This window comes from Schistocerca gregaria, chromosome X (genome assembly GCF_023897955.1).
Source record: "Schistocerca gregaria isolate iqSchGreg1 chromosome X, iqSchGreg1.2, whole genome shotgun sequence".
Lineage (NCBI taxonomy): Eukaryota > Metazoa > Arthropoda > Insecta > Orthoptera > Acrididae > Schistocerca > Schistocerca gregaria.
The window spans coordinates 489572696-489716874 of NC_064931.1; the positions used below are offsets into that span (position 1 = coordinate 489572696).

A 144179-nucleotide genomic window follows, 5' to 3' on the forward strand; every position below is an offset into this window, starting at 1 on the left:
GTGTTTTTTCAATCAAGATCGCTTCTCACACAGTTCTAGAAACTGTCGTTGTTAATTACCACTTTCTATGCTTGGTACTGCGAAAGACACAGGAAAAAATAATAAACACAAAATCCAAAATATAGCAATGGTGCTTTGAAATTCAGTCAAGAAGTGGCAGGCGCATGGCGCTATTCATTGGTGGGGTAAGGGAAGAGGCATCACAGACAAAATACAACCAAGATGCTGTTGGCGCCACATGGTGTCCAAGGGAAGGGAATAGCTGAGTAATCCTCAGTCAGGTCTTGAACGGCGGCTGGTAAACAGCTCATTGCCAGTGTATTCATTGTTTTCCAGTAAATAGATTTTTCGTTACAGTCTGTCAGACCGTGTTCCGAAAATGGGCATTCTCTTCTCGGTCCGACAGACTTGGTGTTCCTAAAAGTGTCAAGTGTTTGCCAGTCTCTCCAACCGTGTGTTCCCAAAAGTGTCACATATTTTTCAGTCTGTGTGACTGGTGTTCCACTATTCCAACACTTTTGTTTTCTTTCTCGGAACATTTCATTAATTTGACTAGAAGTTTTGCTTCTACACTACAGTTAATATTTTTGTATTCATAACAGAACCAAAAATTGTAACAACTCCCATTTTAAGTTTTAATTTTAATTATTTTATTATTCACACATAATCCAATTTACTATGCAAATTCGTTACAGCAATAGAAATATCTCCATCAAAATTCGTTATAATACATGTTTCCTATTTTCCTTACAGTTTTACAATAGACAGTCCGAAATACTTTTCAAATCAGTAGGAAAAAATTGTAGCCCTGGCAGTCTCTCAAGATTACTTTGAGGAATCCGACTTGGAAGTGGATTCAGATGAGTCATACACTCCAAATGAGGACCTAGCTATCCTAGAACCTCATAATGAAACAGATAATGACAAAGACTCTCCCAATGATGATGATCATGGTGATGAAACTATTCGAGAAATATTTGAAGTAGAAAATACCTCATTCCATGAAGAAATTGGAGAACAATGACAGCCTGACACAACTTCTAGAGGAATAAGACTTATCACTCCACAGCTGCCTATTGATGTTTCTAGCCCCTCTGTGCGTTCAGACCATGAAAATCAAGATGAGAGTTGTCTTCCAGTTTTTTACTACAGAAGAAATGAATGTTTCACATGGTCATCAGTTACTGTACCTTCTAGGATTAGAACAGCACCGTCCAACATCATAAAAGTATGGCTATCCAAGATACAAGGTACTGCCCTCACTGAAAGGAAAAAAAGAGTGTCAGGAGAAGTTAAGCGCCTTTTCTTTACCGTTGATATGATTGAGACGATTGTAATTAACATCAATGAAAAGTTGGCGAAAATGCGTTCTGCTATTGAACTAAAGGAAAATATAGCATACAAAGACACTAATGTGCATGAAGTGAAAGCTGTGATTGGACTCACAGTTCTTTGCAGCACATTCAGATCTGGGAGGGAGCCTATGACCTTGGTGTTTCCCACATCTGTCTTGGGGAGGCCAATTTTTCGATTAATTATAACAGCGATTAGAGTATTGCTTAGAGCATTTCCTTTCAATGAATTGGACATGAGGAAACAGAGAGAGAAAAATGCTCCAGCTGCTGCTATGAAGGACACATTTAACAAATTTATTTGAAACAGTCAGTAAATTTATAGCCCTGGTGAGCATTTGACAGTTGATGAAACTTTGGTGAGCTTAAGAGGATGGGCTAAAATAATCATATATATGCCCAAAAAACCAGCAAAATATGGCATCCAAGTCAAGGACCTGGCAGATGCACATAATACGTATAATCGTCTTGGGGTTCAAACTCTTTTTTCCGTATTTGCTTTAACAATACGTATGTTTTTGGATAGGGTCCGCTGTTAGCACAACACAATTTTGTTTTTTAGCCCAAACATGTTTCACTACAGTTGCAGCATCTTCAGTTGGCTTTTATTTATCGTCTGTCAAAGATAAAGAATGTTCTTTATTGTTTGTATACTTGTAAATACGATTTAAAAACTAATAGTTAACATGTGTTTCTTTATTGTTTGTATACATGTAAATATGATTTAAAAACTAATAGTTACATGTGCACAAACAATAAAGAAAATTCTTTATCTTTAACAGAAGAGAAATACAAGCCCACTGAAGATGCTGCAACTGCAGTGAAACATGTTTGGGTTAAAAAAATTATATTTTGCTAAAGGCGGATCCTATCCAAAAACATACATAATGCATATAGTTACATGATGGACCCACACTTTCAGTTGTAGAAGAAATATTTAGCAGTCCCACTCACTCTGTAATCCGTCTATCTAAAGGGCTGTACGTCACAAATACCAGTTGCGACAACTGGTTTTGTTCTTTAGAACTTGCTTACGAGTTACTAGATCACAATTTGACGATGGTTGGGTCAGTAAAACGGAACGAACCGCAGATACCAGTCGAATTTCAAGCAACACGCGCTAGTGAAATAGGATCTAGCACTTATGACATTACAAAAGACATGACCCTGCTTTGTTATGTCCACAAAAAAATAAGGAAGTCCTACTTCTGTCAACAACGGTCATTCCAGTTACACTGACCTTGCAAATGGTAAACTTGAAAACCTATTTTTGTAACACCACAAAAAGTGGAGTAAAAGCACTAGATATGAAGTGCAGTATTTATTCTGCTTATCGTAAAACAAGAACGTGGCTGTTGGCAATTTTTTTTACCATGGCTGGATCACTTTCAAGTATTCTTTATGGTCTTTTCGAAGAAACAAGAACCATATCACTTTTGGATTTCCTTAAAAAGTTCTGTATTTGGGTCTACTATTTCGTGAAATCCCGACTGACAACCTCCAACCTGCCTCAAGAGTTAGGAAATATTATTTCATCTGTAGAAGAAGAGGCAGCAAAATAAATACTAATCGTTAGCCAACGTAATACATTTTTATTTCGAGTTGATGACACCCCATGTACAACGGACAATCTTGAAAACAGAAAACCTTGTCAATTTTGTCCATATCAAAAAAAGAGGAAAACTGCATACAACTGTATTTGTTGCTAAGAGCCAACGCGCTTGGAGTGTTCAAAACTTCTGTCATGAAAAATAAACCTTAAATTTTGTTGTTGCATTACTTGTCGGTATTCAGTTTCTTTAAATGTAATTGGCATAATGTAAAAACAAAAAAAATGTGTGAACGAGTAAAATGTAAACAAACAAATACTGCAGATTTAAGTTCTTCCTAATAATAATTTTGTATTTGTTAGTATTACGTTTATATGTACCTTAAAGACTGATAAAAACGAACTGGAGTAGCGGAAAAGAAAAAAAATGGGCAGAAAAATTTAGTTTATAAGTCCTAGCGGTCTAGGAGACCGATATTCCGTCTAACTGCCGAATAACAGATGTTCCGGTTAGAGAGTTAACTGAATGTGTGATTGTACCTTAAGTTAAAATGCTTTTTATATTTTAATGGGATTGTATAAAGTAACCTCACCGGTAATTCAGTTTTATCATTTGCAACTTCGGTGGTCTATCGATTGCAAGTTACAATCTGGGTAATTTCTATTTACCTTGGGTAATATTGTGTACAAACTTACTGTACATCTTCAATTTCTTTGTCATAGTTATACAGTGATTGAGTGATTTGTTTGTTGTGTTTGACGTTAGTGGTAATTCACAAGTTACGTGTACCCGAAAGATTTTTAGTTCAAGATGAGTGCCATTGCGAATATTGCTATTCAGAGTACAGCAGGTGCTGTTCCTGTGAGAAATGAAAAAGGTAATTTTATTCTGCTTACTCCCTGACCTTTTTGCACACTATCATAGCACCTATTAAGTACATTATTGTAAGGGAGGATTATTTGTTGGGATTGGGCTGCAAATTGGTTATGACTATTTGGATGGAGCTATTCTGGCGTTCCTCTTAAACGATGTAGAGAAATCTCGGATGTGCCAAATCTGGATCCTCTTGTTTAATAGCGAATTTGTTCGAGTAATATTAGTAAAGTTTTGAATTAGTCATTTCTAACACTTTGCTGTTGCGATTTTTACCAAATGGCAAAATTGCTATTTGTCTCATGTTAGCTGTAAGAGATATGTTTTATTGCAACTTATTTCGACGACGATGATTCATGTAACTAATATCAAACATTACTGACCGTACAGTTTGTTATACCGTAGTTGAATTTGTGCCAACAGTATGAATCGGGTATTTGGTTACGTGTAAAATCATCGTCATGTATCAGTTAGTTGCAGATACGAGTGAACATACTGAAATTTAAGAAACCTTAAGTATTGTAATTTATATATTCGTACATCTTACTAAAACAATCCTGTGACTAGCACTAATTGTTATGTTATGTACGTATGTTTTTTGCGGTTAAGAAATACTAGTCCTAGTTGTTAAAGAATTACAGATGCTGTGAGCAATAGCAGTGACACTTGTGAACTATGTTTTGTTGGTGTAAGTCTTGAATTACTTCAGGCTCATTCAGAACATTGTAAGTGAGACGTTGGTTGGAATATAGCATTATTCACATTGCCTGCCACCCATTTGTATGTTAGAATTATGTAAACATTCGAACTTCTGCTGTGATAAATCAACATTGATCATTTTAAGTTTGATTTAGTCTCATTTTGCTTGTCATGTCATGGAATGCACCACATATACAGAAGTCGATAAAGGGGAGGAGCTCAAAAATATGATAATGCAGAAGTACGAACTGCTGGGAAATAATGACTGTAACCATAACAATAATAAGTACACACACAGCGTGAGAATGTACTACAGTTGACGCCGTTCTACAATAGGCAAATACTGAGTATAGTGTTGGCCATAGAAGTCATTGTGGCATTCACCAGGAATGATTTGGGAATACTCAAATCTGGGTGTTTGGTCCAGTTGAACAAACCTGAACAGATACGTAAACTTTTTCTTCTAATTTTTGCCTCAGTTCAGTAAAGAAACAATCAAACTGGCCCTAAGTATACTGGCAAGTAATAAGAAAATAGTTCGCGAAGAGCAGAAACTTCAAGTTCGGTTTGAAAACTTGGTGTGTGCTACTAACAACACTTGTGGGAACTCATTGAAACTATCTTGCAGTATGCTCTCTATATTTCTGAACAGTGTCTGTGGATATCCTCATGATGTAGTGATCATTTCTCTGTGCTTTGAGTGTATGCTGCTGCTCCTTTCGAACAAGCCATATTACAATCTCTGATTTCATGAAGGACGTTTGACTTGCAGTTTGGGAAATATAACTTAAATTTCCATATGGAAATTCCTTAAATTCAGAAAGGCAATTACTGGGATGGTTTCTTAGAAAAATAGCTGACCATTTTCTTGCCCCATCTTAGCCTTTTGTTATGTCTCTAATTATTGTCGTTGATGGAGTGTTAATGTATAGTCTCTCTTCCTCTTCTCTTCATAAATGTAGCATTCTCTGCATCATGAATCATCCCATCATTATCAGTGAGTTGAAAGTTAATTTAAATGGGTGGAAAATTGAATGTGCTGTTTTATGCATTTAAGAGTGGAACTATAGAACCAAGAGTTGTTACTCTCCAAACATGATTTACTTTATTATTTAGGTCCTGGCTTGAGTTAGTAAAAGTATGTTTTTATACTCCAAGAGCTGAGATGATGAGAATGACACTTTCTAAATAATGTAGTATTTCAATATCACCACCCGGGTGGAAATTCAAGAATTTTTCACGTGCAATATATGCTGGGAAAGTCTACATTCACACAGCTTCAGAGTTATCTCATGCAATTAAATGCAACATATTAATGTGTAACTGTTAAGCAGTGGCCCTAATATGGATGCCTGTAGATTACCCCATGTTACAGTACCATAGGCTGGTGCTACCTCATTTTGTGTTATGTGATAATCTGATTGCCTTGTGCTTACTGCTGTTCAGGTAAGACTGATACCTGTTTAATGCTTCCTCTATATTTCCATAATTTAGCAATGTGCTATACTCTAAGCAATCAAATACCTTGTTTGACTCCATACGAGATACTGAATAACCACATTTTTAAAATCAGTATCTTGCACTATCCTTTGGATCAAAAAATATATTGTGTGATCAGCAGTTAATCCATTTGTAAAGCTGAACTACAAATCTGTCTATAAGTTGTGCTAAGAGATATTGTTCATTGTCTTTTCTAAAACTTTTGAAAATTCATGAAATGATATAGTCCTGTCATTATCATTATTTTTATCCCCTTTCTTGTACAGAGGGCACACTGCTGAATATCTGTTTGGTAAAACATGTAGCTACAAATTTATGTTAAACAAATAACTAAGTGCAGTGCCAATGTAGGGGCTACAAATCATAATTCTTAGAGTCAATATCTGATCATAACAATATGAATCCATGGGATGTAGAGGAATGTTGAGTACAAGTCATCAGCTTTGACCAGTGACATAGGAAACATGCTGCAAATTCCACAAACAATGTGGTGAATGTTACCTGAAGTTATTGGTGATTTTATTCAAATGTGCTAAGCTACAGATCAGTCTTCTCACCACAACCAGGTCTTTTAGTATCACTTCCATTGGCTTCATGAACTCACATACTAACTTGTCACCTTCCAAACTAACCTAGGCCTCAGGTAAAGCTACAGATCAGTGTGTCACCACAACCGTTTTCTGCATGTCACAGACTTAATTATTGGCCCAATTTGCTTTACAGTACTTTTCAGTAACCCATGTCCTATTGTTTTTATGAATATGTGTTCTATAAGAAATCTTACGCTATTTTTGATGTGCCAAAAGTTTTGATTAATTTACCAAGAAATTATCATTGAAGCTGTTGCAAACCTCAATGGTGTCAGTAACTTCTTTAGCTTCCCATTTCACTGAAGTGATGACTAAAACTTCATTTGCTTCCTCAACACTTTCCTCATTATATATTTCTTTGATTATATCTGAATAAATTGCTTATGTGCTACCACTTCCCTCATGGAATGAACTATCAGTATTGAAATCCTCACAGATTACTAAAGCAGTATTTTTTCTTGTTCATGGGAATTAACATAGGTTCAGGTTTACACAGAAATATGCTCAAGTATCATTTGCATTCATATGTAATATTTCAAATGCAAATACACTTCTCAGGTTCGCCAATGGATCATGTTGTGCAAATCCCACGATATTTCATTGATACAACTGTCTGACATCTTCAGGTACTGGTAGTTGCTGTAGTCACTGCTGCAACATGCAGCTGATGATAGTTGTGTGTTAAAGTGAAAATTTATCACGCCAGGAGGCACGTGTGTACGGGAAGGCACTCACAGTTGGATGAAAGTGGCGCTCATAGGGCTCCCTACCATGAACTGAAGAGGTCATCCGTATGTGCAGTGGGCAGTTACTATACTGCTGTACGCTCCTGTGGTTAACTGCTAAATTAAGTCTCTGCGTTGTGCTGTGTCAGGTCATGAATTGGAATATCGTGTATCGCCTGTTTTAATTTAATGGCAGTTATTGTTGGATTCCAGATGGCACATTACTGAAAACCTGTGTCCCTGTTTATAAGATTGTTCACTGTATGGATATGTATGGCTTCCTTAAAGCAAAAGTCCCAGAATGATGATAGTTGTGTGGTAGTGGCAAAATTTATCAGCCCAGGAGGCACATGTGAATGAGAAGGCACTCACAGTCGTTCATGAAATGCAATGCCCAGTGTTCAGCCTATGTTTCACTACTGATGATTTATCAGTTTGGCCCAGGTGTATATGACAGTGGTATTCAGTACAACATTTGTGTACATCTGAACATGTCTGCCCAGTATAAGATTTTCCACTTTGGCATGATCATCTTTGACCGAATGCGACAAATTCCTCAGTTTTGCTGATGGGCGAAAAACATCCTTGGTGTTGTGTCTTCGGAGGATTCTTTTTGTTGCTGAAAACATTCCACCAGGATACAGCAAGAACACCATTGCACTGGATGCCTCCCCATTGTCATTCACATCCCTGCATTGAACTTGCTTAGAACAGAATGCATTGCATACCCGTTTATCGGAATAGCCATTCAGTTGGAACACTTTTGTTAGGTGTTGCAGCTCACCAGACAACTGTTGGTATCTTGAGACCATATATGCTCTGTGTGCCAGAGAGTGTAAGACACTATCGTATTGTGCAGGGTAATGAAAGCTTGTGGCCTGCAAATGTAACTGTGTGTCAGTTGGTTTGCAATAGATACTGTGTAGTGTTGACTTTTCTTCTAACCATAACATCCAGGAATGGTAAGGTACCCCGCTTTTCCACATCCATAGTGAACTGAATATCTGGATGGAGTGAGTTCAAATGCTGGAGGATCATGGGTGATGCCTCTATTCTGTGGGGCTATACCACAAATGTATCATCTACATGCTGCTAGAAGCAGGCAATTTGAAGACTTGCTGACTGCAGTGCTTTTTCCTCAGAGTTGTTGTGGTCTTCAGTCCTGAGACTGGTTTGATGCAGCTCTCCATGCTACTCTATCCTGTGCAAGCTTCTTCGTCTACCAGTATCTACTGCAGCCTACATCCTTCTGAATTTGCTTAGTGTATTAATATCTTGGTCTCCCTCTACGATTTTTACCCTCCATGCTGCCCTCCAATACTAAATTGGTGATCCCTCGATGTCTCAGAACATGTTCTACCAACCGATCCCTTCTTCTAGTCAAGTTGTGCCACAAAATCCTCTTTTCCTCAATTCTATTCAATACCTCCTCATTAGTTATGTGATCTACCCATCTAATCTTCAGCATTCTTCTGTAGCACCACATTTCGAAAGCTTCTATTCTCTTCTTGTCTAAACTATTTATCGTCCACGTTTCACTCCCATACGTGGCTACAGTCCATACAAATACTTTCACAAATGACTTCCTGACATTTAAATGTACACTCGATGTTAACAAATTTTTCTTCTTCAGAAATGCTTTCCTTGTCATTGCTTGTCTACATTTTATATCCTCTCTACTTCGACCATCATCAGTTGTTTTGCTCCCCAAATAGCAAAACTCCTTTACTACTTTAAGTGTCTCATTTCCTAATCTAATTCCCTCAGCATCACTCGACTTAGTTCGGCTACATTCCATTATCCTCGTTTTGCTTTTATTGATGTTCATCTTATACCCCCCTTTCAAGACACTGTTAATTCCATTCAAATGCTCTTCCAAGTCCTTTGTGGTACCACCCATCAGCTTTGACCTGTGATGCCATCAAGATGGGGGACACCACTAATTTGAGTTTATACATTATGATGACCATGACGTCATCCATTACACATGCAAAATAATATGGAAACTACCGTGAAACATTAATTCATTAATGGAGGACATCATTAGGATGTAAGAAAACACTTAATGATGTAATGACGATTTTGAGTTTATGTAGGCAAAGTTCTAGATCCTTCTGAAATTGAAAGAAGACATTGGAGATATTTTTGCCACCAGTACAAGCCATGTTTCTAAGATATGTATCTCAATGTTTTTGACCTTGCATGCTGCTCTTCATTTGAAGACATTATTATGACCTCTTTATTTATTATAAACTAATGTTCATGAAGGTTTGGACCCTTGCATTATTTGACAAAATCATTCATTTATTATTTATTGTACGATGTTTTCTTAAAGAACTAAATAACACACTGTGTCCTTGTATCTTAGTTTTCTTTGCTTTTGTAATTTTCAGGAATAAGACAATATAGTGTCTGCTTTAAAATGAATCTATAATTTCTATTACAAAGGACATTCTGAGAGTAAATATGTCTTTTTTTCACTTGGAAACTTTACTGCTGAAAACAGATACAGTATGACATCATTAACTATATACCTAGTGCTAATTTATGACATAGTCACCAACAACATGAGACATTTGTCTAGAATGGAATCAGTTTCCAGAAACCACTCAGATAAAACTTGTCGCACAGACTACAACACCTCAGCATTTGTTTGGAAGTTACATCCTGAGAGTACGGCGTTCACAGCAGAGAGTAGGTGAAAGTCTTATGGGGCAAGATCAGCACTGCAGGGGGCCTGAGCACAGCCAGTACACAGTGTGGTTGCCACATCTGACACCATTATGCAGCTCTCTGCTAACACTGTGTCTCATACTCTAGCAATGTTGTTTTCGTGCATGGATGTGGAAGGATGCCCACTTCATCCTCTATCCTCCACACGCTACCTTGCTTCTCTGAACATGCAACACCAGCAGTCAACCATTTGACAAGACACGGCCTCTTCACCATATGCACTTTTCCATCATTGAACCAGCAATAGGTGTGGATTCATATATCATTTGTTTGTGTCATGTATGTACCATCTTCTCTTTAAAAAAATGACAAAACTTACTTTCAGAATGTCCCTCATGTATTGTGAATAATATTTTGTGTGTTAATGGCAATGGAAACCTTCTTACAGGTGAGGTGTCGATGCAAAAGGTGAAAGTTCACCGTTATGTATCTGGGAAACGGCCAGATTATGCACCTATGTCAAGCAGTGAAGAGGAATCAGATGATGATGATTTTATTGAACAAAAAAGGCGACAGCCTTTCCGTACATATCCAAATGCCGAAGCAGTGGAGAGTGATGTTCCAGAAGAAGCAGAAGCAGAAATTGATGACCCAAGACTTCGAAGACTTCAGACTATTATGGCTGAGGAGGAAGCATCCAATGAAGAAGGAAGACTTGAAAGACACAGGTAATCATCATTTTTTCTAAATTTGATGTGCAAATAGACAACAGAATGCATTATATAGTAAAAAAGTTCCACTCACCTGTGCATATTATTGGTGAACATGAGGTCCCAAGCCCTTCCAGTATTGCTTGCCTTTCTGGGTTGCAAGTCTAACATCTTATTGTTGTATTTTTCCCCTTAGGGATCCAGTCATTAGTTACTGGTTACAGGCCAGGCAGTCTTGGTGTTCCTGAGCTGCAAGTTTGTCAGTGCTGTCTGGCCTTCTATTACTGAAAACACGTGGCATGCTTCAACAACCACTGTGGGGTTTCAACAGTGGAATTTTGTGTATTTCAGTGTTGGGGGATTTTTGGCTGTACTCTCTGGATCACAAGGATCATAAAAACCTCTGTTAAATATAAAAAGAAGCTAACAACATCAAGGTGTGCTACATGCTAGTCGGGTGGATGACTGTTACTCTGGGAGGAGGAGGGGACAGACACTAGTGGATAATCTCTGGGGTACCAACTTCTCACACCCCAGTTGCATAAGGCTTACCCAAGCAAGGAGTCTGCATGGGTGGATGCAACCAACCCCCCCCCCCCCACCCTCCCTCCCCTCCAGCACCCCATGAGGGGAACAAAATGATTCTTATTGCTCTAACTCAAACTCGTGATGAAAAGAGTGAACTGTTAGGGAGTACCAACACTCAGCTAAAAAAGAGCACTTGGGTAAACAGTCATCTTGAGAAAACATGCCGTAATAATTGTAATAAAGAAAGTAATAAGGCACAAGTTTTTCAACATTCATATTTAGTACTTAAGAGAGGATCCTTTGAAAAGATCTCCCACTTTTACATTCACAAAGGTATTTAAACAGATTCAAATTACTGCAAAACAACACTCTGCTGGTTGGAACATCTAGATCACAAGTGTCTAAGCTTTCAGAGTCCAAAAATTTAAAATGTCACTGTATAGTGACTGAAATGTATAATAGCCTTAATTTCACTGAGGTAATAGTGACATGGCCCAATATAATGGGAATAATCCCCAAACAATTAGAGGAAGAATGGGCAAATGTTGGCATCTCAGAGGTTAACAGCATTATGGGGGGAAAAAAAATTAATAGGTCACTACAAAGAAATTCGGCATGCATTTTAACACTTAACTTCCCACTACTGCCAAATCATATCACTGCTCATTTCACCTGCCTCAAAGTTAGCCCTACATACCAAAGTGTACGAGATGTTTTAAATACCAGAAGTTTAGACACACAATTATTGGATGTAATGTTAAAGCTATGTGTGGTAGGTATGGATCAAAGGCACATGGAGCAAATGAATCATGTGCATCTCCACCAAGATGTATAACTTGTTTGGGGATCATCCCATGTGGAGCAGGGATTGTCGTATGTATGCCAAGGAAAGAAAAATTGAAAACTGCAGCTAACAAGGAGAATTCCTTTTGGTAAGGCTAAAAAAGCATTCAAGGTCATGCAACCTTCGTCAGCGTGTACTTGCAGCTGCATCTGCAAAGGAACTATTTCCTCTGAATGTTCAAATGCTATGATACCTGTGAGTACTGTAAACAAAAATATTCATCACCAAAAATCTAAAAAGTGAGCTTTCTAGCCCATACAAACATGCCCACCTCCAAATAAAGTATAAAGTTAAAACAAGAACTGACCAAAGCCAAAGAAAATAGGATTAAAACCATTGGTTCACTAAGCTCTGTCAACAGTGATGACATGTGCAATGCTCCCCCCAATGGAGGTATATAACAGCTGGACTTCCCTTACATCTCCTGCATCTCACCACAGCAGAGAAAGGGGTAAAAGGAAAGGCTTACTGAAAGATGTCGGCCCTTAATTTAATCAAACATGAATGGATTCGAAAAACCTATGGAAGAGCTCAATCATGTAGTACAGAAAATCCACTAGGCCTGTGTCTATAGCAGATTCCTACCTCATGATAAAGAGGCTCCTTGTAGATCTAATAAGACAACTTCCCAAGTCTTTCTCTCTTGTTGGTTCCTCTCCTCACCCCTTGGCACAAACACAGGACTAGACTGTTGGGCTGACTGAAGCTAGAGTGCCTTTTGTTACTGTGGTATTTGGAGGAGGTGGGTGATTGGCCCATCGCCTCAACCACTTTTTACCCCCAAGAAAGAACTTGAGTCGCGGTACTAATTTGATAGCAGGTTGAGTGGAACTAGGGCCATCCTGAAGGGACTGGAGTGAAGAAAACTCCCTGCTCCTACCTGCTATCATATCCGAGACCCCATAGGCTGGCATTTAGTGCTGTACCCACTAGACCACAACATACACTTTAAGTTCCAACTAGAGCAATACAACTGGATGGTGAAGTCACGTGTGCAACACTTATACCTTACTTTCAGCTCAGCCCATCTTCGGGTGACCAACAGTACCCTCACTTGCATTCTTACAGTTGAGCGATTGCCTAGTGCATGGAAACAGATGTGGGCCCCTGCCCTGTGGCTAAAGAAATATAATGGCTAGCTTCATCACAATTCTACCTTGTGGATTGTATCTGGCATGCAGTGGAACACATCTTGAATTTGAATTCCTTTTTAGGCATGGTATTTTCAGTATATCCTGCATCCCTGAGAATCACTTAGTATTATTACAGCAACTGAATGTGATTGTGTGTGACCAATACTAAAGTTGTTATTGAATGGAGAATGTTATTGAAGGCCACTAATTGAGCTTTGCAACTGTACAATTTACATAAATAATTAGTGTTCCGGCATATCGACACATGCTGGCACGAAGATGAAGAACACAAAGCAGAGAAAGCTGTGAGGCGACGTCAGCCTATAGCCCGCTGATTAGGACCGCACCACAACAGGAGCGGCCTCTACAAGAAGAGAATATAAGTGCCGCTCCTGCCAGCCTCAGCCACACAGTACTAAACCGGCACTAGGAGAGCACTAAAATAGCAATTATTAGTAATCCACATCCATTGTTTCTATGGACATAGTATCTACAGAAAGACACTGTGACTCTTGCGACATGATCTTGTAATAAAAAGTTAAGTATTGTCTATCTTCTTTATTGTGGTAAAAGCTATAAATGTGATTTGCTTGGGTTGTTGTATAGCATTCCGAGAACGCAGCATCCTTTAGGCACCCTATATGAGACAAGTGGGCAGGATCCCACAATTAGTTAATGAAAAATGCTCACCGTCAATCTACATTTAAAATAACCCTGCAGTGAAAAATATTTTGGGCACAGTAAATGGAGGATGTGGAAAAATGTGACAACTTATTATAATTATCAACTGTAACCAAATAATTATGTTTGTTGTTGATGTAGTCTTCAGTCCAAAGACTCATTTTAGGCTGTTCTCCATGGTACTCTATGCTGTGCAAGCCTCTTCATCTTTGAATATCTGCTGCAATACACATCCCTCTGAATTTGTTTACTTATTCATCTCCTGGTCTCCCTCTATTATGGTTTTACCCTCCCCACACACACACACACACACTCTTTCCTGCAATACTAAATTGGTGATCCCTTGATGCCTCAGAATGAATCTAATGAACCAATCTTTTCTTTTAGTCGAAGTTATGCCACAAATTTCTTTTCTCTCAAATTCTACTCAGTACCTCATAATTCGTTTCATGATCTATCCATCTAGTTCTCAGCGTTCTTCTGCAGCACCACATTTTGAAAGTTTCTTCCCATACATGGTTACACTCCAAACAAGTACCTTCAGAAAAGACTTCCTGAAACTTAAATCTGTATTCAGTGTTAACAAATTCCTCTTCTTCAGAAACAATTTTCTTGCTATCGCCATTCTACATTTTTTTGTCCCCTCTACTTCAGCCATGATTAGTTATTTTGCTGCCCAAATACCAAAACTCGTCTGCTTTCCCTTAGCATCACGTGATTTAATTCAGCTAACTTCCATTATCCTTGTTTTGCTGCTGTTGAATTTGATCTTATATCCTCCTCTCAAGCTGCTTTTCCTTTCCCTACAACTGCTAAGTCCTTTGCTGTCTCTGAGAGAATTACAGTGTCATCGGCAAACCTCAAAGTTTTTATTTCGTCTCCCTGAACTTTAAATCCTTCCGCCAAATTTTTCTTTGGTTTCCTTTTCTGCATGTTCAATATACAGATAGAAAAACTTTGGGACAGGCTACAATCTTTTCTCACTCCCTTCTCAACCACTGCTTCTCTTTTCTTGCCCCCGACTACCGCCAGGTTTCTGAACAAGTTGAAAATAGTGTTTCACTCCCTGTGTTTTTACCAGTACTACCTTTGGAATTTCAAAGAGAACATTCCAGTCAACATCGTCAAAAGCTTTCTCTGTGTCTACAAATTCTATAAACATAGGTTTGCCTTTTCTTAACGTATATTCTGGGTGAAGTCATAGGGTCTTCGTACAATTTGCACAGAATCCAAACTGATCTTCCTAAAGTTTGGCTTCTATCAGTTTTTCCATTCTTCTTCTGTAAAGAACTCATATTAGTAGATAACAGTAGTGTAGTCAAATTACATGGTAAAGCTGCAGTCGTAAACACTAAAATCAACATTGCACATGTCAAGTGAAAGAGTATAGCTATAATGTTAAATATTACAATTAACATTGTCCATATCAGAGATTTAGTTTATATTGTAATGTTGGTTTTTTATTAGCCAGAAATATAATTTTATTTTGAAGTGTTTTGAACTGCTAGGATCAAGCAGTGAGGGGAAACTCGGTAAAAATTTTGAGGCATTCACAATATCAGAGGTTGCTGTTGTTGCTAGCCTGTGCCTTGGAATGTCAAAGTTTGCCTTATTTTTATGTCATGTTTGTAAATTGTCTCAATGATAACACATTCTTCAATATTGTTCCTGAAAAAGATTGCAGACACACAGATTCACAATTGTTACTATTCTAAGCTTGGTAAAAAGAGAGGGTGACAGCTCATCATAGGACCAGCCTAGCATGTTAAATGGACATTTTGAATATGTTACTGATATGAGGAGACTGCCCATGCCATATCAGATATGTGACTGAAAGAGACCAAAATTTCATACAGAAATAATTATTACTGAATGTATCTCTCAGTTTCCACCTTAGGTAGGACACTTGTGAAATCTTTTTACAGGCTTGTTTGATATTCTCTTCCCAATTGAGTTTGGCATCAATATGTATTCGTAAGAGTTTGACACATTACTCTTTTACATTCTTAGACAATACTAACGTATGCTTTTGGCTTTTGTGTGGATTACAAACAAGTTTATTGACTGCAAACCGATTTAATGCAGAGTCAAGAGTTTCTTGCATAATCTTATCAAAAGTTGGGATACTGTGACAAACAGTGAATAAAGTTGTGTCATGACCATAGCAGATTAGATTATGATGCACAATGAGGCAGATCATTGATAACCACAGTGAAAAAGAAGTGGGCAAGGACAGAGTCATGTGAACACCTGTACAAATTTTTACTGAGTGAGAATGTCTATGTCTAATTGGGACAAAGTGTCTTCTTCTTTTTTTTTTTTCTTTTTAATGTCCATCCTTTGGACTGGAGGTCCTGAAGACCACAGCCGTGCACTACTGTAAGAAAATGAAATATCTACAGCCGTCCTTATAATCTTATTTACTGTGTAGCTACCAGCTTCAGCACTTCAGCGTGCCATCGTCAAGCCTTAGTTGATGCAGTGTATGTATGGATTGTGATAAGGCCTGAAGATGGTACATTAAAATGCCAGAACTTGTAGCTACACAATAAATAAGATCATAAGGGCAGCTGTAGGCATTTCGTTTTCTTACAAAACCGTCTTGTGTTGTCGAGGTAGGAAGAAATTACTGCTAAAGTAGATTTGTGTATGTCATAAAACTCCAATTTTGTTAGTAAAATGTTAAAATGAATGCTGTCAAATGTTTTACTTAGATCACATAATACAAGTGACACCATCATCTTGCTTTCAAAAGCTGTTAAAAGCCTGATCAACAACTTCCAGAACAGTTGCAGTGGCATTTTTACCTGGCTATACTGATTGTTACAAAGGAAGTCATGTTATTCAAAATAATTGTTTAATTCAAGTTATTCAAATATTTTTGAGTGTGTTGGCACGACAGAAAATTGGTTGGTAGTTCTGTGAGGGTTGTTCATCACGATTTTTGAATATGAGGAAAGCTTCTGAAATTTTGAGTGAATCCAGTAAAACTCCACAATCTAAATCTTTATTAAAATAGGACTTACTGACTTATTTATCAAGTGAGCTGTTCAATTAGCGCTGAAGATTGGACACTTAGAAGAATATTTTGCCTAGGAAACTGGCCATTTATGCCATATTTAAAGTGCTACAGGCATGTATGTAATGGATGTATCTTCAGTTCTTTGATAGATTACAAATTTTAAAATAATCACAAGATGAAAAATGATCCCTCGAGAGAGAAAGAGAGGTGCAAGGAGAGTTATTGAGCAATTTGTTCCTTGCATATTTGTTGCAGAAAATTACAGTGACCTGCGAAACCTAATGAGTAAATGCACACATTTATTCTTTCTTTTGAAATAATTCTAAAAATTGATAACAGAAACCAGCACCCATAATGTCTGATGGCAACAAAGATCCAACATTGCTACATTGGAAAGAAGCTGTAGAGAGGGTATTGTATTTTAGTTTATACAAATGAGAAAAATATAACTTTCCCTTCTCTATATGGGATATGGAAAATGCCTTTTCTGCTGGTAAAGATACAGCCCCAGGACCAGGGGTTGCCATGTGTAACTTGTTGTGTCAACTGTATGAAACAATTCTTTCTGATCATTTCAACAGCATATGGTCACAGCAACTGTAGCCAGGTTAATGGAGACCATTTCTGATGATATCCCTCATAAAACCAAGGAAATCTAATATGTATGTAAGCATTTACCACAGTGTTGCTCTCACAAACTGTTACTGCCTATTGTGGTGCTTAGACAGAGGAAAAAACTTGTTAATTGCATAAAATGTGGTTTCAGGGAGTGTTGATCTACCCAAGATAACCTGACTACTGTAGGCAGCTCTACAGCAACCTTTTCTTTGTAGACAGAACCTTTTAGGCTTATTCTTTGATACTGAAAGAGCAAGCTATGCCATGTGAAGGTAGAACATACTGTGGCTTCTGTGGAAGGTCGCCAACATTGTGGAAGTATCTCTTTGCAGAGCAGCCATTTCATTGCCGAATAGGAAGCACAATGTCAAGCAATTTTATACAACAGGAAGGTGCTCTTAAGAGAGGAAGTTTCATGCTCCTCCTAATTTGTCAACAGATAAACCTGTGTGTATTCATTTTAATCATAATTGTCACATTTTTAACAAACAAGAACCACATTTTAAATGGCACCATTCTCGATTTTAATCAATCTGTTACATTTCTTGGTTTCATACTTTGTCAAAGGCTCACATGGGTATGACACCAAAGGAGGCCACAAAGTAATAGCAATTAAAACTGTTAAAAATTTAATGTGTCTTATTAAAAACATCTGGGGTGCAGACAGATCTTGTGTACAACAGTTTTATGAAGCATTCATTCAGTCGCATCTAGTCTATGAGTGTACCACTCTTGGTGCAGCCTGAATTTTATATGTGTAGTGGCAACAGAGATCTCACATTCCTGCATTGGAAAAAGGCTGCTGTAGACCATATGGCCATCAGACTGGCAGCAGGAGCTCTCAGAACAAGCCCTATCGGTAACCCTTATGTTGAAGCTAATGAGTCAGCAATTTCTGCAAAACAGCAGCATGCCTTTAAATCAAAGTCAGCAGAAAAGGCTTCAGCACCCATCATCATTGCTTATCTCCAGCAAAGGGACTATTCATGAACCTCACATTAGCCACAAAAACATTACGGATTGGCGCAAAACATTTTTTAATGCAGAACAGTGTAGCAGATATCTGGGGTCTCCTGCACTATTGGAGCAAGCAGTCACATTACCTGATAAAGGAACACAACAAATTGAATAAGGGAAATTTTATCTGTTGGCTTACTTTCCGTATTCTTTTTTTAAATTCAAGCACTGTAATGATTCAGTGGTTTATACAGATGGTTCTAAGTAGCTGTTCTATTGTTTTCTCAGACATCCAGCCAAATTCATCATCTTCAGTGACGAGTTGTATGGAATCCTGATGGCTTTCAGATGGTGTGTGGTTGTATGAAAACATCCCTCATCTTGTCTGACTCAGTGTGAATGTACCCAGAAGAGAATCTTCTCCAGAACATCTAGGATACTCTGTGTTCCCAATAGAACCAGATAAGTAGTGTCATCGTGTTGGATATCAGGGCACATCAAAATTTGTGATAACGAGATTATAGACACAATAGCCAGACAAGCTTGTGAAAAAAAATCTATCAAATTATGAACATTGTCCCAATGTGTGGGATCTCTCTGAGGTGGTGTTTCTTCTCTCTCTCTCTCTCTCTCTCTCTCTCTCTCTCTCTCTCTCTCTCTCTCTCTCGCAATATGAGTGTTATCTCCATTGTCATACAGTATGGCAAGTATAATAAGCTAAGAGCACATTTGAAAGAGAAAGTCCATATGAAAATAAAACAACAAAATTCATGAACACTTGATGAACTCCTTAGAAATAATGGAGTTCGTGTGGGATTGCTTGAGTGGTACAATAAAATAATCTGCAATATAGTGAATCCATTTTAATGATGTTCTGTCAATTTCTAATGCTTTTCAGCCTCTCTCGCCCAGATTGTTCATTGTAGAGCTTCCTGGTCTGCTTTATTACCTGATAAATGAAGGGTGTCCCACTTTCTGTGAAACCTGCGCAAACTGTTTTGATATGCAAACCTCCATTTTCCGCCTGTATACTATGTTGATAATCTGGTCTTCCTATTTGAGGAAGGGTTTGTAAAAATAATTTAAGCTCTAGACAGTGTGATACATGCTGCATACACCAACTGGAAAGAGTGAGAGAGTATAATTTTTTTAATGAATGATAGTGTTTTTGTGTCTTTCTTTCTTGAGCAAACATTATCATCAGTCATCAGAAAGAATTTTCACTCTTCAAAGGAGTGTGTGCTGATTGGAAACTCTGTACCAGACTGGAGCTTGAACCTGAGACCTTTGTCTTTCGCAAGCAAGTGCTCTACTGACTGAACCATCCAAGCATCACTTATGCTCCACTTCCACAGCTTTACTTCTGGCAGTCCCCCATCTCCTGCCTTCCAAAGTTAAGGCAAAAGTCCCAGGTTTGAATTATGATCTGACACACGGTTTTGATCTGCCAGAAGTTTTATCATCAGTTATGTTGGGTTGGGAACATTGAGACTGGTTCCTGGGACAATGGAAATATGTTGCAACATCAAATAGTCACAGTGTGTTAGTGGTTGTCAAAATATGCTGTCCGTTTGGAGAATCCATGCTAGACACCTGCTTGACATGATGTACACAGACCAGTGATGTCAGCTTTATACTGCGATTGACATTAAATTTGGTTTCTCTGGGAGTTTTAATTGGTACAGAAGACTTTAGTGAAACTGTATCCTTTCATGGCTGATGTCACCCACTTCTTACATGGCAGTTTCTAATAAAACATTTGATTTGGCCACGAGGTCTGATAGTGTTATACTAGTTTGAGGAGCATGCCAAAGAATGGCAGCTGATGTCTTGTGACAATTTACAGTGCATTAGGATGTTAGAAACATCTGGGACTACATTTTGTGCCATCTTACATGTTATAAATCACCCCTTTTCCTCCTAATCTAAAGGTATTTTATAAGTTGTGGAGGGAAATCTTTTGCCATCCACCTGCTATCACATATCAAGGACTTGTAGAATCCACGACACAAAATCTTGCACTTTGTCTCTACCTTGCCACTTGAAGTGGATTAACACAATGTCAGTTAAGCTGTTGTAATTATTTGCCTATGTTTCTACTCTTTAAATGATTGTAAAGTGTATAGTGAAGACTACTTCATACTAATAGTTTCCACTACTAGTCTTAATCCATTTGCATATGGTTCAAAGGGAAAATATTCCTCTTAATCTCTCTTATCTAATTATATGCTCTCCAAGGGAGGTATAAAATGGAGGGAGCAGAACTGTTGCACATTCACACACCAGTTCTCTAAATTTACCCAAGAGGGTTTTGTGAGAACAAATCATCCTTCTTCCAAATACCTCATTTACGTTCTACTGAGTGTGGGGTTACAGTTTTTTTTGTTTCTTTTTTTCAGACCTATAGCCTACTGATCTTTTTACAGTAGTTTTGGTGTCGGCTGAATAAGCACTCCACACAGTGGAGAAGTACTCAGTAGATCACACTGGTGTTGTGTGTACTGTTTCCTTGAGACATGTAACATACGTTCCCAGAATTCCACAAAAAATACTGTAGTGATGATACATTACTGTTGACAATACCACCATCAGTGAACAATTAGTGTGTGCTGTTGATCCCATGTGATAACACATTGATGTATATTGAGAAGCAGTCCTATTATGCTTCCTGAGATAGTTTTGATGAACATATTAGAAGTAGGAACTTGCAACACTGATGCATATTTATATGTCACATATGGTTTTGTTGAGGCGTAGTTGTCGTCATAGTGGAAGCACTTTGAGGGTGAAACCTTTGAGCGTTTGAGCTTGATTTTGTTCTCCCTGGGGTACACACATAGTGCTACTAATGCCTCGTGTAATTTTCCGTGTGCTGTCTCAGAGCACTTCTTCCCGGTGGTGATTCTTGTATTTTTCCACAGAGGGGACATTACGTGGTGGTGATTCCTTGTATTTTTCCACAGAGGGGACATTCTTTACCACTTGACAATGGTCAGATCACTTTGCATATTCACTTTTGTAGAGTCCAAAACAACTGTAGAGTAGAACAAATTTATGTTTCTCCAATCTATTTTTCAGAAGTACGATTTAATATGAAATATTTTTGCGAAGCTGATTGTCCAAGTAAAATCAAAATTGGTAGTCAACTTTTGCAGGCTCTGCTAGGCACTTAAACTCCTTTAATTAGTTTCATACATTCTTGCCTTTAAAATTCCTGTTTGTATTCTACCGTAACTTGTGCAATGTACAGCATTCTTTTAGTATGAGAAGTCTTTTAAATGTGTAAAGTAAAAATGTAAATAAATGTTCAGTTGTATATTGCTATTTGTATGTGGTTTCTGGAATTTCACTCAAGGTATAAGTCATATTTCCAACCTAAAGTTTTCTGTCCGTGGGACACTCAGTGAAAATATGTGGAGTCAAACTCCACTCTCTAATGAGCCACCCCACAGTTTCTGTGCTTGAACTAATAATAAACCTACCCAGTTTCTGTTTGCACGATAGACTGGCCACACTCCTACAATTGTTTACGGGAAAAACTTGCACATATACTTATTGAAACATACTAAACTTCCAAATTATATCTTAAAGGCATGATATTCAAATATTATAATGTTATTTTATTCACCGTGGTTGTGGTGAATGAGATGACATCACTGCAAGAAGATATCTTCACAAAGAACTTTGCTAGTCCTTTCGTGAATTGCCACATGTCAACTTACTTTGCAGTGGGCCAATAAGTTCTACAAATTAACTGATCAGTGTAGCTATGGGGCACATCCTCAGTGGAATTGTAGCAAATTTTTGTGTATAAAACCTAAGTGAAATTAGCCTTGAGGTGAACAAACTCACTTGTTTTTGATCCATTGATTTCATCATTGTTATGTGGTCTCATTGAGAAAAGGAACACTCTACATGTTCTGAATGGTACTGATCTGAACATATGGTTCACAATGGAAGAGTGTCCAATTTAATGTTTTGAAGAGTCCATGCCCAGTAGAAATGTCTGAACATTAGAGCTCAAAAGCCACTCGCACAGATACCTGATAAACAGTTCAGATCATCATCTAAAGCAGTAAAGATGAATATATAGTTCAATGGTGGAAGCCTTTATTTTGAGGGATGATCGAATCATTTAAATTTACATTAAGCTCGCGCTATTCTTCCACGAGACTCAGAGGGCCATAAACACGGGTTCCCAGGTAGGTGTCATGTTTCTTGACTTACGCAAGGCATTTGATGCAGTTCCCCACAGTCATTTGATGAAAAAAGTAAGAGCATATGGACTATGAGACCAATTGTGTGATTGGATTGAAGAGTTCCTAGATAATCTTTAATGATTTTGTGAACTAGATTTAAACCTTAACTTTCTTCCTTCCATCTCTGAAACTTTATTTGTAATGTTTTCCACCTGTGCTTACTATATTGTGTGAAATATTTCAGACATATTCATGCCCCTGAAGTACTTCAGGGTGGTGAATCAGATGAAGACGATGGAAAACCACATCGAGATGAAGGGAGTGAAGAAGAGGAGGAGGAAGAACTTAGTGATTCAGAGATAGAAAAAAGACGACAACAGCTTCGAGAAAAATTATTGAGCCGCAAAGAAGAAGTTGTAAGTTTTAATTCATGATCATACTTTTGGATATCCTACAAAGATTCTTGATGAAATTCAGTAGAATCTATTTAGCAACATTAAATCTGCATTACACTTTTTGAAGTGTGATCAGTTTACATGAATATTGTAATGTCTGAAGCTTACGGTCATCACTATTTATGTCATTGTTACAGTATACCATTTACAATTTCGTCAGTGTTCTAGTTTTCTGGTAGGAAGGTAGAAGTAGTATAAAGTGGAATGTTTGTAAAAAAAAATTTAAAAATTCAACATATGTTTTTATTCTGGTATGTCTCCCAGTTTGGTAGCCTTTTTCTTCAGCAAAATGGCACTGGTTTTACATTTGTATCTTATATTTTTATAAAGATAGGTTGTTTGAGACAGTTAGGTGCACACTCTTCACCTTTGTCATTGATAAATAAATATCTGAACTGTGTTTTCTTCTTGGATAATGTTGCAAGTTTGCTTCTTCAACAACACACATTTTATTGAACACTAATTAAATACAAATAAAGCACAGAATACAATACATCCTGACTCTTCTTGAACTAATCAGCAACAAAGACTTCTATAGGTGGATACCTCCTGGTCATTAAAGTACTCTGGAGAGTTATTCACTAACTCGAAAGTTAGTGCTGGGAACACTGTAAGTTCAGCAAACTGAGAGACACTTTAATATATACCACTCTCTCAGTGCACATACACACATTGTCAGGTCACTCACAGAAGGCACAACATGCAGTTGAATAGAGAACAGAGGCAGTGCCACATTAGGGAAATTGACATAAATCTGTGCAAGCCAAAGATTGGCCACAGGAAATAATGAAGTCCAAAACAGTGTCCAGAAAATAGTCAAGTATCTCAAGGTCATCATAAATAAATCCATCAGAGAGCATGTATCGTAAAACCCCTTTTTAATGAATCTCCTTAAACACAACATAAACTTTTTGCAGAACACATTCCTTATTTTTTTAAAAATTAAACAGGAAGAGTTGTTTGTTTTGTCCTTCCTGTGTAGTGTAGTGACTGAAGCTGTTGCTCCAGTTGGTTGATATTTGTTAGAATTGACTCATTTACATTAAAAGAGGAATAGTAGTTCCTAGTGGTATCGGTTCCTTGCATAGCAGCTGGAAACTTCATCCAAAGGCCGCTGCCTTTTTTTTTCATCATTGTCGCAATCACCTTCTACCTCACAGTGTTCCTTCACTAGAATTACACACATCTCACATTCATCTTGGATGTGGGAGTCAAAATGTCATCATCACAAGAAACAAAGTCCTGGAATGTTACATTTTCAGGAACGTTTGTGACTCTACTGTAGTCTTCTTCCGGAACAGTGTCGTCTTCAGCAGAAATTGATGTACCACAACCAGCCTTTGCAAAACAGTTCAACACAATATGTTGTGTTGCACAACTGTATACAGCAACAAACATATGCATAGCCTGTAGAATGATGAGTCTCATCACTTACTTCCTCTCAAGGAATGCAATTGACTTCTGGACAACTGTTACTCTGTATTTGCCATTAATAGTTATTGTGCCCAGGTCCAGAGGCCACTGCTGGTGTGCAGTTCGATGGAAGGAATGCAACATTTAAACATTTACATTTCTCAGAAATGGTGTTTTCGTATGATGTATAAGGCTTCGGTCAATTATTACCATTATCTTGCCACCTACTGCACTCATCTTGGCATCCAAATGCCTGAGAAAGCTTGTAAACATTTCCATTGCATTCAGGTGTTGCTGTTGTAGTCATAAGAACAAGCTAGTTTTTTTAGTTTTGCAAACACCTGAGAGATTTAAATATCCCTATTATCAGTGGTGGCAAATTCTCACTTCCATCACTATTTACACAAAATAGGACATCCATTCTTTCTTTACTTTTCTTAACTCCCTGGCATTTTTCTCCTTTAACAGAATATGCCTTCACAGGAGGTAAATTGCAAAATATGCCACTTCCATCTGCATTAAAAATGTCTCTGGTCTTTTAATTCTGTATTAATTTTTTGATTTATACTTTCTACTACCACAACCTCACTGTCTCCACTTGCACTTTGAAATGAAAGCATTATGATGTTTTTTTATTATTTTTATTTTTTAAATGATGTAACTAGCCATTCAATGCACTGAAATTTTGAGCATCAATCTTCAGACAAACGGTGTTGCCAAGTACAAGGATAAAAATGAGAGCAGTCCAAAATCGGTAGGAATTATGTCAAGATTTTTTTTTTATCTGCATTGTAAATTTTCTGTCATGTGATTAGATGCAAGATGAAAAAGGAAGTATGGTATCGTGCTTAATTCCATTCTGGGTGCAAAGCTGCCCAAAAACCTGCAGAGTTGAACTTCAGACTGTTATCTGTAACAAGAGTTATTGGGGCTCGTCCAATAGGAAAAAATAGTTGTGAGGACTTTGGTGGTATCCTCATGCACCTGATCTCCCATAGACCATGTCTGAAAGGTTTTAGGCAGTGCTAGTTGCTGCAACTGAAAAAGCTGACATTAGGAGCCACTTGCACAACATCTTCATCTACACATTGCTAATACACATACTGTGGAGTAAGATTCTTCATTCTGGAAATGTCACTGTAGGGCTGATGTAAGAGTTGCAATGTACAACAGCACAGAAGCCCTAGAATGACTGCTCGACACTGGTGGCTATTGTTATTCAACAGTAGGACACCTTTGCAAAGGTGGAGGGCATAGCATCGCGCAGGAGGGAGGGGGGAGGGGGGAGGACAATGAAGTTCTGTGGAGGCTTCCAAAGGAAGGGCATGCAGCCAGCTGGATTTTACAAACTGACAAACTTGCCTGAAGAGTGAATCCTTATGTGTGGCTGCTGTGACATCCCTGGAAGTGATGGGAAACTCTTCCATCAACTGTTCTAGTTGCAAATCAGTAAATGGTGTCTTGTTTACCAGATTCCTCATCTGGTCTCATAAGGAATCATGACAGAATTCAGACGACGTTCAAGTGTTGAGCTGACACAATAGTGGTAATTTGATAAGAAAAGAGCTCAGTATTGTAACCTCTGAGATGTTCATTTATTCAGCTTTGAATTAGAGCCAAATATCGACAACAGTGGTATATGATCTGTGACCAGATGAAATTTGTTGTAGAACTTTTGCATATTAAATGTAATTGGCAATGCCTTTTTCAGTACTTTCTTGTGCTGTGATCAGCATCTTGGAGGTGAACACGATAGGCCATTCCGAACCATTTGGGTAATTATGTGATAGAGCGGCCCTGATGGAACATTGTGACAGGTCCATGACCAACACAATTGGGAAATGAGGCTGATACGAGATTAGGCATGGAGCAGTTTGGAGGCATTTGCTTCAGCTTAAGAAAAGCTTGTTGACATGACAGTCTGCAGACCATTGGAGAGGGATCCCTTTTTCTCTGCATTGATTCAGTAGGTTGACTGTCATTGTTATTTAGGGGAATGGGGCATAATGCATAGGCTTGCCCATGAAAACATGCAGGTTGTTTACATTCTTTAGTTTTGGAATATGGGAAGGATTTATCCTATATAATTTATAGAAGATGGGAAGAGGGAGCATTTTACAAGTTGCACGTTAATCAGAGTTTCAGAAGGATTGAAAATATTTGCCGGAGATTTGATATATGTTCCCCCTGAGTTCTTTATGTCACTACTATGTCTTGTAGGTAAATGAAACTTTGTGGAAGGTTGACAATACTGTGTCCTAGAAATTTCTGAAAGTTCATTGGTGCTGTAACTACATTGAAATGTAACCTATTATACTGATAGAGGACATTACTTATACATCAGTCTTAGAACAGCCTGTTTTGTATCTGCATTTCTTGATGCGTGCAAGACAACACCTGTGTTGCTATTGATTGTATTGTGGAAGATTAAAATTGGAGACACGTAGGTAAAAAGGGTAAAGTACAGTGTTCTGGCCCTAGGTGGGCCAGTCGGGCCCGACCAACCACTGTGTCGCCCTCTACCAGTGGCGTCACTGGATGGGTATATGGGGGGCAAGTAGGTAGCATGCTGCTCTTTCAGTCATTGTTGGGTTTCTTGACATTGGAACCACTACTAATCAATCAAGTAGCTCCCCAGTTGGTCCCACGAGGGTGAGTGCACCCAGTACCAGTCCTCCCACCAAGGAAAAACCTCCGGCAGTATTGGGAATCAAACCTTGGTCCCCTGCATGGCAGTCATCTGCACTGACCACTCAGCTATGGAGGCAGATGGAAATACACTCCTGGAAATGGAAAAAAGAACACATTGACACCGGTGTGTCAGACCCACCATACTTGCTCCGGACACTGCGAGAGGGCTGTACAAGCAATGATCACACGCACGGCACAGCGGACACACCAGGAACCGCGGTGTTGGCCGTCGAATGGCGCTAGCTGCGCAGGATTTGTGCACCGCCGCCGTCAGTGTCACCCAGTTTGCCGTGGCATACGGAGCTCCATCGCAGTCTTTAACACTGGTAGCATGCCGCGACAGCGTGGTCGTGAACCGTATGTGCAGTTGACGGACTTTGAGCGAGGGAATATAGTGGGCATGCGGGAGGCCGGGTGGACGTACCGCCGAATTGCTCAACACGTGGGGGCGTGAGGTCTCCACAGTACATCGATGTTGTCGCCAGTGGTCGGCGGAAGGTGCACGTGTCCGTCGACCTCGGACCGGACCGCAGCGACGCACGGATGCACGCCAAGACCGTAGGATCCTACGCAGTGCCGTAGGGGACCACACCGCCACTTCCCAGCAAATTAGGGACACTGTTGCTCCTGGGGTGTCAGCGAGGACCATTCGCAACCATCTCCATGAAGCTGGGCTACAGTCCCGCACACCATTAGGCCGTCTTCCGCTCACGCCCCAACATCGTGCAGCCCGCCTCCAGTGGTGTCGCGACAGGCGTGACTGGAGGGATGAATGGAGACGTGTCGTCTTCAGCGATGAGAGTCGCTTCTGCCTTGGTGCCAAAGATGGTCGTATGCGTGTTTGGTGGCGTGCAGGTGAGCGCCACAATCAGGACTGCATACGACCGAGGCACACAGGGCCAACACCCGGCATCACGGTGTGGGGAGCGATCTCCTACACTGGCCGTACACCTCTGGTGATCGTCGAGGGGACACTGAATAGTGCACGGTACATCCAAACTGTCATCGAACCCATCGTTTTACCATTCGTAGACCGGCGAGGGAACTTGCTGTTCCAACAGGACAATGCACGTCCGCATGTATCCCGTGCCACCCAACGTGCTCTAGAAGGTGTAAGTCAACTACCCTGGCCAGCAAGATCTCCAGATCTGTCCCCCATTGAGCATGTTTGGGACTGGATGAAGTGTCATCTCACGCGGTCTGCACGTCCAGCACGAACGCTGGTCCAACTGAGGCGCCAGGTGGAAATGGCATGGCAAGCCGTTCCACAGGACTACATCCAGCATCTCTATGATCGTTTCCATGGGAGAATAGCAGCCTGCATTGCTGCGAAAGGTGGATATACACTGTACTAGTGCCAACATTGTGCATGCTCTGTTGCCTGTGTCTATGTGCCTGTGGTTCTGTCAGTGTGATCATGTGATGTATCTGACCCCAGGAATGTGTCAATAAAGTTTCCCCTTCCTGGGACAATGAATTCACTGTGTTCTTATTTCAATTTCCAGGAGTGTATATAGGCTGATTAATAACGGAGACTATATCCCCTATTTCAAAATGGAATAGAACTGAAGTACCATAAATTAATGCTGGCAGTGTAAGGTGACATGCTACGATCCATGAAGCATTGATGCCATTTATTTGTGTTTGTACACCGGAGCACTCGTGATTCAGTTGACACCAACAATCATCTGCTATATGACACTGGTGGATACACTGTTAACAGATATCATTATTACATGGGCAGGAAAAACAATCAGGACAAATGAGCAGTCTTTGAGAATTTCGCAGAGACTGAATTGAAAAGCTGCGATGACGTGGGGTTTGATACTCGAACTGTCAAGCAGGGGCCACTCCACTTCTACCTGCACTGCAATACAGTTTTGCAATTTCACCATCAGGCGGACTTGGTCGAGCTGCATTTGTCAATCAAGAATACAGGTCTGACATATCATATTCTGTGGAAAAGGTAGCCTGAGCTACTGTGAGATCTTGAATGCTCTTTGTGGTGATCTCTGATAGTGAAAAAGTTTTCCAGTCAAGAGTAGTGTCAGAGGTAATTTCATGTGCAACATCCCCCACAGGATGACAACTGCCTACCACCCACAGGTGAAAGGTGCAGGAGGACACTTTAATAAGACATATGCAGGTATGCTCTTGATTTATTTTGATATTGAACAGAGAGATTGGGATGAAATAGTGTCCATAGTGACAGTTGCATATAAAACAGTAAAGTGAGACACTAAGAGTTTCACAGTGTCCTTTCTGCTCCATGGTAACTAGTCTGAAACTGTAGTGGAAACATTATTTCTGTTTCACCCAGATGGTACTCAGTATGATTACGTGAAACACCTCATCAGGACTGAAGAAGCAATACAGCTGGCTCACGAATGAACCCTGATTGTCCAGGAAAAGGATTGAGATCTTTATAACGTCAAGGACTGGTCAGTGAAATGTAGCACGGTTGACTTGGCATGGGATTTTATGCTTTTGTGGAAAGTGGGACTGTTGAAAAAGGTAATGAGGCACTACATTGGTCCATATCGTATCCTTCGTCGCTTATTATATATCGGATATGAGATTAAGTATTATGACACTTAATCAAAAGACAAAAGCATAGAGAATTATCTGTGTCCTCTGTATGAAGCCATATTACACTCCTGAGGTGCAGATTGACAGTGGGCGGGGGGGGGGGGGGGGCTTATTGTTCATGGAAACTGAAGTTGCTCAATGATTGCAAATCTTCGATGGAAGGGACTACCTTCGATGCTTGTGTTAGTGAAGAGGATGTGACAACATGACCAGAATGAGAGGATCCAGGGAGCTGTAATCTGCTCCAATGAGAACTTCTGAAACAACGGATCGCTGTCGGCTCCCATGAAAACTTCTGAAACAGTGGGTCTCGTTTGTCCAGGGGAGGGAGCAATGCCACGAGCTGGGCTACATGTAGTGTGCCACAGCAGTTAGTGTTGTGGACAGGTGTGCTGCAGGTTGCCATTTCAGACCAGACCACAAGAAAATATTTGTTATTTAGTATACATAATTGCTGGAAGTTTCTTGAAATTTCTTATGTTTGTGATATTTGTATTCTTATGCTGGAATATTTGACGTTTGTGTAAATAGGAGCATTCTCTTTCTAAGACGCCAGTTCTGTTCTGTCTCTATGTCAGTGTTAGTAATAAATGTGCTTTCAGTGCTAAGTGTTTTATTTCACTAATGACGCTGCTTTTGGGTATGGACTTGATTTTGTAAGTACAATGTGATAATATTGTTGGGAGATGAGTCTAGTGACATATGCTGTGAAGACACTGTTGTAGCTCCTCATTTTGTACTGAAGAGCATGCCCTGTTACTGGATCAGTTCCATTTCATATTGTATTGGCCAATCATACAAGTAGATAACATTGTTTATAGTCACAATTGGATGTAAATCTATATGGCTGTTACAGTAGAGATGACATAAAATGTAACTTGTTTCACAGGTGGCTCTTGTGGAATATGAAATGTCCATGACAGGTGTAGAACAGTGCCGGCTCATTGGACATATGAGGCACAGTAATTAATTACTAGATACTGCAGGCACCCTTTTGCAAAATTCTCTTCCTCTGCTCCCCTGGTAAAAGTTGTTACATGATGGGTTTGCGTTTGTATGTAATTTGTTTGTTGTTCAGACTTTCATTTTGCTCATTGTTGGGTGTTTTGGTTTGTACAGTGGTACTTTTGTATATTCCTTACTGGAAAGATTATTGTGTATAAAACATTTATTAGTAACCCATGTGACTCTTCGTATGCAAATGGTGTTTTAGAAGTTTGGTGATTGTTGAATTACCCTCACGAAAGTGTCACATGTCTAGGAATGTGGAATATTCTTTTATATAAAATTCAATCCTTATTTGTCTTCTATCCTCTGTAAAATACATATCTTTGTGCAGGAGGTTGAAATATTGGACAAAGAAGATGAAAACAAAAGTCCAGAAATCACTGAATCAGAGTCATCAGAATATGAGGAAGGTACAGGTAAGTCTTAAAGGCAGGTTAAATCAGTTTTACTGTATTATGTTGAATATTATTATACATTAAGTTTTTGAGAGCTATTTGTTTATTATTATTTGTGTTTTGTATTTCTGTCAAAAACGGAATTCTGAGATTCGGAGCAACAACCCTGGTACAGATTTTGTTCCTGCCGCAGTAAATTTGTAATATTTCAGGTTACATAATTTTTGGATTTTTACGCATCATTATTCTTTGACCAAGTATGAGTCACCTTGATTTAGTTTTTTGAATTTATTCTAACAATGAAGGAACTCTCACATAACTAACAAGGGGAGGCTCTGGAATGAGGCTCACTGATTTGGCCAAAACTATGTTAGTTGTAGCAAGTAGGTGCCCCTTTCAAATTCATGGAATATCTCGCCTGTGTGGACTGTAGGATAAGGTGAAACACACTCTAAAGCTTTGTAAGTAGATTGTGAGGGTGTTTTTTGAATTTTCAGGTCAGTGGCATGGCGCATTAGCCAAGTGCAATGTCTGGAAATTAATTGGCTTGGTTTCTATTCTCACTGCTACCAATTTTTAATTATTCATTTTATTTTATTCCATGCTGTGTTAAACTATTAATTATAAAATTTAAATAGTTAAATTTATATACTTAAAGTTAATATATTCAGTTTAGTTAAGATTACTTTAAATTAATTAAATAATATGTTTAAAGATTTCATTTATGTAATTGTGCAAAGTTTCAAGTGTCAGAAAAATTTCCAAAAATTCTAGAAATTAATTATCTATTTTTTATTTATTATTAGAAGCTACATTACATTTTTAGGGTGATAATCAACAGAGAAACATTTAAAACGCAAATAGTGTTCACACTACACATATTTTATGAAAGCATTTCTTTAGCAAAAACATTTTTCTGAAATATGCTTAAGTGGGAAGTATACATCATTCAGTTTTTTAAATGAATGTTTTTCCTCTTATCAATTTGGATGCATACTGAACCTGTGGAGTGAAAACAGATGTACTGAATTGATGCTGTGCGATCAAATGTATTTTAACTGCATCTTCTGGTGATGATAATTCTCACTGGTGTTGTAGCATTTAAGGGGCATTTTGTAGTCTTTTCCCAATAACCTTTCCGCATTGGTAACACATGTTCTTGTCAGATTACCAGAGTTAATCTCTGTCAGGCTTGGCTAACACTTAGATGGGTGACCGTCCAAGTCTGCCAAGCGCTATTGGCAAGTGGGGTGCACTCAGCCTGTGTGAGGCCAATTGAGGAGCTACTTGACTGAGAAAATTCCAGTCACGAAAGCTGACAACAGCCGGGAGAGCAGTGTGGCGACCACATGCTCCTCCATATCCGCATCCAGTGATGCCTATTAGCTGAGGATTACACAACAGATGTCAGTACCATTGAGCTTTCTGATGCCTTTTCAGACGGAGTTTGAGTTTGGGTTGTCTTTTAATTGGGTGTTTGACTTGATGATAGAAATATGCGTCAGAGGGTTGAACAAGAGAAGTATATTTGGGCGGAATGGTCTCTATTGTATATGTTACTTCGCCTTCCTCATTTATGAGTGTGTCTTCATACTGTGTCAGATCTACTTGGCCACACCCAAATCCATCAATAGAAGGAACTTATTGTTAGAAATGTATGACTTTAATGTTGTTTCCAAAGATTTTGCATTAAGCTCTTTTGTTAGTTTTCCTGACTTGGAGCAAGTAACAACAACATTCTTATATTCTTCTCATTTCTTGGCAGTAACAGACACTTACGGATCAAATTTGTTGGCATTCATCTAAAATACAAGACGTAACAGTTCTCCTGAGCAGTTACACTGTACTGCACTATGTAAGAGAGATTGAGGTTTTTCATCAAAACAGTCTTTGCCTCCTTGTAATCCAGTGACCTGTTATATGTTGATTCATACGGACATCTAGGGTGGTCATGTTAATTATATAACAAAGTTTGAATCTTGGCATTATGTATTGTGTCTGTATGCAAAACTTCTCTGCCGCTTCTGCCATTTCTTTCAAAGTTACATAATCATTTTTGGTAATTTTCCACAGTCTTGTTGAATGTTTACATTTTAAGATTTTTATCCAAGGATCACTAGCAATAAATTGAAACTTTTTGACAAATGTGGAAATGCAGTTGCCATTGCCATTACCTATTGTAATGCTCTTGGTGGCAGTTGTCCATAACAGCCTCATGCAACCTAAAATTTTCCCCACATTTCAGAGTTTATGAATGCAGTTTTGTCATTTCTTGTGCCACCTTGCTTTCCTTCTTTGCTTCATATTTGAAGATAAATTTTTCTTCTCCTATTTCGAGATTGGGAGTCTTGATTTTAATGACAGAAACCATAATTTTGGATTAGCATAAGAAAAATTGATGACGTTCTTCTTATTAGCCAAGGATACCAAAGTAAGAGATGAACTTGCTGAGGAATATTATTTAAGATCTCTGTCATCTTTGTTCACGTCTGTACTTTTCAGGATAATATTTTTTCGGTTCAGCTACGAACATCTAATAAAATGTACTAAAGTATTTTGAACTGTAATTACAGTATGTATTTTTGAAAGGTGAGTTGAATTGAAAAGTCACTTTGTAGGCTATACTTATGTTCTTTATTATATTTAAAATTACATGTTTAGGATTACAGTGCATTAATATTTATCTATAGAATACTATACTCAATAGTTTGTAGCATATAAATTACTCAGTAATTTTTGTTTCTTTCTTGTGTCCCTCCACACGTTTTCGAGCAGCCATGTCCCGCCATCGTTTCATTAGAATCAGCAGGCAGTAACTCATTGCATTGTTCAACAAATCTTAAGGCAATCTATAACAACAACAACACAAGTATTGGAATTTCTGTGTTTTATACACAATATGTTTTTGAAAGAAAAATACTTAATATAGGTTTACCTCTAGTGCTCGAAAACCATCAGCTGTGACTTTGTCATCCATGTTATCTACTTCAGGCTTTTCAGTCACATCTGTATTTGTCTACAATACTGTTTCTAAAATTTCTTGGTCTGTGATTTCTTGCGAATTGGTTGTGACAACCCCTTCATCAACCTCGCACATAACCTTGTCTTCGCATCCAGGAGTCCTCTTTGCCGTTTCTGTCAAGCTTTCAAAATTTTCTTATTTTTTTCTTCAAGCCCATCATACAGTTTTCTCCAGCACCTTTGAAGAATTTCTGTTTTTACATTATCCCAGGCATGCACACACCAATAAGTTGCATGTATTGTGTTTTCTGCCTTCAGCACTTCATGCATGTTTTTGTTTTGTGGGTCTTGTAGGATCGTGCCCAGAAATAGCCCAAGGTAGTGCCGTTTAAATGCTGCTGTTATGATCTGGTCCAATGGTTGACTGAGACTGGTAACATTCAGGGGAAGAAAACATAATTGCCACATTTTAACTCACAAGGATGTGTAGGCGCATTGTCAATTAATAAGATGGTTTTTATAGGGAGATGTTTTTTAGTTAAACAATTTTCAATTTTCTGTACAAACTGATCTCCAATCCATTCGGTAAAGAGGTCACAAGACCCCCTAGAACTTCTTTGGTGTCTATAAAAAAACTGGTAGTTCATTTTGGGCAACATCATTCAGGGCTCGAGATTATTTCAGCTTCCTGATACGCATTTTGAGCAGTTTGTGTGTGCCAGAAGCATTAGATGCCAAATGAAAAGTTATCCATTGTTTTTTCGTTTTGAGTCGTAGTGAGACATTTCTTTTGAGCAAACTAAGGATTTTGTAGGCCTGTCTCATTGGCATTGTAAATTCGATCCTTGGTGTAACCTTGGGTGCAAAATTCTTGTTTTAGAAACATCAACTGCATCTGAAGATAATTTTCCTCCACATAAATTCTGCTGCTGGATGCTGTATCTGTTTTTAAACCTGTATAACCACCCATAGCTTGAAGAAAATCCTTTTCCTTTCTCACTTATCAACTTGGCTAACATTTTATATTTTTCTTGCAGTATCAAGCCCGTCAAAGGCAAAACTTTTTCTTATTGTTAGGTGAACCAAAAATAAAGAGCTTCACCTACTTTTTGAGTGTCATATGTTTTCAGAGGTTCTCTAGGAGGATTTTTCGTGGCTTGCTGTAGAAATTTATATTTCCACTGCACCCATTCTGAAATGGTAGAAACACTAACTCCGTAATTGGTGACAACAGTTTTCAATAAACTTCCTTTCTTCAACTTCATTGGTAGCTGCTAATTTATTGCCAAAAGTAATCACTACATGCTTCCGCCATAGCCCAAAAATACACATGCAATGTAAAGAAGAACCACTCGATGCACAATTGTTGGCAGTGTGGCTTTGTTTAGACTAGTGAGTTAGTGGGTCGGGAAGCAACTCTAGATGAGGCGTTCAACTCTCCCCGCAGAAAACAGATTCACCGGAAGTCAGAGTAACTGTGTGCACCTGCTGGTTCATTCGACTGCAGCAGTGGCATGTGGCAGCTCTGTCATACTGTGCTACACAAGCCTAACTGCTAATGAAATTGTTGCCACTTTCACAGTGTCACAGCTGACGCAGCAACAGTAGCCGCTATGGACAGCCACTCTTGCCTGTGTGGTGGTGCTTTAGATAGAAAGCTCTTCCTTCTCAATCTGTGAGTAGTTGCCCTGTGCTTTGTTGACGAGTTTGGATGTGAATGCAGTTGGACTCGTTCTGTGATTCGACTCTGTGTGAGAGACCACCACCAACCCCCTTAAGAGGATGCATCAACCACTAGCACAACTGGCTTAGCATGATGAAAATGTACCAAAGAACGATCATTCTGTAAAGCATCTTTCAGTTTCTGAAATGCAACCTGACACTCTTTAGTTGCCTCAAATGGAACATTCTTTTGATGGAGATGATGCAATGGAGTTGCAATATATGCAGTGCTCGGAATGAACCAAATATAATAAGTCAATTTATCGATTTACCCAATACAGCTTGGAGTTCACTAATGTTCCTAGGAGCTGGGAGGTCCTGTATGATAGTTAAGTGTGACTACAAATCATGGATACCTTGACCATTAATTATATGTCCTAAATATTCAATCTTAATCTGGAAGATGGAACACTTGTCTTTATTACATGTCAACCCAGCATCTGAAAGCATTTGAAGAAATTTCTTGAGATTGGATAGGTGTTTGTAAGACTTGAAGTGACTCTCATCCAAATAGTTCGAACAAGAAGGAACTGTAGCAGTCGGCTGTGAGCTGAAGGGCAACTTCAGAAACTTGATTAACCCCTTGTGGGTGTTGATCACAAAAATTTGTTGTGTCTGTTCAACTAGGGAAGCTGCAGATAAGCATCACGCAGATCAATCATGGAAAAGGAGCGACCTGCACTAAGTTTGTCCATGAGTTACTCAGGCTGTGGCAAAGGAAAAAGAGTCAATCTCACTCTATGGATTTAGTGTTGCCTTCAAATCTGCACATAAGCATAATCTGCCTGTATGTTTCTTTGTTATCACTAAAGGTGATACTCACTGACTGGCTGCTTCAGGGGAAATTACACCATTGGCCTGTTAAGAAAAGAGTTTTTGTGCCACCTGATCTCTGAGAGTGATATGCAAACCATGCTTGTGCATTTTCTTTCTTGGTAATGTGAGCCTCAAAATTAATAGCTTTGCCAAAGCCACCTTGAAAAATGTTACCAAATTCATCACACAGTCCAGCTACCCTGTCCGTAGGCACAAGAGTTCACGGAGAGAAAATATATTTTTTTTTTAATGTGTAGACCAAACAAATCAAAAGAATCCATGCCAGAAATGTTTTCACTGTCAAGTGAGCACAAAACCATAAATGAAACTACCTTGGTAACATGAAAAGTGGCAGGTAGGCTGCTAATACTTAACACAGGAATGTCATCCACCGTAACCAGAAAGAGTTGCCTGTGAGTAGTGTAGATTAGGATTGCCTAACAGTTTGTAAGTGCTTCTGTTCAGGAAAATCACTGACACAGCACTGTCCAACTAAAAATGTATTTTGTGAATGGTAATCTGCAAAGTGACAAACATTTTATTTGCCTGACACTGAATAGAAGCAATGTGTCACTTTTTCATTGCTGCGCTTGATTTACCCTGTGCTGTATTACAGTCACTACTTGGCTTTGAAACTATTGCATTGACGTTCATTGACTGGAACTTTGGAGAATATGCAAAGTGTGTGTTGGACTTGTAGTTTTGCAAACAGGCAGCGTGATTGACTGCACTTGCCACAACACCACCACTTAGCATCACGAAGGGCACACCTGGTGCTTGTGTCCTATGAAACACCAAGGGCAAGAATTAACACCACTAGTATGGTACCTAGCTCATGAATCTGTTTAAAATAATATCCAAATTATCCATTAGTTATAGGTGGAGACTTTAATCTGACATCCATTGACTGGGAAAATTACACGTTTATCACAGGGGGCAGAAGCAAAGACTCGTGTGAAGTTATTCTAGGAGCGCTCTCAACATACAACCTTGAACAATTGGTTAAAAAACCAACTGAAGATAGGAACATATTAGATATCTTGGCGACAAACAGACCTGATCTTTTTGAGGAAGTTAATCTAGAAGATGGTATTAGCCACCATAATGTCATTGTGACTTCTGTGTCAGTGGAAGCTGGAAAAAAAAAAAAAACCAAAGAAACAGTGTAGAGCTTTCTTGTTTGGGAAAGCAAATAAAAGTGTCATTAATGAATATCTTCATAGTCAGCTCCAAGCATTCACTGCAGGACACAAAAGATATTGAGCATTATTGGTCAGAAGTTACTGCCCACCACGTGCTAGAGAAGTATGTGCCTAGCAAAGATATAGGGGGGGGGGGGGGGGGGGAAGGATCCACCTAGGTACAACAAACATATTAGGAAGTTGCTGAGAAAGCAGAGAATTTCGCACAGTCAATTTAAGCTTAGTCACTGCCTCGCTGACAAACAGAAATTATGCAAATTGAAAGCAGCTGTCAAAAGGTCAATGAGAGATTCTTTTAAAGAATTTGAAAGCAATATTTTATCTGCAGATTCTAAAAATAAAACCAAAAAATTTTGGTCGTATGTAAAATCTATGAACGCTACAAATAATTCAATACCTTATCTTGTTGACAGTATGGGTAATGTAACTGATGATGACAAACAGAAGGCCGAAGTTCTAAACCTAGCTTTCAAAAACTCATTTACGGTAGAGGACTGTAGCACCATTCCCCCTTTCAGTTATCGAACAAGCGCAAGGATGGCGACATAGAGTTTAGTGTATCTGGGATTGTAAAACAGTTAAGATCCTTAGACGCTAGGAAGGTACCTGGCCCATCCGGTATCCCCGTAAGATTATATGTTGACTGTGCTACAAATATAGCACCATTCTTATCCATCATCGATCAGAGATCATTGGAACAGTTCCATGGGACTGGAAGAAGGCCCAGATCATAGCAATCTATAAAAAGGGTATAAAATCGGATGCACATAATTACCGGCCAATTTCACTGACATCGATTTGTTATAGAATCATGGAACACATTTTGTGTTCAGACTGACTCTGAGAAGCTCATCTGCAGAAACCAGCACGGTTTTAGGAAACAGTGGTCATGCGAGACAGAGCTGGCTCTTTTTGTGCATGATATACAACAGACTCTAGATACCGGCTCCCAGGTTGATGCCTATTTCTCAACTTACGAAAGGCGTTTGACTCAGTCCCGCACTGTTGATTGCTCCAAAAAGTGCGCACTTACGATCTATCCGATGACATATGCGGTTGGATAGAAAGTTTTCTAAAAGAAGGGGAGCAGTATGTCATCCTGAATGGGATAACTTCAACAGAAAGAAGCGTAACTTAAGGTGTGCCCCAGGGCAGTATTATAGGTCCTCTGCTTTTTACGATTTACATAAACAATCTGGTTGGTGGTATTGACAGCGGCATTAGACTGTTTGCCAATGATGATGTAGTCTACAGGAAAGTAGTATCACAAGAAAGTTGTGAACAAATCAATGAAGATTTGCAGAAAATAAATGCGTAGTATAATGTCTGGCAGTTATCTCTCAATATTAGTAAGTGTAACCTACTGCGTATAACAAGGTGAAAATCCCCATTGGTGTACGAGTACAAAATAAATGCCCAGTCTTTGGAAGTGGTAACATCCGTCAAGTATCTGGGTGTGACTATTGGAAATGATCTCAAATGGAATGATCAGATTACACAAGTAATGGGCAAGGCGAACTCTAGATTGCAGTTTATTGGTAGAATCCTGAAGCGATGCAGTCCTCCAACAAAGGAAATTGCGTACAATACTTTAGTTCGTCCAGTCTTAGACTATTGTTCGTCTGTATGGCACCTTTACCAGTTGGGTCTGATTCAAGAGATTGAGAAGGTCCAAAGAAGTGTGGCAAGATTCATGACTGGCACATTTAGCCATCGTCAGAGCGTTACAAATCTCATTGAAAGTTTGAAGAGGGACATACTTGCAGATAGACGAAGTGCTAAACAGAAGGGACTGCTCACTAAATTCTGAAATCCGATCTTCGCTGAGGATGTAGAGCATATATTATTACCACCAACTTTCAGAGCACACAATGATCACCATTCAAAGATAAGGAAAATTAGAGCCCGTACTGAGGCGTTCAGACAGTTGTTTTTCCCTCATGCGATCCGCGAGTGGATTGGGGGGGGGGGGGGGGGGGGGGTGAATGTGATGTATATATGTAGATGTATCACTGCCGTGGCTGAGACTTTGTGTGCCGCAGTGCACAGACTACAGGCACAACCTGTTTACCACTACTCTGCACGGCACAGATAGGGATGGAATCAAAAGTCAACTTCTGCACTGTCTTACAAATCCTGATGCTCCACTAATTTAAAAACTTGTTGCAAACTAGGCTCAGGATACTTAGGAATCTGCTCGCACATGCACATGCTCATCTGACTTAGTGTGAGTAATGTAGTCTGATTAAGCTGCCTCTGCAAATGAAAGAATTTTTAACGCACAGCTGCCACATTAATCTGTTCCATTAAATTGTTTGTCTGGCACAGAAATTAATTCTTCATAAGGAACACTTTTGGGGTGGTTGTTGGGGAAAAGTTTTCAGGTAAGCCTGTGCACTGACACACTGACTGTTCGAAGAAAATAATGTGGTGCGCCATGATGTGTGCATCTAGCTGTGCTCAGTACTTGAGCCATTCCTCATGTGTTGAGTTAAAAGCACAGAATGGTGCTACAGAAGTTATTATTACAATGTGTACTATCAATAACAAACCATACTCAGAACATGACAATGATAGCGGAAATCCCTGGCTAGGCCAGTGGTGGTGGTGGGAAGGGGGGGGGGGGGAGCAGACACATCACTATCCTTTTAGCTTACCTATCTTTCACATGTCATTGTAGCCAGAATGTACACAAAGCCAACTTCTAACACTTCAGTACAAATTTATATGCATAATACCTCTGTAGATGATGAAGAGATGAAAGAATATATTAATGTGTTCAGATCATTAGGAAAGATCAAAATTTAATTGTGATGGGGGACTGGAATTTGATATTAGGAAAAGGAAGAGAAGGAAAAATAGTAGGAGAAGATGGACTGGGGGAAAGGATTGAAAGAGGAAGTGTCACCTAGTAAAATTTTACACAGAGCACAATTTGATCATTGCTAACACTTTGTTTCCTAATCATGAGGGAAGGCTGTATACAGGAAAGAGACATGAGACACCAGAAGATTTTAGATAGTTTTAATAATGGTAGTAGAAATGCTTAAAAGCCTTTCTAGGAACAATGTGGACTTTGAGCATAACTATTTGTTATGAACTACAGTTTGGAAGTGAATAAATTGCAGAAAAGTTGAAAATTAAGGATATGGGACCTGGATAAGTTGAAAGAACCAATGGTTAATGAGTGTTTCAAAAGAGTTATTATGCAGTGAGTTACAGATGCAGGGAATAGGAATACAATTGAAGGCGAGTAGGTAGGCTTAAGAGATGAAATAGTGAAGGGAGCAGAAGTTCAAATGAGTAAAATAACCTAGTTGAAATCTTTAGATAACACTTGAAACATTGAATCTAATTGGCAAAAGGATAGAATATGAAACTGCAGCAGATGATGCAGGCAAAAGGGAATACAAACATTTAAAAAATAAGGTTGACAGAAAACACAAACTAGTGAATCGATAATAGTTAGAGGAAAACCACAAAAGCTGTAGAAGCATGAATAATTATGGGAAACATAGATACCGTTTATAGCAAAATTAAATAACACATTTGGAGAAAAAATATGAAGCTGTATGAATATCAAAAGCTCAGAATGCAACCCAGTACCAAGCAAACAAGGGAAGGTAGGTCCAATGTTTAGGGGGGGGGGGGGGGGAGACCGTACAAAGGAAACGAACTTGAACATAGTGTTACAGAAAGAGAAGAGGGAGTGAATGAACAAGAGATTGGAATTGTGACACTGTAAGAAGAATTTGACAGACCACTGAAAACCATAGTCTGAAACCATGCCTGGAGTATTTGACATTCCCACTATTTTTTGTGACACCTGAATGGGCCAGCCATGACAAAAGTATTCCGCTCTGGTATATAAGGCAGGTGAAGTACTCACATATATTCAAGAGGACTGTAACAATTCCAGTTCCTAAGAAGGTAGATGCGACCAGGTGTGAATATTACTGAATCCTCAGTTTAATAAGCCCGATTGCAGAATACTTACATGAATTACTTACGAAAAAATGGAAAGACTGGCAAAACCAACATCAGAGAATATGTGTTTGAGTTCTGGAAAAATGTAGAAATAGGCGAAGGAATTCTGATTCCACAACTTATTTTAGAAGATAGACTAAAGAAAGCCAAACCTAAATTTACAGCATTTGTAGATTTTGAGAAAGCTTTTTTACGGTGCTGACTGAAATATGCTTATTGCAATTCTGCAGGTAACAGGAATAAAGGGAGTGAACGGTTGTCTACAACTTGTACACAGAGCAGACTGCAGTTATAAAAGTTGGACATGAAATGGAAGCATTAATCAAGAAGCCAGTGAAGCAGGATTGTAACCTATACCTGATGTTATTCAGTCTGTACATTAAGGAAGCAGCATAGGAAATCAAAAGAGAAGTTTGTATAGGGAATTAAAGTTCAGGGACAAGACATAAAAAGTTGTGGTTTGCTGGTGACGTACCAATTCTGTTAGAGACAGCAAAAAACAGAATGTCATTTGAACACATTTGATAATATTGTTAAACATTAGTATAAGATGATAAGCAGCAAAAGTAAATCAAGGTTAATGACATGTGGTTGAATCAAATTAGGCTATGCTGAGGGAATTCGGTTAAGAAAATGGACACTAAAGGTAGTACATGAGTTTAGCTATTTGGGTAGTGAAATAACCGACTCTGGCAGAATTGGAGAGGATAAAAATGCAGACCGATAAATAGCAAGGGAGAAAAAATTCTGAAAAAGGAAATTTTAAACATGAAATATAAATTTAAGTATTTTGTGAATGCATTTGTCTGGAGTATATTCCAGACAAGGAAGTGAAATTTGCATGATAAACAATTCAGTGAAGAGGAGTATAGAAGCTTTTGAAATATGATGCTATCAAAGATGATCAGATAAGCAATGAAGAGGTGATGAATCGAATTGGAGAGAACAAAAATTTATGGCACAACCACACTAAGATAAAGGATTGATTGATTGATTGATTGATAGATTGAACAAACATAGCCTGAGATATCAAGGAATTGTGAGCTGGGTAATGGAGAGAAGTGTGGGAGGTAAAAATTCTACTTGGAGACCAAGGCTTGACTAGTAAGCAGTTTCAATTGGATGTAAGATGCAGTAGTTATGCAAAGATGATGAGATTTGCACAAGATGGACTAGAATGGAGAGCTGCATCAAATCAGTCTTTGGAATGAAGACCACAACAGCAACAACATTTAGCGTTACCTTAGGGATAAGATCATAATTGTTTTCAAGAGCTCATATGGACAAAGCAGATTGTGACCTCAGTGTCAGATTAAGAAAAATTTTGGATGGATGAGCCCATTGATTAGGTCTGTTCGACTTTTTAATTCTTACATGATGTGAGTTCAGACCGGCGTGAGCATTTCATCTAAGGTGAGTTAGTAAACATAAAAATTGAAAGTCTTACTTTTCCTTTACGTACCCTCCTTCATTTTCTTTATTGCATTTGTTGCTGTAATGTTTCATCAGTTAGGATGCGTTGCTTTCCAGTTTGGATGTTAAAATAAGTGTGTCATAAAATGCAAAAGGCATAGTATAGTTTGACTTGATATTACCCAGAAGTCCCTAATGGGTTGCAGTGTGCAAGCATGTAGTAAGTACATCTTTTAACTGATGTGTACTGATTATGCCTTCTCTACTGCCGCAGATTTTTGTATCTCTTGAACATAGATTTATAATGTACACAGTTTATGATGTGAATAGCTGTTATATTTGGCATTGCTTCATTACATTAGTAGTTTCTTTAAATTACGTGATCAAGTTCACTTAACTGAAATGTGGTCTAAACTTGACATAGGACCTTACATACTTGAAAAATTTCTGTAGTTTATGTGTAACAGCTTTTTAGTCCATTGTATATTTTGCTGTCTGAAGTCCTTTGTCTCTCCTGTTCTATATTTACATCTCACTGTTAAGGACACGAACTGTTACATTCTTAATATGCGCCTGTTAGTAATTATCAGTGACAACCCTGTGCTTCAAGAGGGAAACTGGTGATGCTGTACAGCATTATGTACTAATTATTTTATTCTTCATCCCTAAATCATTAATATTAGAATTTTGTTTGCAGACTGTTTAATTTCTTACACTTCTTGTTTTACTTTTTAATAACTCAGTTGTTAATTTTGTCCAGACTCAGAAGAAGAAGTTGGACCAAGACTAAAACCAGTCTTTGTACGTAAGAAAGATAGAGTGACTGTATTGGAGAAAGAGCGAGAAGAACAAAAGAAGAAATTAGCACAACAAGAAGCAAAGAAAATGGCTGAAGAACGTCGCAAGTACACCCTCAAGGTAAGGGTTTATTTTTGTTGAAAAGCAAATGAGACAAGAAATGAACTTTGGCCCAACAAAGAATCTAAAAACAGAAGCAACAATAAGTCCATATTTATCTGTATAAAGAAGGATGAGCAGCACAAGAATCTCTGTTTCTTGGAATTGACTGTTCCTTCTTTAGGGGTGAAAGATAAGATGTATAAGAGGTGTAGAGAAGTAATAAATGTTCTGCCTTACTTCTCAGAATGTTGTTGCCTTAATAGGGTTGTTAAAAGATTCTGACAGGAAAAATGAACTTGAATCATTATTTGGCTGTTTCAATTTCAGTAGTGAATTTTCTATGTTTTGCTGCAAGATAGCAAGATCTTGGTTGATAACATTTTTATAGACAGTGCTCAGGTTGAAACAATTAATGTCTGCCTAATTGTTAATGGACTATCTGATCATGATGCACAGTTAATTGGAATAAAGAATCTAGCACCTTAAAACTCCGAGTCATGTTACTACAAAGCAGTGATGAGGCTTTAATGAGACCAGTATACAGTGTTTTAAGAATAAATTACTAGTGGTGGTATGGGGTGAGATGCATACAGAAAGAGATGCACATGTGAAATTCAGCGTTTTCTGTAGTAAATTTTGGTTAGTATTTGAAAGTATCTTTCCTAAAAAGTTATCCAGAAAGCCCAATAAAAGAAATAAGTTATGAATAATTATGAATAATTAAGATATTAAAATCTCGTATAAGAGGAAAAAGAAATTTAAGGGCCAGAACTTTTGATGTTATTTGCTTGCCACAAAAATAGTGTAATATTTTAGTGGAAGTCATTAAAATGTCCTGAATTATGCACATCCTGACAGAAATTAATAATGCCATTAATGAGATTAAAACTATATGGGATATTGTGAAACAGGAGACAGGACAACTAGTCATTCAGGGTGTATATGACCCGGAACAACCGGGAGATCTGGGAAAAACCCGGGAATTTTTCATTGTTTTAGTTTTCAGCTAAATTTTTGTGATTTTGACTGGTAAGAACCAATACTCTAACAAAGGATATTACTGTATCCCGCTATTGTAGAACAACACTGCAGCAACAAACCATGAACGAGTGGAAAAAAAAACGAAAATAAAACTTAAGTTGCAAAGGAAATGCGCCATGTAGAACAACAAAACACAGTGCATCTGCCAACAGCAAAGTGTGTCAAAGCCTATAGGGTGGCCTCTGAGCTCTATGGGACTTAACTACTGAGGTCATCAGTCCCCTAGAACTTAGAACTACTTAAACCTAACTAACCTAAGGACATCACACACATCCATGCCCGAGGCAGGAGTCGAACCTGTGACCGTAGCAGTCGCGCGGCTCCCGACTGAAGTGCCTAGAACAGCTCGGCCACTGCAGCCGGCCAAAGGCTTTAGGAAGACTATGCAATGCTTACTAACAACAAATTGCATCCGATGACCGTGATATGACAACTGTTTAAATTAGATTTGTTTGAGCAGTGGTTGGCAGGCTCTTGCGTATCCACAGTTGAGTCGCGTATAAGTAGTACCTTCTTTTGCTTCTGGTTACAGAAGTATGGCTGGGCACCACTACTTAATATTGCCCAGTTCGGAAATATAGTAAATCTCGCACTGATGCCCAGAACAGTCTGGGTTGTGGTGGGGAGATGGATCGTCTCCACGTGACCTGTGTTTACATTCAGTGATTTTGTTGTTTCCTCTTATTTTATTGCTCTCACGTTAAATGATAACAAACGGATTTTTGTGGCCGGGAGTTATCAAATGAATTAAAATACGTTTGCATAATTACGGAAGGCTAAAATATGTTTTTTTATTTGAAACTAAGTGTTTAATTTCACACTATTGGCTAGTTTCAACTGTTCGCTGCATTTCAAGTGCACATATGGCATTATGCCGTAATAAAGAACCAAACATGGGATAATACAGTATTGGTACTCCAAGAAAATTTACATACAAATCTGGACATATGAATGTGCATTTTAAGCCAAATTATGCATTTTAGCATGGTTCACGAAATTCCGATGCTCTTGAAGTATCCTCTGATGTCTTGTTTCTTTTATGACATAATGTAAGATCTTTTAATGTTTTACACGTACTAACATATGGGCTTCCTGCGTCATCATAGCTGTGTAAGCGCGGTGACGCCTATTATCTGGTACTCTCTTCCAACTGCTGAAACGAACCTATTTCTAACAGATTGCAGGAAAATATTGCGAATGGTGATTTGAAAAGCGTTACATTCAAACCAAATTTCCTTTTAACACAAGATGAACTATGTGTGAGAATGTATGATGAATTACTTAAATCACAAAACTTTTGACTCTAATTTAAAAATCAGCTCCTTGAGGACGACCATTTAGAAGAATTTAGAGCCCAGAAGATCAAACATTTACGTCGTTATTAAAAATTTTACTTTCACGTTCATGTGATGTATCTTAAAGTGCAACACGCACAAAAAAGACCAACATCATATGTGAAAGCTTAGCTTCTCTTCCAGCTTATTAATCTTAGAGACCAATGTTATATGTGAATGCTATATATATTAATTTAAACCATTAACTTTTCATATTAGTGTGTTCGCACTACTTAAGAGTTATCTTTCTATTGGCTTACTACATTACGTGTCTGTGCTGTCATCAGCTGGCGAGATCACGTGACAGTGAGCTATGACTGACTTACAAAAGCACGTCGCAATCTCAATTTCAGTGCTTCGGAAAGTTACATGCGGTGTTAGGTGGAATTCAAATTTATACCTTCGTAATACAGAAGGAAAGGAGATAAGCAGATTATGGTGGCCTTGAAGCTTTTCCTGATGCTAATATTCTCACTTGGAAGACATGGAGTATTTCTGAGACTGCAGGACTGTTGGCTAAAGTGCCTTATGGTACTCTAGTTCCAAGCATGTCATTTGTTTTGAGTACTAGGAAGAAGAAGAAATTAAACGCTGATGAGTACTTGTTTATATGGGCCAAAGTTGGGAATGGCAATTGTAAAATAAAGATTAATGGTGACTGTATGATATATTATAGACAATAAAGATCCTTATCTCCTTTCCAGCGTAAATGTCGCTGCACATCAAAGGTCTTTCAAAACGTCTGTATATAAAAACATAAACATTCAAAGAATTGATGAGTTTTACAGTGCCGAAGAAGAGTGTACTGTCACTTAACACGGAAAAAGTGAATTTTCACCGAGAGAAAGTGTATTTTTAACTGTGAAATCCGGGAAAAATCCGGGATTTTTTTTCCCTTGTCCACTTATACACCCTGTCAGTGTGCACAAGATACCATTACAAATTAAATGACAATGTTGTGACTGATAATTGACAAGTTATGAGTATCTTTAACAATCACTTTCTAAGTGTAGTAGCAAAAATAAGATTAAATTGTTCGTTTGGAAAAGGAGGACAATATGTTAAAAATACCGTTCCACAAAAGTTTTAAACAACTAGAATTATCACTAACATCTATTACTGCGATTAAGGAGGGAAAAAAGCTCATGTGGCATTGATTCTGAAGACACTGGCACAGGGAATTTTTCAAGACATATTAAGACATGCAATTGATAGACCTGTTTATAAGAAAAATGACAAAGTCTTCAATAGTTATTGTCCAGTTTCCTCTTTAATGTTTTTTTTTTCCAAAATATTTGAAAAAGTAATGTACTCAAGGGTAGTCACACATTTAAGAGGAAATGATTTTCGTAGCATATCACAGTGTGGATCCAGAAGGGTTACTCAACTGAGAATGCTGTTTATAATTCACTCACCAGATATTGGAAGCCTTAAATAATAAAATATCATCAGCTAGTATTTTTGTAATCTTTCCAAACCATCTGATTGTGTAGGTCATGTTACTCTCTTACAAAAGCTTAAGTATTATGGAATCAATGGCTTTACAAAAAACTGGTTTGAATCAAACTTAAGAAGCAGAATGCAAAAAGTTATGCTGAATAATTCAAACAGTGTTGAGAGGAGAGAAAATTTTAGTGACAGGAAGAATCATGAAGGGCATCCCACAGAGTTCAGTGAAGCAAAAATAAAAATTAAAAAAATCTGGTAAACATGGCCTGTAAAATGCATTATTTAAGACTTATGAGTACTTGTTCATCTATACTGCTGTGAAACAAACCTGTCCTACTGAACAAGCTACCTTCCACTTAACATTCATCAAGCACAACTGGTACTTGTTGCAGATGATACTAATGTTATAATAAATCACATTAAGGAGAAAACAATAGAGGAAATCGTTAACAATATTTTTAAAAGAATTATTAAGTGGGTTTCTGTGAATGCCCCCTGAACTTTGAGAAAACACAGTATATTCGGTTCTGTACAACAAATAGAGGTATCGACAGTTGATGTAGTGCATGAACAGGAGTTGACAAATAGGATAGAATGCTCCAAATTTTTGGATGTACATATTATGGGAACTTGAACTGGAAGAATCATACTACTGAGCTGCTCAAACCATTATGTTCACCCACCCTTGCTCTTCATATAATTCCTAGTCTTGGAAACAAACTAATCAGTCTTGTAACATGTTTTGCATATTTCCACCCAATAAGAGTAATATATGATGTTCACCCGCAGTCATCATGTAGATACCTCTTCAAGAAGTTAGACGTTTTAACAGCTCCTTCACAAAACATGACTTCACTGCTAAAATTTTTTTATAAATAATCCACCACAATATGAGAAGGATAGCATTCCTACAGCATTAGAAGAAAATATGGCTTTTATTACCCAAAATTAAAGTTGTCACTGGGTCAGAAAGGGTTTCAATATGCATCAACAAAAATCTTTAATCATTTACAAAGCAGCATAAAATCTCTCCTTGACAACTTCTTCTATTACACAGATGATTTTTTTCTGGAAAGTGGTAACCTGTAAAAAAGAACCTAGCTTTGAAGTTTGGTTGCATGATTAGGACTGGAGAATTGGATGTTCATCCGTGTTAAAACTAATCGTGTACATATCCTGTAAGGTGACTCATTCCTTGTCGTTTCAATAAAAGAATTGCTGTACAGCTAAGGGAAAAATTCTAATCCTAAAGGCATTCCAACACTTGCTAGGCCGATTAGTGCTGCTACATTGTGACGAAGTTGTATGGAGTCCACATTTTCTTAGCTGCGTAGCAGGGCCACTCAGTGAGTCCGCACTGCATGATACTGAATGTGAAAACTGCCAGCTGCATGTGCCCGCCATGCATGCAAAGCAAGTGATGGGCGGCAAGCGTGGCTCACGCGTTTCTGCTGTGCTGTTGCAGTATCCTTCAAGCAGTGCATCAAAGCTGCTTTGGCCTCGACTGTGCTCTCATGGTGGTTTCCTTTGAGGACTGTCTTCAGTTTGTGACGAAGCAAGCTTGGATCTTGTTACTTCCTGTTTTGTTTTTCCATATGCCTCCTTAAATTCATTTTTTTTCATTTTGACTTATTATCATTATCATTAACATACATGAGTATAATCTGCATTTTCATAAAAGGTGAAAAGTGAAAGTAAAGAACTATGAAACTCAACTGTGCAGCCGTGTAGTACATCATTTACAGTAGTCAGTGTTGAACTCCCTCTCCCACCCCCACCCCCGCCCCCTCCCCCACCCATCTTTCAGCCGGCAGTACATCAACATTGAGGACCATCAGTGAGATAATAAAGCAGGCGGGCATCACAAGTTGCCCAGCTAAAAACAGTGGCTTTGATAGGGTTTCACATTTAAGCACTTGCTGGATCATGGCCATCGTTTGCCCTAGTCCTACACAGAATTAGATGGGGTAGTGCTGTTAAATACAAGATATAGTATTTTAAGATTAGAGTGAGTTTATAGACAGTGTTACACTAAAACAATGATGTGAAACACACACAAGCTCGTAGGTAAACAGTGCCAGCTGCATTTTTTAGGTAACCACTGCCCCCTCCATTGAACTCGTCTGGTGAAAGTATGCTCTGTGATGTAAAGTCATGTCAGAAAATTTCATACAGAAGAATATATTTAAATGTAAAAGGGAGGCGGGGGAGAGAGAGAGAGAGAGAGAGAGAGAGAGAGAGAGAGAGAGAGATCCTTGTGTGTGTATTGTAGTTAGGAAGTGTAAACCAGTTTAAGTTTAATTTTATGCAACACTTGTGCAATCACATACACTGCCTGATGAAAAAAGTGAAGCACCCAGAAGAGAAAGAGGAAATGAAATGAACCTTAACTGGTTGAGAGTGTATGTATTGTTATTTCAGTGATTACAGTATTGAGTTAACTTTAAGAATAATTTGACAGTATGAGCCCACCTATTATTGTGACCTTGCATTCCTGCCGACATGGATGCATGCCCTGATAAAGTTGTGAAGGGCATTATAAAGCCATTATAGCCTCTCCTGGAGGCAAGCTAGTGTACTATAATAGTAACTGGACCTCGATATTGCAGATACTGGCATTAGGACATAGTTGATGCCTGAGTTAGTTCCACACATGTTCCATTAGTGACAGATCTGGGCATCTTGCTCACTACTGGAGAACCATAACATCATGCAGGCAGTTTGTAGAGATGCATTCCATGTATGGATTAGTAATGTCCTGTTGAAAAATTGTAGCACAATATTGTTGTGTGAGAGGTAGCATATGAGGACTCAGGATGTCCGTGACATACCTTTGTGCCAGCAGAGCTCCCTCAGTCACTACCAGCCATAACCTGAAATCATACCCGATGTCTCCCCATACCATGATGCCAAGAGTAATGTAGCTGTGACTCTCTGAAACATTGGAAGAATAGGACCTCTCCCCAGTTCACTGCCATACTCGCCTACAATGACCATCTAGTGTAATGGGATATCATGAATCATCATTGAACACAGTGAGATGCCATTCATGCTTCTTGGTCACGGCACCAGTCTAAGTGTAGCCATTTGTGTAGGGCAAATTACTCACATTCGGAAGGACGACAGTTCAAATTCGCCTCAGGCCATCTAGATTTACGTTTTCTGTGAATGCCCTAAATCACTCCAGGAAAATGCTTGGATGTTTCTTTTGAATTGACATGTCGGATTATCTTCCCAGTTCTTAGCAAAACAGTCTGAGCTTTTGCCTCATCCCTAATGACATTAGGGTATAACGTCCCATCTATGTTAATCTTCCTTCTGTATGTATTGTGGTGGTAGTGGCAGCCTATTCATGGGACACTGATTCTGTAGTCCTGCTCTTGACAATGAGCATGCCTATCTTCACATTCTGATGCAATCCAACGTAGAGCCACTGTCACAGCCAAATGCCCCGCATGATTGCTGGCCAAATGGAGATCCACAATGAGGCGCCTTTCAAACTACAGGGTGACTCAAAAAAGACTTTTTAACTTTGAAATGTTACAGAAATTTATTGAGATAACTTACAGAATTGGTAGATGCGTGATTTTGTACCAAACAACCTCAAGTTTTACATTAGTGTCAAGTGTCATTTTGATTCAATGTGACTACTGTTTGTGATGCGGCAAACATCCCTCAGTAATCAATATCCTCTTGCACTCACTGCAGCAAATCGAGCATAACTTGTGTAATGGCAGTGTAGATTCAATTTTTTAGGTCAGATAAATTGTTTGGTAGGGAGGAACATACATACAGTCTTTAATGAAACCCCAGTGGTTTCAAGTCTGGGGAGCGAGGTGGCCATGTGATTGGCTCTTCACAGCCAGTCCACCAACTTATCAAAGAAACCTTGGACTTCTGTGAGGAAATGAGGTGCTGCATCATCTTGCTGGAAGTAAACCATCCCATCTCGGTCATCTTCATTCATCTGTGGAGTTAAAAAGTTTTCTAACATATCCAGATACACAATACCAGTGACAGTTTTCTCTGTGATTAAGAAAGGGCTGTACACTTTGAATTTGCTAACGGCACAAAAAGCATTAACTTTGGGGCTGTCACAAATGTGTTCCATGGTTGCATGTGGATTTTTGCTGCCCCATATTCTGCAGTGGTGGGTGTTCACTATGACACTGGTATGAAATGTTGACTCATCACTGAAGACTATTGTGTTCAGGAATATCTTGTCCAATATCCAATGCAACATTTCTGCACAGGATTCCCAATGAGCAACCTTATCTGCATCACTAATGTGTTGTGTCATTGTGAATCTCTATGGTTTCCATTGTAAACATCTTCACAGTACTTACCAAACATTCTTTTGTGGACTGTGAGCAAAGCACTCCCTAACCTGTTTGACATAGTCATCAGCATGCGGGTGATCTGGTGATTTAACATGTCACAGTGAACAACCCATCTGATGAAGTTCTTGTGTCAAGAGTAAATTTTAGGTCTGCTTGGAGGTTCTTTAATGTACTCAGTGTGAAATTTGTACCAAACATTTGTTGCAGAGTTCGTTTCATGAAACCAAAACACTCAGCAAGCATGCTCCACACCAATGAAAATAACTGTTTTAACTGTACACTATGCCGGTGCTCCTCTGGTGACAGAATGGGATACTGATGCACTACGTGAATCAAACATGAGGTTATTTGCTACAAAATGACACAGCTATTAATTCTGTAAGTTATCTCGACAAATTTCTATGTCATTCCAAAGTTGTAAAGTCCTTTTTGCCCTCACTGTGTATGTGTGGAGCTTATAATGCTGTTTCACATGAGTACACAGCATTTGTGCGTTCTTCACTGTATTCAGTCAACATATGATGCTGTTCACACCCATACTATTGTATACCGTGCCACGCCTAGTAACAGCACTAATGCAGTCTGGTGGCTGTTCTACCTGTTGCAGAGAATTGCAACTCTAATAATCTACATACCCACCAATGGTGTGTACATGTATGAAGGTACATTGACATCTGACTATCTATTTTGAGTGCTTCACTTTTTTTTTCTTTTCTCCCTCCCCCCCCCCCCCCCCCTTTTTTTTCTCAAACTGTGTATTTTTATGTTTCCTGTGTACTGTGTTACTGCTCTCTCCATCACAGTTCTCTTGTGGTTTATTTTCGAATTACTTTATTTCCATTTTCGGAGTTGTTAGTGCTCGATTTCCATTTTTATGTAATTCCTTTCTGTTGTTTCTCATTCTCATCCCTATTTAACTAACTGCATATAAACTCAAGGCCTCACAACTCAACTATGACGTCACACAACCCAGGTGAGGCACTTAGTGTCAACCCTGCCTTTCGCCAAATCGTTGCACTAACACCATTTCAGAAACAGATAAATATAAGACAGTAAAAGACGTTAAGATGATCAAGCTTGACTATAAAAGAAATTACTGCGAGTTGATTTGTTATGTCAGGAAACAAAGTGGAAGCATTTACTGTTTTCATCTATGTCAGATATAGAATCGTGAAAATTGTTTGCGTTTAACACAATTCCAGGCACTAAAAGCTGTTGAACTGTAAGAAATGACGTTACTGAGACATAAAGCAATGTTTTCCTAAGGTATGTCAGTTGTAAAATAACATACGACACCTTCAATTGTACTAAAGTTTTTATTTACGCTGACACAGTTTTATTCTCATAACATTGACACAAACAAAATTGTAGAATATGCAACTTGCACATCTAAACAATATTCAGCAAATCAGAATATACATCCATAACATGTTTCAGATATATGGTTTGAAGTAAATTGTAAACAATAAAAGTGGAAAAAAGATTACTGATAACTCTCACTAAACCTACGATCACAACCAAAACATACAGAAGTATCTATGAACTGCATGAAACAGCCCAGCATTACTCTAACAATCAAAGCATTCATTCTGCATTACACTTAATGGAAACATTGTGCAGAGTTACAAAGTAGCAGTCCTCGTGAATGTTTTCATTTGCTATGTGCATTTCACAGACATAATGACTGATGTCAAAGCCTCTTAATAGTTAATGTAAGTACAGATGGTAATTATTACTCAAACTATATCACATTTGCACTTCTAGATAACAGATTTTCTTCTACAAAACATATTAAATATTAACAGTGTGGTTCTCAATTATTGTTCTAAGGGGCACAGCACGACATATAGGGAAGATAATAGATGTAAGTTTTCAAATGGGAGATCACATGCCATAAGTTTTCAAATGGGTGATCACATTCCACTAACTGATTTCTACACAAAAATAGCTTTCACGCAAATAGAGGAAGAAAAACCAGATGATCCAAATTCATGACACATAAAGGAAATACAAACATGAAACCCTTGTCCAACCACAGTTAATGTTCAAGGCAGGATCAACATAGCACATGGTCAAAGACATGCAAATACTTCCACCAAACTCTACAGAATGACAGTGTGGCAAAGAATGCTGTGCTGATAATAAGCAACATGAATGAGAGCCATCTTAGAAACAGTAGAGGTGCTATCATTGCATCTTGAATGTGAAACAAGAGTTTGCTTCTTTCCGTAGAAAACTACCAGCAGATTGTTGGAGGGATGAAATAGCTGTATCTTTTAATTAATAAGGTATTCTATATAGCAGAAAAAGACCTATCTAAATATTAGGTTGAGTACACACAGTAAGTAACATATTTATAAAACACACAATGCAGCACAAAAAAGGCACTAGAACTAAGAGAAGGTACATATTAAAACATTAAGAATACAGGAATTTACTAGTTCAAATATGAAAATGAAAAGTGGTGTATATGACCAGCAGAATACACTACTGGCCGTTAAAATTGATACACCAAGAAGAAATGCAGATGATAAACGGGTATTCACTGGATAAATATATTATACTAGAACTGACATATGATTACATTTTCACACAGTTTAGGTGTATAGATCCTGAGAAATCAGTACCCAGAACAACCCTCCCTGGCTGTAATAACAGTCTTGATTCCCCTTGGCATTGAGTCAAACGGAGTTTGGATGGCGTGTACAGGTACAATTGCCCATTCCGCTTCAACACGATACCACAGTTCATCAAGAGTAGTGACTGGCGTATTGTGACGAGCCAGTTGCTCGGCCACCATTGACGAAACATTTTCTGTTGGTGAGAGATTTGGAGAATGTGCTGCCCAGGGCAGCAGTCGGACATTTTCTGTATCCAGAAAGGCCCATACAGGACCTGCAACATGCGGTCGTGCATTATCCTGCTGAAATGTAGACTTTCGCAGGGATCAAATGAAGGGTAGAGCCACAGGTCGTAACACATCTGAAATGTAACGTCCACTGTTCAAAGTGCCATCAGTGCGAACAAGAGGTGACCGAGACGTGTAAACAATGTGCGTTCACCGTGATGTCACCAAACACGGATGCGACCACCATGATGCTGTAAACAGAACCTGGATTCATCTGAAAAAATTATGTTTTGCCATTCATGCACCCAGGTTCGTCGTTGAGTACACCATCACAGGCGCTCCTGTCTGTGATGCAGCGTCAAGGGTAACCACAGCCATGGTCTCTTGAGTTGATAGTCTATGCTGCTGCAAACCTCGTCGAACTGTTCGTGCAGATTGTTGTTGTCTTGCAAACGTCCCCATCTGTTGACTCAGGGATCGAGACGTGGCTGCACGATCCGATACAGCCATGCAGATAAGATGCCTGTAATCTTGACTGCTAGTGATACAAGGCCATTGGGAACCAGCACGGCATTCTGTATTACCCTCCTGAACCCACCAATTCCATATTCTGCTAACAGTCGTTGGATCTCGACCAACGCGAGCAGCAATGTCGCAATACAATAAACCGCAATCATGATAGGATACAATCCGACCTTTATCAAAGTCAGAAACATGATGGTACGCATTTCTCCTCCTTACACGAGGCATCACAACAATGTTTCACCAGGCAATGCCGGTCAACTGCTGTTTGTGTATGAGAAATCGGTTGGAAACTTTTCTCATGTCAGCACATTGTAGGTGTCGCCATTGGTGCCAACCTTGTGTGAATGCTCTGAAAAGCTAATCATTTGCATATCACAGCATCTTCTTCCTGTCGGTTAAATTTCGCGTCTGTAGCACGTCATCTTCATGGTGTAGCAATTTTAATGGCCAGTAGTGTATTTCACAGAAAAGCAGACAACACCTCAGGTCACAAGTATGGAACAGCTTATTTCACATTTGCATGGTAAAATACTTTTAAAAGTCTTCAGCATGTAGCCATGTGTAAAAATGAATTTGCAATGTGAATTTAAAATGACTCATTCCAAATCATTACGGTTTATCATGCAAAATGATCCATGGAACATGAAACTAACTAACTAAAACTGTTGTCACATGAGGGACAAGACTCAAAGGTATGGGAATAACAAGTGTCTGCAAAAGCACACTCTTCATCCATCCAAAAAGCAAAACTCAAATAAAAATAATAGAAAATAGACATTTTATAAATAAACTGGTGGATATCAGAAACCAAATATTCCACTGTGAAAACAATTGGGGGGGGGGGAAGGGGGGGGGGAGAGACAAGCAATTATGACTAGATGCACTTATCTGCCATTCCTCTTACCATCTAACAACTCACTCACACAATTCCACACCCACACTATTTGACATTTGCACACTATTTGAAACCACATCACCTCATATCAAGGATAAGAGTCAAAGGAATTGGATAAAACGTGTCAGCAATAGCACACACCTCATTCTTAAGGAAAGCAGCACTCAAAGAACAATAGAAATTAGAAAACACTTAAATGACCTCTTGGCTATCAGAAACCAAATATTTTCAAAACACATTAAAAATGATAGGAAGAACAAGGGAAGCAATTATGGCTAATGACACTTATCACCTCCCTCCCTTTTTCCCGTACCAATTAACTGCTGCTCTCTCTCTCTCTCTCTCTCTCTCTCTCTCTCTCTCTCTCTCTCTCTCTCTCTCACACACACACACTCACACTCACACTCTAAGTATTTGACATTTGCATAGTATCTAAAATGATAATATATTACATCAAAGACCTGAGTCACAGGTATGGGAGTAACAAGTGCCAGTAATATTTTTAAAACACATTGAGAATATGTAATAGGAGGAACACTACAGACAGTTATTACTAGATACACTTATCAGTCCTTCCTCTTAGCACCTAACAGCTCACTCACCATCCTACACTCCTCTAAGTAATACTCATTACAGTAACATAGTAGATACAGAGTATATTCTCACAATATTGAAAATGGTGAAAGTTTTGTAACATCAGAGCTGAGGAAATAAATACGTATAGGGAGAGCTTAGATGTACTGTAGTTAGTACGGAAAACTTGCTTAGTGAAGTTAGCAAAAGTGGATGACTACTAATGAAAATTATGTACATTTCTTTTTACTTTGTTTAAAATATGTGCTTCCACCACAGTTTTCAGTTTCCTTTTGTTTAATGACCTATGCACCTTGTCATTTTCCATTTTACAAAATTTATTAAGCAAAATATTAACACCTGCCCAAACAACAGATTTACACCATTCCTGTGCTGAATATTCGTCACAGACATCAACTGCAAAATCATCATTGGCCATAACACAATCAAGAATTCATTTACAAGCTGTTTGCTGTTGGTTTTGAAGCCTGAGAAAGGAGTCACAGTTTTAATTTGATAATAGTTTTCTTATGAAACAAAAAGAATACATTACTATCAGTAATGGCATTTTCTGTGGATATCGCTACCCGCCTATATTAACATATTTAATGAGTTTGTGCTCAGCACTACATTCCTGTTTTTCAGAAGAAGATTCTCTGGTTTTTGACATTACTTTGGAAATATACGAAGGGCAGTTAGAAAATTTGTTTGGGACTGCGTTTTGTTGGAGTTGTTGCTTGCTTAGTGGTGCAGTTAACATAGCCCCAGTTTTCCGGTCTACTGCTTGTGTTTCCCACAAATTTCGCAGAAGTGCAAATGGCAGACCTACGAAGTGGAAAATAATATACTGCGTGCATGTCACTGAAACTTGTACTGATACTCAAACTTCAACTGCAATATACTTTTGTTGATAAGTGCAGCTTAAAATGAAAGGCACTCACCAAAGAATGCTTGCTAGGAATGAAGTTCTCTCTTTTGATCACAGATAACTGTTTCCTTAGTGTATTCTCATCGGCTGGAAATTTAAAAATGTGGACCTTCTTCTTCTCGTCATAATTACCATCACAACCAAGAACACAACACTTATTCATCATGGTGATGATCACTTCTGAACTGCTACAGGCTGTATACACTTCAAAGAGCAGAAATTCACAAGGGAATTACATCAAAGACCTGAGTCACACGTATGGGAGTAACAAGTGCCAAGGGATTCAACTCACTGACACTACAGCTCCGAAACAGTTGTTTAGATGGCTCCACATAGCATTCCTACAGGCATCTAGGTCGCACTGATACCAGTAAGTGGCACTGACTGTATGCCTGAAGTTAATGGCATCACTTGCCTATTGGCAGAGGGTTGTAAGGCCTTGTGATTTAGGTGGTATTGATTTAACACAGTGAGTGGTGTGACTGTTTAGATATTTTGTGTCATAAAAGTAATGTGGTCCATTTCTTCTTTTGTGCAGATGGTAGAAGATGAGGTTCGCAAAGAAATGGCTGTGAAAGAAACGGAAGAACCTTCCCTAAATGATATTAATACTGATGATGAAAATGATGAAGTTGAATATGAAGCATGGAAACTGCGGGAGTTAAAGAGATTGAAACGTGATCGTGAAGAGAGAGAAGCGTAAGTATAATTACTTCCTTGTGAAAATGAAGAAAAGGAGAGTGTTTAGTTATCTTGTTTTTACCATATAGTGTTATATGTACAAGCATATGGTAATTTGAATAATGGAAGGAACTGAGGTTCTGAGTTGATGAGATGTTGAGTCATCATTAAGTACATGCTTTCAGAAAACTCCTTTCGACCTATAAAGTACATAGACATCTAAACAGCTGCATTGTCCTGGCTGACTTCATTGTGCTAGCACTGCAACCTAACAGGAGTGAAGTGTTGCATTGGGTGGTGTGGTCAGTAGAATAAAGGATGAAGGGAGCAGGAAGGAGGTATGGGGTAGGGTGGTAGACAAAGGGGAGTGAGAAACACGAGGAAGGTGGAATTGGGCATGGTACTCATTGGCATGTAAGGGCAAATTTAAAAGTGAAGATATAACAGGAGGAGGAAGACTGGAATAGGAGGGTGTGAGTGCAAGATGAGTGCAGTTAGGCTCTTGGAACAGGAGTGTAGGTGGTTGTGAGGCCGCAGCTGGCAGAGATTGAGATCAGGGTGACTGGGGGTTCAAAGGATGTGTTGTAATGATGATTTTTAGGTACATAAATCAGAGATGATGATGTTGGGAGAATTGTCCTTGCAACAGGTAGGTCAGTCCTGTAATCGTCCTGGCCTTGATCTCTCCCCTAGCCCCTGCCTCGCAGTCACCTCCACTCCTCCCCCGTGACCAGAACTTCACTCATCATGCACTCACACATTCCTCTTCCATCTTCCTGCTCCTCTGTTCTCTCTCCTACCACTCACCCACACCATTGAGTGCCTTGCACAACTCCTGCCTGCAGGCAGAATGAACTCATTGTTGCCATATTCCTGTCCTGTGCGTCTGCTGCCTCTTCCTTACAACCATCAGTCACCCCCCCCCCCCCCCCCCCCCGTCCTCTCTGTTAAACATAGTTAGGGTAGTTAGGGGTAAAGAGGAACATTAGAGTAAACACCATCAGCTTATAAAGTGATGTACAATACCTACATCTTTTACAACACTAATTCCACGTGCTAGTTTGTCATCACACATTTCCATTTGCAGTATCACTTCTACTGCTGTTGTTATAAATGTGCTGTGCGGAATAGGGGAGTTGGTGAGTGTCATATCCTATAGTATTTGTCTTAAGCATGTCGTGAAATTTTATGAGCAATATTGTCTCTTGTCATTCACTATTAACAGTTTCTTAGGGGTATATATGGGAATTTGTTTGTCTCCGTAGATTCTCTAATTTCATTACAAGTGGTAGGGTTAGAGTTGATATGGTCAGGTGATCTCCTGTGACCACAGTCACACATATTCTATTTCCTGTTGAATCTGTTCTACTAAGCTGGATACAGGCCATGTACTATTAATCCTTTCACTGTTGCGGATGTGCTCTTTGCATTCAGTGCTGAGAGCGGCTTTTGTTGTGGCTGTACTGCTTACCGAAAGCTGATTCCTGTGCTGAGAGACAGTATTCCGGCTGATAGGTAATGTTTATCATTCGATTTTTTGAAAACTGTTAGTGAAGATATTTGATTTTTGCACATCTTACAGTCTGGTATCTTCACTCGATAAAGAACTGAATTTCTTTTCATTATCCGTCATACTTACTCCACTGCATCAAATTAAGTTAAACATTGAATGAAATTTTAAAGAGATTGCAGAAGTAAGAATGCACTGCGCAAAGTCAGTTTTATCTCTTACATTGCATTGAATGAAATATAGCTAAGATATCAAAATTTTATTTAAAACTGAGAGCAGAATTATACCTCACTTCATTCTCGATTTATTGGGTTTTATATCTGACACACACACACACACACACACACACACACACACACACACACACACACACACACACACTACACACTACACACCTATTCATGTCCATGCGCCTCGTGAATCGTGTGGTCATATCAAATTTTCATGTGTCCTAAATGAGGCACATATTTTGTGTGATAAATAATGGAAACTTTTTTTTCATCAATATTTGGAAGTAACTTGTCAGCAGCAGTGACAATTCAGCAGCTCAGATTGCATACAGACGTCCATAGCACTGTAGAAAAGCTCAAGTGATGCTTGGATACACATCCACAGCACCTGGCAACTCGCATAGCAGGACATGTATACACGTCCACAGAAGTGAAAGGGTTAAGCAAGGTACTATGTCCTAGCTGTGGTTTCTGTGGCTAAGGGTTAGATATTCACAAGTATTAGGGAAAAACTGATGTACTGTGTATTTTTAGTCATCTGTGGAGCAATAGTTCATTGTCTACTTTGTCCCTGGATTTGGTATTGGACCCCATATGCCATTATCTCCAGCTCAGCTCTTTGACCTCCCCAACACCACATACAATTTACCTTGACCATACCCTTCCAATTGGCACAAGAGATGTATGATTATCAAATTCTAAAATACTGGCCTGGAAATTGACCCTTGTGGGCATCCCTTGATTGATCTTTTGGCTACTTTTTGTGTGCCTGCTGTCTGTTTCACCACTGTATTCGTACAGTAATTATGAAAGTTGTAGAATAGAGTGGGGTGCCTGTACTTCAACAATAAATCTGATGTATTCATACAGAGAATAGGAGGAGTCCATATGTAAAGATTCCACTGTGGGCTATCTGTTATGATTTAAGTTGCAAATAATGTCTGTTTTGTTGAAATAATAGTATTTTAAATGCTTCTAATAATGTGAGCTATGCAACACATCTATCAGTGGGGAACCACATTACTTGTGAATGAAAAATATTTTCAATCATTCAAGGGTTGAGAGAGAACGTATGGAAATTGAACGGCTGAGAAATATGACAGAAGAAGAACGCAGAATTGAACTACGCAACAATCCAAAACATGTCACGAACAAAGCAGCCAAAGGAAAGTACAAATTTCTACAGAAATATTATCATCGGGGAGCTTTCTATATGGTGAGTGCATTGAATATCTGTTTTGACTACATGAGCGTAGCCTGTAAGCCTTGAGTTTGTTCATGTGCATTTATTGAGCTTCAACTTTGTGCATGATAAAAGTTTGATTATTATTCACCTTCTGATCATGTTTCCTCTGGTGAGATATTTCGCCTTATGCAAGACTTTGTTAAAATGTTTGCATTTGACAGGATCATTCATGCTTTTCTTAAGTTTTACATTGAACTGTATCTGAATTTCCTCATGTATAAATGACCTTAGAGTGTCTGCAGTGTCATCATTTATGGCAATGAAAAAATATTGTGGTAGTATACTACTGTGCCTCACTGCTTTGTTTGTTTCCGTTAGACGTTTTGTCGTGTCCACTTTTAGTAATGATGATAAGAAACTAGTCCTTTTGTTTTTGTATTAAATCTCACCTAAAAATTTATCACAGTTGAAAATTATTTATATTTTTGTTTCACAGTGTCTTCATTTGTTTCATCAACTTTCTTAGTGATTCATTATCACAGCATTTTTCTTCTTTTTAATTTCCTTAGGTCATCTTACCACTTCTGCTAGTTTTTAATCTTAGTAATTAATTTAAATCCTTATTTTTCTTCCCTAGTGCTAGTTACATTTACTATTTACAACACCCTTACCATATATCTAGTCTTTGGTGTTTCTCTCTTTATTCTTCCCTTGGTGCTCATTTGTGTCCTTTTATCCTCTGCTTATCAATAATTCATTATCAACATATAATAATCACAGCTATTGTCTCTCATTGTATAGCTTTAACCCTTTCGTGGCTAGGGGCATATGTGTATGCCCAATAGGTTGTGCACCCAGACAGCTATGGGCGTATTTGTATGCTCGGCAGGTAGAACACACAGATGGCGAAGGGCATTCATGTACCCCCAACAGGCAGGAAGGCCTGATGCTGGGCACAGGAGCAGATAAATAGGCACGACAGAATGATGACTCACGGTTGTCTGCACTCCAATATTCCTTCCAGCATCGACGTTATCTGCTCTTCTTTGTACTGTCAGAAAATGCTACAACTTTCACCAGCTCCAGTTTCCTTTCTGCTTAGACATAAATCGAATAAATACAGTTTGATTTCCTAATGTACACAAGACTAATGACACAAACAGATATATAATTGGAAGGGTCTGTATTACATTAATGAACTGATATTCAAAAGGAGCGCAGTGCACCAAAATACTTGCAGTTTTTCATCACCACCTTCAGCCTCGCACAACAGAAAAGTCATATGCTACTGAGTAACTGTAATTTGGCTTCCTAATCTACAATATACACGTGATACAAATATATATATAAAGTTAAAAGGCATGAATAATCCTCCAGAACTGACATATCAGATGGTTTAAAGGACTAAAAGTGTAGCAAAATACTGACAGCTTCTTAGCCACTCTTGCAGCCATGTGGAACAGAAAACTGCATGCACTGCCAAGTAACTTTAAGTTGATTTCATAATCTACAAAGAATACATGATACAAACATGTGAAAGGACATGAATTATCCTGTAGAACTGATGTATCAGGTGTTTCAAAGGACTAACAGTGTAGCAAAATACTTGCAATTTCTCAGAACCCATGTGGTCGCACAGAACAGAAAATGGCATGCACGGCCTAGTATCTGTAATTTGATTTTCTAACCTACTAAGTACATATGATACATGTATAATGTGAAAAGACATGAATTATCCTACACAATTCATCTATCAGACGTTATAAAATGTGAGTTGTGTAGCAAAATACTTGCAGTTTCTCAGCAACAGTGGCTGCCATGTGGAACAGAAGACAGTCCAAATTTTGGGAGTCTTCGCTGAGAACTGTTCACTTTAAAACATAATATATGTTGAAATGTATTGACCTGATATTAGTGAGATTTTAATAGTTTGCAGGCACATGTATTGCTAGTGTAGAACTCGTGTTACAGAATTTTCCATTCACAATTTATCATTTATCTAAACTAACATTTTCCTATCTCAGGATAAACTAAAAACAGAAAGCTTGGATTAATTTTAAATTTATCTATTGTGGTTATTGAAAACTGCAAACACAATGACTGTACAGTGTGATAGGGGTTTTATAAAGAACATTATTGAAGAGTGGTTCTGTGTGCACTGGAATGTGCAATTAGCCGACAATAGCCATAGCATACAGCAGTCATAGAACTGAGTCAGCTACCCACCAGTGAGGCACACAATGCCTTCGTCCCTTCAGCTGGTCGGGCAGGTTGGGTGCTCGGTCCTAGCAGCTGCAAAAGGGTTAATACGGGAGCACCATAAGTAGACAGTTCTAGTTACTGTAAAGCTTTCTTCTGGGTAAATGCTTGTGTTATGTATGTCATTCTTATATTTTGTCAGTTGCATCATGGTTGACTGTACATAAAGGAAAATTCAAAATAATTAAAATCACAGAGAGACAGAAAGCCTGGCCAGTTCATACCTTCAGGAGGAACAGCTACCTCTACTGCCAGTAGAAACATTTGAAATAGATCATGGCACTCCTTCACAATGGAGGAACTCAGTTTCCATCATCACCCAACCCAGTCCTCTTTCCTCTCAAAGAAGGACCCTGCTGTTCTGAAAGTTGTGTGTGCTGTGATGTGTTTCAAGTAATTTGGTCAATTGTACTGCAATTTATATCTCTTGGTTTTAATTATAATGTTTAACTTCACTTTTGTGGTCAATTGTTTTTAAATATTTAAAAGCTTTGTCTTGAACCTTTGTAGCAGTCTGATATTCACCTGGTTCAGATACATTAATGATATATACACCATCATTACCCATGACTGAGCAAAACTATTGGATTTCCTACAACAAATTAACGCAATTTCTCAGATAATTGCCTATCTGTGCATCCTTTGTAAGTAGCCATACGTATGTCATGCAGAAACCTAGTGCCTCCAAATTTTTTCTGTGAAAACTTGTAAAGTTTTTTTATATAAAAGAAATATTATTTACATTCTATGTCTTTATTATTCATGTCATCTACAGCTAGAGGGCTCCAAATTGTTGTGTGTAACATGGTAGTGTGTAATATAACTATGTTAATGCATGACGAACAATGGGCTGTAATTGAGTTTCAAATTCAAGGAGTTTGTCCATACATGGATCACACTCCCCTTCAGCATGACAATGTCAGATAACATACGAGCACTGCAACATCTGCAACAATTCAACGCCTTGGGTTCACTGTCATTGGTCATCCTCAATATGGTCCCAACTTGACCCCATCTGATTTTCATCTGTATCCAGTCCTTAAAGAACACCTTCATGGACTTCAATCTCATGGTAGTAAAGTGGTGCAAGCAGAGTTGAAGTTGTGGCTCCGTCGACAGTCATCATTCTACAGTGACAGTATCAACAAACTGGTCTCATGTTGGGAGAAATGCATTTGTCTCCAGGGAGACTATTGACAAATTATTATGTAGACATGAAGATGTTAATAATGTTTGTTTCATTTAAAAAGCTTTCAGAGTTTTCACATAAAAAATTTTTAGGTATTAATTTTCGACAAGCCCTCCTTTCAACTTACCTGGTCAAAATGAAATGTTATCATCAAAAAAAAATTGGTGTAATTAATGAACAGGGTACAGAATGTTTCAGACATCCTCGAAGGAAGCTGATTCAAAGGATGTGTGTAATGGCAGACATAACAGTTTTAAATGTTATGTACAATATGCATTAGGATAAATTACTGCTCACCACACAGAGGGTGCTTTGAGTAGCTGACTGGTACATTAAAAAGTACATTGAAAAGCAAACCAAGGTATTAGACAAATTCCACACAAACATGGCCACTGTTATTTCTGAGCAGTGAGGTGCAACAACAGTAAATCTGAATAAGAGTTTGTCCGATAGCTTAGTTACTTACGCACTCCTTGGCACTACAGCCCTTGTGGGGCCTTCGCCTGCTGCACAATCTCTGTCCACTCTTCTGTGCTGGCTGCTTTGGCTCTTTATCTTCTAACTCCCATTCTTCTCAAGTCCTCCTCCACGTTGTCTAGTCATCTGGTCCTTGGTCTGCCCCTTATATGGCTTCCACATGGTTTTCCTTTGAAAACTTTCTTGACTGTGCTGCTCTCCACCATTCTTTCTGCATGTCCCAACCAACAAAGTATTTTATTCTTTATTTCTGTCATGATATCTGGTTTGTTATACAACTCTCTGATTTGTTATGCAACTCTCTGATCTCCTTATTTCGATTCGCCAAAACCCCCTATCATTCACTGGCCAGTATATTTTCATAATTACCTTCCTTTCCCGTCTCTGCAACTCCTCACCATTTTGCGTCATTATCCAAGTCTCTGAATCATACATCACTACAGGTCTCAATACTGTACAATACACAGTCAGCTTCAGATTCCTACCAAGGCTTCTTGCTTTAAATACTTTAATCAGTGCATACTCCTGTTACCAGCTCAAATCCGTGCATGTATTTCTTCTCTCATATCGTTATTCTCAGTTATCAGTGACCAAAGATGTTTAAAGCTCTCACAGGTTTTATATTCTTTCCCGTTCAAAGCCATGCTTCTGTCTCCTTCACCATACCTTTTCCCAGATGTTATCATATACTTTGCCTTTGACTGATTTATTGTCAGCCCCATTTACACTCCATATCTTCCTAATAATCCAAGCTTTTCTTCCAGGTCCTGTTTCCTCCTGGATAACAAATCAGTAACATCTGCATATGCAATATCATGCATCACTCCATTTAACAGTGTTCCTCCAGTGTTGCCACTTTGTCTCTTTCACATTACCCTCTCCAAGGCGACATTAAACAGAGTAGTGGAGGGCACATCACCCTGCTGCAATCCTTGATTTACCTCCAATGCCTTAGATAAAGTGCCCTCAACCTTTACTTTGCATACCGTTCTTCTCAAAGTCATTTGAACCTGTGTTATCAGTTTTTTGAGTACTCTTTCTTCTTGCATTGCCTTCCAGAGTTGATCCCTTTTGATACTATTATAAGCTTGTTTGAAATCAATGAACAGCTGGTGGACATTGATGTTATCCTCATAACATTTTTCAAGCATCTGTTTAATAGTAAAAATCTGATTTGTAGTGGCTCTATTAATTCTGAAACCACACTGGTTGTCTCCTAGATACTATTTTGCATATGTTCTGAGTAGCCCAGCCATGATTTTTCCTAATACTTCATATACTATGCAGAGTAGTGCAATTTCTCTATAATTTGCACTGTTGGCTTTGTTATGTTTCTTATGAATAGGGCAGAGTATTGCTGTATTCCATTATTCTGGAATATTTTCATTCTGCCATATTTCTGCTATAATGTCATGCAAAACCCTTATTACTTCCCCCCCCCCCCCCCCCCCCCCCCCCCCCGAGCTTTATTGTTTTTAACAGTCTTGATACTAACTTTAATTTCTTCCACTGAAGGTTCCTTGATAGATTCCTAATAATCTTCTTCTCTGTTTACTTCCAGCTCCACCTCTTCTACCTTACCAGCATCAACCTCACCTTTGTTTTCCGATTCTATATTCAGTAGTTCACTAAAATACTGCACCCATCTGTCTAAAATCTGATCTTTTCCTCCAGTCAGATTTCCGTCCTTATCTTTACAGAAAGGTGCTCTGAGTTGGAATCCTTTCTTTATACCATTCACCCTCATATAGAATTTCCGTTTACTGAGCAGTCTTTCTCTCTTCTAATTCATAAATCCACCATCTTTCAAATTCTCTCTTTCCTCCTACATTCCTAATCTGATCCATTTCTCTTCTCCTGGTATTCTTCTACAGGAATTCTTGTTCTCCTCTGTGGCATTCTTTTTCTTGTCTCATTCCTTTCTTCTATCTTCCTCCCACAATCTTTATCAAACCAGACCAGTGTTCTCGGTTGCTTCTTTCTATCCAGTACAGTTTCAGCTGTCTCATGTATTATACCTTTGACTGTTTCCCATCTTTCTTCAATACCCTCTCCTGTCTGATCTTTGGCTTCATTAAGTCTATTTGTCTAAATAGTTTTATACTGTTGTACTGTATTTTCATCATTTCTGAATTTGGCATCATCAAACCTTGGCACAATAGTTTACTTGGTCTGTCTTTAATTGGCCATCTCTGTCAGTATTTGATTCTTACCAAATAGTGATCACTATCTCCATCTGCACCACGACAACTATTTACCTCTAATATATCTCAAGCATGTTGCCTATCTGTGAGTATGTGATAAATCTGATTTTTTGTGATCCCATCTGGGGAACACCATGTAACTTTCTGGATATCCTTCCTTTGCATTCTTGTGCTTTTAAAACCATATAACCAGGTTATTGCCCATGGCAATATCAGTTAGTCTGATACCATCATGATTACAAGCTTCATGCAGACTCTCCTTACCAGCAGCTTTCCTTTATGTAATTCTTCTTCCTACTTGAGCACTGAAGTCCACCATAACCACCTTAACATCATGCTTTGCCACCCTTGCTTTTTCGTATTCCAGTTGCCCATAGAATATATCTTTTTCCACCATCTTTTGAAACATATATACATATGAAGGATGTATTGAAGAAGCGGGCTTTCATTTGTAGTACACAGGTTCTTTTGCCAACAGGCTTTAATGTCAATATGGCAGCCTTAGGAGCATTATCAAACAGAAAACTTGTGCCTCCATATCCTCTGCTTCCACAGCTGTAGAACAATGTGTGTGCCCCAGATGCTACTATTCCACTGCCTTTCCATTTCACCTCTTGTATTGCTGCCATCATCACATTATATTTCTTCATTTCCTTTTTCATATTCTGCAGTCCTCCAGTCTTGTTCAGTGTTCTTACTTTCCATGTCACTAAATACCAACTTATATGCTGTTTCTGTTGCCAAGGCCATTTGTCCATGCATCTGTCCGGCTTCCTTTCACCTTTGGTTCCATAATGAGCTCTTTTTTTCTGGGGGTTGGGTTGTTAGCCCCATGCTCAATGCTCCTCCTTTATGCAGGCTTGGGACTGGCACTAGGATTTTCGTGGTATCTCCCACTGATGGAGTTGTCCAGTAGCATAGTCTACTTTTAAATGTGCCTGTCTCCTGTATGTGATGAGTAGCAATCTATCCTAATTTGTATTGTTGTTATTTCATCCCAATTTTTCTGTTATTTAAATTTAATATTCTCATTGATAGAAATCCACATTTAATTACTGCTTTAAAAAAAGGGCAATAGCGTATGGCACTAATAAAAACAATTAGAAAAGCATTTGCGAAATCAAACAATGGAAAATCCAAGATTGAATAATGACAATATTATGAAAAGGATAGATTGCTACTCACCATGTAGAGGAGACATTGAGCTGCAGACAGGCACAACAGAAAGACTGCTATACTTTTGAGCTTTCGGTTAAAAGAACTTCTAGAATAGAAGACACACACATATTCACACAAGTGCTACAGTGGTTTGTGTGTGTGTGTGTGTGTGTGTGTGTGTGTGTGTGTGTGTGTGTGTGTGTGTGTAGGCCCTTAGGCCAAAACCTCAAATGTATAGCAGTTTTCCTTTTTTTTTTTTTTTTTTTTTTTTTTTTGTTACACATGTCTGCAACTCTACAACACCTCTATATGGTAAGCAGCAATATATCCTTCTCATAGTAAAAATCATTTGATTACAAAAGGAATCATAATAGGTGTATCATCTGTGAGGAAAAGGAAATTATATGAAATGGTTAAGACGAACAGAGAAAAAAAACTGGTTTCATATTTCAAGACACACTTTACTGTCTTAAGAGAAGCAGCTAGAGGATCAAAAAGTCTCAGTATGATGTCTATAATTAATAATGCACACAAAATTAGATATGTGTGGACAAAATGTAAAAGAGAAACCAGTTGAGGAGTGTGTGGACTTTCCAAGTAATAAATGATGGAAGTCTGATAGCTAGTACATTTAATAACCATTTCCTGGAAGTAACTCAGAAGATTGGAATGGACATTTTGAATGATATAGCAATAGGATACTTGCGATGTCAGTACCACACACATGCAACCAATTCAAAATTACTCAGTGTACTGGCAAAGAAAATTAGGAATATAGTTCACTCCCTAAAAAGTAAAAACTGTCACAGAGTTGATAATACCTCAAAAAGTTACTAAAATCCTTTCCTTAACATACATGCAGTGTATTCAGTGAAATCTGCAACACATCACTATCAAACTGTGTATAACATCCAGAATGAAATATGCTATTGTGAGACCACATAATATGATGGGTAGTAAGATGCAGATGAATAATCAGTTAATTACTAACCAGTGTCACTCCTGAGCTCTTTCTCAAAGATACTGGAAAAGAATATGTATGCAAGAACCATAAAACACCTATTCCAAAATAAAACGATGGAAAATCCAGGATGGAATACTGATAATATTATGAAAAGGATAGGCTACTACTCTGTTGATGTTGAGTCGCAGACAAGCACACAGAATGACTGCTATACATTTAAGTAGTCTGTCTTCAGTGGCCAGAGACAGTGCCTAGGAGCTAATTTTAGGTTTCTGTGCCATAAATTTTGAAATAAAGGAGTGATTCAAGATGTTTGTTAATATGTGTACTTAGTAACTTTTCATTTCAAATGAGTCTCTCATCAGAATACACCATTCTTAAATTCACAGAGTATATGAAACAAAATTTAAATAACAAAAAAACTACCATGTGGTGTTCTTCGTGACTTACTAAAAGCATTTGATTGTACAGTTCTCAGTATTCTCTTAGAGAAGCTCAAATATAATGGTATCAGAGAATGCACTGGTAACTGCTTGTTATCCTGTCTATTAAGAAACTTGGTGAGTGCTCACAAGAAACAGCGTCTTCAGAAAGTTGAATAATCGATACCAATGAATGTACCATAGAGATCAATACTGGATTTATTCTTGTTTTATCTAAATGTTCTGCCAACATATAACTAAGAAGCAGGAGTAGTTATCTGTGCTGATTATACAATTATAGAAACTTCAATATTTGAAAAGGGAAAAAAAATTGAAAATTAATGGTTGGTTACTTTCTTTAAGCCTAAATTAACTGTGACTGAAACTTGATAAAACACAATACATGCAATTCTGTTCTGTATAAGACTTGGAACACACCATTGGAAATAATGAGTGAGGTTAAATCACTAAATGAAATGGAATATTGTAAATAATTACATGTTTATGTTACAAACCTGAACCGAAAGTTATAGGGCGTCTTAAATGTCTAAGTTCTGCAACTTCTTTATAAATGATATTTGCTGATTTTTTAGATAAAATATAGGGAATGACTTTTCTATTTTTATTCATGAATGTGTTATGGCATTCTGAGGCAACCCTTCATTGAGGAAAGAAATGTTTGTTTTGTTGAAGCATGTAATAATAATAATAATAATAATAATAATAATATGTGTTGTCCATCCTAGAGTCTCTTGTAGACAGCTCTTTAAACAGTTAAGCATTTTGGAAACATGTTATCCAGCACTCAGTGTTAGCAGCACAGGAAGAAGTGATGTATTTAGTACAGAAATCCTTGACTATCTACGCTGCGATGTAAACAATGTAATAGATAATTAAAGTAACTTCAAACACAAAGTGAAATCATATCTGCTTCATATCTCCTTCTACTCATAGAAGAATTTCTTAATGTGTAGTAATATAATGTGTACGTTGCGTGTGAGATGAAACATAGTTGAATATAAATCACTGTATGGGGAAAAATGGCTTAAGACGGGCATGTAAATGGTCAGTGTGTTGTAGTACTTTTCACTGAGTGAATGTATTAGAGTTTTAAATTGACTTGTTCAACACAATAAAAAGAGACTGCAATTATAACCCAGGGAACATGCAAGTGACTAACATTTGACAGATAATTTTCAAAATCTCATTGTCTATGATGGTGTTGGTCTTTTTCATTGATAACCAATTCTATATTTCAGTACATGCCAAACCAACCAAGAAAAAAAAAACTTGATTACCATCCTTTTCACACAAAATGACCTTGTCCTACAACCTATTTGTTAGTTATAATTGTATTAGTTTGGACCATAATTTGTTACACAATCAGCCTAGTCCACAATCTGGTTTCCTATGCTGTCTTATTCTGTCTCAGATGTATTAATGATCTAAAAAAACAATGAAAGAAACCTCTTCCCCTCCTGTTTCCCATCTCCCCTCTACTCTTGCCCACTTCACTTGACACAAACCCTCACCCCAGTTTACCAGCAGAATTTTGTTCTGCCAGAACTTTACACACCATGTATGTAGCCTATAGTATCCTATTCCAAAGGATTTCTAGTTTGCACTTCACCCCAGAAACAACATGGATTCTTGATTTCAACACCTGTACCTCAGAACTGCACATTTGGAGCTTACTCTACAATATACTCTTGGTCTTGGACCCCCTAAGCTTACTCTAAATGCTTCCTTTGTTTTGTACCTTAGTTTCACTTCTTACCAATTTGGGTGTTCCAGTTGTTAGTACACTGGACTCATATTTGGGAGGAGCAGAGTTAAATCTGTGTTTGGTCATTTATCCTCTTTCCACACGTTTCATTTCTTTTTCTATCCCAGTTCCTCTTCCCACAATCATTGCAGTGATTAATACACAATTCATGAAGGGTAGGATTCACATCAACATTTAGCTTCGGATAATTCTGTGAAATGAAATGGCGTGTGACGAGGGCCTCTCATCAGGTAGACTGCTTGCCTGCTGCAAGTCTTTCGATTTGATACCACTTCGGCGACTTGCGCGTCGATGAGATGAAACGATTATGATTAGGACAACACAACACCCAGTCCCTGAGGGGAGAAAATCTCTGACCCAGCCGGGAATCAAACCTGGGCCCTTACAATTGACAGTCTGTTGCACTGACCACTCAGCTACCAGGGACGGACGGATAATTCTGTATTGGTGATAACCTATCTAAAACATAGAATTGTATGATGACACATTTTTCCATTTGAACAAAATGCATACAACATGAATGCTTTAAAATGCCATGTATGGTAAACAGAACTAGTCTGCTGATAAAGTTATCAGTTTGTTTATGCTACTGCAAAATGAACATATAACCATAACAGTAACTATACTTCATGAAAATTGTGCCAGACAGAAAAATTTTCTGTTTGTCCTTGCATAAATTTCATTTAGGGAAAAGTTACGTAAATTTCTTAGGAGAGGCATATGTGACAATAATTGCAATACTGTTGTGGATATCAAGACCTGCTGTATGTAGTTCCTTGATGACACACACAGTTGGAAGGCTTTATGTGACTAACACAGAAGTGGAAGACAAAATACAGTTACTGATTGTTACAGATGAGCATTAAATAGTATTGTTATCTGTAATAAAGAAGACAACTTCCATAAAAAAAGGAACTACTGAGTTTAATATGTGTCTGGAAACCATAAGGTTAGTATTAACAAATAACTGGAACAGCATAAACAAAATATTCGTGGTTAAGCTGCCCAAACCTCTTGGAAATCATATTAATATAAAGAAGAGGCTTCAGTGCTACAAAGTGCACACTACCTGTGTTACAAACTATTGAACACAACTATTGTGATTCAGTGAGACTAGTTTAACGCTTTTTCCAGAAGCAGGACATACGGGAGAGGGGGGGGGGGGGGTGTAATGAGCATTTTTCTCTGGCAGTTGGTGGAACACTAGTTCTGAATTCTCCAGCTAAATTCCTTCATTAGAGACCATTTTGTATCAGTTGTCCTAGTGGCATTGATGTAGAAACATTATTGTGGTCAGTGTGACTGTTTCTTGTGTTTTGTGAATTTTTCAGTGGCGGACATTTGCCAATGTGCTAACATCAAGTTCAGTTTCCTGCTGGGGAAACCAGCAGCAAAAACTTCCCATTGCTTCTGACTGTTTATGAGAAATAAGCTATGAGGCAGGCAAAGACTTACAAGTGGTTTTCTCATTTTAAAAGTGGTCAATTATCAGGTGAAGATGAATCATGACTTCCAGAATTGACGTAAACACTGAAAAAAATTGTATTGTGGTCATGTTTAATCATAGTAGAACAGCTGATAAATTACAAACTTCCAGCATGCTGGAGTAGCTTGGATCAACTTCTTTTAATCAGTAGAACAAAAAACCACTCCAAGTTGCAAATTCTTACTTTTTATTCTTTTAATGACTACTTTCTGGCCAAAATCCATTTTCAAATCTCATAACAAAGTCGAAAATGGTATTCTCCAAAGATGTCAAAAATTTGCAATGAACAGTTGATGAATTGATGGAAATGGCTGGAACATCCTGGAGTTCACACAAATGAATTTTGATGGAAGATGAAACATATGTGACAAAATTCATTCCGCATGTGTGAGAGAGCCAATCATTTGTGCATGTGCTGGGAAGTGAAGGAACAGTCAGGAATTGATCTGAATTTTGAGGCAAAAGTCATAACGGGTGATGATTCATGATGTTATGCATATTATCTGGAAATGGAGCAACAATCCAAGGAGCAGAAGACTCCATCATCACCAAGACCAAAGAAAGCAAGGAAAGTGAGATCCCAGGGCATGTTGGTTTGCTTTTTCGTGGCAAGGGGATCATCCATCGTGAACTAATTCCCCAGGGTACTGCAGTTAACTGACGTTACTACCTGGGAGTACTAAAATAATTGTGTGAAACAGTGAGAGAAAAGCACCTGCATTGCGGCAATTAGGAGATTTGCTTTTGTCCCACAACAATGCCTCTGTGCACACAGCATTGAGTTGCAAGCAGTTTTTGCCAAAAAACCACATGACAACAGTTTCTCCCAACCCTCGCCCCCTCTACTCATTAGATTTAGCCCCCTGTGTTTTTTAAAAAAATCACAAGAAAGAAAAGAATCCTGAAAGGAAAGTATTTTCAAGATGTTGAAGAAGAGGAAAAGAATGCTGGAGGCACTAAACAGCAAATTTCAGTCAAGTTTAAAAACTATTTCCACCAGCATAAAAAGTGTTGAGAAACGTATATTATGTCTGACAGACACTATGTTGAAGGTGTTTAAGTTTTGAAAGTGTTCTGTTAAATAAATGATTTTTTGTAAAACAATGTTTATTATTTTTTGCTCCCCTTCATACATGTGGAGGACACCAGGAGAAGAGACACCTTGGACTACCTTTTAACAGCTGTGAAGCATAGTGTTGGTCTTGTAAGGTAATCCTCTCCCCCTTTCATGTACATACAGCTGCAAATTTCCAATATTAATTTGATGAGCATTAGCAAAATAATAAATTTTCCTTGACCTCCACGATAGCCAGATTTGTATGCCACAGAGCCAGCCATACCAATTTTGTAAAAACAGTTAAGGATCCCGTTACTCTCCAATAATGTTTGTTATTGAACTGAAACAGTTTCATTCTGAGAAATATAATGAAATACCATTGGAAGTTATTGAGAACCGTATTCATTAATTTACAGGAGGATTCAGGCTTTTTTTAAATTGTAAGTGGTCCAACATGATATGGTGTGTGTTCATTGCACCCAGGTCACTTTCAAAGCTTCACCATATGTTAAACAATTCTTTGTAACAAACAAAACTCTTTGTGTTATTGCTTGTGGATGTTGGCCTCATTCTAAAATATGAAACAAATGTATTTTTCCATTTTAAGATGTTTTCAGGAATAAGTTTGTGTGTGTGTGTTTTTTTTCTGTCACAAATGAAGTTGAAGATTTAGAATTTTTTGCCTTTGTAATATATGGTTTTTTTTCCTTGATTCCTCTCAGTGCTACAGCAATTGCACGCATTTCTTGATTTCAGCATTTTTATATTGGGTTATGAATTCTACTGGAACTTTGTTTTCTTTTTGTGTTTGTAATATAGGATGAAGATCAAGAATTGTTTAAGCGTGATTTCTCAGCTGCAACTTTGGAAGATCACTTTGATAAAACTATTCTGCCAAAGGTAATGCAGGTGAAAAATTTCGGCCGAAGTGGGCGTACAAAATATACACATCTGGTGGACCAGGATACAACGCAGTTTGATTCTCCATGGGTTTCTGAAACAGCCCAGAATCTGAAATTCCACACAACTCTTGCTGCTGGTATGAAGCAAGTGTTTGAGAAACCAACACAGTACAAAAGGAAACAACAACAGCAGTGATTGTGTTCACAAGAAAACAAAAGTTCATGTAAAAACAGTAAAGACTTCATCACCACTGTTGTTTTACTTGTTTACAAAAATCAAGTGTGTGTCTTTTCAGAGTGATAGACTTTTTTTTAGATATCTGAGAAATGTGTGAAAGTTGTACAGAACTTCTGTGACCTGTATGTCAACATTCATTGTACAGTGATTCATTTTACAGTGACTGCATATTATCCCATCAGTGGATTCCTTTTGGATGTAAGTGTGTAACAAAACTTGAAGAGCTTAATTTTATATTGCCAGAAAGATACTGGCTTTTGTGAAAAGTGCACAGAAATATTGGGTTGGCAGATTAATTTGTTCTTTACTTTTATGTGTGATGAAACACAGTGTACTGATATATTTCGAAATTTGGTATCAGCTTAATAATTCTGAGCACATAATGTATTTGAAACATATAAAGAAAATACTTACACTGTATATTTCATGCTCCACTCATCTGTGCAGATCTTTCAGTGTGGAGAATACTGTAAGTCGAATAAGTGGTAATTGGAGGATGTCGTGAATATGGGAAATAAGGCAGTACATCACAGCTAAGATTCAACAATGCACTCAGTAATGCACAGGGAATGGTGTTGTCAATGTCAAATTTGCTCAATCACACCTTCATCCTTGGCTGGTTTTGAATGATTTGTGTGAATGACGTAACTGCAACCACTCTAAAGTAGGGAGAAAAATGCTATCTAATAGTATCCCGTGTTCACCAAAATCCAGAACATACAAAACTGATGATAAGTGAGCCTAAATTTTCAAGAAATTGAACAATCAAGGTATGCAGTGAAATCAGGAAAAAACGATGGAAGTACAGGTAGACTCATTAATTACCTGAATGAAATGTTTGGTAATATAATACTTTGTTGAAACACAGTGTTGTTGCTACATTGACTGCAGCCTGAAAAAAAGATTCTGACAATCATTATAACATTTTAATGGTCCAATGTACTATATGAATTCCTAGTATATGCATGTTAAAGTTTTAAATAACTTTATTTTGCATTTGTGTTAAGTTTCTTCTGCTCCAGAGGAGTTTTCTTGTCTTTTATTTCTGTCTTCCACTGTGTTTCTCCATCTATATCTACATTTATATTCAAAGACTTACCAAGCGGGAAAGCGCCGGCAGACAGGCACAATGAACAAAACACACAAACACACACACAGAATTACTAGCTTTCGCAACCGATGGTTGCTTCTTCAGGAAGGAGAGGGAAAGACGAAAGGATGTGGGTTTTAAGGGAGAGGGTAAGGAGTCATTCCAATCCCGGGAGCGGAAAGACTTCCCTTAGGGAGGAAAAAAGGACAGGTGTACACTTGCGCGCACACACACACACACACACACACACACACACACACACACACACACACACACACACACACACACACACACATCGATCCGCACATACACAGACACAAGCAGACATATTTAAAGGCAAAGAGTAAGGGCAGAGATGTCAGTCGAGGCGGAAGTACAGAGGCAAAGAAGTTGTTGGAAGACAGGTGAGGTATGAGCGGCGGCAACTTGAAATTAGCGGAGGTTGAGGCCTGGCGGATATCGAGAAGAGAGGATATACTGAAGGGCGAGTTCCCATCTCCGGAGTTCGGATAGGTTGGTGTTGGTGGGAAGTATCCAGATAACTCGGACGGTGTAACACTGTGCCAAGATGTGCTGGCCGTGCACCAAGGCATGTTTAGCCACAGGGTGATCCTCATTACCAACAAACACTGTCTGCCTGTGTCCATTCATGCAAAGGGACAGTTTGTTGCTGGTCATTCCCACATAGAAAGCGTCACAGTGCAGGCAGGTCAATTGGTAAATCACGTGGGTGCTTTCACACGTGGCTCTCCCTTTGATCGTGTACACCTTCCGGGTTACAGGACTGGAGTAGGTGGTGGTGGGAGGGTGCATAGGACAGGTTTTACACCGGTGGCGGTTGCAAGGGTAGGAGCCAGAGGGTAGGGAAGGTGGTTTGGGGATTTCATAGGGATGAACCAAGAGGTTAAAGTGAAAGTAAATAGAAATTTATATAGGGAGAGATAAAGGTGTGAAAAAAAGTCGAAAAAGTGTTGGTTTGAGATGAGCTATGTTGATCCTGTGCTGAACTTAGGTTGGTGAACAGAAGCAGATAACCAGAGCCAGTTCCTCATCCCCTCAAACCCAGAACCTCTCACAGAAGAACCCCAAAAGTTCCCCACTTGTGAAAGAATACTTCCCAGGACTGTATCAGACCTTGAATGTGGCTCTCCAGCAGGGATACGACTTCCTAAAATCCTGCCCCGAAATGAGATACATCCTTCATGAAATCCTCCCCACTCCACCAAGAGTGTCTTTCCGCCGTCCACCTAACCTTCGTAACCTCTTGGTTCATCCCTATGAAATACCCAAACCACCTTCCCTACCCTCTGGCTCCTACCCTTGCAACTGCCCCCGGTGTAAAACCTGTCCTATGCACCCTCCCACCACCACCTACTCCAGTCCTGTAACCCGGAAGGTGTACACGATCAAAGGGAGAGCCACGTGTGAAAGCACCCACGTGATTTACCAACTGACCTGCCTGCACTGTGACGCTTTCTATGTGGGAATGACCAGCAACAAACTGTCCATTTGCATGAATGGACACAGGCAGACAGTGTTTGTTGGTAATGAGGATCACCCTGTGGCTAAACATGCCTTGGTGCATGGCCAGCACATCTTGGCACAGTGTTACACCGTCCGAGTTATCTGGATACTTCCCACCAACGCCAACCTATCCGAACTCCGGAGATGGAAACTCGCCCTTCAGTATATCCTCTCTTCTCGATATCCGCCAGGCCTCAACCTCCGCTAATTTCAAGTTACCGCCGCTGGTACCTCACCTGTCGTTCAACAACTTCTTTGCCTCTGTACTTCCACCTTGACTGACATCTCTGCCCTTACTCTTTGCCTTTAAATATGTCTGCTTGTGTCTGTGTATGTGCGGATGGATGTGTGTGTGTGTGTGTGTGTGTGTGTGTGTGTGTGTGTGTGTGTGTGTGTGTGCGCGCGAGTGTACACCTGTCCTTTTTTTCCCCCTAAGGGAAGTCTTTCCACTCCCGGGATTGGAATGACTCCTTACCCTCTCCCTTAAAACCCACATCCTTTCGTCTTTCCCTCTCCTTCCTGAAGAAGCAACCATCGGTTGCGAAAGCTAGTAATTCTGTGTGTGTGTTTGTGTGTTTTGTTCATTGTGCCTGTCTGCCGGCGCTTTCCCGCTTGGTAAGTCTTGGAATCTTTGTTTTTAATATATTTTTCCCATGTGGAAGTTTCTTTCTATTTTATTTACATTTATACTCCGCAAGCCACTCAACGGTGTGTGGCAGAGGGCACTTTACGTGCCACTGTCATTACCTCCCTTTCCTGTTCCAGTCACGTATGGTTAGCGTGAAGAACGACTGTCTGAAAACCTCCGTGCATGCTCTAATCTCTCTAATTTTACATTCGTGATCTCCTTGGGAGGTATAAGTAGGGGGAAGCAATATATTCAATACCTCATCCAGAAACGCACCCTCTCGAAACCTGGCGAGCAAGCTACACCGCGATGCAGAGCGCCTCTCTTGCAGAGTCTGCCACTTGAGTTTGTTAAACATCTCCGTAACGCTATCACGGTTACCAAATAACCCTGTGACGAAACACGCCGCTCTTCTTTGGATCTTCTCTATCTCCTCCGTCAACCCGATCTGGTACGGATCCCACACTGATGAGCAATACTCAAGTATAGGTCGAATGAGTGTTTTGTAAGCCACCTCCTTTGTTGATGGTCTACATTTTCTAAGGACTCTCCCAATAAACCTCAACCTGGTACCCTCCTTACCAACAATTAATTTTATATGATCATTTCACTTCAAATCGTTCCACACGCATACTCCCAGATATTTTACAGAAGTAACTGCTACCAGTGTTTGTTCCACTATCATATAATCATACAATAAAGGATCCTTCTTTCTATGTATTCGCAATACATTACATTTGTCTATGTTAAGGGTCAGTTGCCACTCCCTGCACCAAGTGCCTATCCGCTGCAGATCTTCCTGCATTTCGCTACAATTTTCTAATGCTGCAACTTCTCTGTATACTACAGCATCATCCGCGAAAAGCCGCATGGAACTTCCGACACTACCTAATAGGTCATTTGTATATATTGTGAAAAGCAATGGTCCCATAACACTCCCCTGCGGCATGCCAGAGATTACCTTAATGTTTGTAGACGTCTCTCCATTGATAACAACATGCTGTGTTCTGTTTGCTAAAAACTCTTCAATCCAGCCACACAGCTGGTCTGATATTCCATAGGCTCTTACTTTGTTTATCAGGCGACAGTGCGAAACTGTATCGAACGCCTTCCGGAAGTGAAGAAAAATAGCATCTACTTGGGAGCCTGTATCTAATATTTTATGGGTCTCATGAACAAATAGAGCAAGTTGGGTCTCACATGATTGCTGTTTCCGGAATCCATGTTGATTCCTACAGAGTAGATTCTGAGTTTCAAAAAACGACATGATACTCGAGCAAAAAACATGTTCTAAAATTCTACAACAAATTGCAAGATGTTCATCTGTGATTGATTGTATACTGTAATTTTCATATTGGTTTTGAAAAATTGAATACGCAATAGTCCTGAATAGGTAGTTTACTTTTTGTTTTGATTAGATTAGATTAGATTAATACTTGTTCCATAGATCATGAATACGGCACTTTGTAATGATGTGGAACGTGTCAGGTTAATGAAAGATGTCTGTACAAGATATTTCATTACACAAAATATTGCATGACACTAATGCTTAAGTTAGTTTTTTCCCCTCCCTTAATTTATATCTAAAAATTCAGCCAATGAGTAGAAGGAGTTGTCATCTAGATATTCTTTTAATTTATTTTTAAATGTTGGTTGGCTATCTGTCAGGCTTTTGATGCTGTTTGGTAGGTGACCAAAGACTTTTGTGGCAGCATAATTTACCCCCTTTTGTGCCAAAGTCAGATTTAACCCTGTATAGTGAAGATCATCCTTTCTGCTGGTGTTATAGCTATGCACACTGCTATTACTTTTGAACTGGGCTGGACTATTAACAACAAATTTCATAAGTCAATACATATACTGTGAGGTTACTATGAGGATCCCTAGATCCTTAAATAGATGTCTGCAAGATGACCGTGGGTGGGCTCCATCAGTTATTCTAATTACACGTTTTTGAGCAATGAATACTTTTCTACTCAACGATGAATTACCCCAGAATATGATACCATACGAAAGCAGTGAATGAAAGTAGGCATAGTAAGCTAATTTACTGAGATTCTTATCACCAAAATTTGCAATAACCCTAATAGCATACGTAGCCGAACTCAGACGTTTCAGCAGACCATCAATGTGTTGCTTCCAGTTTAACCTCTCATCAATGAACACACCTAAAAATTTTGAAAATTCTACCTTAGCTACAGACTTCTGTTCAAAGTCTATATTTATTACTGGAGTTGTGCCATTTACTGTACGGAACTGTATATACTGTGTTTTATCAAAATTTAAAGAGAGTCCGTTTGTTGAGAACCACTTAATAATTTTGTGAAAAACATCATTTACAATTACATCACTTAGTTCTTGGTTTTTGGATGTTATTACTATACTTGTATCATCAGCAAAAAGAACTAACTTTGCATCCTCATCAATATGGAATGGTAAGTCATTAATGTATATCAAGAACGGGACCTAAGACCGAACCCTGTGGGACCCCGTGCTTGATAGCCCCCCAGTTTGAGGAATCAGCTGTTGTATTAACATTACATGAACCACTTATTTCAACTTTCTGCATTCTTCCAGTTAAGTATGAATTAAACCATTTGTGCACTGCCCCCCTCAAACCATAATGATTTAGCTTATCTAAAAGAATTCCATAATTTACACAGTCAAAGGTCTTTGAGAGATCACAAAAAATACCAATGGGTGATGTCCGGTTATTCAGAGCATTTAATATTTGATCAGTGAAAGCGTATATAGCATTTTCTGTTGAAAAGCCTTTCTGAAAACCAAACTGACATTTTGTTAGTATTTTATTTTTACATATATGGGAGGCTACTCTTGAATACATTACTTTATCAAAAATTTTTGATAAAGCTGTCAGAAGAGAGATTGGGCGATAGTTGTTGACATCCGACGTATCCCCCTTTTTATGCAATGGTTTTACAATGACATATTTCAGTCTATCGGGGAAAACACCATGCTCCAAAGAGGTATTACATACGTGGCTGAGAATCCTACTTATCTGTGGGGAACAAGCTTTAAGTATCTTGCTGGAAATGCCATCCATTCCGTAAGAGCTTTTACTTTTCAGTGAGTTTATTATTTTACTGATTTCATAGGGAGAGGTTCGTGGAAATACAGTTGTTTCAAACTGCACAGGTATGGCCTCTTTTTGTTAGAAGCCTTGCCTCTTCTAGTGAAGATCTAGATCCTACTTTCTCCACAACATTTAAAAAATGATTATTGAAAATATTTCCAATTTCAGATTGTTTGTTAGTACACTTGTCATTCGGTTTTATGGCACTAAAGTCTTCCTGTGCTCTTGGTTGCCCTGTTTCCCTTTCAATAATATTCCAAATTGCTTTAATTTTATTATCAGAGTTACTGACCTCAGACATGATACACATGCTTCTGGACTTTTTAATAACTTTCCTTAGTACCGCACAATAGTTTTTATAATATTGAACAATTTCGGGGTCAGTACTTCCTCTTGCTGTTAGATACAGTTCTCTTTTACGGTTGCAAGATATTCTTATTCCTTTAGTTAGCCAAGGTTTTTTATATGTTTTCTTTGAATTATGTTTCACTGTGTTCTTGGGAAAATAATTTTCAAATACCCTTAAAAGTGTATCGTGAACTAAGTTATATTTCAAGTTTGCATCGGGTTCCATATACACTTCATCCCAGTCTAGCTCCTTTAGTCTTTCCCTAAAGTTTGCAGTATTTATATTGTTAATTGAATGCACTGCTTTGAAATTCTGATTTGATATACTGCATGGAGCTATGCCATGTACTGTAACTAGCTGTGCACCATGATCTGAAAGACCATTCTCAACAGGGTAAGCATTTATGTCCTTAAACTTATCTTGGTCTATAAAAAAGTTATCTATCAATGTCGTGCTGTTCTTTGTTATCTGAGTAGGAAAATCAATGACGGAGCTCAAATTGAAAGAACTGAGTAATACTACAAGGTCATTCTTCCTATCACACTCTTTCAGGGAATCAACATTGAAATCCCCACATATGATAATTTGCTTCCCCCTGTCTGACAGATAGCACAACAAAGCATCCAAGTTTTCTAGAAATAGCTGGAAATTCCCTGAGGGGGACCTATACACTTTTACAATTATGAAAGTGCCATCATTTAGTTTTAGTTCAGTGGCACATGCTTCCATATGTTGCTCTACACAAAATTTTTTAGTTTCTAAATTTTTGCGCTGTGTAAGCTTTTGACATATATGGCAACTCCTCCTCTCATCACATTATCTCTACTTACATGTGCAGCTAATTTGTACCCATTGATGCTAACCTTTTGCATATCAGTGACAATGTGATGCTCAGACAAGCACAGTACATCTATTACATTCTCAGTTTCTATATCTGTGTTAATTAAATTTTGATGTTGCATAGAACACATGCATCTACAGTAACAACTTCTCTTGGTGGTTAGGCAGGATGTGTGTATGGTATTTCAAAGTATCACTCTTGTAATTTGGATAGCTGTAACTGGCAATTATACGAAGACAAATCATGTGTCAATAAATGTAAATAAATGTTTATTAACAGAAAAATGATGACAAAAATTATTAATGTTGGATAACTTGTTGACAAATTAAGACTTAATGCTAAACTGGGACTCAGACTGAATCCAGTTCCAAATCCCTGTCAGATATAATTTTAACCGGTTAAGAACTTTCATAACCATGTGTTTTCTATTGCAGAAAGAAAGATTTACTTTATTTACACAGTCATTTGATGGGGAGACAAAGGAGTAGCCTTGTTCTTGGAAATGTGTATTGATTTTAATGGTCTACAGTTTTGTTCAATCACACATGTCCTTATCCACATCAAAACAACTTCCAGGAATGCCTTTCTTTAGATTATCTACAAATAATGCTGTGAGATATGCAATTTGTTGGCTTTTTTAATATTTCTTAGGCCAATCATTGAAGTGTATTTCTTATAATTTTTGATGTCGGGAGTGATGCTATTCAGTGTTATCCTTGGAATAGTGTGACTTTACTACATACCTCAGACTCTATAAATCATCCTGACAACACTTCACATTAATTATTATGGACATGTCATGTACATATATTGGATTGTGAAGACGTACCTCATATAAATATTTCTTGTTCCTTTTCAGGGCTCTGATCTTGATGGTGGTGTTTTCCATACACAACACATAAGCAGTTCGTTATATTTCAAGGCCCTCATGAGATAAGAAATACTTTTTGCCTTTCCATACACAAGTTTCTGGTTTTGGATTAATATACTTAGGAGTAAGCTTATTTCAGCGAAAAAAGGAAATAATGTATTTGCAGTTTGTCTTTGTGGTGCACAGTCCTCCACCCATCACAGTTACCACTATGATTGGTTATGGTAATCTTACCAGTTTTTTGCATGACATTGACAAAATTAGTGGTTACACATTTTCATACAAGCACACTAAATATTGCAATCATAAATTACTGCTGAAATACGTATGAATTGTGCATTAATGTGCAGTGAATTTATGATGGAAATGAAATGTCGTGTGTCGAGGACCTCCCGGTGGGTAGACCTGATCGCCTGGTGCAAGTCTTTTGAGGTGACGCCACTTCGGCAACTTGCACGTAGATGAGGATGATGGAGATGACACGAGCACCCAGTCCCTGAGTGGAGAAAATCTCCAACCCAGCTGAGAATCAAACCCAGGCTCCCCAGCATGACAAGTCGGCACTCTGATCACTCGACTACGGTGGCAGATAGTTTATAATGATGAATGTGTGTTATGTATGTGCAGTACACTGACTTAGCAAATGTCGTGGGATATGCATGTAATATTGCGTGGGGTCTCCTCGGGCCCTGCAGACTGCAGTGAGATGCCATGGAAGTGACTCTACAAGTCCGTGGTTCTCTGGAAGCATCTGACACCAAATCATTTTCAGAGTGGCAACCAATTCTGTTTGTGTGTGCAGGTTCCACAACATAGAGCCTGCATTCCATGACATCAGAGATATGCTCAATGGTGTTCAAATCTGGGGATGAAAAGGGGGGGTGGGGGGGGGGGGCAACAAAGGTATCAAAGTAAGACTTAATAAGAGAGAAGAGAGTCATTTGTTAACAGAGGCTAAATCCCGGGGGTCGCAGGACGCGTGGATATGTTGGAGAGCTAGTTCACATCTTTGCAGTCCTTGTTAACTTGTACCACTAGAGAGAATCCAAATGTGTGGTGTTGTGAACATTTAGTCATTCTATAGAGCATGCTCAGCAGTTGTATATTGTGTTTCTGCAAAGTGAACAATTATTCTGTGTGCCTTCATGTGCGCAGCCAATTTAGCGGTAGTCATTACTGTTAAAGCATTATGTGATGATTACAGTTAGCAAACAAAATTCACAATTTCATGTGTTGTTTTCGCCTTTGATGATGTAGGATTTATCAGTGGTGGGGCTGGCGTAAGTGGTAATGGATGGGTACACTGGATTTTACAAGGATGACAGTCGGTGGTGGTTGGAGGTTACCAGGAAGAGAGGATCTCATTTCAGCACTTGACCTGAGATAGTCATAACCTTTTCAGAGCAATGTATTGAAGCACTAATGGCCTGGGTGACAACTGAGGTGTTCCTGAGTAATTTGGAAGGGAAAGTTGTATTTGTTGGAGGTTGACAGGAAGGTCAGCCTGGGAAATTTGAGAGCAAGATCTGTGAGGGTAATTGCCAGAGAAGAAAACTTGGGAGAAGTTGTTGGTATAGGGGTCAAGGTATTTGATGGTGGAGCAAATAATTTTGCCACTGTGGATGCCTAGGCTGTAAGCAAAGGAATCTTTTTGTCAAAAGCCAAAGTGCCTAATGGTTGATTTTACATTGAGTGAGGTTAGAATGCGAGCTTCAGAGAGATGGGGGTCAACGTCAAGGTACTTGCTTCAGTATTTGAAACAGGACCAAGCAAATTTGAATTGAGTAGTTTAGCTGTTGCAGGATGTGGGGAAGATGTTCTTTACTGTAGTCCAGAGCACAAAGATGCCATCGATAATTCTGTAACAGGTCAAGAGGCTCAGGTTCTGGGTCATGAATAACTTCTCCTTCTGATCCATGAAAAGACTGGCAGGGGCTGAGGAATTCCTGGTTCCCTCAGTAACCCTTTCCTCCTTTTTAGTGTGTGGGCCTAGCCTGAAATATGCAGTAGTTATGATTAAGGAGGAAGTTAGCGTGGGTTTCTATAAATATAGATTTAGGGAGACACTCAGAAGAATGTTGGAAAAGTTATTTTCCAAGAGCTTGAGTTCTATGTGCTAGTGGGATATTTCTGTAGAGCAAGGTCACATTGATAGTGACAGGATGGAATAGTTCACATAGAGATCCCCCTGATTTGTTTTGTTTGTAGTTCTGGCCCTCGAATGTGGAGTATTAATGGGAGGATGAATTTGACTAGGGTGGTGATAAATGAATTTAAGGAAGACTTTCAGATGGGTGTTTGGAGAGGCAGTGTTCTTGGGCATTGAAAGGTCATACGTATATAGGATGTTTGTGTGGAATGAGATCACATCAGCAGAGAAAAGGGGTAATGACTCAAGATATCGAAGTGCCTAACACGCAACGCAAGCTAGTGCTCACCAGTCATTGTGTCTCCTTGTAATTTTGAAGTTTTCTCAAATGAAATTTCCTTTTGATGCCAGAAATATTAGATCTAAGACATGATGCATGAAATCTTGTGGTTCAGCCAGCTGAAATACATTCATTTCTGTCTAATATCCATTAATTTTGTAACTACAGTTGTAAATAGCTTTCTTCCCAAGTTTGCTGCTGGATCCTAAAAATCATCCTAACCAAATATTGCAGTGGTCTACCTCTGATGAGGTCATGTTGGTGAGGTTTGCCAAGTTGATGCCAGTGCCACAGAAAACCTGTCATTTGCTGCCTCGACTTCAGTTTGTGCATGCAATACCACCATGTGGTCATAGCAGGCAAAGACAACTTATTTTATCAAAAATTTCTATCAAATCTTCTAACTGTCAGCCATAGTGCATTGTGTGTTGTTGAAAGTTATCACAGGATTCCATGTCTCACTTAAATGAAAATCCTTATATATAGTAATAAAATTATTACCATCTACCAGCCTTATTTCAATTGCTTCCTTAAGAATGCAAGACACCGTAATGGGATTTGGCAGCAACTGTGTATCTCCTCATATTTCATACTGTGCTCCTTGGAGAAGCAACGCTTCAGCAGTATGAGCTATTTGGTTGTTGAGACTTGGTGTGATAGTGATGTTCCGCAGTAATGACCCCCACAAGGGCTCTAATCTTGGCTAGTGGTTCCAACATGCTATTGATGTTAAATCTCCTTAAAACTTTCCCAGTTTCATAAGATACACCTTGAACATAATGTAGTAGCAGTCACAAGTCAAAGTAGTTCCATAATGAGGAAAATGAGTATAGGGGCGACAGGCAGATGCAGGAATCCCTCATTGCCAATCTATGCAAGGTCGTAGTGCAAGTTTGTATTGTTAAGGATGAAGGGAAGAGAGAGAGTGAAGTCTGGTGCCAGCATAGAGCCTGCTCTTGAGTAGCACCAAGACAGCAGCTGAGCTTAATATCCCCATTCGGTGGATGGATCACCATAACAGTGTTGCATGCCCTCACTTCATGTGACATTATGGAGAGAACTGCATTTTACACCAGGACATTGGTGCAAACACTGGTGATCAGGAACTGTATACCACCACCTCTTCTCCCTTTGCTGCCTAAACACTGGCACTGAAAATTTTCCACCATAATGATTTGAACCAGCTGGCCTCCAAGCTGTATGCCACTGCACAGGCATGTGTCAGCAATCTCGGTCTTGAGGTGGGTGTAGTAGTAGTAGTAGTAGTAGTAGTAGTAGTAGTAGTAGTAGTAGTTGTTGTTGTTGTTGTTGTTGTTGTTGTTGTTGATTTGACCCTGATGATGATTTGTCCTAAGGTCATTTTACAATGATTTAGGAACATGAAAAATAAGTATACACAATTAATTTAATCTCTCCATACTTTTCATTGAACCTGCCAGACACATTTACAGGTGACTGTAGGAGCACAACAGTGTTGCCACGTCTATCTTACACCTCCATATCTTCTCTTCTGCCTGTCTGAACAACCGAGTTATCATCTCGTCATTATAAGTGAAATGCTGAAATCATAAAAATGGTGAGAAACTAATATTGTGTGCTAGCAGTCATTGTTTTATTATTATTATTATTATTATTATTATTATTATTATTAATCCTTACTCTAAGTTCTTTAAGTAGTTTTTAACTGTGTAGTATGCATTATTTTATGAGGTATGCCTTGACTGCTTTTTTAAATTGGTGGTTTACCATTGTTTACAGCCAAGGCCTTGGATGCTTATCTATGAACAGGGTATCCCTCACAAATTTTTTAGAGATGAATACGGATTGTCAACAGACATGGAATGAACACACAGGGACAGTAGGAAGAGGATGACATCAGCATGGTATGCCCTTGGGGTCCTATTAGCAATGTGTAACAGCCAGTGTCATGAGGTGACATATCACTCCATATTTTATTGGGGATCAAATGTGCAAAACATGCATATAACTTTCAAAGTGCAAAACGGACCATCAGAAATATAATTAAAGTCAATAGTCGAGCTCATTGTAAGATGTGAAAAAAACACTGGGTATTCTTACTGAGTCAAGTGAGTTAATCTACAAATCTGCCGTGGATGGCAGACAAAAGCATTAGTAAGCATGTCACAAATATTTCTACATGTGATTGAGGGACAAGATCCAGTTCAGACTTACATATATCAAGGAAAAACAAACAAAAAATTCTGAATAGCATTTTCTATCAGGGATTACAATTGGATAATAATATGCCCAAGGAGATGACAGAGATTGATAAAATCCATTGATAATGGCTGTCGATTGATAGTGGTTCTGACTGATGAAGTGCTACTTTGGCCGGTACTTTGCCCAGAGACCTCACTAGGAATGAACTGGCCCAGCACTGATGAGCACCGGCCTAAATATGGTGGAGACGCCAGGATACTGTCGAAACTGTGCGCACTGTAGAAGCAAGTAAGTCCACAAGGCCAGTGACCTCTGGTCGCTCAAAATGGCTGTCCTGACACTAGCTAAGGAGATCCCTGCAGCTTGCTGTGTGTGCCCTCTGCTGGTGGTGTAAGTCTGGATAGTGAGTAGCTGAGACACAGCATAACTAATACAAATAAAGCACATTACTTACCATGTTTTACTTACAATAACTCTGTTTCTCATTAATGTTAATTACAGCCAAAATCTTCATTTATGTTTAAAGAGAGAGAACTGCTTTCTCTCCTTAAGCTGAAATTTATGCTATGTGTTTTCATTATGTTAAATGTTAATTTAGTACATACTGACCAACTGACACATCACTGAGGGTTTCATTTGTTTTCTCAACTGAGAGTTCTGATGGTTTTGTCGGTGACTAATGTTACTGCCATCAACAAATAGAGTTTCTTCTCTATGTCTTACATTATGTGGAAATCATTGATTAAGAATCGAAACGGTCTCAGTATAGGGTCCTTAGGCACACCTATGTTAATATGTTTGGGATCTAATAATCTGTAGTACTCATGGCTAGTATTTGTGATTACATAGTTTTCCTATTTGTGTACCCACTCACACAGCATTGGGGAATGTTTTTATGGAATGTATGTAAGTAATTCCACACAGTATGTGATTTCTCCCTCTCTACCCTAACTTTTTGTTGCATTTTACATGTTTCAAGATTCTGGTGACTTTTGCTGTGTTGTTGTGATGTCCGGTATTTCGTTTTTTTCTGGATTCTTCTTTGTCCCTTTTATCCTTTTTATACTGAACCTATGGTTCCATGACAACACTGGGAGGAGGATGACCTCAGATGGTCAAGTGATTTTATTTGTAAGTAATGTCCTGCTCTCTCTCTTTTTAATTGATTTTAGAAATTTTTGCCACAAAGTTCCTTATCTGATGTTTTAGACTTGAGGATCCTTTTCCATTGTCATGTAACACAATATTTTCATTAATACAGTTTATGCCAGATGATGGAACTCTGTGTTCCAAAATCGGTTGTGTACACAATAAAAGGTTGTGGATGAAGCAACTGTTGTGCTGTTTTTTCATTTTACAAAATGGACTTATGTAGTTGCAGCTGACCCATCAGAAAAACTGTATACATATTACTAAAATCCACACTACACTTTTCTTTCTGTATGTGAAGGCTAATCTCGGGAACTACTGTAGGGATTATGACATGGTTTTCACTAGTAGATAAAATTAATCAGAATGAAGGTTTGTATATATAACCTGTACTACAGCACACAAGTCGTGCAGCCGTTGATACTTACTGCAGTCCATGTGAAGCCTGTGTGGGTCACTAGCCTTATCACCTTTTGCAGCCTTTTTTCCCCAAGTGTGACTGGAGCATCTCATTATCTATTCCTCTTATGTGTAGTGCTTCTAGTTTGTTTACCAGTATTTTTATGATCAGCAGTGTCAGAAGCCTTGAACAGCGCCAAAACCATGCCTATAACACTGTCATCCATGTTGAGAGCTTCAAGTACCACTTTTGTGAAGACTGTTATGTCTGCTATTTTGGAAGCCAAACTCTGGATCATTAAAAAGGTTGTATTTGTTTATGTAACTCATTACTCTGTTCATGATTGATTCTATGATTTTTAAGAATGATCAGAGTGGTCCTGTAGTTTTCAGTGTTTTCTGCCTTCTGTTCCATGTGCCTCAAAGACTTGATTTAAGTCTTTCAACTGGGTGTCAGTGTCAGAGATGATTTACACACTACATACAAATGCATACTGACTTGTATCTGCCCGTAATAAGTTGCTATCTACCCCACCAATGACTTTGGGTCCTTAGACTGTTGATATATTGAGTGTTTGGGAAACCTTATGCTTTTTGCCCTCCTGGACTCTGTGAACAACAATCTCAGAATCGAGATATCTGATATATGTAAGATACTATGTTGCTATGAGAAAACTTATATAGGCTAGACTGTAAACAGGGTTCAGGACAGGTGTGTGTAACACAGCCATAACACAAGGTTGCAATAACCACAGAAATCTGCAGTAATGGAACATTGCTTGACTGAGGGACACAGTATGAAATATTAGTAGACACAGATTGCTGCTGCCCTGTCCTCTTATTGGGGCTGTGTTCTTAAGGAAGTAACCAAAATTAGGTTGGCAGATAATAATCATTTTGTAAACAGAGGCAAGGGCTTTCGTGTATATGAGATTTAAAAGTGTGGTTAACCTACATCATAGCTTAATGCTCTTTGATTTGGTTTCAAAGAATTTTTGATGACAATTTTTTGAAACAGTTACTCATTCCTACTAACTGTTGGCATGGTGGCACTGTTCGTATACGCAACATTTTAGGCATCACTGAAAGCTTTTGGCATATACTCAGTGTATTTTATATGGCATTAATAACTCTCTGGCATTGGTTAGCATTCAGCAAGACAGTCACAGTGTTTATTTGAACATGGCACCCAAGTAAATTGGTGAAATATTAGGTTGAGTTGATTTTAAGATCCAGCAGAAATTTCAAGTAGAATATCATAAAGTATTACACTGTGAAAGGCTACAGAATTACAGCTGTGCATTGTCCCCAGTTGGCAGTTGGAGGAAAGAATATGGGGCAGAACTATATTTAATATCCCACCACTCCAAACTGAACCATAGAGTGGCAATGATAGTGTTTTATGTAGTGAATAGTTCCAGTTGTGGCAGCCCCAACTCCAGAGGCTGTCAAAAGGAATAGAAAACAAGTGGGTTCAGTCATACTTGAAAAGTAGGTTCCAGATTGTGGAGCTCACATAGCTCATGTTAATCATAAAATCAGATTAGTATGTGATGCGAGGAAAGTTGAAATAGGTGTACCCCAGGGTAATGTTTAGGCCCCCTTTCTGTTCCTTAGTTATGTAAATGGTATACACACCTTTAACACTGCAGGAACATATGTCGTTTGCAGATGACACTAGTGTAGTTGTGAATGATGTTAAGGAATCTCTGTCCTCTACAACTGATGAAGTTCTTAAGTCTGTGCATTCATGGTTCAATGCCAACAGGCTGACCCTAAATGTGAAGAAAACAGACTATATACAATTTGGGAATACAAATAAAAACAAAGATCTCCATCTGGTACTGGTTGGAAATGAGTTAGAAAGGGTATGGTGCACAAAATTTTTAGAAATTTGTGTTGACTGTGACTTAAACTGAAAAAGTATAATAGTCAAGAGCACATTCAGTACTGTTTATTTATGATTACTGGTTTCAACAGTTAAGACTGTCATCTTCTGATCTTTAACAAGAGCAGCAAATATAAGAACAAGTTTTTTAAAGATCAGAAGATTACAATCATCATGGCTGAAACCAGTAATCAGTAATGAAAAGTACTAAATGTGATCTTTGCTATTAAATTTTCTTGAAATCAGTTATGGATCACTTTTTCTTATCTCTAATTATGAGAAATTTTGATTAAAGTGGAAAGACCATCTAACTAATCTCTCCCAGAGACTCAATTCTCCATGTTTTGGACTGAGAATTATTTCTAAAGTTTGCTTCTCAGATAGTGCTAGAACAGCTTTTGGTTATTTCCAGTCCCTTGTAGCTTATGGAATAGTTTTCTGGGGTAAAGTTAGTAGTCGATTAAATGAAATTATTACAGTACAGGAATACTATTAAAGCCTTGTCACATGCTTGGCTAGGGACCACTGCAAGCCCATGTTTAAAAAGTTTTGATTTCTTATTGTACCCTCCTATTACATATACAAATGCGTGTTGATGACAAGAGCTAGACTTGGTGACCTGCTTACCAACTTCATTACCACAGTTATAATACTCACTATTGTGGATCCCTCCATAGAGACAAGAGAGAATAACCTGTGCTCACAGACATTTTATTTTATTTTGCACTGTCAACATACGTAAAGAGGATGGAGACAGAAATGGCTTTTAGAGCAGAGTTAAAGTAATTTCTTGTTGAGAAGTATTTCTACAATGTAAATGAAAATGTTATCTTATAGGATTACCAAGCCCTCGTTCACTATTTTCAGTGTGATAGGGTCTGCAACTGTGATGAATTTTTTGAAAGATTTCATGATGCCTTCAGCTGCCATTCTCTTTATTTTATGTATGATTGTACAATTTTGGCCTTAGGTCATTTTCAAGTATTTTGTGGATGATTTTTAATAGTAAATTATGCATTGTATGTCGTTGCTCCTATGTTTTAAAACATCTCAGATTTATTTTATGAGCATAACATGGAGTCATAGGAGCAACGACATACAAGGCATAATTTACTACTAAAGATCATCCATAAAATACTTGAAAATGGCCTAAGGCCAAAATTGTGCAATCATACATAAAATAAAGAGAACGGCAGCTGAAGACACTCTGAAATCTATCAATAAATAAATAAATTCATTGTTGTGTTCTTTTGTTTATGTTAACTGATGTACCATCTATGCAGTGTTTGTTTTTGCAAAACACATTTCTGCTGTTGGTTTTCTGTTTCAGATGCAGTGTAATACACCACTGCTGAGAATAGATCTGATGCTAGCCTAAGTGTAATGTTATAGTTCTGGCAGGTTTTCATGCCTTATACTTTCTGGCAGTGCTACATAATGTATTTTATTGTTAGGGAGATGTGCTAAATCCAAGTTTCATGATTTACCTACAGCAGTGTTTGACTTTTTGTGCATTTTGTACTTTTCTGCAATATTATATAATTTGTTCATGTGTTTTCACATTTACAGTACTGTTTTTATTTTCAAACTTTCCAGTTCATTGATTTACATATTGTGCATGTTGCACTCACAATGTAGATCATGTATTTTGCGATACTCCTTCCAGTCATGTACCTAGCAAGGTGGCTATTCCAGTCATTATGTACTAGCCTCACATTCGGGAGGACCGGTGTTTGTTAACCATCCAGACATGGGTTTTTGATGATTTCCTCTTGAATGCTGACCTATCGTATTTTAGTAATGTTTTATACACTACTGTTTGGAAAAGCAAAACACCAAAACTGTTATATTTGATCACAGTGAAATTTATTCCACCAATTAGGGACATGACACTACACAAATGATTAGAATTACAGACATGTACACGTGGAAATTTAATACAGAGTAGCACCACCACATTGGAATTAAAGAGTGCCTGAATATGTTGCTGGGCGATACTCTGCCAAGCAGTTTGTAGGTGCATCCACAAAGCATCAACTGTGGCTGCAGGAACATCTGAATGAACAAGTCGCTGAGGCTTGTCAGACGAACTAATACCCATTGTTCTTTGAAGAAGGTGTGTACATTGCATGCTTCATGTGACCAGAGATTGTACAGCTGAAATACGGTGTGTGGAACAGCCTACAGGAGGGGTTGTGCCTTGGGCTGTAAAACTTCCCTGATGTGGTACTATCTGTTCTGATTTCCCTCAAGACATAGAAGGCGAGATTGTGTGTTGTAGGCAGTGGCACCCTTAACCATCACACTTGGAATTTGTCTGCTATGCTGTTCAACAATACAGTCTGCCCAATGGCATTCACCACGGTGACATTAAATGTGTTCGCTGCAATCACTGTAGGAAAGTTGAAGCAGGACTCATCCAAAAGCTCTGCATTTTGCCACTCAGCATACCAGTGTCAGTGTTCATATGTACATTTCAGTCTTCAGCATTGGTGGTTTCTGGACAGTGGAAGTTTATGCAATGGCAAGTGTGCCACCAGTCCACCCCACAAAGACGGTGTCAAACTGTTGATTCAGACATGTCCGCACCCATTGCAGTGCTCCAACATCGCGCTAACACTGTGGACGAAGCTGTTCTGTCCATTACAGCCAAGCAGACAAGATGGTGGTCATCTCATGCTGTGGTCACATTGTCTCGTCTGGCACCCTATTAGCACTTTTGTACGAGACATATTCCAAAAGTAAGGTCTGGTTGATCATGAAACGGAAACCACAGTGAAAATCAAAAGTGTTTTATTTACAATAGTTAGCCAACTTCTGGCAACATCTCTACATAGTCGCCGCTCTGTCTGAGACATTTGTTGTAGCGTTGTACGAACTCTCCAATACCCTCGTCATAGAAGGCAGCCGTCTTCACTTTTCACCGATTCTCTATGCTGTCTGTGCCAAATGTTAACTTCATAGCCAGCGGCTCATGTCAGCAGAGGTGAAAATCAGAGGGAGGGAGCAAATTCCAAGTAGTATGGAGGGCGATCAAAAGTTATGTTGTGTGGGCTGCATCAAATCAGGCAACATCTCTCACAGGCACTCATACTTGGCAGGAGGCACTATTTTCTAGGCATCTTTACATGTCCACTGTGCACTCAGAACTGAAAAGACAGGTGTTACGTGATCAATAGGCAGTTTAGAGACACTGTCCAACAAAACTATGCAAAGCTTTATTGGGTTTTCACCGTAGTTTCCATTTCGCGTCTGATCGGACCTTATTTTCAGGATATGCCTCGTACGGCCCTCTTCTTTACTCTGGCTGCACATATGCCTCACTGCTGAAGAAGTGTGTCCTGTACAAGGTGCAATGTCACAGCACGACAGACCCGCCTCCTGGAAACCAATCATTCTGCCCTGTTTGAATGCACTCACATGCTGATATTTCACCCTTTGATGTCAGCGAGGCATAGTCGTACTCGGTTGTACGTTTCCACTTCGTACGATGCCTTCGTAGTGACTGAGTATGAATAACACTGACCTATCTGGTGACACAAAAGAGCACATTGTGTGATATTTGTTCACACCACCTGTCAGCAGTTTAAATCGCTTATTATGATTCCACTGTTCTACACATCCTCTTATTGTGGTGGGCTGCAGAACGTTACTTCTGAATGTTTCATTTTTTCAAATGGTGGTTTATGTATATATTATTTTTGTAATGTTAATGCCATGTCTGATAATATTGTACTAAATCATATATGGATGAATAAATAAATAAACATATTATATGGGGATGACCATTGGTCTTCTGCAAGAAGGCAGAAGGTGGCTGGATTGATAGTTCGTATCTCACCATTAAAGCCTATGTTACAGTGATATACTGTGAACACTACAGGATAGGTAGCAAGAGTCTAATTCAAACTGTGCTCTCAATTTTGAAAATGTGCTTACAGAAATAAGTCTAAGGTCACTGTACTCTCCTACCTAATATAAGACTCACAATTGTGAAATTATGAAAATACCAATTAAAGAGAGAGAGAGAGAGAGAGAGAGAGAGAGAGAGAGAGAGTGTGTGTGTGTGTGTGTGTGTGTGTGTGTGTGTGTGTGTGTGAAAACAGATAAATAATTTTGATTCAGTTATTATGCTCAAATACCTCACAGTAATTTTTTACATATACAGCTGGATCCAGAATAAAGTTGAGAATGGTGTGGATTGTATTACTGGTAGTTTGCTTGCCTGTCCACTGAATGAAACTGAAGAAATTTGTTTTTTATGAAGAAATGAAGATAGAAATTTAGCATGCTGCATACAGTTTCATTATTGAAGATGAAGTACTGGTTCAGTTGAACAGGTATGGGGCAATAAATTGAGTGTGACATGTTTAAAGAAACCATTGTGACATTAGTCTTATGAGAATTATGGTAGCTGTAGAAAATTGAATGTGAAAGCTAGATATGGATTTGAATGCCCACTTCGTATGAACTTAAGTCTTAAACAGTGTACCATGCAGTTCAGTACCTTTTACGGGCTAGTGTTAATATGGGAGGAAACCATTGACAAGTGTAGCTAGTGGGGGTTACTGTGTCTGTAACATTCTTAAGCTAGACATGGCTATTGGATGGTACTGAATGAGAATGCTAACACCCTGTTTATATTATGCAAAACGGGAGGCTGGGGGTAGCCAGTGTCACCTCAGCATTTCAGATGTCTGCATAAAGATGATGATAGAAACATTTATAGAAGAAAGCCAGTAGGGGAGCTGACTGGAAATAAAATTGACAGTTGCTGAGGCAAAACAGTCATTAGAATTTTCTTATCACTTGAGCTCTTGATAAAATAGATGTATTTTCGGGAAGTACCAGGAACTTATTATTTGTGGATTTTTCTAACCTTCAGCTATGAAGTATCAGCTGCATTTAACTCTCTGGAGACTGGAAAAATGGGTGAAATGCATTGGTTTTACGTTTCACCGTTAAACTCAATATGTGTAAATTTTAATCATTCTCCTCACATTTTTAACTTTACATAGTGTGGCTATGTGAACATTTTTCTCGTTTTTCAAATCTTAATAAAGTCCCTGACTCCAATTTTATATGAGAAACTCATGTGGTTGCTACACGTGAAAGATGTTAAAGAGAGAATGCTGAAAGTTCTAAACATCCATAAATGCTTGAGGCAGAAAGGTCAGGAATAAAGCATTTATGTGGTATAACCTGGACTGTAGCTGCGTTATTTATGAAGTGGGATAACCAGTCTATCTGAAGTTGTTGGACTCTGATTAGAGTTGCGCTCTGCCGAAATGACAGCAAACTAGTTTGGTACATTAAATAAATGATGTAATAAATGGTAGAATTACTGGTAGTATTGGTAGAGAGAGAAATTTAAATGAGTGTGTGAAAGAAGGAGATCTGTTTTTTGTTTATTTGTTTTGCAGGTAATTAGAACTCCATGTCATTCAATGCTAGTCCATTGCGTAATTTATACCCTTACAAAATGCAAATTTTGTAAGTAAAAAATTCAGTTGCTAGCATAACTTCTACGCTTTTATTCAAGCAAAACCATTACTTTTGATGCAAGTACATTTTAAATGCGCAAACACAAAAAAATTACATAATTATTTTTGTTATTCTGTACTGAACAGAATGTCTATCATGATCAAAGGCAAGAGATTACTGGTATAACTGATAAATGTGAATGTTGTTTGGAACTAACAGAAACATGTATTAAATAAGCTCGACGAAGTATGAAACTGATGCCTGATAGTATTTTTTAATTTCTCCTTTTTTTGAGGAAATTGTTTTTTCTAGCACCATATGGTAAACCTGCATTGTCTTTTTTTTCTTTTTTTACTATAAAATCCCTCTGGTTAATGTTACAAGTGAACAATTTTTTAATAAAACCTGAACTAAACAGTGACAGGTTCAATTTTGCTATAAATAATGTATGTTTTTAAGTAACAGACAGGAGGATAACTATTTAGAACAAAAATGTTCTGTAGGTTATGTGCCCTTTGTTTCCTAGATGGTTCACTGCTTTGAGTTTCTAGGGGAATCTAGGAAGACGCTGATCACATATGCAAAAAAAGTGATCAAAATGAGGTACACCAATAGGTGTGCAACACAGGCAACTTACAGGTATCACAGTTGCAATCTTAATCGACAAAAGCTGCTATGAAAACTACAGTAGTTTCTGCTTACTTATGATATTCTACAATAGTTTTACAACTCTAACTCTGGTTTCTGTAAGGCTACAAAGGTGGTGACCGAAGCAAAGAGAATTAGTTTTATTCTCCCACACTGCATCAGAAGGCAGCTACTAATTAAGTGAATTTTTTTATATATATATATATATGGTGTTTTTTTTTTTTTTTTTTTTTTTTTTTTTTTTTTTTTTTTTTTTTTTTTTGCAGTTGGCACTACTATGAAGAACTGATAGTCAACCTTCAGTAGGATGCTTGTTCATGAGGTACAGAAACGAAGCAGGCCATTGTAAAACTGAGCAGTGAAGCACCACAGTATTCCTCCTAGAGGTTACCATGTACCGCCACTAGCCATTTCCGTTCCACCCGCAAATAGAGCAGAAGAAAAACAACTGTCTATATGCCTCTGTATGAACCACTCATATTTTATATTCATGGTCCTTACATGGAATGTATTGTAGAAGCCGTAGAATTGTTCTGCATACAGCTTCAAATGTAAGCTCTCTAAATTTTCACAAAAGTGTTCCATGAAAAGAACGTCATCTTTCCTCCAGGGATTCTCATTTGAGTTCAAGAAGCATGTCTAACACTCATTTGATGATCAAATCTACTAGTAACAAACTAGTAACATGTTTCTAAATTCCTTTAGATGTTTTCCTTTAATCCAACCTGGTGGGGATTCCAAACATTTGAGCAGTACTCAAGAATGAGTCACTCTTGGGTTCTGTATATGGTCTGCTTTACAGATGAACCACTCTTTACTAAAATTTCCCCAGTAAATCGAAGTTGACCATTCGCCTTCCCTACTATAATCCTTCTATTTTTGTTCCTTTTCATATCACTTAATCTACATCTACATCCATATTCCGCAAGCCACCTGACAGTGTGTGGCAGAGGGTATTTGAGTATCTCTATTGGTTCTCCCTTCTATTCCAGTCTCGTATTGTTCATAGAAAGGAGGATTGTCGGTATGCTTCTGTGTGGGCTCTAATCTCTCTGATTTTATCCTTATGGTCTCTTCGCGAGATATACGTAGGAGGGAGCAATATACTGCTTGACTCCTTGGTGAAGGTATGTTCTCGAAACTTCAACAAAAGCCCGTACCGAGTTACTGAGCGTCTCTCCTGCAGAGTCTTCCACTGGAGTTTATCAATCATCTCCGTAATGCTTTCACAATTACTAAATAATCCTGTAACGAAGCGTGCTGCTCTCCATTGGATCTTCTCTATCTCTTCGATCAACGCTATCTGGTACAGATCCCACACTGGTGAGCAATATTCAAGCAGTGGGTGGACAAGTGTACTGTAACCTACTTCCTTTGTTTCCGGGTTGCATTTCCTTAGGATTCTTGCAATGAATCTCAGTCTGGCATCTGCTTTACCGACGATCAACTTTATATTATCATTCCATTTTAAATCACTTCTGATGCCTAATCCCAGACAATTTATGGAATTAACTGCTTCCAGTTGCTGACCTGCTATATTGTAGCTAAATGATGAAGGATCTTTCTTTCTATGTATTCGCAGCACATTACACTTGTCTACATTGAGATTCAATAGCCATTCCCTGCACCATGCGTCAATTCATTGCAGATCCTCCTGCATTTCAGTATAATTTTCCATTGTTACAACCTCTTGATATACCACAGCATCGTTTGCAAAAAGCCTCAGTGAACTTCTGATGTTATCCAAAAGGTCATTTATGTATATTGTGAATAGCAACAGTCCTATGACACTCCCCTGCAGCACACCTGAAATCGCTCTTACTTCAGAAGACTTCTCTCCATTGAGAATGACATGCTGTGTTCTGTTATATAGGAACTCTTCAATCCAATCACACAATTTGTCTGATAGTCCATATGCTCTTACTTTGTTCATTAAACAACTGTGGGGAACTATATCGAACGCCTTGCGGAAGTCAAGAAACACAGCATCTACCTGGGAACCCGGGTCTATGGCCCTCTGAGTCTCGTGGACGAATAGCGCCAGCTGGGTTTCACACTATCGTCTTTTTTGAAACCATGCTGATTCCTACAGAACAGATTTCTAGTCTCCAGAAAAGTCATTATACTCGAACATAATACGTGTTCCAAAATTCTACAAGTGATCGACGTTAGAGATATAGGTCTATAGTTCTGCACATCTGTTCGACATCCCTTCTTAAAAACGGGGATGACCTTTGGAACACTACACTCTTCTAGAGACCTATGGTACACTGCTGCAAGAAGGGGGGCAAGTTCCTTCGTGTACTATGTGTAAAATTGAACAGGTATCCCATCAGGTCCAGCGGCCTTTCCTCTTTTGAGCGATTTTAATTGTTTCTCTATCCTTCTGTTGTCTATTTCGATATCTACCATTTTGTCATCTGTGCGACAATCTAGATAGGGAACTACAGTGCAGTCTTCCTCTGTGAAACAGCTTTGGAAAAAGACATTTAGTATTTCGGCCTTTAGTCTGTCATCCTCTGTTTCAGTACCATTTTGGTCACAGAGTGTCTGGACATTTTGTTTTGATCCACCTACCGCTTTGACATAAGACCAAAATTTCTTAGGATTTTCTGCCAAATCAGTACATAGAACTTTACTTTCGAATTCATTGAACGCCTCTCGCATAGCCCTCCTCATACTACATTTCGCTTCGCATAATTTTTGTTTATCTGCAAGACTTTGGCTATGTTTATGTTTGCTGTGAAGTTCCCTTTGCTTCCGCAGCAGTTTTCTAACTTGGTTGTTGCACCACAGTGGCTCTTTTCCATCTCTTACGATCTTGCTTGGCACATACTCATCTAATGCATATTGTACGATGGTTTTGACTTTCTCCGCTGATCCTCAACACTATCTGTACTTGAGACAAAACATTTGTGTTGAGCCGTCAAGTGACTGTGCTATTAATGCTATATCCAAATATTACAGGTTTGTTTTTCCTACTTTTCTGCATTAGCTTACATTTTTCTACATTTAGAGCAGGCTGTCATCCCTCATACCATCTAGAAGACAAATTTAAATATTTTATGATAGGATGTTATTATATCTTCAAGAACACAATAAAGTTTGCACACAAAATTACTCTTTTTACCTTTTAAGTGTTTGATTATTTGTGTGGTGAGCACCTGTTGTTGGCACTGATAAGTTTAAACAAGAGGATACCACTAAATGTTCAGTCCTTTCACTTGAGTGTGCTTTGGAGGCCAATCCTTAGCACTACTCTCTCTCTCTCTCTCTCTCTCTCTCTCTCTCTCTCTCTCTCTCTCTCTGTCAGCAACAAAACAACACAAAGGGAGCATCATAAGCAGAGAATTGCAGGTGGAGCTAGAATTCCAAAACCACTCATCAGTGATGCAAATGACTGTAAAAGGAACACACAGTGCTGCAGCCATAAAACCTGAGGTATGGAGCAATGGAAGAAATTCATTTGGTAGGATGAGTCTTGTTTCACACTGTTTCCAACTTCTGGCTAAGTTTACACCTGACATTGAAACATGGCAGGCAGTCAGTGATGATTTGGGCAGCCATTCTATGGTATTCCTTGGCCCCATGATTACTTGGCTAGATCACATCACTGCCAAAGATTATGTGACCATTTTTCCTGATTAGGTCCATCTCATGGTACAATGTTTGTTTCCCAATGGTGATGCTGTGCTCCAAGATGACAGGTCCCCTGTTCACGCAGCTCGCGTCATCCAGGACCGATTTTTTTAGCACAAGGAAAAATTGTCACATCTCTCCTGGCCACCACATGGCAATTTTCTTCCTTCATCCTACCAAATCTGAAACACTATCATAACCTTGTTGTTGTTATTGTTGTGGTCTTCAGTCCTATAGCTCTCCATGCTACTCTATCCTGTGCAAGCTTCTTCATCTCCCAGTACTTACTGCAACCTACATCCTTCTGAATCTGCTTAGTGTATTCACCTCTTGTTCTCCCTCTACGATTTTTACTCTCCACGCTGTCCTCCAGTGCTAAATTTGTGATCCCCTGATGCCTCAGAACATGTCCTACCAACCGATCCCTTCTTCTTGTCAAGTTGTGCCACACACTCCTCTTCTCCCCAATCCTGTTCAATACCTCCTCATTAGTTATGTGATCTACCGATCTAATCTTCAGCATTCATCTGTAGCACCACATTTCGAAAGCTACTATTTTCTTCTTGTCCAAACTAGTTACTGTCCATGTTTCACTTCCATACATGGCAACACTCCATACAAATACTTTCAGAAATGACTTCCTGACACTTAAATCAATACTCGATGTTAACAAATTTCTCTTCTTCAGAAACGCTTTCCTTGCCATTGCCAGTCTACATTTTATATCCTCTCTGCTTCGACCATCATCAGTTATTTTGCTCCCCAAATAGCAAAACTCCTTTACTGCTTTAAGCGTCTCATTTCCTAACCTAATTTCCTCAGCATCACCCGACTTAATCTGACTACATTCCATTATCCTCATTTTGCTTTTGTTGATGGTCATCTTATATCCTCCTTTCAAGACACTGTCCATTCCGTTCAACTGCTCTTCCAAGTCCTTTGTTGTCTCTGACAGAATTACAATGTCATTGGCAAACCTCAAAGTTTTTATTTCTTCTCCATGGATTTTAATACCTACTCTGATTTTTTCTTTTGTTTCCTTTACTGCTTGCTCAATATACAGATTGAATAACATTGGGGAGAGGCTGCATCCCTGTCTTATTCCCTTCCCAACCACTGCTTCCTTTTCATGTCCCTCGACTCTTATAACTGCCATCTGGTTTCTGTACAAATTGTAAATAGCCTTATGCTCCCTGTATTTTACCCCTGCCACCCTTAGATTTTGAAAGAGTGTATTCCAGTCAACATTGTCAAAAGCTTTCTCTAAGTCTACAAATGCTAGAAATGTAGGTTTGCCTTTCCTTAATCTTTCTTCTAAGATAAGTCGTAAGGTCAGTATTGCCTCACGTGTTCCAGTATTTCTACGGAATCCAAACTGATCTTTCCCGAGGTCAGCCTCTACCAGTTTTTCCATTTGTCCGTAAAGAATTCACGTCAGTATTTTGCAGCTGTGACTTTGTTAAACTGATAGTTTGGTAATTTTCACATCTGTCAGCACATGCTTTCTTTGGGATTGGAATTATTATATTCTTCTTGAAGTATGAGGATATTTCACCTGTGTCATACATCTTGCTCACCAGATGGTACAGTTTTGTCAGGACTGGCTCTCCCAAGGCCGTCAGTAGTTTCAATGGAATGTTGTCTACTCCGGGGGCCTTGTTTCGACTCAGGTCTTTCAATGCACTGTCAAACTCTTCACGCAGTATCATATCTCCTATTTCATCTTCATCCTCTTCCATTTCTATAATATTGTCCTCCAGAACATTGCCCTTGTATAGACCCTCTATATACTCCTTCCACCTTTCTGCTTTCCTTTCTTTGCTTAGAACTGAGTTTCCATCTGAGCTCTTATATTCATACAAGTGGTTCTCCTTTCTCCAAAGGTCTCTTTAATTTTCCTGTAGGCAGTATCTATCTCACCATTAGTGAGATAAGCCTCTACATCCTTACATTTGTCCTCTAGCCATCCCTGTTTAGCCATTTTGCACTTCCTGTCGATCTCATTTTTGAGAAGTCTGTATTCCTTTTTGCCTCTTTCATTTACTGTGTTTTTATATTTTCTCCTTTCATCAGTTAAATTCAATATTTCTTCTGTTACCCAACGATTTCTACTAGCCCTCATCTTTTTACCTACTTGATCCTCTGCTGCCTTCACTATTTCATCCCTCAGAGCTACCCATTCTACTTCTACTGTATTTCTTTCCCCCATTCCTGTCAATTGTTCACTTATGCTCTCCCTGCATCTCTGTACAACCGCTGGTTTAGTCAGTTTATCCAGGTCCCATCTCCTTAAATTCCCACCTTTTTGCAATTTCTTCAGTTTTAATTCATAGTTCATAACCAATAGATTGTGGTCAGAGTTCAGATCTGCCCCTGGAAATGTCTTACAATTTAAAGCCTAGTTCCTAAATCTCTGTCTTGCCATTATATAATCTATCTGATACCTTCTAGTATCTCCAGGATTCTTCCATGTATACAACCTTCTTTTATGATTCTTGAACCAAGTGTTAGCTGTGATTAAGTTATGCTCTGTGCAGAATTCTACCAGGCGGCTTCCTCTTTCATTTCTTACGTCCGATCCATATTCACCTACTATGTTTCCTTTTCTCCCTTTTCCTACTCTCGAATTACAGTCACCCATGACTATTAAATTTTCGTCTCCCTTCACTACCTGAATAATTTCTTTTATCTCATCATACATTACATCAATTTCTTCATCATCTGCAGAGCTAGTTGACATATAAACTTGTACTGCTGTAGTAGGCATGGGATTTGTGTCTATCTTGGCCACAATAATGTGTTCACTATGCTGTTTGTAGTAGCTTACCCGCACTCCTATTTTTTTATTCAATATTAAACCTACTCCTACATTACCCCTATTTGATTTTGTATTTATAACCCTGTATTCACTTGACCAAAAGTCTTGTTCCTCCTGCCTCCGAACTTCACTACTTCCCACTATATCTAACTTTAACCTCTCCATTTCTGTTTTTAAATTTTTGAACCTACCTGCCAGATTAAGTTATCTGACATTCCACGCTCCTATCCGTAGAATGCCAGTTTTCTTTCTCCTGATAACGACGTCCTCTTGAGTAATCCCTGCCGGAGATGAGAATGGGGGACTATTTTACCCAAGAGAACGCCATCATCATTTAACCATACAGTAAAGCTGAAACTTCCTGGCTGATTAAAACTGTGTGCCAGACCGAGACTCAAACTCGGGACCTTTGCCTTTCGCAGGCAAGTGCTCCACCAACTGAGCTACCCAAGCACGACTCATGGCCCCGTCCTCACTGCTTTACTTCTGCCAGTACCTCATCTCCTACTTTCCAAACTTTACAGAAGCTCTCTGCCAGGAAGTTTCATATCAGCGCACACTCCACTGCAGAGTGAAAATCTTATTCTGTAAACATCCCCAGGCTGTGGCTCAGCCACGTCTCTGTAATATCCTTTCTTTCAGGAGTGCAAGGTTTGCAGGAGAGCTTCTGTAAAGTTTGGAAGGTAGGACACAAGGTACTGGCGGAAGTAAAGCTGTAAGGATGGGGAGTGAGTCATGCTTGGGTAGCTCAGTTGGTAGAGCACTTGCCCGCGAAAGGCAAAGGTCCCGAGTTTGAGTCTCGGTCCGGCACACAGTTTTAATCTGCCAGCAAGTTTCATATCAGTGCACACTCCAGTGCAGAATGAAAATCTCATTCTGGATACAGTAAACCTGCATGCCCCCGGGAAAAATTATGGCTGTAGTTTCCCCTTGCTTTCAGCTGTTCGCAGTACCAGCACAGCAAGGCCGTTTTGGTTAGTATTGCAAGGCCAGATCAGTCAATCACCCAGACTTTTGCCCCTGCAAGTACTGAAAAGGCTGCTGCCCCTCTTCAGGAACCACACGTTTGTCTGGCCTCTCAACGGATACCCCTCCACTGTGGTTGCACGTACGGTACGGCCATCTGTATCCCTGAGGCACGCAAGCCTCCCCACCAACAGCAAGGTCCATGGTTCATGGAGGGGATCATAACCTTACTGCTTACAGAACATTAAAATACATGGTAACAAGTAACAGAAGAAACAGTTCTTGTTTGTATTCGAATATAGTAATTCACAATGCTCCAGAAAACTGCAGTGCAAAGAAATATTGTATAATCTTTTATGAAAATGATCTGCTGACAGAGATGATAAGGTTAATTGACCAGAGACTGGGATTGTAGAGAATGAAACACAATATTATATCATATAAAGAACTGGAAGTTTAGGAAATTCAAGAATGGTATCTCTAAAGTGCTACATAAGCAGGTTGGCATCATACTGAAAAATAGTATTATTCATGTTCAGCTGGCACATCTGTTATCTGTATTAAAGATAATTGTGAAACCAATCACTGCTATCTGCAAGACTGTTACAAGTTTGTTCTTTATGGGCACAGCTGCAGATGTGATTAGCTGCAGTTAGATCATGTTCAGTTTGTGCCTTCTCGGGCTGATTCTTGCGTAGTTAGCAAGCTCATATCTAAGTAATGGAAATTATTCTTGAGTTAAGCTTCTAGTTATCAGTGTAGGAATGGTGGTAACAAGTAGTTCCTAAGAAAACTGTGTTCTAGTGCCAATGATTAAATACCAGATCCCTTTGTGAGTGAGTGCTTGTTCAGATTTGTAGTTATCTTCCCCTAACTAGATAGTAGTAGTTTTACCAAGGCCCTGGTTTTTACTTTCTCTCTTTTTCAATTCTATACTAATGCAAGACAACATGGATATACCTCTACTGTTATCAATCCACTTGTCAAACACAACTGTAAAGTGTCCGCAGATCGTGGTCTAGTGGCTAGCGCTGCCGCCTCTGGATCATGGGGTCCCGGGTTCAATTCTCACCCAGGTTGGGGATTTTCTCTGTCTTGGGACTGGGTGTTTGTATTGGTCTCATCATCATCATCATCATCATGATCATTCATGACAGTGGCTAGATTAGACTATGAAAAAACTTGGACTGTGTAAAAATTGGGACTTTGTATGGGCACTGATGACCGTGCAGTTGAGCGCCCCACAAACCAAACGTTATCATCACAATTGTAAAGCTCAATTACACTTACAATACAGAGTATTAAAATTTGAAAAAGGCTGTCTCAACTGGAACCTTGAGCAGGATGGTGGTGGATACGTATACTCCTTGGGTAATTAAATGTTCAGTGAGAGTACTGTGGTCTTTCACGTGTGATAAGTTTAGCCTATTAAGAAGAAATTCTGGCCTACTATACTGTGCAAACAACAACAAAAAAGGAGACTTGGTTAGGGAGTCAATCTTACATAAAAAGATCAATCAGCCCAATCAATGATACATAAAACTACCAATATGTATAGACACCTAACCTGTTCCATGCTTTGTTAATGGCTAGAACTCATGACCTCATAACATCTGCGACTTTGACACAGATGGTTCGGCGTACCTTCTGGTTGTGTTTCCAGTGGAAGCTTATGGCCACCAGACACACTCACTGGATGCATCTTTAATGCTGCCTGTTTTTAAAATCTGGTGTCATGTTAGGCTATCTGGTTTGTGAGTTATTAAAAAAAATGATTGTCCTTACAACCTTGCATAATAGGTGAGTGCATAATAATTTAAAAAAACAACTAAAGGCAGAACATCTAAGATATAGCACTAGCTATGATGAATAAAAATGGGGTGGCAACTAGTTTGGAGGGACTGTCATGGTATCCTTGTGGATTTATTTCAGGAAACGGAAATGTGGATTTGAAATCTACTTCACCCAGATATGTGTCTTTTGTGTTAAGTTCTGTGCAACATTTCGCAGTGAATAATAATCACATAACAAATACTCACCGCATTCATGCTGTCTTTTTTGCTATTGATGTGGAATAAAATGTGGGCATGTAGCTCAGTTTAAGTGTCATATTAGTGATCTGAAGGTTCACGGTTCAATCCATGGCTTTTCATAGGAATATTTTTCTAGCAATTAATGTAACTTCTTAATATGTGTAATATGTCAGATTCTACGTTAAAATGCAAGGCTCATCATAACCGGCTTGTCAGATTACTTCCTTAGTCAGAAAAAGACAATGCTGTGCCACCTCCAACATGATGATGCAAAATAAGGCATGTACTACTAAATCCAACATTGCATTTGATGACTACTTACTTTTGCCATAACTAATGTTTGCATGCATTATGTTTAAATTCTTTTGTTACATTTCTCCACAAATGCATAATAATCCTTGTGCGATTGTAATATAAAATATGTGATAGTAATGGCTCAGTGTATTGCAGTTTAAACTCTAATAGCTTGATTTTGGTTGTGGCAATACCATTCCATTGGACTGCTCAGCAAAAATATAGTTTCATGTACAATTAAACAAATTCTTCATGTTTGTTTTTTGAAGTGGTTGATGTACTATTTCAATTAAAAAACATACCAAATAAAAAATATTTCATGAAAATCCATCAGATTTGTGGGAATTTCACTATGTTTGAATATCATTTGGATGCTTTCCTCTTCTATTTACTAAAATAAAATGCCTTCTTTATGTTAGCTTAACAACAAAGTATTAAATTTACACTATTTGTTAATTATAGAGCCGTGGTCAGTTGCAAAAATTGTGTTATGTGGCCGTTTTGATATTTTAATATCTCCACATAACTTGTAGCCGTTTAGAAATGTGTTCATTTTTAGTTCCTTGTTAACTGAGTATCAAGTAATTATTTTGAATGAGTTCATTAAAGTACTAATTACCTGCAAGTTATATTAATATGCCTATGATGTACTATTTTTACTATCATTATTAAAACAATTTGAAGCATATATATTTGTAATTTATCTATGACTAGACTTTCCCCCTGCTTCTCCTGGGATGTGCAACTTCTCTGTGAATGATTGGCACACCACTACTAGATACAATAGTGTAAACTCTCCTTTCAGTCATACATATTTCTAGAGCTTTTCCTACAATCTACTAATAATGAAAATATTGAACACGTCCCTCCACTTACAATTATATAGTGTTGCCACATAATACAAGAATATGTATGAACTCCACAATATCCATATGTTAACGAAAAGTAATGAAATGGATAAATTATGGTCAGCATATTGACGTGTAGTAACGCCTTTTTCATACAATGTATATAGCTGAATTATGGTGACAGCACTGGGGAATCCATTTCAAATTTGATATTGATTAAGATTCAAGCTGTAATAATGATTAGACAGTAGTTTGCCTATTTGTAGGGCGCCTCTTTTATTTTATTCTCCCCATAGCTACCTTGCTTACGATTGGGCTAACTAAGGGTTGTGGGTGGAGTTACAGTTTCATTTTTATATCCAAAACAAAAACCAGCGTGGAAGAAGGAATTTCTCAAGTATGTGTTGTATGTTTCTTAGCTGACTTACTATCGCTACACACACACACACACACACACGAAGAGTGGTTAAAGTTTAATAAGCGAGGCATATTATATGTCCACCAGAACAACGTACTTCATCTGACTAATATAAACATTTTATTCGATACGCAGCATCTACTATATCTGTTTCCAGCCACTATTGTTTGTTTTCGTTTGGTGAAGTTCTTTGCACATGCACACGCCTCAAACCGAAGTGGAATGTCTTTCCTCTACATAGCCTTGTTGACAATTCGAAAGTTGAAGGTTTCGAAGGGAAGTGTGTGCGAAGCTGTCAACGTTGTGTAGTATGCTGTGTTTTGTAGTGTTGTGAAGACACTCCTCGGTGCGGAGTATTTTTGTTCTGTGAGGGTAAGGATGTTGCTTGTTGACATTTTTATTCAATGTTTTTTTGTAACGGAGACCCATTCAAAGCAAAACACACTTTGCGGGTTTATTCTATTTTGCATTCTAGCGGCCTTCGTAAAATAACTGAAGAAAACCAGGACAGTTGTCTAAATGTGAGCGATTAAGGACTAAATACTGTTGACAAATGTATTTTTTAAAGTGTTATTGATAAATAATAAAAATTGTTGGTGAAAATACGGTACTTTCTTCATGGCATCTGTTGACTTACAGATGTTGAATTTAGCGTGCAGTTGTCAGTTTCAAGGTAGTTTGAAGTTATAATGACAGTGTTTCTAAGCAAATATTAGGGAAGACAATATCCATTTTTTCTAAGTCGACTTTAAAATCTATTACAGGTAGTAGTACACGAATGCTCATTCACATCACCCGCCCATACTCTTATCAGATAGCTATACAATACTTTGACTTGGCGTGACAGAGATGTTTCATGCTCTCTCTCCTTTTTCTTGTTTACGTTTTTGCGGGGTTAAAACTGAGCGCGAAAGGAATATTTTTACCTTATTGAAGTTACCTGGCTAAAGATACAGCCGCGAATAATTTACGAGCGCCTACTTTTGACAGCAGAGCAACATGGAATAGAATACTTTGAATCATTTCCGCTGGCAGTACATCTACAGGACCTAAATGTGAATGGCATAAGGTTTCCTTCTGACCAGTAGCTTAGCTGAAATCATCCATGCATATGACAGCCAATAGGTTAACTTGTGCTGCAGTCTCTCTTTCTAGTGACAACTTTTAGACATAAATAATTTAAATTCATTTGTCACTTAGCTATTTTAAAGTGTTAGCATGAATTATACATTTTATTTAAGTTTCAAGCAGAGTACCGATAAATGGGATTTTTGTAGTTTCACTCTGCTACCTGTATGAACCATAACAAATTGACATGTTGTGACAACATTGCAGGTGAGAAACATTATTTTCGACGACAGTTCCTCCATGAAGTAAACAGAATTTGACAATCGGACTAGTTTACTGATCTGAAACGCATTACTCCCATGGTAAGCATGTGTGATTTCGTCTAAAGAAACGACAATCAGTGCATTATATGCTTTTAAAAAATTTGTTTTAACACCAAGGTAACTGCTGCCTTTTTGAACGTTTTACAGGGAGCCAAATGCTGTTAATGTGCCTGATACCACAAAATATACGTCGTTAGTTACTCTCGTCTGTTAAGTATTGTTTCAGTAAACAGTTGTGCTGTTTTCTGTACTATCTGAACGACACCGATCTGTAAATTTTTCCCCGGCAGCTTCTTGGCTTGCTGGTGTACCTTTCGGTTCACACATGACGGCATGTGGAGAATGTTAGCGGGTCATTGCCCCCGCCTCATTATCCCAAGCTAGTAATGTTTATCGTCTTATTTTTGTGATACACCTTAAAATGAGTTCTCAGAATAAGGCTTAAGTTGTTTGCCATTCCTGTGTGAAGCATGACATGTAAAATTCCTTGTTCAATTATGCGGTACGCGTTTATGGTTTATTTCCATTACGTGGATGTTTGCAACAGCTGTAGCGTTGTTTAGCGTTGAAATGTGAGCATTTGAGTGTTCATTGTGTAAGGGATAATACTGTTCTACAGTAATGTGTTATATTGTTAAATCAAAATAGTTCAGATAGAAAAAGAACGTACAATCTGGAGTCTTGACGATTGGGAAAGCGTGTTCATAATAATGTGCAAAGGTCTTTTTCGTGCACTGCAGCTATTATTTCCTAGTACTTTTAGTATGTTGTTGTAAGTCTCAATGATAGACTTGAGTGAGACGACACTGTTCAAGAGAATATCAGTAACGTAGAGGAGACCGTGTCCGATACTTACCCACAAACATATTAAATATGGGCGGACTTTACTAAACCCTTAATTACTTTCACACTGAGCACATTTGGAGACAGACAAATGAATGGCTAACTGTATTACTCGGCAACGACATTTCGTACTAAGTTTGTTCGTAATTTCTATCGTGATTCCGTGGCTACTCATCCAAAGCTGCCACAGGTTTAGTATGCATGTACGGACAAGTGTCTTTTTTTATTTATTATTCTCTGTCGAATGAGATATTGCGTACTTATCGAATGAACTGCACGATTCCGTAAATGTGGCTTACAAGTCCATTGAACTTTTCTATCGTTAACGTGCGTTAAGCCCATTCGGAAGACAGAACAACAGGCTTAGTATACAGATGGGTATTAAGGAGCTCGAGTTGCAAGAACATATAGATTAGATTGTTTTGTCCAGTTCAGTGAAGATTCTCAAAACTCTTAAACGTCGTAAAAATTGAAAGCCGAAATCTTATTGTAGAATAGCGGTAGAATATACATCTACACAAGGTGTAGTAGTGGGAGGTTTCGTTAAAGTCCCGTGTGACCTATTAAATAACAGTAAATAGATTCACAGAGAAAAACTTAGCACCAATGCACTGAAGTTCTGGGCGAAGTTTGGAAAGCACTTTTTGCGCAAATGTGTAGTGCCAGTTTTCTCCTCCATCTAGGCGGAGAAAGTTAATCAGCACAGGAGGAATTTTTAGAACGTTTTCTCATTTGCCAACGAACTTTGAACAGTGTTATCCATCCGTTCCTCGTTCCCGTACCGCACTGTTTAATGTAGTAGCGACGGGTACAAGTTCTATCCGTTAAAATATGAAACTGTCATCAACTCACAGGCCGGTTTGAACACCACACTGCTTTACTAGACACGGTTCGTATGAAGACGGTGTGTCCTAGCCTTCCTCCAGTCTGAAATGACTGACACAGACACTTACAGGAGGATCTACGGTTTAACGTGTACTGTGCATCGAGTCATTTTCTCATTACCAAACGTTGTCAGAAGTGACAGAAATGACACAAATTCTAGAACTGATCGGGGGTCGAACCTCAGTAATCTGGTACTTAACCACCGAGACACAGATAACTAATGCTCCTTATTTATGTTAAATTACGGAAGTTCTGTAACCGAACGTAATGCCGTAAAATAGTAAACTCCTTTGACTTATCTACGTAACACGCTGGATTATGTGCAGCACAACAGGGTTCAGCCCCCTGTCACTTCGGTCATCGTATAGGCTTTCCATTGGTATAAAATATGGAAAAACAAGGCATCTCGTGAATCTTATCATACATCCTTGACAAAACTGCAGTACCATAAACTTACAGTGAGAATGGTATAAAGTTTGACGAATATTCAAACCAATACGAAGCATGAAAATAATTTAACTTCCTGTGTCTGTATATGTATGTGTGAGCGCGCACGACCGGTGTAATGTTACATGAGGTGAAATGTTGCTTGTCTCAATGGCAAAAGCGCCATTTGACCGAACAGGAGAGGATGGTTAACATCCATACACTTGAAACGTCCTGGCAGATTAAAACTGTGTGCCGGACCGAGACTCGACCTCGGGACCTTTGCCTTTTGCGGGCAAGTGCTCTATCACTCTAGCACTTCCCCGCGAACGGCAAAGGTCCCGAGTTTGAGCCTTGATCCGGCACACCGTTTTACTCTGCCAGGAAGTTTCATATCAGCGCACGCTCCGCTGTAGAGTGAAAATTTCATTCTAGATCCATACACTTGGTTTGTCACGTTGCGAAAGGACAGCCTGTACGTGGTGCATTACTGCGGTAGCGTGTAATGTGTGCCGCGAAGAGAGCAGGCCGAGACGAAATCCTAGTACCTAGTTGACCACAAAATGTGTCCTCGGCAATGAGTGGCAGGCATAGAACCATTGATTTTGCCCAGTATCCATTGCAGCTGAAGTGTGGAGTCCTATAGAAGTTATCTCAAACATCTTTCACAACTAATTTCATGGGTTCATTGATTTGATGTTTTGGCATGGAAACAATTTCATAAGGGCTTATGCTTTCTTAATTTTTTATTCCTATACGGTACGTCTATTTGACAAAAACTTGCCCTCGGATACCCGAGCACGTTGACTTGCCGCTTCCAGGCTTTGAGGAGGAGAGCCTGCCACGGGTCGAAACCGCCTGGCGGATGAAGGCGAGGGCTGGCCCGCTGTTGGCCACCAACTGTCATTAACATAGCGAAAATCCGTATAATAATGCCGATCCCGTAGAGGAACGGTAAAAGACGAAGAAGAAACGGCGTCATATGTGGACAAAATTTCTTTTCAGGTGATCCATTTCTGCAGTTTCCAGGAACATTAATGTGTCTGTAAAACATATTTTTAATGGCAACTTCTCATTGCAAAGCATTTGACAATGTGCGTTCAGTTCACGTCATCCTCTGTTCTGCTTCACATTTCAGGCGGTTTCTAAAATGAGGGTGCACTTGCGCACGCACTAACAGCCTAGCCCGACTTTGTTTATTTTAAATCACATATTTCAGATAGCTTGTGTTTGTTCCCCACATCTGAGTTTGACTTCCACATTCATCTGTCTGGGGTGCGCCCGTAAGGAGAGCCCTCTTTCAGATTGGGCGGCATCATGTGGATATTTGGCGTCATCAAATGACCACAATTATTAGCCGGTAGCCACAAGGCTCACGCAGGCTCTTCAGACAGGCCACAATTCGGTGCGGATAGTTACGATCACAGCGATTTTTCCTACTTCGCCACACCATGAGAGGAAAACAAAACCATGCGACTTGCAGATACTTACTCCCCTTTGTTCCTATTTTGTACCCGAACGGATGAAGGATCATCTCTCTACTAAGCCAGTGGGCTTTGTAGAGGACGTTGGTAACGGATTTGTTGAACTCTTCCATTAGTAAATTACAAAGTAGTTCCATCTTAATTATAACATCAAATTCTACCCAGCCCGAAGTTTACTTCCCCCAAAGCTGACAGATAATGAACCACACAAATACTTAGAGATTCGTGGGATCCATTTCATATGTTGCACACATTGAGGCCCATCAGACATCAAGTTTGACATCAGCATATTCATTCCCCCTTTTGAAGGGGATTCAATTCCAGAGTGGTCTAGTGGCTAGCATTGCTGCCTCGGGGTCCCGGATTCAATTCCCAGCCGGGTTGGTGATTTTCTGTGCTCGGGGACTGGGTGTTTGTGTTGTCTTCATCATCATCATTTGTGACAGTGGCTAGATTGGACTGTGAAAAAATTGGACCTGTGAAAAAATTGGACCTGTGAAAGAATTGGACCTGTGAAAGAATTGGACCTGTGAAAGAATTGGACCTGTGAAAGAATTGGACCTGTGAAAGAATTGGACCTGTGAAAGAATTGGACCTGTGAAAGAATTGGACCTGTGAAAGAATTGGACCTGTGAAAGAATTGGACCTGTGAAAGAATTGGACCTGTGAAAGAATTGGGACTTTGTGATTCTTCAGTATCTCCCGGCATATTTCTTGCTAGAACAGTCAACGGGTGTGCTGCTGATCCATAGTGTTAAAGAGGCACAATACTTCCGCGATCAGACATGTCGCTGACGAACTGAACTCCTGAGGGCGGGCGGCCGTCTTGCCTCTCCCCCTGCGAGGTGTTCTCTCCGCGGTCCGCGCCCGTGTCCACGCGTCGGCGGTCGCTGAGATGCTGGTATCGGAGTCTGTGGTGGCGTCGGTGTAATTGCCTCGTCCGCCTGTTCGTTTTCCTTGCTGAGTGTCTTTTTAATTAGACTCAGTGCTGGTTCCCATGCCTTGCTAAGGTTACAGTCGCAATCTCGGCTGAGAGTCAATTCCTGGTAAGAATTTCGATAGCCTTTCTAACGGCGCTGCCCCAGTATTTTGGTATCTGTGCCAAGACCCTGGTATGTTGGTAGTCCATTTCGTGATTTTCGCACAAACAGTGCTCTGCGACCGCCGACTTGTTGGGGTACCTAAGTCGAGTGTGCCTCTGATGTTCTCGGCGACGATCTTCGATGGTGTGCTCTGTCTGTCCAACACAAGTCTTCCTACACGACACGGAGTCTGGTATATGCCGGTCTTCCGCAAACCGAGATCGTCTTTGACACTTCCCAATAATGCTAGTGTTTTATCGGATGGGCAAAAGACAGTTCCTACTCGGTGTTTTCTCAATATTCGTCCTATTTTTCCCGATAGTGCGCCAGTATACGGCATTAGGCAGTGAATATCTCTTCCTCCGTGACTTCTTCCGTCTCCACATGCTGTACTGTAGAGGTAGGCCGGAGAGCGTGTCTGATCCGCCATTCCCAGTACGCGTTTTTCCGGAATACAGTTTTTAGGTGTTCCAGCTCATGGGACAGACTCTCTGCGTCAGAGATGGTGAGTGCCCTGTGAACCAGTGTTCCTCTGCGAAGGGTGGTGGCAGCTATCCGCATGCAAATACATGACGGTGTGCGTTTTCTTCTTGCATACCCCGCGGCCCAGGGTGCCTTCGGCTCTTGTTCTGACCATGACGTCCAGAAATTGTAATCCTCCTTTTGCGTCGGTCTCCATAGTGACGTTGATGTTCGGATGTATGGAGTTAGGGTGTGTAAGGAAGTCTAGGAGCTTGTCCCTTTCATGGCGCCAGATCACGAACGTGTCATCCACGTAATGGAGAAAACAAGTACGTACCTTTTCAGGCACGTTCTGACAGCCACATACTTTCGCCTTTGGTCGCGAATTTCTATATGGAGTACTTCGAGGAGGAAGCTTTAGCGTCATCCAAATGGAAACCTGCTCTCAAAGACGCTCACCTCACTGATGGCTGTCCTCTAATTCTTCAAGGTGACTATGCTTTCTGTTGGATGTGTACTGACATTAGAGAGCATCAGGAAGCTTCTGCACATTGGTTCACAGACATGTCTTCAGTGAATGGATTTCCCTCAATACTATGTTGGAAGTAATGACAGTGAAAGCACAAACAATCCAAATAATCACTATTTGTACTGTTTTTTAGCTCCAGGCCAGACATGACCATCAAATACAGTAACTCTCCTCCTTTTTTTCTCCTACTTGGGGAATTCGATGTGCACCATGCGCTTTGGGTTAGTCCGGTAGGGGCATTCTCATTAACCAGCTTCTTTCCCATATGTATCTCTCTCCTCTCAGTGATGATACTCGCACCACTTCAGTGCTGCTTGTGGTACCTTTTCTATTATCTCCTACAATCTCGTTGCTTTGTTACAGTGAACACTGCATGACAATCTTTTGTAGTACCCCTGTCACTTCCTTCTCACCGCCTGATAGACCGCTTACCACCTTGGGCTCTTTGGAGAGCCAAGTGGTAGTTGTACACCTCTTCTGTCACTCATCACCCCCCTCTCTGTCAGACTGCTCGGACGAGTTTCTGGAAGAATTCTTAGACATAATCACCTGCATGACTGGAGCTGTCAACCACCTTTCTATGGTCTGACTCCGCTGGTGGCCAGTGCCATAGTGGACCAAAGACGTTGGAAGAGCCATTCAATATCATTGAAGAGGCTTGCAGTGTCTCAAGTGACATTGCTCACAGACGACCCTCATCACTTTTAAGTGGCTCCCTACTAACTCTCGCTATATAATTAAATATCTTAAGAAGGAAAGCTGGGAATTACGTCTACTTCTTGGGAATGTACAAGTCATCACCCCTGGCAAGCTCCTTTGTCTTTTGGGCCTTGGGTTTCGTCCTTCATGGTGGTATACGAGGTCTGTCAAAAAAAAATCCGAAACGTTGCTAATTTCGCGCCAATGGTGCGTCGGAGTGAAATGCGGTTGGCATTCTTGCACATGCCTGTGTTTAGTGTGTAACCACCGGAAGCTTTATTGCCGTATGTCTGTTATTATTTAGTAGTGTATTGAGTAGGACGTTGTGTCGCACAGTTTGCGAATTTCGAGATGGCAGAGTTAGTGGAGCAACGCGTCTGGATTAAATTTTGCATGAAACTCAAGAAAACCTTTACAGAGGCATACCAAATGATGCAGGAAGTCTACAGTGAAGAATGCTTAAGCCATAATCATAGCTGGGGATGGGACATGGGTCTACAGTTATGATTTGAGACCAAGTTTCAATCTTCACAATGGGTTGGAAAGGTTCTCCAAGATAAAAAAAGCTCGTCAGGTCAAATGTCAAAGTAATGCTGATGGTTCCTTTGACATTGAAGGATTAGTTCGTCATGAATTCGTGCCACAGGGACGAAAGGTTAATCAATCGAAGCCGGCGAGAAAGTATAATAAGGAAACGGCCTGAAATGTGGCGAGACAATTCACGATTCATGCATCACGATAACGCACCTGCACATTCATCCCTGTTGGTACGTGACTATTAAAAAGTCGCTGTTTTGCCTCATCCTCCTTGCTCTCCAGACCTGGCCCCTGCGGACATTTTTATCTCCAAAGTTGTAAACCCTGTTGAAAGGACAAAGATTTGCAGCGATAGGTAAAATAAAAGATTCGCGGGCAGCGCTTCGCGCGATCCAGCAAAAGACACACAGACTACTTCCGGAAGCGGAAACGTCGTTGGGACTGGTGTATCAATTGTGGAGGAGAGTATTTCCTGGGAAATCATGCACAATAAGTAAAGGCAAGCGTAGAAAAACTTTGTGGACAAAGTTCTGGAATTTTTTAAACATACCTCTTATCTACTTATGCATAAGTTCTTACCAAACAAGTCACGACCTTCTTTATCACAATGTCAGTGTCTTCTTACGTGACTACCTTTCTATCGCAGGAACGACAAGTTAAAGACATCTCCCCATCCTTTACCACGCTACTTACTTATCCGAATTTTATAATGAACTTTCCGCTGACTAGGAACTGCTTGAGGCTCTTATTCGTCCCATGATATGGTCGCAGGCTCTCATTAGATGCATAATCATTTCACCCAACGTCTGAATGTTAGTCAAAAACTCCGTTACACAGTGTTTTCAACATATTTGCCGAGATAGTATCATCGTCCCCATCTGTAAACTAAGAAAAACACAACATTTGTCGACAGCTACCAATTGATTAGCCTTACTAATGTGCTCTGCAACTAACTTGAAAGGATGGGTTATTGAATCACTATGGATTATGGGAAGGATGATCCACAACTGACCATATGTTTAGGCTGCAAAGAGCAATACAACAGGTTATTTCTAAGTGCAAACTCGTCACTCCAGTCTTTTTTGACCCATGTTAGATATACAATACTGTTTGGTGCCACCACATTGTACTTACCATCCGCGACATGAGTTTTCGAGGCTCCCAACCGATTTTATTCGTCAGTTTTTATCCCCCACCTTGTTACAGGTTAGAGTTGGTGTGTGCCACTTAACTCCCTACGAGTCCAAGAGAATGGCATCCTGTAGGACTCTGCACTTATTATTACTCTTCTTCATTGCCGTAAATGAGCTAGTGACCTCTGTCAGACCACTGGCCACCCCTGCACTGTATATCGACGACTTTTGCATGTGGTATAACTCCCAGCCTATAGCCTTGACTGAACTCCAGCTCCACGACGGCATGTCCACTTGAACCCCTTTCCATGGCTTCCGGGTCTCGCCTGCAAAAACGCGAGTCATGGCTTTCTGTCATTGTGCCATAGTACATCCTGCAACAAAACTCTACTTGGGTGCACAGTGCTTTGACGTTGTTGGCCTGTCGTGAATTTTGGGACTCCTTCCTTTCAGTCACTCGTTGACCAATTTATTTTGTCAGTAGAAGATAGCAAAAGGAAGGCCAAAGTTTTAAATTCCACGTTTAAGAAATTGTTCGCGCAGGAAATCGTACAAACGTACCGTCGTTTGACTACCACACTAAGTCCCGTATGGATGATGTAGTAGTAATAAGCATCCCTTAGGTCCAGATGGAATCATAGGTCGGTTTTGCAAAGAGTACTCTACGTCATAGTCCCCTTACTTAATTTGCATTTATCGCGAATCTCTCGACCAGTGCAAAGTGCCATGCGGCTGGAAAAAAGTGTCGGTGACTCCTGGATATAAGAAGGGTAAAAGAACGGACCTGCAAAATTACAGGCCATTATCCTGAGCATCGGTTTGCTGCAGAATTCTAGAGCATATCCTGAATTCGAATATAATAAATTTCCTAGAGACCGAAAAGCTCGTGTCCACGAATCAGCACAACTTTATAAAAGCATCGTTCATGAGAAGTCCAGCTTGCTGTTTTCTCACGTGATATACTGCAGACTATGGATGAAGGACAACAAGCTGATTCCGTATTTCTAGATTTTCGAAAAGCATTCGACACATGACTCCACTCAGACTGTTAACGAAGGTATGTGCTTATGAAATAGGCTCCTAGATGTGATTGGCTCAAATACTTCTTAAGTAATAGAACCAAGTACCTTGTCCTTGACAACGGGTGTTCCTCGAAGACAGGAGTACCCCAGGGAAGTGTGATAGGACCGTTTTTATTTTCTGTATAATAGATAGTTTGGCGGGCAGGGTGGGCAGCAATCTGCAATTCTTTGCTGATGATGCTGTGGTGTACAGAAAGGTGTCGAAGATAAGGAACTTCAGGTTGATATAAGATGACCTAGACTAAATTTCTAGTAGGTGTGATGAATGGCAGCTGGTTCTTAATGTAGAAAATCGTAAGTTAATGTGGTATACAGCATTAGTTGTGTCCTGCTTTACACAGTCAAGTCATTTAAATATCTGGGCATAACATTGCGAAGCGATATGAAGTGGAATCAGCATGTGAGGGTAGTGGCTGAGATGGCGAATGGTCGACTTCGGTCTGTTGGGAGAATTTTTAGGAAAGTGTGGTTAATCTGTAAAGGAGACCGCATATAGAACGCTAGTACGACCTATTGTTGAGTACTGGTCGTGTGTTTGGGATGTGCACCAGGTCAGATTGAAAGAAGACACTAAGCAATTCAGAGGCGAGCTGCTAGATTTGTGGTGCTGGAAGGTTTCTTGATGAATGGCAGCCCATTCTTCACGGATTGTTGCACTAAGGAGAGGTATAGATGTCGGTCGGTGAGGCCTGGCACGTAGTTGGAGTTCCAAAACATCCCAAAGGTGTTTTATAGGATTCAAGTCAGGATTCTGTGCAGGCCAGTCCAGTACAGGGATGTTATTGTCGTGTAAACACTCCGCCACTGGCCGTGCACTATGAACAGGTGCTCGATCGTGTTGATAGATGCAATCGCCATCTCTGAATTGCTCTTCAACAGTGGGAAGCAAGAAGGTGCTTAAAACATCAATGTAGGCCTGTGTCCATGAAAACACGACCACACCATAGCACCACCGCCTCCGAGTTTTACTGTTGACACTACACACGCTGGCAGATGACGTTCACCGGGCATTCGCCATACCCACACCCTGCCATCGGATCGCCACATTGTGTACCGTGATTTGTCACTCCACACAACGTTTTTACACTTCAGTCGTCCAATGTTTACGCTCCTTACACCAAGCGAGGCGTTGTTTTGCATTTACCGGCGTGAAGTGTGGCTTATGAGCAGCCGCTTGACCGTGAAATCCAAGTTTTGTCACCTTCCGCCAAACTGTCATAGTAGTTGCAGTTGATCATGATGTAGATGCATGCTCAATTGTAGGCGCTCTTCCACTGTCCTGTGTCATCTCTGCTTCATGCATATTAGATTAACCCATAGTTTTATTTTATATAACGAGCAACCCCCACATTGTAGATGCAGAGCCTTGCCGACAATAGCTCACATGGTGGAATGCCCGCTCCTTTTGGCTATGTTAGCTCAGAGCCATTTGAACCTCCTGTCTGGACCCTTCCGACGACTATTACAGAGTGTTTGCTTTCAGATGTTTCACGCTGTACATTCCAACGGCTGTCGGTTCGGTGGAGTACAAAATGTGATTCGTCTGAACAGGCCACCTGTTGCCACTCACTGGACGCCCAGTTTCGGTATTGACGTGTATTTTCTAGCCTTCGTCGCCGATGAACAGCAGTCAGCATTGGTGCATGAACCAGGTGCGAGCTGCGGAGGGAGGTCCATACACAGCATCATTCGCTGGACAGTCGTTAAGGAGACACTGCTGTTAGCGCCTTCGTTCATCTGGCGATCATTTGCTCAGTAGTTGCACGTCTGTTCCCTCGTACAGATCTTCGCAGCCCTGTGGTGCACCACCGTTGCCTCGGCGTCGGGTTTTGTATACGCCATTTTACATTCACGCTATACTTCAACCACGGTGGCACGCGAACCGTTTACAAACTTAGCTGTTTACGAAATTCTTCCACCCTTGGCTCGAAAGCCAATGATCATGGCCTTTTGGACGTCAGAAAAATCGCTCCCCTTCCGCAATACGACGACAGCGCTGTTTTCCGCATTCCCGTGACACGCTTTATGTACCCTCCACTGCTACAGCTGCCACATACCCTCTGTGAGTGGTTATCGCACGTTGACGTGTTAATGTGACTGGACCATGTATATCCTCACTGGTCATCGTTAATTATTTTGCTGCAAAAATATCGGTATACAGGTGACAAGGCGGAAACAACTGAATCCACTGTGGAGAAACAGTTTCTCGGGTAGTTCGTCCCTAAAACTAAATTGCAATACCAGTGGGAAGCTTTATTGCTGTATGATGGTGAAACAAACACTAAGCTACGAAAGGATTAGTGGTTGAACAGGTGCTCAAACTGGAGTTGGGAGAATGCAAAAGAATATCTGTGGATACCTCCTGCTGTCGTGACATTGTCTCCAGTACATGCGGTTTATGTTTGTATATCAGTGGTTTTGTAATTCCCTGATTCTTTTCCGCAGTCAGCGTTTAAGTTGTTATTAGTGTGTTGTTTTCTCTAAAGGTGAATTGTCAGGTACGCTCCAGACGTGGAGCAAGTCAAATTTGACATTTGCCATCAAGAGCGTTAAAGACGTCTGTATAGTGGAAGTAAAAGTGGAATTGCTGAACACGCAATTGATAGAAGAAACTGTCGAATGTCTTGAGGTACATTGTGTTATTTGTGTTATTTTCGGCCATGTTGTTGTGGTACAGTCGTCTCCAAGATTTCATTCGTTTAAACATCCCGTGGGAACGTAATACAATTGGATGTTGACGCAATGAAATTTCTACAAATAAGGATGGTTTAATGAACATATTTTATAATCAGTGCGTTAAAAGTTATGTTAATTGAGGTGGGAAGTGGGGGCGTAGCTGTCCATCGAGACGCATTTGTTTGTCGCTAAGTAGCAAGACTGTCTTAACCCGTGGCTCCAGTTCAGAACCAAGCTGGGAAGAATAACTTTGAGTACGAACGAAATGTTTCCATTTTACTTATTGTATAGTAAAGATGGCTAGAAACGTTCTAATCTGTACCAACTTCCCAACGTATGTCGTCTCAGTCAATACAAATATTTGGAAGCTATACTGAAACGGAACCTAACGGTTTATGTTGTGAGAATAGATTCCACAGATCGTATGGCCTTCCACTGTAAAGTCTTTCTCCATGTAACACGTTTCGTGGTTTGGATAGACGCTAACATTAATGCAATCTTATTCCGGCGCTGTTAAGTTACTTTGATTGGTCGGCACGTCGATTTATCAGCCCTAACTTCGTTTCGTGTGTGGACACATCGTAGCAAAACTAGACGGTTAACAACGCTCATGGAAAGACCTCGTTAAGAACAAGACTGTAGCTCTTTCAAGATCTCACTGTTGGGTACATCGGGCTTCAGGGGCGTGTAATATACCACCGACAAAAGCGATGGATTAAGCGGTTGGTGGAAACGGGACGGCTGGAGAGGATTCCAGCTACCGATTTAGAGGATGCGGAGGGAAAGGATGCTCTGCCCGCTGAAACCTAACGCGAGGGCTGCTATTTTACGGCTTTGCATTTCCGAAGTGTGACTAGTTTCTAGCGATCATGAGTGAGTGGTGGCGACAGATGAAACTCCTCATTACATGACGGATGCGTTAGTGGATGATCTGCCCCTTTTTGTTTAGCGTTGTTCAACCTCATGTGGTTTCTGGTTCTATTTACGGATTTGCTGCTGAGAACAGGTATGATCAGCCTGTGAGTGGGCGTCTTTATCTGGTTGGAATGCTCTCAGCAGCCGGTCAGTCCGAATGCGCACCGATAAGCAACAGCGAGCAACTGATAAGTATCCTGTGTTAAACATAGCTTGTCATTTTCGAGGATTACTTGCCTTATTTAGACTTTTGTCATGCTACTTTTATATTTTCCAAAAATTATTTAAAACATGGAAATTATAAACGTAAAAATATATATGCTTTTTAGTAAAATGTTCCGTTGGGGGAGGGGTATAATGACCCCTTTTTATCTACGCCAGGATGGGACAAACACAAACTCCTCCAGCACGCAGCTTGCTACATAGCAGCACGGGTTATGTTAATTTTTGTAAGCTGCTAGTAAACATTTCGAGATGTGAGGTCGTGGTCCAAGTCTGTTCTTGACGTTTCGTCCAGGACTGCGCTGGACATCCTCAGAGGCGTTTCTCCGCTAGTATTGAGTGCCGCAACACGACGTGACATTGACTCGATTAATGTCTAAAGTAGTGCTGGAGGGAACTGACACCATGACTCCTGCATCGCTGTCCAAAAACCGTAAGAGTTCGAGTGGATGTTGATCTCTTCTGAACAGCACGTTACAAGGCATCCCAGATATGCTCAATAATGTTCATGTCTTGGGAGTTAAGTGGCCAGTGGAAATGTTTACACTCAGAAGAGTGTCCCTGGAGCCACTCTGTAGCAGTTCTGGGCGTGTGGGGTGTCACATTGTCCCGCTGGAATTGCCCAAGTCGGTCAGAATGCACAATGCATATTAATGGATTCAGGTGATCAGACAGGATGCGTACGTACGTGTTATGTCATAGTCGTAGCTAGACGTATCAAGGGTCCGATATCACTCCAACTGCATACGGCCCCACACCATTAAAGAGCCTCCACCAGCTTGAACAGTCCCCTGCTGACATGCTGAGTCCCGGGATTTATGAGGTTGTCTCCATACCCATACTTGTCCATCCGCTCGACACAATTTGAAACGAGACTCGTACGACCAGGCAACATGTTTCCAGTCATCAACAGTCCAAAGCCGGTGTTGACGGGCCCGTGCGAGGCGTAAGGCTTTGTGTCGTGCAGTTATCAAGGGTACACAGTGGGACTTCGGTTCCGTAAGCCCATATGGATGATGTTTCGTTGAATGGTTCGCCCACTGAGATTTGTTGATGGCCCAGCATCGAAATCTGCAGCAATTTGCGGAAGGGCTGCACTTCTGTCAGGTTGAACAGTTATCTTCAGTCATCGTTTACCCATTTTTGCAGGAACTTTTCCAGCCGCAGCGATGTCTGAGATTTGATGTTTTACCGGATTCCTGATATTCACGATACGCTCGTGAAATGGCCGTACGGGAAAATCCCCCCTTCGTCGCTACCTCGGAGATGTTCTGTCCCATCGCACGTGTGTTCCAACTCATTTAAATCTGGATAACCTGCTATTGTAGGAGCAGTAACTGATTCAACAAGTGCGCCAGACACTCGTTGTCTTATATAGGCGTTTCCGAACGCAGCGCCGTGTTCTGCCTGTTTATGTATCTCTGTATTTGAATACGCATGCCTATACCAGCTTCTTTGGCGCTTCAGTGTAGTTTAACTTCAAGTATTTACACAATTTGCTTGATGTGTCTGTTGTGATGTCAGTCGGTACCAGCACCGTAACTCTTGTTGTAAATTAGATGGAGGGGAATTAAGTCATAGGAAATGACAGGCTTGAGTATAACTGTACAACGGATTTTCCCTCAACACTTAAAATGTCGTCTTATCTACAGGGTGAGCCACTAACTATGGCCACCTAGAATAACTCCGAAAGTATGTGGGACAAATGTTGCATAGGACAGCGGGGGCCATAATATGACGTTGGTTTTTTGTAGCTGGGTGGTGTCGCGTCAAAGGTATGGAGGTCAAGTATATATACAGGGTGTTACAAAAAGGTACGGCCAAACTTTCAGGAAACATTCCTCACACACAAATAAAGAAAAGCTGTTATGTGGACATGTGTCCGGAAACGCTTAATTTCCATGTTAGAGCTCATTTTAGTTTCGTAATTATGTACTGTACCTCCTCGATTCACCGCCATGATTTCGTCGGGATACTCTACCTGTGCTGCTAGAACATGTACCTTTACAAGTACGACACAACATGTGGTTCATGCACGTTGGAGCTCCTGCACATTTCAGTTGAATTGTTCGTACGCTTCTCAACAACAGATACGGTAACCGATGGATTGGTAGAGACGGACCAATTCCATGGCCTCCACGCTCTCCTGACCTCAACCCTCTTGACTTTCATTTATGGGGGCATTTGAAAGCTCTTGTCTCCGCAACCCCTGTACCAAATGTAGAGACTCCTTGTGGTCGTATTGTGGACGGCTGTGATACAATACGCCATTCTCCAGGGCTGCATCAGCGCTTCAGGGATTGCATGCGACGGAGGATGGATGCATGTATCCTCGCTAACGGAGGACATTTTGAACATTTCCTGTAACAAAGTGTTTGAAGTCACGCTGGTACGTTCTGTTGATGTGTGTTTCCATTCCATAATTAGGGTGATTTGAAGAGAAGCAATAAAATGAGCTCTAACATGGAAAGTAAGCGTTTCCGGACACATGTCCACATAACATATTTTCTTTCTTTGTGTGTGAGGAATGTTTCCTGAAAGTTTGGCCGTACCTTTTTGTAGCAGCCTATATATATATATATATATATATATATATATATATATATATATATATATATATATATATGGGATGCTATAGTTTGTTACTTATTTTCTGATAGCGGTTATCGAAAGGAATCCAGTGGTATGTAACAGTAAGGCCTTTGAAGGTCACAAAGCTGGCATGAAGGTCCATTTACAGAAGGTGTCCGAAGTAATGACCATTGGTATCAGTGCAGTGCTGCAATCTTCTTATCATGGATTGAGTGGTGTTCCTTATCACTTCGGCACTAATCGAAGCACATGCTCTGACAATTCTCTTTCGTATATCGTGCAAATAGTAAATATTCGCCGAATACGTCGTATCCATCTAACGTGTCATTGACATGTAAACACCATTCGACGGTTTCGCAATACAACACCTATAGGAACGGTAAGACTAGTGAGACGCCCGCTAAACCCGCTGGGCAGAACAGGTAAGTAGGATTGTGGAAAGGGCCAAATAAGGTTGGAGTCAGTTCCACCTTCTAATTGTAATTTAATAACATTTACAACCAAAGCGGCACACAGCCGAACCTTTACCAGATAACTCTCTCACGGATGAAGGCCTCCAAACAAAAAATCTAAAAAAGTCAACAAGATTAAAAGCCAATTAAAATAGCTATAAAATAATTAAAGAACACTACAGCAAGATAGATATAACAAACATACGCAACGTGCAATACCAAAGGCTGAAGGCCACAAAATTTTAAAATATAGTAACCATAATCTTTTAAAGGCAGAAGGCCGCAATGTTTAAGTTTAAAAGATAAATTTAAGAATTAATTTTGCAAAATTTTTAAGAAAAAGAAAAAAATAACCATAAGCTTTAAATTTTAAGTAGCTGAAAACATAATTAAACACCGGTGGCACTCAGAATCCTCGAGGGAGATCGGTCTGCCCCCGTTCACTTAGGCGAGACAGGTGGTGAGCCCAACTACACATGATCCGTCGGAACCCAAGCAGGGGACACATACGGACCGACCGACACAACGACTAGCTTGCCACCAATCGGTACATGAGAATTCAAACACAAAATCTCCCCGACAGCGAACCACCGAAATGAACCACAACATGAATGGGCGTGGCTTGGGTACTTCAAACCACTACTCAACCCTGACGTCCTGGGTCGGTGAACCACGAAACTCGTAGCTATCGGACAGCTCCACACACGTTCCGACACTACGCAGGGACCGGCAGCGGACCCAGCCGACTACTAAGCGCGGAGGTATCTTCCCTGGTCCACAGCAACCGACAGATTGCCCGCTGGACCGTCCGCGACTGCTGCTCCGTCGCGGCAGCACTGCTGGTGTGTCTCCCACTCACTTCCATACACACGACGGCGGAAATACTGGCTCGGACCCAACCATGCAGAGCGAACACGCCCACTGGCTACCAGACATCCATGCCCTGGGAAGAGACTGACCTAAGTTCCAGAAGGTGGTAATTGAAGGGGCCCACAAGCGCTGAGAATCAGTTACACGTCGCCCGATTTCTCAGAGCCAATACGCCGACGACATTTAAAATAACTTGCCAATCAATATGAGACAAATTATACACACAGCCTGGCAAATACTTGCACTAGGTCCTGAACGATACCGAACAGTAACTAAACATGCACGAAGACAAATCGGGAGTCGATGCACACACCCATAGCCGGCCCATGAACGATCGGCGAGCGAAAACGCGTCGTCCGGTTGGATGACCGACCGACGATCCACCAAGATCGTGGCCCGGCTCAGGTAATGCGTGGCGGAAATGGTCGCACGAGCCATGTCAACGCAGAGCTCACTGCTGCTCCAATCAGACTGCACTAATGCCGCATTGCAACTCCCCGACTGGCAAGTCCGGACTGCGCTTCTGACACGTTCCACCTGAGTGGCAGCCCGAACTCCCGACACGAACTCCGGAGCCGAACTGGCCTACTATAGACAACCACCAGGAAGTAATAGCAGTCGAGCAAAGATGCTACGAGAGGGGATATATCGATACGCGTTGCTAACGCCGCTCATGGTCAGGCAAAGCAGCAACTCAGTGACAGTAGTAATTTAACGTAGTGAGGAGGTGGAAGTACGTTAAAAACAGGGTGTAAAATAAATGATGACGGGAACATGAGACACGCACGGTTCAACTAGAATAGTAGAATCAAGCGAATGTGAATGATGTGTTCCTTCGAAGAACAAGTCGATATGCTTATCATTTACGGAGAATGTCAACGAAATTCAATGAGAGCTAGAGACTTATATGCTGAAAAATGTCGTCAACGTACTCACCCTACACGTCGTACATTTAAATATGCCTATGATAAATTGAGAACAACTGGATATTTAACGCATCGGAAACATATCCGGCAAAGGAAAGTCATTAACGAGGAAACGGAAACCGGTATTCTTTACCACTGTGGTTAGAGATCCTTGTGTTCGCATCAAATCGCAAGGGAATCTGGCATGAGCCAGAGTAGTATTGTTCGTGTTCTGCATTGCCATAAATATCATCCTTACCATATCAGTCTCCACCAAGAATTAACTGATTCGGATTTTATGCGTCGCATTGAATTCTGCTGATGGGCTCAACTTCAGATTCAGAGGGATGACACATTTATTAATTTGAATTTATTTACTAACGAGGCTACATTCACGAACCATGGAAATGTTAATTTGCATAACATGCATTACTGGGCAGCTGAAAATCCATGTTGGCTGCGCCAAGTTCTTCAGTCTGGAATTGCGTGACTACTACGGTCGCAGGTTCGAATCCTGCCTCGGGCATGGATGTGTGTGATGTCCTTAGGTTTGTTAGGTTTAAGTAGTTCTAAGTTCTAGGGGACTGATGACCTCAGATGTTAAGTCCCATCATAGTGCTCAGAGCCATTTGAACCATTTTGCGCCAAGTTGCACACCATAAACCGTGGTCGGTGACTGTATGGTGTGGGATTCCGGAGGACAGAATTATAGGCCCCTATGTCATCGAAGGTAATCTTAATGTAGGAAGTAGACCACATTCCTGCTAGAAACATTAGGTCTGTTATTGGAAGAAATTCCTATAGGAACAAGGAACAGAATGTGGTAGCAACACGATGGGTGTCCCTCACATTTTTCGCTGATGGCTAGAAACGAGTTTGACACAATTCATAAATCGTTGGATTGGGTGCGGAGGAGATGTGTCGTGACCGGCTGGTTCGCCAGACTTGACGCCTCTGGATTTTTCTTGTGGGGATTCGTAAAAGATATTGTTTATAGAGACGTTCCAACTACACCTGAAGATATACGATAGAGAACTGTCAGAGTTTGTGCTTCGGTGATAAAGAATACCATTCAATCCATGATAAGAAGATTGCATCACGGCATTGATAACAATTGTCATCACTTCGAACACTTTCTGTAAATGGAGGTTCATGCCATCTTTTTGACTTTCGCTGACATTCAAAGACCTTATTGTTACACGTCGCTGGATTCGTATCGATAGCCGCTATCAGAAAATAAGTACCAGACTGTAGCATCCCATTTTTTTTATTATTTTTTTTTTTTTAGTTGACCTTATCTCTGAAGCGACCCCATCTAGCAACAAAAACCAACGCCATAGTATGGGCCCCATTGCCCCATGCAACTTTCGTTCCACAAACTTTTCAGCTCCTATCATACTTTCGGAGTTATTCTTGGTGGCAATAGTTAGTGACTCACCCTATATAGTAGGTACGTACGTCATTCTGTTTAGAAGTTAAGAAATTTAATAATGCGTATATTGATTTCATAAATAACTCAAAATCATAAGAGGGAGCCCACTGCATCCCCACTATAGATATAAACTTCTCATCAGTTGTACTGTAAGTAGGCTGTTTAGGTTTATATGTTGGTAAATTTTTCTAAGGGGACGTTTCAGTACATCTACGTCACAAACTTCAAATAGCTAATCACTGCAAAATCGGAGGATGTATTTTGTATTACTTATAAGTGGCAACTCCGGCTCCCACTTCACTTCTCAGAGAAGTTCGGAGTCTCTGGATAATTGTAAATTCTAACGTAAATTTGGTACTCAACTTGGGAAAAGCAAAACGAAACAAAACTTACAACTACTCTTGATAAATAGAGAAACGAGTCGCAGCTATATTGCCATACACTGCTGCTGAGCAGCCAGGCAGATATATTTCGTGCAAGAGTCGCATGCGATGCATCACATTTCCTGGGATTTCCATGCGATCAGCGATCGGTCGCTGCTTATTTGCCCGCGCACCGGCGATCAGCGAAGCGATCGGTCGCGCATACCGTGACCGGAACTTCAAACTTGATTTGTGACCAAAGGGTACATTTCCGGACATAGGTTCCTTATAGAAATCTTATCTATCAGATCCCCTCTACAACCCATAGAAGCCTGTAGTAGGAATTGTGAAACACCTTCTATACGTAAAATACTGACGGATCTCAGGAACCTCCGTACGCAGCGTATTCGTCACGCCAACTGGCTTGTGATTTCTACCACAACCTCATATGCAGGAAGTGGGGAAAACAACCTGCGAGATGAAAAATTCATGCGAAAATCAGTTTCTTAGAATTCAGGATAATCGCTATCCCAGAATAGTTGATATAATCTACTTCCGTGAGTAATTCGTGAACGCGCCAGATTAGAACTGTCAACATGGGCGCAACTGAAACACACAGGGAAGCGTAGAGCGTTAAATAAAGTTGTCTCTTTACTCTCAGAATATACAATAATTAACAAATGGCAGTTTATCAACATGACGTCTGCCACATTTTCGTATAAAATATCACTTCTAATTGCCCATGTACCACACCTCAAGGCCGTACATGTTTGCTGAAAATTGTAAATGTAGGTTTAGTCACTGTGACCTTTGATTGTCTGAGAGGCAGAAGTTTTGCTTATTCCCAACTAGTCTTACTATCGATGTCGCTCAAAATTTTAATAAAACAGCAAATGAAATATTTTTATTTGAATTCAAGCTATATTCGTCTATTTGAATTTAAGTAGAATTATATTACTGATTAGTGGGCTGTGCTTCACAACTGATTCATAGAACTGGTTCATAGAAGGTAATTCATGTGAGAATTATGTCTGGAGAGAAAACAGTGGTAAAATTTACTGCACGTGAAGGAAACCAAAGATTATTGCTGTGTACTAACTGTAAATTTCGTAGTCAGATTCGCGGAAATAAAACGGGTAAAGCGAGTAAGTTTACTGTTAGCAGTAATTCTCTAAAATTCTTCGTGTTGACAGCGCTTGTAAATGCGCGCTATAAGGTTAATGGTTCAAATGGCTCTGAGCACTATGGGACCCTAGAACTTACAACTACTTAAATCTAACTAACCTAAGGACATCACACACATCCATGCCAGAGGCAGGATTCGAACCTGCGACCGTAGTAGTCGCGGGGTTCCGGGCTGAGCGCCTGAACTGCCAGACCACCGCGGCCGGCTATAAGGTTAATGGCGCAAGGAGATTTTCATTGGGGTGTGTTCGCTGTGAAATAATCGGAGGTGCGAACAAAGCGGTAATCACAGCACACATTTCTCCTGTTGCATACAGGCAACTGTAATACTCGTGGTTTTAGCCCAAGTTCCCCAGTCACGACGTTTTTAAAACCAGTAGTAATAACCTTATCACAGTACATTATTAGCGGGCACTTGCTGTATTGTCGCTGTTGCTAACTGCTGTAAACTAGTGGTCTTAGAATCATTTAAAGACCCTAAAAATTGATGGCGTCGCATCCTGCTCCCACCACATTGTTTCAGTAGTTCTTATATCGCATCTTGTTATTTTAATCACGAGTCTGAAATTTGCCTCAACCTTTTTCTGTCTTTTTCACAACCGTGTGTGCTGGCAACAGCCCGCCGAATCTTGGAATGTTCTTTTGATTTCCATCAGTACAGATCGAGATCATCTAAATAGTGTAAATGTTACTGTGACCCAGTTCTTGAAATTTGATTTTTTAGCTTATTGTATTTTATAAACAGTGTTTAAGGACATGTAAATGAAAACTGCTTTCAGATTTTCAGCCATTTGATCATAAACAACGGTCATTGGTCAGATTGAATGTTGGGCGATTCAAATTGAAAATTGTGACACACACTTTCGGCTGTCAGGCGAGAGTTCACGCTGTTTTCCACACTATTGCAAGATAATGTTGAGACTTTAGTGAACGCGTCTTTTATTATTATTACCTTTATTACCAATTCTATGTCATTCACCAACCACAGCTGGACAGACAGTGTCAAGATACAACATTATCAAAATACATGAATACAACTCTACTATGATAGTAATTTAATACCGCAAGAAATATTTAAGTTATAAATTAGATTACAATAATATCACAACTATAAAATAGATACAAGTATTTAATGAAATTAAATAAAACGGTTGCTGTTGGAGTAATGGAACTGAGATGCAACTCAAGTAAACACTTTGTGTCAGGTATTTGGCAGTGTGCCACGTGTAACAAACAGGAATTGGGGTGGCCGTAGTATTATGGCGGTTAAATGCAAATAACCTAGATGAATATAAAAGTTAAATTTATTTTCCTCTGACCAGTAGTCATCACTTGAAATGTAGACAGGCAGAATACGGCGCTGCGGTCGGCAACGCTTATAAAAGACAACAAGTGTCTGGCGCAGTTGTTAGATCGGTTACTGCTGCTACAATGGCAGGTTATCTAGATTGAAGTAAGTTTGAACGTGGTGTTATAGTCGGCACACGAGCGATAGGACAGAGCATCTCTGAGGTAGCGATGAAGTGGGGATTTTCCCATGCGACCAATTAGCGTGTACTGTGAATATCAGGAATCCGGTAAAACATCAAATCTCCGACATCGCTGCGGCCGGAAAAAGATCCTGCAAGAACGGGACCAACGATGACTGAAGAGAATCGTTCAACGTGACAGAAGTGGAACCCTTCCGCAAATTGCTGCAGATTTCACTGCTGGGGCCATCAACAAGTGTCAGCGTGCGATGCTGCACGATTCAAAGCTTTATGCTTCGCGTGGACCCGTCAACCCCAACTTTGGATTGTTGATGACTGGAAACATGTTGCCTGGTTGTACGAGTCTCGTTTCAAATTGTATGGAGCGGATGGACGTGTAAGGGTATCGAGACAACCTGGCCCGCCCTGTTGGCCGTGCGGTCTAATGCGCGGTTTTCCGGGCGGGAAGGAGCGCCGGTCCCCGGCACGAATCCGCCCGGCGGATTTGTGTAGAGGTTCGGTGTGCTGGCCAATCTGTGGATGGTTTTTAGGCGGCTTTCCATCTGCCTCGGCGAATACGGACTGTTTCCCCTTATTCCGCCTCAGCTACACTATGTCGGCGATTGCTGCGCAAACTTCTCCACGTACGCGTACACCACCATCACTCTACCACGCAAACATAGGGGTTACACTCGTCTGGTGTGAGACGTTTACTGGGGGAGGGAACCGCACCGCACAATAACCCTGGGTTCCGTGTGGAGCGGCCGAGGGGTGAAGTGGACTGCGGTAGTCGTCGTGGGGTTGCGGACCAGTGCGGCTGCGGCGGGGAGGGAGCCTCTCCGTCGTTTCTAGGTCCCCGGTTAACATAACATAACATGGAGACAACCTCAAGTATCCATGGACCCTACATGTCAGGAGGGGACTGTTCGAACCGGTGGAGGCTCTGTAATGACGTGGGGCATGTGCAGTTGGAGTGATACCGGACCCCTGATACCTTTAGATACGACTCTTGACAGGTGACACGTACGTAAGCATCCTTTCCGATCACCTGCATCCATTCATGTCCATTGTGCATTCCGACGGACTTGGGCAATTCCAGCAGGACAATGCGACACCCCACACGTCCAGAATTGCTACAGAGTGGCTCCAGGGACACACTTCTGGGTTTAAACACGTCCACTGGCCACCAAACTCCCATACATTTACATTATTGCCTTGCAACAAGCTGTTCAGAAGAGATCAACATCCACTCGTACTCTTACGGATTTATGGACAGCCCTGCAGGATTCATGGTGTCAATTCCCTCCAGCAGTATTTCAGACATTAGTCAAGTCCATGCCACGTTGTGTCACGGCACTTCTGCGTGCTCGTGGTGGCCCTACACGATATTAGGCCGGTGTATCAATGTCTTTGGCTCTTCAGTGTATTTCTTGAGTCTTCCACTGCGTGGTTTTTTCACGTCTCTGGGATAGAGAGTGTGAAGCTGTTATTGCGCGATAATATCGGCTTTTCAGTCATGGAGGTTGGAATGTTTTTGTGTTGGGGCACAATTTAATTACTCAAAATGGTTCAAATGGCTCTGAGCACTATGGGACTCAACTTCTGTGGTCATTAGTCCCCTAGAACTTAGAACTACTTAAACCTAACTAACCTAAGGACATCACACACATCCATGCCCGAGGCAGGATTCGAACCTGCGACCGTAGCAGTCGCACGGTTCCGGACTGCGCGCCTAGAACCGCGAGCCCACCGCGGCCGGCAATTGCTCATTTGGGTTCTATGTTTTGGGTTTCATTCCATTTCTGGTGACTCTTTCAGAGACCCAGCTAAAAGAGACTGTCTTTTCAGTTTCCGAAGACTAACCTTCGTTGGGGCTTCTTTCTTGAAGCAATTAAAAAAAGTTTTCCCTAATTTCATCGTATGTCTCACCCGCTCGTTCCTTTTCATGCACCATACACTGAGAAGAAGACGTGAAGGCTGTGAATCTGCTTGCACCCGCCACTATAACATAAATGTTTGCAATAATATCGCATTGGTAGCAAAACAGAACACGATCACGTGCCTTACTTCATGGAGCGACACCAGAATTTTTGTATTTTTGTAGCCTGCATTGATGCGATTTGAGTGATCTCTACCAGATAACAGACTTACTACTGGCAAGGAACATTATTTTCGATCTAGAATACATTACCACAGCCACGTAACCGCGAAACTATGTTGATGATGGTTGGTTTATGGGACGCTTAACTGCGCGGTCTTCAGCGCCCGTCCAAAGTCCCAATTTTTACGTAGCCCAGTTAGTTTTACAGTCCAATCCAGCCACTGTCACGAATGATGATGATCATGATAATAACACAAACAGCCAGTTTCCGGGCAGAGAAAATTCCCAAACCGGCCGGGAATCGAACCCGGGACTCCGTGATACAGCGGCAGCAACGCTAGCCACTAGACCACGAGCTGCGGACGCGAAACTATGTGCTAAGGTATTTGAATACTTTCTGGACGTGATTTCTAGCCCACCGTGTATAAATGTATTTCAATGTCACAGCTTATCTAATTATGGAATTGCGACACTGCTGCATGCATTGGGCAAAAGAACTCTTCCCTTAAGGAGCCAAGATAACTTCTGCTTTTTAGTGGACTTTTATTCCCTTTGTGCTCTTCTTATAACATTGAAACAACAACACATCAGTTTTAAATGACGACTGATTAACTACAGGAGTGACTGAATAACAGATGTTTTATGATATGAAATGAGAAGCCTGTTGCGTATTTGTCAAAGGTCCACGTTTTAATTTAACTGAACCTAGGACACAACGACAATTTGAGGGGAATCTTCGGGATTTCTGGGATTAGCATTTTATTATAAACTTACCTGGTTGTCAGCTCCTAGATGCACGGGGATGTGGCCGCTCAAGGCATTCAACGTAAGAAGTCCTACAGACGTAAGAAGCAGACAGTGCCTGCCCACTCTAATGTACGACCATGGGCTGGTTATGAATGCAAGATCGTCATACTTAAAGAAAAGTTGGATGCAACCGACCATAAGGGAAGTAAACTGACCTTCCGAGCGATTATGACCAGTTCAGTTGTGTCACTGTGTTGAGGCTGAAACGCTACTTCACAGTAGGTGCCAATTACTGCTACTATGCAGGAGTAGAAAGTGCGGTCTACTCCACAGGCGCCTACGTACTATACCGTTGCTCCTACATAGCCAGAAAGTCATTTTAATAATATATGTTAGGTCCCTCACTATCTTAAGGGAAGGTACCGGTGAAATTTCAACCCGGTCGTAAAAAAATCACAGGGGGCTGACAGTTTGTTTCATAACATATCTTGGCGTGCTGAATTCTGTGGGTAAATCTAGTTAGCTAATTTTTTTTCGCCTCTTGAATTTGTGAGCTTTGAAAAGGATCATTATTTTTTCAAACCAATCTGTGGAGTTGTTGGTTATCATGGAACGTATTCACAAAAAAAGTTTGGGCCAAAATTTTTTTTAAATTGAGAAAGGAGCATTTTTTTCGTTTCGCCCACTTTTCAAAGAAATTGATGTGTAGTGGACTTTTAACACTATAGACATACGAAAAGTATAAATAATTACAAAAATTCTGTATTTATAATACATGATAAGAATTTAGCGTAAAATAGTTAGTACGACTCTGTACAATGTATGGCCCAGTATGAAGGAAAAATAAATGAAAGATGAGTTGCTAGCATGAAAATTTTTTCCTTTATTTTCAATTCACATGATACATCACACAGCCCCGTCTCCGCTTCGTCGGCAAGGACAGGTTGTCGGCCGCGGGTGCACCTGGCCACCCGGAGTAAAATGGGCCCTTTCTGGCCGCCAGGCGTCGTGCTGTCATCAATTACGGCCTTCCGCCTCGCGTTAGAGTTGGTGGCCGTCGCGTTAAAGTAGATAGGCTGGAGGGGCGTTACCGATAGAGCAGTGGTTCCCACCCTGGGGGTATTAACCCCCTGAGGGGTAAAACCAAAAAGGTTCATTGTGATTCTGTCACGGAACTATATTAATTTTAAAAGATCGCTATTTCGTAAGACTGTAATACTGATTACCTATATTATCAATAATTACATTAACGTATGGGAGTTACAGCTTGTGAAACGAATGTATGAACATCTTCCTCCACGCACTACACACATCCTTTGAACTTCATTTCTTACATCTAACACAGCGACAGTGAGACATACGTATCACATATGTTTAAATATGTCAGGAAAATGTGTTCTCAGCATTGTAGGTGGTTCCCACAGTAGACCAGAAATTGTATTATTATTCACTTTGCAACAATAAATGAACTAACTGAGAGCTCAACAAAAACGATGTAGTGGCTACTACCTGCGGTAAGGTGGTTGTTGTTGTTGGTAGTGGTCAGACACACAGCATTGGCAGCGTGAAGTCTTCAAAGTTCTAGCGTTTCAGAAGTAAGGAATCCAGCAATCAAGTAATTACAAACAGTAAGTGTAGTGCACACATTTTATCTTGGTTGATATTAAATGGTGGTGCAGGGTGTGAATGAAATAACTGTCGCTAGGGAGAGGAGTGGTGCAGTGAAGAATGTCTTGTAACACGTGTCTACCCTGAATAGGGATGGTTAGTTTTCTTTTCTGAGTAGCGGTTATAGATAGCACTTGTGATTTACTGATAATTGCTTCATCGTTCTACATACATTTATTTATTTATTTATTTAGAAATAAGCAATACGGACTGACTCATTGACTCATCAATTCGTGGTTCAATAAAACACTTTATCTTTGATCAGTTTAAAATTAAAAGTGTTCACAGAAAATTATTTTTCGTCCAAAAGTTTAATTAGGCTCTAATGTAGATGATGGTGGGAGTTACTAGCTAATATTTGATGCCATTAAGGGGTAGTGGTCCCAGAAAGGTTGGAAACCACTGCGCTAGAGTGTACGAGTATATGTATGCATCGTGGGACGAGTAAATAAAATTGAGTAAAGTAACTAAACAGTGTTCGATTGATGTTCACCTGCTCGCCCTAAGACCCCACACCCCGGCTGGTCCCGGCGGAGGTTCGAGTCCTCCCGCGGGCGTGCGTGTGTGTTTGTCCTTAGGATAATTTAGTTTAAGTAGTGTGTAAGCTTAGGTACTGATGACCTTGGAAGTTAAGTCCCATAATATTTCACATACATTTGAACATTTTTTGAACCCCACAACCCGGCGCCACGCATTCTGGACTAAAACGCTTAATAAATATTTACTTTCCAGTTCACAACTCAGGCCGCCGCAAGTGTAAATCTGTATGTCTGGAAATTACAAAAAAATATAAATTATAATTACACTTATTTATTTAGATTGGTTTCTGATGTATACATACACTAGACGTATGTACATATACGATTACGAATGTACGTACAATTTATGCATATATACAGACACATTCACATGAAACTAATGTTTTAGTTAAATTTCTGCACTTTACATATTTATTTAGTGATAGATAACTAATGGAAAAATCAGAATGACCACAATTAAAAAAATGGTACTCCTCCGTCAGTTTTAAACATTTTTGGCTAAATTTTTTTTGTATACTTTCCATGATAACCAACAACTCCACGTATGGGTTTGAAAAAAAAGTTTACAAAACTCTAAAGTACAAATATGATGAAAAATTAATTTTTAGCAAATTGGATTTACTCACTGAATTCAGCATGCCAAGATGTGTTATGTAACAATTTTCAGCCGCCTGCGATTTTCTTACGACCGAGTTGAAATTTCTCCCGCACCTCCCCTTAAAACTGACATACTCATAAGTAAAAAAAGAATGCATTCATTACCTCGTTTTTATTCGCATTTTCATAACGTTTTAGGTGTGAATTGCCCATAATACGAGTACACACTAATTCGTAAATGGGAAACTTCGGCTATTGCTTCTGAGCTGTTTTGAACAGCTGACTGAACTCATGACTAAGGCCTCCATTAGCAGTAACAGCAGGTTCTCCTGGAAGTAAAAGAAAATCTTTTCTTTGGGATTTACGATAGTGGAATTTGTGTTAGTTCATGGGTTACCGCGAGCATAATGATTTTCCCACTCTGTGGTCTACACTTTCTGGACTACTGTGAGCACATCTCTTAAGTTCTGTAACATATGGTATATTCCCATATCCACTCTGTATCATCTTTGTGGTTTGCTTTAAGACGTCCGCATTCTCAGCAGTAAGATACTAATGCGCACCATGAAAGTCGCTGTTGAATGTTAAGACTGGTTGGAAAGAAACTGCAACAGAACCACGAGGAAAACTCCACCAATTACGACCGTAGCGTGCAAACATGACGACGAGTGGATATTAAAAGAAGCAGAGAGGCTGAAAATACGTGTCGGCACCATATTTATTGCATTTTCTGAAAAAAAAATGAACTTCAGACGGAAAAGTTCCGCATGAATAACTTTTGTAATGCTTACATTAAGGTCACACAGTTTATAGGCTGCTACTACTACTACTACTACTACTACTACTACTACTACTACTATCACTATCGATGAAAATATGAGAAACGACAAAACATGTATATTTTACGCAAAGTACACTTCGGTCTAAGATGTAATTTCCGTAGAAAGAGCTTGCCTGTACGAGATTGGGTTGTAAGACCTCAGGTGAATTGTCTGCGTCTTGATTGGAACTTTGGTAGGGCTGAACATTTCGCCGGTCACTCTTCTGATTGCAAAACCCTGTAGCTGTACTGGCTTGTATCGTGTCAGTTCTTAGTTCTTTTTTTTCCACCGTTTTAAGAAGAAATCGGAGGAACAGAATTTTGACAGTAAACAGGAGCACAGCTGGATAAATCACTATGGGAGCTGCCTATGTGACTAAAGCAAGGGGGAAAAAACTGTAACAAATACTTCTGTTTTGTTCGCCGAAGTAACATGATCTAGTTATCAGGCGATCCTTCCGTCGATGAATCGCACTTACGATACAGTGAAGCAATTATTTACTGTACTTATGTGTTTATCCTCTGTGATACTGACATTGGAGCAAAGTCGAAAATATTGCCTAAGAGGTGTTGTCGATGGATCCGAGAAGGATGGGAATAAACGTTAACTTCCACAATTGGAAATGTATACAGTTTTCTGTCAGGGTCTCTATGTAGTCAAAATGTTAAATTCTTTTTCATACAATGGCCTGATAACGAAGTTGAGAACATATGGCTTTATACAAGAATTGGTGAAGATATTCGCTGTGACGTCCATGTAAGAGGGCGTTTGTAATATAACCTTCAATTAGTTTACGGACTGAAGTATGTTAATGTCACTAGAAAAGAAAAAAATTCTGTGTTAAGTGGAGTGTTAAAGAAGAAAAGACTTCATCCGCAGAAAAATGTGTTCCTATGTTGAGACACATGTGGCAGAATGGCTTTACCGTCCGCAATGCCGGCGGACGAAGACGGATTCAAATCGAGGGAGACGCTACCCCCGCCTATCGCTATCCGGTGGCCCCATCTCCACCGTGGCGGCGCAGCGTAGCACAAACCGGTTTCTGTGGCGGTTGCACCTGTCCTTGCAGCTGAGACCCTGTCGCCCATCTTCCGGCCATTGGCCGCCCTGTTCCGGTACTAGGGGCGTTTGTGCGCTACACACCAGCTGGTTCCGCACCTTTTGCTGATAACATCGCATACACGCGTTTCGTAAACCGAGCCAACCAATAGGTACTACATGTCACACTCTCTAGGTATAGGTAACTTCGTTAACGCCTCCTGTTCAGTGCGACCGTTTTGTGTGTTCATCGTCTCTTAAGTGTGGTGCAAGCTTTTCGAGTTGACACCACTTCAACAGCTTTCTTGTCGGTATCGTTGCTCTTTTATTGAAATGAGGCAGTGAAAATTAACAGACTTAAACAGTCATCATTCAAATGCGATTTCCACGCCATCATTCGTTGTTTCTAACAATGGATCACTCTTTTAGTTGCTAACATTTTAGTTTAAGAACTGCCTTCTTGTGTGAAAATTGGAGTAGTACAGCAGAGATTTCAAAGTTTGTGCGTTGTCGGGATTTATCACTAAGTTATCAGGGTGGAGGAAAGCACGCTGAACATCACGCTTATATCACACTTAAGTCACGACACTCCTACTCTTTTTTGTTGTACAGTGTGACAACAGCTCTCCAAGCGAACAGAAACCTACACTTCTGAATACGATATCGGATGACAGTGAATAGTATCTTGTATATTGATTTGTGACACAGTTTTCACAATAGGGAGCGCATGTAGTGACATAAAAATTAGTAATAATTAAAAAAAGTACACCACATTTGTCTTTGTTCAGTTTCCTAAGGACTCTGGGAGTTATCAAACGCCGGCCGCGGTGGCCGTGCGGTTCTGGCGCTGCAGTCCGGAACCTCGGGGCTGCTACGGTCGCAGGTTCGAATCCTGCCTCGAGCATGGGTGTGTGTGATGTCCTTAGGTTAGTTAGGTTTAAGTAGTTCTAAGTTCTAGGGGACTTATGACCTAAGATGTTGAGTCCCATAGTGCTCAGAGCCATTTGAACCATTTTTTTAAGTTATCAAACGGTACATTACACGGCAGTTCATTGACGATCATCTTGTGACGTGCAACTATTTAATGAAGAGTATCGTTCTCTTTTAAGAACAAACGAATGGCCCATAAATTGCAGAAAGACGTATACCTACTCAACAACGTGAAGTTCCGTTCACTAGACCTCCAGTCAAATAAGTGAACGTAGAACGTGGGAAACTTCTATCGAATGCATTACCTACATTATTTAAAGTGTCAAATAAGCCACCATAACTGTAGCTGACCCACACAGATATGATAAAACGTCAAAAGCAATTAAATCGTTTTGAAGCATGAATAATTACATTCACAAAAATATTCGTGTATTAAAATGTCGAATGAAGTGTAAAAATGTGGAGTCATTAGACTCCATCAAAATTTTTAGGTGTCAATGAAAGTGTCTGACATAAGAAAAACGGACAACAACGGAAATACAGGGTGAACATTAATAAAAGAAACAAATTTCTGGTGTGGATTCGTGACTGGAAATGAGGTAAAAAAAAGGACCTATGAACATGTGCCCGAAAATGCGTCGTTGGGACGGTATATGGCGCTGACGAATAACATTTCCTCTGACCACATGCCGTTTGTTCCTTGTATGCTGCACGCCGTGAGACTGGCGTAGCGTATTGTAAGCTGCAGAATGGTCCGGTAGTCATGTCCGGAACAAGCCGAGATGGTGTTTGTGTACCGCCAAGCAAATGGAAACGGTCGACAGGCAGCACAGCTATACCACAACAAGTACCCTCGCAGACACCAGTCACATCACACAACATTCCAAGCCCTTTTTGGGGGTTTGTGTGATCATGCGTCCTTTCAGACAAACGAACGTGCAGGGGGGCGGCGGACTGCGCGTGCACTAGGTTTGGAGGACTTGGTTCTACGAGATATTGAGACGAACTCTAGAACAATCTCCAGGCAAGTGGCCCACCAACATGGTGTAAGCCAAAGCACGATTATGTGCGTGACAATTGCTACTATCGGTATCACCTGCAATCGCATGGAGGCTGCTTTGAACATCTGTTTTGACGTGGATGCGGTGCAGCTCTGTACTGCGTCCCGTGACGATTTGTTGCCCATTTTCGGACACATTTTCCTAGGACCTTTTTTCCTCCATTTCCAACCAGGAATCCGTCCCTGCAGTTTCTGTTTTGTTAATGTTCACCCCGTATACGCTTCTCATGCATGTGATAAGTGTTTATAATGTCTTGCTTTCAGCGCAGTAAGCTGCAATTACATGCATATTCGAAAGTGTTTCCTCGTGAAGAAGCTGTAGCTTATGTCCCTGAATCATTGAGGTGAGGCTGCTTTTACATTTATGTCACGATCATGCGTGTCTCTTTATCATTTTCTAATGCTTGGAACGCAAAAGTGGAAAAAAGAATCAAAAATTAATCTTACGGCTGGATTTCTCGCCACTAGGGGCGCTAGTCTCGTTCCAGCTGTCAGATGGTAACAATTTTCACAGCAGGGAGTATTTATTGGACTGTGCTAATACCCTGTACAACCACCGCTAAACTAGGTAATGGCTCAGGAAGAGTGCACACAAATTTCTTCAGTGATAAGTATATATCGTTGAGCTGCCAAATGATAGCGATGTTTATGGCTGCCTTTGTCTCGCTATTCCAAACAGCCCCAGATATTTTCTATAGAATGAAGGTCGTGTGATTTAGTGGGCCACTTAAGGTACGACAGACTGCCTGAGGGATCGTCAAACCTGGAACTCATGTTTGCATCCGTGCCAACAGGGCCGTAGTCATCTTGAAAGGCGGGATTGTCCACACCATAATCTTCGATAAGATGTAGAAGAAACATCGACAGCCGGCCGGGGTGGTCGAGCGGTTCTAGGCGCTGCAGTCTGGAACCGCGCGACAGCTACGGTCGCAAGTTCGAATCCTGCCTCAGTCGTGTGTGTGTGTGTGTGTGTGTGTGTGTGTGTGTGTGTGTGTGTGTGTGTGTCCTTAGGTTAGTTAGGTTTAAGTAGTTCTAAGTTCTAGGGGACTGATGACCGCAGCAGTTAAGTCCCATAGTGCTCAGAGCTAAACATCGACACTTGGGCACCTAAAATTTTGAGAAAATATCTTGGTTCCTGTTGATGAGAACCTGAAAGAATGGACCCAAACTATGGTACGAAAAACACCCCTAAAAGCGTTTTAGTTTACGACCTGGTCAGTCTTGCTGTTGGTTTGAGTATCTGGGGCCATGTTCTGGTTTACGGAGTCCAAGTTATTAGCTGTAGCATCTCGTTGCCCATCAGACGTCACAAACTGTTAACGATCTTGATATCACAGTGACAAACAAAATCACGGTTGGTGTTCTATACCGCAACGCCTCTACAGCGTATCTTATGACAAGATATTTGTACTGATGCTTTCCGCGCACGAGGGCATTGAAACAAGGCAATTTTATATTGTTGATCATAACTGGATATCCTGATGGTAACATCTTGGGAAAATAAGCAACACATTATATTTACACGTGCAGTGATTGTTACCATGTAAGAGTAGGCTCGAGTAGCTC

At 39.8% G+C, this 144179-nt stretch overlaps 2 protein-coding genes across 2 annotated transcripts in view; both read left to right on the forward strand.

The window, feature by feature from the left end:
* Window positions 1-3403: 3403 nt before the first annotated feature.
* On the forward strand, window positions 3404-76308 carry LOC126298448 (microfibrillar-associated protein 1). Its single transcript, XM_049989778.1, has 8 exons — window positions 3404-3779; window positions 10411-10690; window positions 22899-23070; window positions 31142-31226; window positions 44067-44224; window positions 58678-58838; window positions 61617-61776; window positions 75568-76308. The coding sequence occupies exons 1-8, from the start codon at window positions 3713-3715 to the stop codon at window positions 75844-75846; spliced, it is 1362 nt and encodes a 453-aa protein (XP_049845735.1). The 5' UTR covers window positions 3404-3712; the 3' UTR covers window positions 75847-76308.
* Window positions 76309-109745: 33437 nt separating this feature from the next.
* Window positions 109746-144179, forward strand: part of LOC126299183 (spectrin beta chain, non-erythrocytic 1) — a 440083-nt gene continuing 405649 nt past the window's right edge. Inside the window, exon 1 of the mRNA XM_049990953.1 lies at window positions 109746-109851. The gene's annotated coding sequence lies outside the window, so the exon portion shown is untranslated. The remainder of the gene's footprint in view (window positions 109852-144179) is intronic.

What these genes read in the sequence shown, in the direction of transcription:
- LOC126298448 (XM_049989778.1), top strand. Translation starts at nt 3,713, where the DNA reads ATGAGTGCCATTGCGAATATTGCTATTCAGAGTACAGCAGGTGCTGTT. An exon ending in TCCTGTGAGAAATGAAAAAG is followed by an intron (nt 3,780 to 10,410) that starts GTAATTTTATTC and finishes ACCTTCTTACAG; the next exon opens with GTGAGGTGTCGATGCAAAAG. An exon ending in GTCGCAAGTACACCCTCAAG is followed by an intron (nt 44,225 to 58,677) that starts GTAAGGGTTTAT and finishes TCTTTTGTGCAG; the next exon opens with ATGGTAGAAGATGAGGTTCG.